The following is a 144,179-nucleotide window of genomic DNA, read 5'->3' as shown; positions in this document are numbered from 1 at the left end:
AAGATCACAACAAAAGTGGACATTCGGGATTTGCATGCATGGCTTTGGCTGTAGATAATGCATTCCTCTGGAGGTGCTGGCTGTATGAACAATTTAGTTCAGTTCCCCATGTTCGTTCACCTCTGCTGAAGTATGAGAGAACCTGACAACAGTGCCACTAACACATTCACCACCCACCCAAAGCAAACACAAAACATGGGTTGAGCAAATTAAACCACTGGCTGCATGAGATCTCTGGCAGATAGGTTTGAGTGTGTGTACTTTCACACCCAGCTTCTTTCAGGCAAGACGAACACACACCCCACTGAAACACACACACTGACACACAAAGTCCTTTTCTCTCTCTCCCTAGCTTCAGTCTCAGCTCTCCCACTCGCTATCTCTCTCTCTCTCTTTCTCACTCTCTCTCTCTTTCTCACTCTCTCTCGTTCTTTTTTTATTGGGTGGACTCGGCTAAAATCATTTCCAAATTCCTGCTCTGATGTGCGACAGGCACATGAAGAATCTATTACCGGGCCTCTGCTCTGCTGTATAGCTGCTCTGCTCTGGGACAGTGGCCAACTCAGCCGGCGGACAATAGAAATTCAACTCAACAAAAACATCCTGCAGAAGTGAGAGCGAGCGAAGGAGACGAATAGAAGGAGGGGGAGAGAGCAACACAGATAGAGAGTGCAAGAGAGAGAGGGAGAAGGGGGTGCAAGCGGGAGAGAAAGAGTGAGAGGGAGGGAGAGAGAGACAGAGGGGAAGGCAGAATAGAAGGACAAGCAGCCACTATGTGGTCTCAAGCCAACAGCAGGGGTGAGTTTGGTCCTTTAACACAAAGCATTAGTAATCCGGGTTTATTTCACATGTATCAAGAGCTACACACCGTGCACGTAGACAGAGTACCAGATCATTTAAAAGCAATGGGCAGATATGAGTCTATAGGCATCAGACCAAGTCTAAGAGCAACCGTTGCTTATTACACCTCTATAATTATGCACTCTACTAGTATAAAACTCAAGGAAACGTGTAAGTATTTGCTTACAGAGGACATGCATGACTATGTTGTTACCCTCCAGTGTTGTATGAGCATAGCAGACAACATCTTCTGAGACTTCAGAAATTGTATGCATTTCAACTTTGTATAAACAAGCACCTTAGTAAGCCCATAAACAGGTTTATGTATGTATATGCAAAGTATTGGGTAATGGAGTAAAGCTACCGAGGAAAGGAGACACACAGAAAGGGAGAGAGAGCGAGGGAGAGAGAGAGAGAAACAGGCTGAGTGCACAGGGGTTTAACAGAAAGCAGAAGATGGATGGTGTTGCAGAGCCACTGAGCTGAGCTCGGGACCTGCCCCAGTCTACACACACACAGAGAGGGTAACATAAAACGTGCACAAACACACACACTGGGGAGGGAACCCTGCCTTCTCTTAAACCAGAACTACCCACAATCCTGTGCATAGCTCTTTTATCCAGCATGTGAAAAGAAGGAGGCCGACTGAATGACAAAAGGAGAGAATGGGGATCCGGGCGAGGCTGGGTCTGAGAGGGAGAGGGGGGAGAGAGAGAGGTGGTCTGTGCCCCTCGCCATTCTTCTCTACGGGAAACAGGGTGGGATGGCCCGCCTGGGCTGGGGGTGGAGTAGGGAAAAATAAACATATGCATAGACACAACAGAGAGTTTAATGATTTCTTTACTGGCTTGTACACAAACGTACAAAAATATTACAGCACTCAGTTCCTCACACATCATCACGATCACAGTGTTACAAATGTTCAAAAAGGAAATACAAACAAATACAAAAGAAATGAAATCACACCCAAAATCAAACACGATGGAGCAACTGCATCACTCAAGAAACTTACGACATTTGTTTTTGTGTCGCTCAAAAAAAAAGCTTAACAAAAACAGACCTTTCCCCCCCCCCCCCCCCCGAAAAAAAAATGTCAGCGCTTTATCTCATTCATTTACACCTAGCCAGGCGTCCACTCTTGGGCCATAAATGTTATGACACTGTTGAGTAGAACAACTACACACCGTGCATTTTTTTATGTAACAATGATCTTACCATCAAATGTTTTTTACCACTTTCATAACAACAGGAGGAGGACAGCACTTCAAAAAAGAAAGTGCACCAAGATATTTTTTCAGTGTATATATATATATATATATATATATATATATATACATATATATATATATATATATATATATATATATATATATATATATATATATATATATATATATATATATATACATATATATACACCCGATCACAGAGATACAAACAACCTTTGCAAAAACAATGTTTCACAAAGTTAACAAACAAGAGACATAACAACCTGGAGCCTTTTTTTATACAATAGTATTTTGTTGTGTTCCTTTTTTTCTGTTCAGAAAAAAAATTAAATGTCGACTTGATAAAAAGCCAAATCAACAACAGTCATCAGTGCAACATTAAACAAATATATATATAAAAAAACAATCAAGTTTAAGACCAGCGATGCATATTTCTTCCGTTCTGCTAATACCAATATATGCCTTGATGTTTCTTTCTATTGCTTTAGTTTGTTTTTCCAGGTATATGGAAGGACAGTCCTTATTCCCTGATGTCCCTCTACTCATGGTAGGCAGAGCAGACCAAGGTCGCAACACAATGCCACACACAGGAGGAGAGGAGCAGGCCTCACACACGCAGGAGGAGAGGAGCAGGCCTCACACACGCAGGAGGAGAGGAGCAGGCCTCACACACACAGGAGGAGAGGAGCAGGCCTCACACACGCAGGAGGAGAGGAGCAGGCCTCACACACGCAGGAGGAGAGGAGCAGGCCTCACACACGCAGGAGGAGAGGAGCAGGCCTCACACACACAGGAGGAGAGGAGCAGGCCTCACACACACAGGAGGAGAGGAGCAGGCCTCACACACACAGGAGGAGGAGCAGGCCTCACACACGCAGGAGGAGAGGAGCAGGCCTCACACACGCAGGAGAGGAGCAGGCCTCACACACGCAGGAGGAGAGGAGCAGGCCTCACACACACAGGAGGAGAGGAGCAGGCCTCACACACGCAGGAGGAGAGGAGCAGGCCTCACACACGCAGGAGGAGAGGAGCAGGCCTCACACACACAGGAGGAGAGGAGCAGGCCTCACACACACAGGAGGAGAGGAGCAGGCCTCACACACACAGGAGGAGGAGCAGGCCTCACACACACAGGAGGAGGAGCAGGCCTCACACACGCAGGAGGAGAGGAGCAGGCCTCACACACGCAGGAGGAGAGGAGCAGGGGGGACAGCTCAGCTCGCTCAGGACACGACGGTCAGATGTATGTATGCGACACACACACAGACTCTCACACACGTGAGCACGTGCACATGCATACATACATGCGCACATGTACACTCTCACACACGCACACGGCTTCTCATTAAATGACTGTGATGCTATCGGGCTTTTTATATCTTTCACTCACTGTTGGCCATTGAGTGAAATAAAAAATAAACACAAATGAAAAAAGTAACATACAAGCAGCATAGAAACAAGTATTAAGGTGGCATGACTTTCAAAATGCAGCAGGCAGTTTTTCTTAAACCAATTGTTTTTGATATCCTGCAATAGTCATGTTGATTAATAATAGGTTTATACTCCTGCTCAGTAGTAACTATTTATAAGCCTCAGCTCCTGCAGTTACCCGGACAAGCACCAGGGGGGGGGATTAAAAGCCTCCGCATTTTGTGCAATAAAACTCCCTGTATTTATAAGTTATGCAATCAAATTCAATTTTTGTGACTAAATAGAAACTTCAAACAGAATGGCGATATAATCGATTCACTGATTTTTTTTTTAAATTAAAAAAATTGCAATGTGTGTTTGCAACCATACCTTTACAGAAAGCAAACCCCTTTGCTTGTCACATTACAATTTGGTAGTAGTGTGGGAAATACATTGTCCCCGTTGACGATGAGAAAGAAACTGTAAATAGTCATTATTGATTTGCAGAACAAATACCATAGTTGTCCCCTAGCCGAAATCTGTGGTTTGAATAACATTGCCCTGGGGCCTACTGCCAAAGTATCTGCTACTTGAATGTCTGTGTGAGTATGCTCCTTATGTTGGCCTAGACCAGGTTGCGGACAGGCTACAGGAATCTTTGTGTGACTTCCTGTATTGGAGTGTTGTGGAGTGAGCAAGAGTCCAATGATTTTGAATACTTTACAGTCGAGGTAGCTGGTAAAGAAAACAAAACATGAAGTTCATAAGAGACAAAGAATAGTCTCTCCAGCGCAGACAAATTTAGGCTAATTGGGACGTGACGGGATCTCCACACGGGACAGTTTATACTACGATACGAGAGTCTGAAGCAGCTTTATAAGTCACCCTAAATATTGAAAAACGTCATAGATTTGATTTGAGAGAGAGAGAAAAAAGAACCACAACATATTCAAAATGCATCTTCTCAATGTACCTTCATAAATAGAACCCAGCCTGTATTCACAGTGATGACCAGGGTGTTGTTCGTTAAAATACTGAAAGGAGATAAAGTGAATTCCAAATGCGACTTTCCTGACGTTTTGATACAAAGCGAAAGCAGCGGTTTAATAGTACATTAACCATTGACACTGGTCGCACTGGCCTGAAAATACGTTGATGCCAGCCAAGCAGCCTGTTTGATGAAGGCAGAGCGCATTTAGCTATTTTTTTTATATATATATAAAGAAACAAAGTAAAGCTATTGTGTACAGTACTTAACAACATTAGGTACATTGCTGTTACAATGAATACACATCTGGAAAAGCAAATTGGATATATCATAATGCCGCACTTTGAAATAGATCAAATCCTTTAATTTAAAAATGAAATATTAAAGCCAAATAGATGATGGCATTCATTCCCCCGTGCCCACATCGTCTTCCCTTTCGTATAGGCTATTCCAGCATGCAGCCACAGCATCAAGTGCCATCTTTTAGTATATCAAATAATTTAAAAGGGTCCTACAAGTGAACAGCGTAGCTACAGGTCGACACATCAAAACAAAGCCCAATAAAGAAGCGTTTCAATGAAACAGCGGCAAGAAAGATGGAACGTCTATCGCCGCGTAAAACTAGGCTGCTATCTGGCCTCGGGACCCAAACACCGGCTTAGTTATTTTTATATGTCCCAATCTATTATACACATTCAAGACAAAAAGCTTTAGTACCAACCCACCAAAATGGCGTTTATTTTTTTCAAGATTCATGCTGAAGCAGATACAAGAACCATGTGGTGTTTGACTCACGAGTCAGAGAGACCCTGTTTGGTTTTGATGAAAGGTAATTTACTGTGTGTTTTTAGGCTATAATTTGGGACAACTATGTACAGATCGAAACGCAAGTTTACAAAAGCCTGGCTTTCCGTGTGTTTACCTGACAGCAGTGTAGCAGATCACCGTGCGCCAGAAGAGTACTTTGCCTTAGTGATGAGGTATAGGACTATGTCTTGATGTCCTCCAAAAGCGGCAATGTGTAAGGCACTCCACCCTTCCCTGTTCGCCAATCGAATATCGGCTCCGAATTTCACCAGCAGTTTTACAAGTTCGAGATTCCCGTCGATGACTGACTGATGCAACGCCGTCTGTCCTTCGGGCCCGAAGGAGTTGACATTGAATTCGCAGTTTGTCATGTTCTGGAGCAACGAGTGAAGTTCCTTTGTGTTGCCTTGCTTCACCGCCTCTTGGAATACTCTCTGAGGCGCTGAGCAAGTTGATACATCCCCCTGACTCATTGTGAAACCGGGATAGGTATATCTCCTGTGTCGTTCTATGTGATAATCACTGTATGAGTCTCTGGTGTGGGAATAGTGCCCAAATACTGGATTACTACCAGTTATAAGGCTCTTTTTTTATCGTATGCTATAGATAATTTAATACGAACACAATATATCCCAAACAGGACATAGACAAAATAACACACTTGGTGTGCAAAAGGTTGTCAATGGTTGCGAAATCCAAAATCACGTCGCAATGTGTAGCCTAGTCTCCTCTTGTCTTCGTTTGCGTCCGTTGTAATAGCAGCACCAGGTAGTATAGGCTATACTGCAGAGATGGGAGCCGAGCGACAGTTGAAACCTTTCTTCTGTTGGGATACTGGAAGAACAGCCACGGTATCAGTATCTTCCAAACGCGGTGAATTTACCCTGCAGGATCCTGGAGTCGCGGCAGTTCGTATGGCAAGGGTAGCTGTGTGAGACAGGTACGATCCATATAAGTACACTGAACAAGGCTATACTCCCCAACGTTTACATTCCAACATCGACACGTTCAAAAACACGTTTTATGCACACTTTACACATAAGGTTCAGATACAAAATCCAATAATTTATGTTGTAGATTAAATATAATATATTTTGGTACTTGCCTGTGAGAATTGGACGGATCCTGGCGGCGACGTAGTATGAAATTCCCCCGCGTGCCCCGTGTTGCGTGTACTTCGTGCGGTCCCAGTGAGTCTCTGCTCTACAGTGCGCACCGATGGGGATATTTTACGCGTCGTTTATTTGCATAACAATGGTACACAATAGAATCAACTCTTGTGAAATGGGCGGAAACCGAGGGAGGTAATAGGCTACTGGGTCCGTTTAGGGAGGGTCTAGAAGCGTGAAACCGTAGAGCAAGGCGTGGTCTCTTGGAACCAAATGTCCCGTAGAAATAAAATCAAGCGGAATCTATAAAATTGTCTTTTCTTTTTTTTTTACTCACTCAAGAGAGAAACTCACTCACAAGAGAGACGTGACTCAAATGGGGAGTATAGTCGTGAAAAAATGCAGAGAAAAACATGCAGAGTAAAGCAATATAATGCTGTAGTTGTTGAGCAGCTCCTGCGCATGGAGTCATAATGCATGTTCCAAATACGTATTATGTCGATGGACGAATAGTTCAACCACAGACGAGCAGATTAAAAAAGTCAAAAACAAAAGGAGCACTACTGAACTGTAAAGGACCTGTTATGCGTCCTCTTTGATGTTTGTATCTTCATTCAGGCTCAGGTTTGAAAAGTTACGATCTAGCGACGCCGAGGTGTAGTTTTCTACTGTGTCAAAACTATGCCTTACTTTCTCTGAAACACTTTTTTTTATGTAGTAAGGGATTGTCACGAATGGTTTATACAATGAAATATTGTGCCAATAGATCTGTTCATGGAATATTGTACACATAAAATAGATATGATATGCTTCCGATAGTCACTACTATAAAATACTAAAAACTAAAACTCTGTTCGTTTTATCTCAAACAATCAGATAATGTATACTAGGCATACCGTATCTGATATGAAAGAGGGTGACAAAAAAAACGCATAGGTTTACTTTATTAAGACATACACGCATGACGATATTTATTGGCAATAACACACTTCAAATTGGACAGAGAAAAACAAATGTCCACTTTAACTTCTTAAAAAACAAATGCAAATGAGACCGGATCACAAGTCTAGTCTCTAACCCCCCTCCATAAAACCAAGCCAAGGGATACCTCCGTGGCTGTTACGAGCCGTCGAAAATAGCAACGCGGATATTCCAGTTGTTTTAAAGTGACAAGAAGCAATGGGACTTAACAAATAACAAAAGCCTGTGCGACTTCCTTTTGCAAGTGAAGGTGACACTGTGCATAGAATGACATGCAGTTCCACAGCAGCAGCATAGCTACCGTGGGAACCGGAAGGCTGCAATTCTGTGCGTTGTTCTCGCGCCTTGCTCTTCTCACACGACTCTGGCATGGAAACCACACCGTTATAGCTTCACTAGCCTGGGAGTCCTACACATATAGACCGATCTGTGATACTCGAACCACCCTGTCTTTTCAAAGTGAAGCCGTTTCAGTTTGTCCACAGGTTCCCACGCACTCAACTGTGCATTTGGTGCATGTACCCACGGTGATGACTCATTATGTTGTGTTCAGTTAAAGGGGCCTATATCTGATACACAGGCATAATTTCTCACTACCAGAATTGCTCAAGGAACATGTATATAGTCTACAAACAATAAACAACTCATAACTTTATTGGCTATGCTAGTAATTCAGGGCAGGTGGGGCAGAGCTTTATATCTACCCTAGCTTTGATTGGACTGATCATGTCAACATCATACTTTCAACATTTTAGCTAGCAAGCTAGACAAGCAGTCATAATTCTGAATCATGTCGACAATCTACTGGTAAATCCTTTTCAATCCTTGTCATATGAAGATAAATTATAGATAAAAGGTATCGGTGCTCATCGGCCATTGGACATAAACATTACACAACAAATTGGAAATCGCTAATGCAACAATAAGTGGTTTGGAGGGAATCGGTGACTAACTGCAAGTGTGGCAAAGCAATCACTATTTTGCTTCCCCTGCCTGTTATTCGGTGCGGAGGGTGTGTGGTCCAAGTCTGGGTTTAAGGTTCTCTTTTCCAAGCTTAAAAGCATAAACATTCACACGCAAAACCATGGGCCAGAAAAGGTTGAATACATTGGCCATGCTGTCAATCCAGCATGACTTCTGCGGCATTCAAAACAACTGGAAACTCGGAACTGGGAAATCTCAGACTTCAGTGAGTTCAAGACAACTGGGAACTCAGAAAAAAAACTATCTCCGACTGAGAAAATACGTTTTGAACGGTCATCCGTCATAAAATGCTCAAAAATACCTTAAGGAATAGGTTAAACTACCAGAGATTCTCACATGGCCCTTACATTGTATTACTGGGCTATATTAGCCAATATGCTAGATGTAGTTTGAAGAGAGCATAGTTGGAGAGACTTGCACTTACTCTTGAGGTATTTTTATAGCCTACCTTTTAGGAGTGGGAAAATTCCCATCATGGTCAGACAGCCAGGGAAGACCAGTCTACGGAGCACAGGAGAATTTGGCAGTATATTCAGTGAATGATACAAATTTCCATCTTACAGTAGATATAGGACGTCAGCTTAAGCGTAAAGCTACAGTCTGGGATCTGGGAATCATGGTCATTTCAATTGTTGAACCATTTATTCTATTATTGGATGATATAATGTATAAATGTACACCAAGGTAATTCTTTGTCATGCCTCATTTTAGGAGGAACAGATGGTGACAGGGATCTCAGCAGGGTCAGGCGGCCAGAGAAGACCAGTCTGTGACAGAGGTGAGGTGAATTTTTGCAGATACAACACTTTATTCTCTCTGTCCAGCAAACACTGGACAAGACAGATGCTATTTTAAGGCAGTCTGACAAACCTCCAAAGTTGATTTCCAAACTGTATCAAGGGTTGGTAGAGGCTTTTCCCGATGACATGTAAAACAAAAATGTGAGGAAGACCTGGGAGACGCTATTGATGATGATGAATGGATATAACAGATATGTTAGAATGCCCAGTTATGTTCTTATAATCTCAGACATAAATGACTGCAGTTTAAGACCATCCATAGAACATACTATATGCCATTGAAACTAAATATCATGCACTTAGAAATTGTATTATTCTGCTGGAGGTGTAAAGCACAGAAAGGGACATATTTGCATGTGTTGTGGTCTTGTTATTTTATTTTATCTCAGCATGTCTACAGATGTTTTTGATTGTTTGGAAATGTTGATACTGGAGACTGTTATCAGAAGAAACTGTGTAACTTAGTATTTATAGTGGCTAATAAATGCATTCAGAGACTTGTCCCACAGTTGACAATGCATGGCAGAGCAAAAATCAAGCCGTGAAGTCGAAGAAATTGTCCGTAGAGCTCCAAGACAGGATTGTGTCGAGGCACAGATCTGGGGAAGGGTACCAAAAAATGTCTGCAGCATTGAAGGTCCCCAAGAACACAGTGGCCTCCATCATTCTTAGATGGAAGAAGTTTGGAACCACCAAGACTCTTCCTAGAGCTGGCCGCCCAGTCAAAATTAGCAATCGAGGGAGAAGGGTCTTGGTCAGGGAGGTGACCAAGAACCTGATGGTAACTCTGACAAAGGTCTAGAGTTCCTCTGTAGAGATAGGAGAGCCTTCCAAAAGGACAACCATCTCTGCAGCACTCCACCAATCAGGCCTTTATGGTAGAGTGGCCAGACAGAAGCCACTCCTCAGTAAAAGGCACATGATAGCCCGCTTGGAGTTTGCCAAAAGGCCCCTAAAGACTCTCAGAACATGGGAAACAACATTCTCTGGTCTGATGAAACCAAGATTGAACTCTTTGGCCTGAATGCCAAGTGTCAAGTCTGGAGGACACCTGGCACCATACTTACGGTGAAGCATGGTGGTGGCAGCATCATGCTGTGGGGATGTTTTTCAGAGGCAGGGACTGGGAGACTAGTCAAGATTGAGGGAAAGATGAATGGAGCAAAGTACATAGAGATCCTTGATGAAAACCTGCTCCAGAGTGCTCAGGACCTCAGACTGGGGCGAAGGTTCACCTTCCAACAGGACAACAACCTTAAGCACACAGCCAAGACAACGCTGGAGTGGCTTCGGGACAAGTCTCTGAATGTCCTTGAGTGGCCCAGCCAGAGCCTGGATCTGAACCCGATCGAACATCTCTGGAGAGACCTGAACATTTCTGTTGTTGCCATCCTGTACCTGTCCCGCAGGTGTGATGTTCGGATGTACCAATCCTGTGCAGGTGTTGTTACACGTGGTCTGCCACTGCGAGGACGATCAGCTGTCCATCCTGTCTCCTTGTAGCGCTGTCTTAGGCGTCTCACAGTACGGACATTGCAGTTTATTGCCCTGGCCACATTTGCAGTCCTCATGCCTCCTTGCAGAATTCCTAACGCACGTTCACGCAGATGAGCAGGGACCCTGGGCATCTTTCTTTTGGTGTTTTTCAGAGTCAGTAGAAAGACCTCATTAGTGTCCTAAGTTTTCATAACTGTGACCTTAATTGCCTACCGTCTGTAAGCTGTTAGTGTCTTAATGACCGTTCCACAGGTGCATGTTCATTAATTGTTTATGGTTCATTGAACAAGCATGGGAAACAGTGTTTAAACCCTTTACAATGAAGATCTGTGAAGTTATTTGGATTTTTATGAATTATCTTTGAAAGACAGGGTCCTTAAAAAGGGACGTTTCTTTTTTTGCTGAGTTTAGTATGTATAAAATAGAAGTAGAAGCCTAAGTGTTGTTGTCCATTCGTTTACTCCAATTAGGGGAGAGATGGTAGGGTTAGGGGAAAATAATAAAGGAAAATATATTTGAAAAAAATATATTTACCATAAAATATATGGGGGGTTGGAAATAATGCAGACAATTACATTGATGGAAGCCACAATCTTTCTGCAATATTAAAGCTGATCTACTCCCTAAAAAAATATATAATAATATATATATTTTGAAATATGTCCCCCCACTTCTAAAACTAAACTTGTGCCGCTGGTTCTGGCTCAACAAGAACTAAAGGCCCGCACAGACTGTACCAGTTTAGTCATCTTATGCCACGATTTTGCTGTCCCAGACAAAATGTTCACTTTGTGGGAAAATTCTTAAGTCATAAACAATTGTCGGACGTCTTGGCTCGTTCATGTTTGACAGGGTCTAGGCCTGCCGATTAAGTACCACTAAGTACAGCAGGTAGCCTAGTGACTTGTAACCGAAAGGTTGCAAGATCAAATCCCCGAACTGACAAGGTAAAAATCTGTCCTTCTGCCCCTGAACAAGGCGGTTAACCCACTGTATGGTCGTAGGCTCCGACTAAGTTCTGGCAGTGTCTGAAATGATGAGCATTTATCGAGTGGTGTGGCTGGTGTTACGAGCTGATCGCGGTGACAGACCAATAGGAACACCGACGGCACTGAGATCGCATACAATAAGATGATTTTCATGAATAGTCAGATTAATATAATAGTTTGACTTAAACATTTACATGCGTTGCAAGAAAAACTAGTTCCCTAATAATCTTGTTAACATGACACATCTGACGGGATTTTGATAAATGCACAACATTTCCAATTTAAATAAACATTCTATCACAGTGAATTATTTTTGAAAGACAGGGTTCTGTAAAAGCCAACTTTTGCCCAGCTCTCTCTCTCTAACGGTACATCAACTGGTGAAAGATTGCCAAGTTCATTTACTTCTGAAACGGGACAAAACAAAGGCTATATAACATTTCCATACAAACAACTGCTGTCAGATAATAATAATAGCCACCTCATATCGCTATCTGACGGATAACTAGAGGCTAGAGCTGACCTGGCTGTAGTAGCTACTCACTAGCGTAGCTTATTCATTCACCTCAGTCGAGAGGGGATGAAACATTAGCTACCGTTACATGTCAGTTACAATACTAGCTCAGCACTGCGAATAAACACTAGTTTCGTTTTTTTTTCTGTTAAGTTAAACAGCAGTTACCTTGCCAGCTACATCAGTCAACTAAAGAGTAGCTAGTTGCTGTCCTGCTACCCTTTACAACTCGGTGAAAGAGCACAACCCTACACACTGAACCATGCTCAACTCTGGTCCAGCCAGCATTCCTGAAGCTTTGCCTTCACACAGCCTGTCAGCCTGTCAGCCTGTCTGTGTAGTGTCCGCATGGTCCTAAATCCAGTCAAATAAACACACCAAACAGGCCTACCCAACCGCTCGGAGGCGTCCACATAGTCCCAAAGCACACTGTGCTGCGTTTTGTATCACATTCCGATGCTAAAACTGGGGTGGAATTAAATGCAATTTTAGAATGTGGGGGGGACATGTCCCCCCCTTCCCCGGTGAAAGTTGTGCCCCTGGACAGAACGAATATCAAAATCAAATGTAGGCAATAATGATAACCTTGACCTTAGCACTCCTAGTTTTGGAAAATGTATTACATACATTACTTTGCAGTGTCTGTGGCATGTAGGCCTATTTTAGCAATATTTAATGCCATGGTACCAAATAGGCAGGCACCTTTAGACAATACTAAACCATTGCCCATGGTCATAGAGCTCCCCAAACTAGCCAGGGGAGATCCTAAACACCTCGGGAACATCTGTCTGCTAATCAGAAAGTGGTGTCTGGCCAGGTGGAAAACGTTTGCAGAGAACCCTGCAGGAGCCTTTCCCTGGCCAAGCTCTCTCAAAATGTGGCATTTGCTCTCCTCTTACTTGGCATGTCTAGGGCGCAGTTGAAGTCTGGAAAATGTTCAAACGTTATTTTCTTCCGATGAAGCCAACTAAAGCACTCAAACAGTAACATTGGATACATGTTTGGATTTTAAAAAGTAAGGTCGTGTTTTTAATCACGCCTTAAAAACGAGTAGTCTCATTGTTTGCCCACCATATTCTCTAAAACGCTTTGACAAAGAACTATTCGTTTGATTCAGAGTCAGATGTTATCTACTGGAATGAAATCTATTCAATCGTCATTTTAACGCACACCACCATTCCAGTCATTAGTAGCATTTCCCCCCAACACAAAACCCGTGAGCGATCCGCGCGTAAAGTAGAATCAGGGGTCTCCAGAGGATGATCAATAAACCAAAAAGTGAGAAGAATGTGTCAATGTGTCGGTGGTTGTAGCGCACCTCTAATCTCCCATATTGGAGGCCGTCATTTCACGAGGGTGTCGAGCCAGAGCAGCCAAAACAACAAAAGCAGCCTAATGACCATTCCTACTTCTCAGACTTCTAAACGGGCAGCGTCTGAACGGTCTATAATAAGATGAGGAGGAAATAAATACGTTTTTTCTATTGCTGATAAACATTTTTTTTCTTTCTTTCTCTACGACAGATAAGAAAACACAAAAGCGTGAGCTGCTATGTGTACAAACTGAAGCCAGCCAGCCAGGCCGGCAGGCAGGCCGTCGTGTAGAGTTTTGGCGCCGAGGCCAGAGAGAATAGACAGGACGGGAGGAGCCCCTAGCCTCCACTGACTCACATCACTGGGATTCTGTCGAACGGGCTGTGACGTTTCAACAGAGGGAGGGGCTTCGGGAATCCAATTCATTACAGCACCACGTGTTCAAGGAGCGTGGGAAAGAGGCGAGCTTTTCTTCCCAGCAAAGAAAGAGCGAGGATCAAATAACAGTGCAGCAAAAGCTCTGCGAGCAGGCAGCTACTATACGCAGCGCGGCCAGGGCTTGATAGAATCCTGCAGCCGTACAAATAGCCTACTGCCAGGAGGCAGATTATTCCAAGAGGGCTGGAGAGCGCACGCCAACATAACAATATAATACTGTAGGGGGGCTAAATGCTTCAATACTGTATATATACTTTTCTATTGTGTTATTGACTGTACATTTGTTTGTACCATGTGTAACTATGTGTTTGTGTCGCACTGCTTTGATTTATCTTGGCCAGGTCGCAGTTGTAAATGAGAACTTGTTCTCAACTGGCCTACCTGGATAAATAAAGGTGAAAAATATAAATAAATACGAACCTACTATTCAGGGTTCATTGAAACATCTTTAAAACATGTCAAAGTTAAAAATAGACTGACTAAATGGGACAGAGACCTCTGTCACAGTCAATTCGGTAAAGCCACGAGAACGCGCCATGCATGCACTGTTTTAGATTATATTCCCGATCCAAACACCAGCTTTCTCTACAAAAGAACAAATCCCGATTTGACCTAAATTCTCTCTTTCAACGAGTCTATTTTCTCTCTACTGAATGAGGCTTAGCCAGACATACTGATCACATTCTTTGGGCCAAATTGCCAATGAACAATTAGTGCTACTGTGAAGTACAGGAAATCGCCTTCTGAAATGTAACGAATAAACTATTGGTCAAATTGTTGCCCGCTTGAAGTGTTAACTCCGCTTTCCCCCGTGCAAATGGAGTCTAATTCATTACGAGGCGACATATTGGATATTTCTTTGCATCTTCAAATTAGGGATTTTAGCATCACCTACATTGGTCATAGCCAGACAGATACAATAAAGTAAAAACGTTTAATTTGGCTCTATACTCCAGCATTTTGGATTTGAGATAACATGGGTTATATGATGCAACAGTACAGAATGTCACCTTTTATTTTAGGGTATTTTCATACATATCTGTTCTACCGTAGAAATGAAAACACTTAATGTAGCCTACATAGTCCGCAAATTCGATGGTGTCATCGGTATTATCATTTTTGTAACCTTATATTTAACTAGGCTAGTCAGTTAGGAACAACTACTTATTTACCTTGTCAGCTCGGGGATTCGATCTAGCAACCTTTCAGTTACTGGCCCAACGCGCTAACCACTGACCGTGCCGCCCGTTCAGTTCTAATAAAGTTGTAAAAAGTTGTGTATGTTGGTCCCATATTCCGATCACTGCATGACTACAACAAGCCCGTGACAAACTTGTTGGATGCATTTGCAGTTTGTTTTGGTTGTGTTTGGATTTATGTTCTGTCCAATGTAAATACATTGTAACTAATGAATTGTGTCATTTTGGAGTCACTTTTACAATAGAATAGGTTTCTGAACACTTCTACGTGAATGTGGATGCTACCATGATTATGTAAAGCATGAAGGACCTTGAATAGTGATCAGTAACAGAGGTACAAAATCATGCCCCCAAAAACATGCTTACCTCTCACCATTACCAATAACAGCGGAGGTCAACCTTTTTTGGGGGTCGGGGGTATTCTAACAGGAGTATCGTTGTGTGCAACACTCGCGTGCATGCAACACTCGCGTGCATGCAACACTCGCGTGCATGCAACACTCGTTCTTACCATGCAACTACAGTGCCCAGCATCTGTACTGATGACGAGATGTTGACCTTCAACAAACAATAGTTAAGCAACTGAAATGCTTCCACTGTTCAATCTGTATAGTCGAAGATAAGAGACAGAACATATATGAAACAGGCATGCTATTTAAGGCCTCTAACTTTCACACTCATCATTATTCATGATAAATTCATGATTATCTGTAATCGTGGTAGTGTCCACATGAATGTATAATTGTTCAGAAACATATTTGATTCTTACTTGCAATAAAAGTGACTCCGAAATGACAATTCGTTATTTACCATTCATTTCTATTCAACACGACATAATTTGAAACCAGAAGCAAATCAAACTGCAAAATGCATCCAACAATTTTGTAGAGTCACAAGCTTGATGGAGTCATTGTGTGCTAGGAATATGGGACCAAAATACTAAACGTTTGACTACTTTAATACACTATAACACCTTCAAATGGTGGGATGCATAAAGTGCTTTCATTTATGAATGGTTAAACATTCTGTACTGTTGCCTCAAATAAAACATTTGATCTCAAATCCAAAATGCTGGAGTGTAGAGCCAAATTAAATGTTTTTGCTTCACTGTCCAAATAAATATGTCGGGGAGTGTAGATCTCTATAATGGCAATGTCAATGCTTAACAGTTGGTTTACAGAAAATCACATTTTTTACTTTAAAGAAGTCAAAACAAGACTATTATATACTATAGCATGAGTCAACAGAAGCAACAAAAGCCTATATTATCTTGACGCTTGGTTCTATAAATTGTGTGAGTTGAGTTGTGTGTTCATTTGTTTAGCATGGAGGGATAAAGCAGTTCACACCGCTGTTCACCAGGGACTGTAAGAGAAAAAGGGGCCAGGGGAGGGTTTGGGTTACCAGGTGACCTTGCCCCGGGGCTTGTGGGAAGAAGGAAAAACCCCTGAGCAGTCAGTCACATTACACCACCAGTCACAGAGGTGGCACCATCACTATCCAAGTAGGAGAAATGCCTCCAGTCATCTTAGTTGAGTGATTTTGTATCATAGGTGAGCTATTAGTCAAGCTCCTCCTGTTGAAATGAACAATAAGATAAGAACAGAAATGGCCAAAACGTTACGCAAAATGAAGAAAGGTAAAACTACCTAAAACGTTCTTGTGATTTTTTTGCTGCACTTCCTCTTATTGGTTGTAGCGCTGTCCAATAAAACAGAAGTGAAAGAAATCATTACAATATAATCAACTGTGCAAAATAATAGGGGTGGGAATTGCCTCACGGTACGATATTATCACGATACTTAGGTGCCAATACGATATGTATCGCCATTCTCACGGTTCTATATGTATTGCGATTCAATACCGCGATTTAAAGCGATTTCATGTTCCAAACATATTGCTCCCTATATATCTGCTGCAGAGAGACAAGAGAGAGCAGGAGAAAACACGTTTTGATCAGTCAGGGAAATCAACGTGCTGAAAACATGTTGGCTGACTATTTTTTTTAAAAGATGGAGAACAAGATATTGGATGAAAAATACCAGAGTTTTGGCGCAGGTACAGCCAACTAGTGATTGCTAACACTACCTACAGTAGCAAATCGATACTTGGAATCAAAGATCAGCAGCCTGAGTGGCGCTGCAGTCTAAGGCACTGCATCTCAGTGCAAGAGGCATCACGATAGTACCTGGTTCAAATCCAGGCTGAATCACATCCAGACGTGATTGCGAGTCCCATAGGGTGGTGCTCAATTGGCCTGGGGTAGGCCGTCACTGTAAATAAGAATTTGTTCTTAACTGACTTCCCTAGTTAAATCAAAAATCAATATAATATCATCCAAACATAATATTGTGGTATGTAGCTGTAGGGATCCCCCCCCCCCCCCATCACTACAAAATAATATGGAACACCACCATCAGTGATGATGAAGGTTCTCTTTTTATAAAACAACTTATTTGATATAGTCAACAATAAAATGCAACATTTTATGCATGAAGGCCACAGAATGCAGAACAGTATGACCCCCCCCCCCCCTCTTGTCACTTAATGGAAAAGTAGCTCAAATCAAATGGGGTTTAAGATGACGTGAAGAACATAATGATATTTCTTTAAACATATGCCAGTTAAAAAAACTTCCCAGAGAGTAGACCACACTCTTAACCTGACCCATCCCTACGTTAAAAGTATTTCAACTCATAATAACGTATGGCTTAAAAACTTTTATAATTTCCATTGTAATAACATAATAAAAGACTCTGTAGAACATTGGGACGTACGAAACAGTCCAACGGAATTTTTTTTTTTTTTGGGGGGGGGTGAAATGAAAAAGCGAGAAAAAAAAGCTATATAGAAAGCTATATATCAGCAAATTAGGTAGCAGCAAATTAGGTGTGAAGACAGTAATCAGCAGAGTAGGCCTATTTCAGTCAGTGGCCATTTTGACTCCTACAAGATGGACTGAGAGAGGTCAGGGGTCAGAGGTTAGGGGTCAAGCCTTGTTCGAAGATGGAGTAGTATCCTCAGTATCCTCAGTGATATACAGCACTTCTTGGAACTGTGACACGACCCTGCTGAAGTGGGACCATTCCCAGAAGACCTTGCCACAGCCAGTGCAGATAAAGAAGAAGGGTACCAGGCCAGGGGGCACGGTGTGGCGCTGTAATGCTCCTGTGTGGCGCAGCGGTCTAAGGCACTGCATCTCTGTGCAAGAGGTGTCACTACAGTCCCTGGTTCGTATCCAGGCTGTATCACATCTGGTGGTGATTGGGAGTCCCATAGGGCAGTGCACAATTGGCCCAGCGTCGTCCGGGGTAGGCCGTCATTGTAAATAAGAATTTGTTCTTAGCTGACTTGCCTGGTTAAATAAAATTCATTAAAAAAAAACACCGCTCCCCAAGTGAAGGTGAGTGTGGAAGGTAGAGGGGTCCATGTCTGAATGTGAGGGCCCCTGTGGCCAGGAAGGGGACTGGGGTGGTAGACAGGGTGGGAGGGTTGTCCCAGGTCTCACCTTCTGGTGGAACAGGAGCCTGCTGCTACTGTTGTAGAAACCCTGCAGAGAGGAATATAAAACTCAGGAACTGTACTTCTCTCCTTAAGCATGCGTGTCATTTCTTTCTAGGTAGCTTCGGGTACCGGTCACTGTTACCTTGAAAACTGAAGAATACACCAACTGTAATATTTACCTACTGTCTTACATCTGCATGGTATTCACAAGAGACATGAATGAATGGAGCATGGCACTGGCTACACACATGTACTGAATAGATGTGTCTGTGTCAACTGTAAGTTACTTTTGAATAAAAGTGTCTGCTAGCTGAAAAAAGAGAGACAGCATAAACCTTCCCAAGCGGGAATGTGATGTTGTAAAGACCATCAGGCATTTCCGCAGCATCCACACAACAAACACACCAGATACACCCACCGTCCTCACTCACTCACTCACACACACACACACACACACACACACACACACACACACACACACACACACACACACACACACACACACACACACACACACACACACACACACACACACACACACACACACACACACACACACACACACACACACCACCCCCACCTCACCCATCCGGGAAACAGAGAGGAACTGTGGAGATAGCGTTCGCGCCTGGGCAGGACTCACACTTCTATGGTGCTTTTGTGTTCTCTAGTATAACATTTGATATGGCTGAGCTCTCATCTGTAGCCCCCCTGACAGCAAACTGGTGCTAAGAGCCCTGTCAATACCCCTGTACTCCATCCCTGTAAACAACACGCCACTTTGGAGAGGGCCGTAAATGAACAGACAGTGTAGCAAAACGGTTTGCAAAGGAAAAACGAACGCAAGTGTTTATTTTTGTATACGTTTAGGTAGTTCCTCCCCGTTTCAGTTCTTTGAACTCAGTTTGGTGTATAATGAATATGACCCAGCTCAGTCCTCTGTGGCCATATTTAAAATGGATGAAAATGGACCTGGTAGCCATCTACATAGGCTATGTTAGACCCTGCCTAGACCAGCTTGGCACAGCTCCTTAACTCAAACCCTCTCTGACCAACTCAAACGCATACAGAAGCGTACTTGTGCAATCGTCCTCGGCACAGTATATCCTGGGTACAAGGATGCTCGTATCTTCACTTAATACTGCCCTCACGCCACGACCCCCTTCAGAGACTGGCTACCCAGTTGTCGAGGACAGGGAGATCCACCTGAAGTACCCACCTTCTCTCTATCCCACAGGCCAGGACTGAGAGATATGTAAAGGAACCCATAACCTACCTATGCAAATGAATCAACAAACCTCTTTAAGTGTCCTTAAGGTATAAAACTATAGTCGTGAATTGTACAACTTGAATGTGTTATCGTGTGTGTTACTGTGTATTGTAGTATCCATGTATTTGAGTGTCTTTGACTGCCATGTGGATATCAGTAAAAGCTTGAACTTGAACTGAGCTATAATAGTGCAGTTTTAATGAATACCTTATAGTATTACAACATTACTATTCTAAGTGAATAAAACAATGATGATAGCATGTGTTTAATGTGTATATGAGATGATGGTATGGGTTTCATAATTTTCTTGACTGAACATGATCCTTTTCTGTCTGTTCCTAAGCAATGTGAGTGTAGTCTGTAGTGTAGTCTGTGGTGTAGTCTGTAGTGTAGTCTGTAGTGTAGTCTGTGGAGGTGTGGGACATGTGTGTTGGAGTGTCACAGGTGCTAACCGCTGGTTGTCTGAATGGAGACATCGCTCTCATGCCCCTCTGTATGCTACCTAGGCTGATCTCTAACACACACACACACACACACACACACACACACACACACACACACACACACACACACACACACACACACACACACACACACACACACACACACACACACACACACACACACACACACACACACACACACACACACACACACACACACACACATCGCTCAGACAGACAGGCAGGCACGCAGACACACACACACACACATCACAGTGCTTCAGCCAGGAAAACAGTGACTATTTACTCAGCTCAAAGTTTCCCATGGTCGAGCAAGTCAAAACCTGCACCGGTAACTCTCCCAGCTTATGCAAGTACTCACACACTCCTTTCTTTCTTTTTGTTACACAGACAGACACACACACACACACCGTCCTCACCACACACACAGACAGAGAGACGCACAGGCACAAAGTTCCCACACAAATACAGACAGACACAACGTTCTCACACAAATGCACACAGACACACCGTCCTCACCACACACACGGACAGAGAGACGCACAGGCACAAGGTTCTCACACAAATACAGTACAGATAGACACACCCTCCTCACCACCAGGGTTGGGGAGTAACGGATTTACATGTAATCTGTTACATGTAAGGGATTACCAAAAAAAGTAACTGTAATCCGTTACGTTACAAGCAACATTTAAAAAAAAAAATCAGATTACAGATACTTTAGAAAAACTAGATGATTACTTCGAGGATTACTTTTAAATTCAGAAAGGATGTTTGCGGGGAAAAAATCTTTGACACTTCTCTGTTTTCTCAATGACATTCAAATTACCATTGAAAAAAGGCGCAGGTTTAAGTTTGTTTCACCTGAGTGAGTCTGACCACAAGTCAGAGACCACTATGATGTCAGAGACCACCACTATGATGTCAGAGACCACTAAGATGACACACCAAATGTGTTTGATGGATTGCGGGAAAAGAGCAGGAATAGGCTTTTGTAGGCTACAGTCCAAGTTATGTCTTCCAATGGTGCGACTGCTGTCGGCATCCAAATATGATCCAACTTGAATAAACGCTTGGAGGTAAGGATGACAGCAGTGGTGTAGTCTACTGCGATACGGATATCACTTATTATTGATATCTACATAGCGCATTGATGTGAATCAAACTGCTGCTTTCTCATTTAGCTATTTGCGCCGTACAGATTGTTCTTGTTGTGGATGGCAGTTCACAAATCTAAACGTATATTTAAACCCAATAATGGTTGAATTCAAGAAGTTTAAGCTGCTTATCAATCATTGTTTTTGAAACCAGTGGACAGCCAGTGAAAAATGTGCTCTTGCAACAGCTGCATAGTGCGGATCCAAACCTGTGGAATAAAATGAGGGTTTTTATTACTCAATCTAATTCACGCTGATTTAAAAAAATAATAATCCATAGGCCTAATGGACACATGCTCAAACTCGCACACTTTGATAGACTTCAAAGGGGCAATCTGTAGTTGCTACATTCATTTTTGGACTTAAAAATGATCAGTGGCGTAAAGTACTTAAGTAAAAATACTATTAAAGTTTTTTTGGGTATCTGTGCTTTACTACTCATATTTTTGGTAACTTTTACTTTTACTTCACTACATTCCCAAATAATATAATGTTCTTTTTACTCCATACGTTTTCCCTGACACCCAAAAGTACTCGTTACATTTTGAATTCTTAGCAGCACAGGGAAATGGTCCAACTCACATACTTACTCAAGAGAACATCCCTGGTCATCCCTACTGCCTCTGACCTGGCGGACTCGCTAAAGACAAATGTTTTATTTGTAAATGATGTCTGAGTGTTGTATTGTACCCCTGGCTGTCCATCAATAAAACAAAATAAAATTAAATGGTGCAGTCTGGTTTGCTTAATATAAGGAATTTGAAATGATTTATACTTTTACTTTTGATACTTAAGTACATTTTAGCAATTCCATTTACTTTTGATACTTAAGTATATTTAAAACCAAATACTTTTAGACTTTTCTTCAAGTAGTATTTGACTGGGTGACTTTCACTTTTACTTGAGTCATTTTCTATTAAGGTATCTTAACTTTTAGTCAAGTATGAGAATTGAGTACTTTTTCCACCACTGTAAATTATATATATTAATGTAAAGATACAATTTAATCATATTATTATATGTGTTCAAAAGTGATGGGTTAGAAGAAGCCTACATAACCAACCCATAAAGTAAAATTTAACATCCATATTTGGCCAGCTATGTAATCTTTAACATTGATTTATCCTGTCCTGCAATAGATGTTGTTCAATTGGGAACATACATTTTTGCCTTCTTCTAATATCTCTTAAGGGGGAAATTAACTAAAAGTAACTGAATGTAATCAGATTACATTACTGAGTTAGGGTAATCCAAAAATTACATTACTGATTAAAATTTTGGACAGGTAACTAGTAACTGTAACGGATTACATTTAGAAAGTAACCTACACAACCCTGCTGCCCTGCTGATCACACACACACCGTTCGCTCTCTCTTTGCCACACACACACACACACACATATACACACACACGACATGACAAAAGCCACTCCTCCAGCCAAAAAATCTATAACATGAAATGACACCTTGATGTTAAAATATGACTTTTTATTTTGTTATACTGCATCAATGAGTCTTCTTTCTAAAAGTATATGAATAGCATATGAATCATTGTTTAAAACAGTAGAGGCAATGCCTTGTCTAGAGAGAGCAAATTAAGTTGCCTATGTAAAAAAGGGGGTGACACTCTAGACCCAAACTGTTACAGACCTATATCCATCCTGCCCTGCCTTTCTAAAGTCTTCGAAAGCCAAGTTAATAAACAGATCACTGACCATTTCGAATCCCACAGTACCTTCTCCACTGTACAACCCAGTTTCCGAGCTGGTCACGGGTGCACCTCAGCCACGCTCAAGGTACTAAACGATATCATAACCGCCATCGATAAAAGACAGTACTGTGCAGCCGTCTTCATCGACCTGACCAAGGCTGTCAATCACCACATTCTTATCGGCAGACTCAACAGCCTTGGCTTCTCAAATGACTGCCTCGCCTGGTTCACCAACTACTTCTCAGATAGAGTTCAGTGTGTCAAATCGGAGGGCCTGTGGCAGTCTCTATGGGGTTGCCACAGGGTTCAATTCTCTGTATTGACTCTTTTCTCTGTATATATCAACGATGTCACTCTTGCTGCAGGTGATTCCCTGATCCACCTCTATGCAGACGACACCATTCTGTATACATCTGGCCCTTCTTTGGACACTGTGCTAACAAACCTCCAAACGAGCTTCAATGCCATACAACACTCCTTCCGTGGCCTCCAACTGCTCTTAAACGCTAGTAAAACGAAATGCATGCTCTTCAACCGATCACTGCCCACACCCGCCCGCCGGACTAGCATCACTACTCTGGACGGTTCTAAATTAGAATATGTGGACAACTACAAATACCTATGTGTCTGGCTAGACTGTAAACTCTCCTTCCAGACTCATATTAAACATCTCCAATCCAAAATAAATCTAGAATCAGCTTCCTATTTCGCAACAAAACCTCCTTCATTCACTCACGCCGCCAAACATACCCTCGTAAAACTGACTATCCTACCGATCCTCAACTTCGGCGATGTCATTTACAAAATAGCCTCCAACACTCTACTCAGCAAATTGGATGCAGTCTATCACAGTGCCATCTGTTTTGTCACCAAAGCCCCATATACCACCCACCACTGCGACCTGTATGCTCTCGTCGGCTGGCCCTCGCTACATATTCGGCGCCAGACCCACTGGCTCCAGGTCATCTATAAGTCTTTGCTAGGTAAAGCTCCGCCTTATCTCAGCTCGCTGGTCACGATAACAACATCCATTCATAGCACGTGCTCCAGCAGGTATATCTCACTGGTCATCCCCAAAGCCAACACCCCCTTTGGCCGCCTTTTCATCCAGTTCTTTGGCCCCTTTGGCCGCCTTTTCATCCAGTTCCAATGACTGGAACGAATTGCAAAAATTGCTGAAGTTGGAGACTTTTATCTCCCTCCCTAAATTTAAACATCAGCTATCTGAGCAGCTAACCGATCGCTGCAGTTGTACACAGCCCATCTGTAAATAGCCCATTCAATCTATCTTCCTCATCCCCATATTGTTTTTATTTACTTTTTTGCTCTTTTGCACACCAGTATTTCTACTTGCACATCATCATCTGCACATCTATCACTCCAGTGTTAATTTTCTAAATTGTAGTTACTATGGCCTATTTATTGCCTTACCTCCTCGCGCCATTTGTTCACACTGTCTATAGACTTTTTTTTCTCTATTGTGTTATTGACTGTACGTTTGTTTATTCCATGTGTAACTCTGTGTTGTTGTTTGTGTCGCACTGCTTTGCTTTATCTTGGCCAGGTCGCAGTTGTAAATGAGAACTTGTTCTCAACTGGCCTACCTGGTTAAATAAAGGTGAAATAAAAAAATATAAAATAAAAAATTTAAAATACTACCTACTTAAAAATAATGAAAGTAAGCAAAAATAAACGTAGACTGGTATCCATACATAGACACAACATTTACAATGTGTAAAGATTTTTATGAGTGTAAGAGACTTGTAAGCGATCTCTTTCCACTCTTTTTACAGTATCCCGGTATCTCACACTTTGGGACAATGCCAAAGAGAATTCTCCTTGTCGTGACAACAAAGGCTATCAGAATGTGATACTGTGTTTCAAAGGAGAAGAGGTGGCGAAAAAAGAGAGAAAAGAGGGGGATAGTGAGTGAAGTGAGAGAGGAAAGGAGGGGGTGGGGGGAGAAACTTTCCCCCGATTGAGTAACACACACACAGGCTCAGTCCCACCCTCCTCTCCTCTCCTGGTCGCTCCCATGGGAAAATCCTGGACTGCACACAGGAGGTGGGACTGGCTGGCGGTTGGGTCACATGACCTGAGCCACTAGCCAATAGAGCGCCAGTGACCCAGGCCGCTAGCCAATGGAGCGTTAGTGATTTGATTCAATCTGCAGCGAGCAGAACGGAGTGAGTCAGGTAAAGATCTGCTCGGGAGGGAGGGAGGTGTAACAGCGTGGGAACCGGGGGTTAGAGAAAGAGAGCGAGACACTCTCCAGGACCAGCTCTCTCTCTCTGCTACCTAACCTCTCTGCTATGTGGTAGTTGGTATGCTAGGATCTATGGCCAACACATAGATACAGATGCAACAACAAAAAAGCACATTATAGTATGTTCGTTTCATTGAAACTAAAAGAACAGTAATGGACAGTGGTGATACATGTGTCGTGGTGTACAAACCACACCACATTAACTCTGCCTAAAACGATTAAATGAACCACAATAAATATTGTACAGTCCTCCAGGGCAATTCAGGCGGATGTTACAGGGCCTTCTTACTGAAGAATGTGTTTGCTTTTCATGTACTGTGTAACTGATGCGTATATAGATATGTTATCGTGTAATTGATGTGTGTGTAGATATGTATAGTGTCATTGTTGCTAATTGATTTGTTCGTGCAGGGCTCATCTGCCGAAAGAGCCTGTGGTCTCAGCATGATTCTCTGCTTAAATAAAGGTTAAATGAAATAAAAAAAATATGGGTTTTGCTGCACCTGACATGAAAATCAACCATGTTCACGCAAGCAATGTGTAAACTGAAATGGGGAAACAAACAAAACCTTTGAAACCATAAAACATTCTGCTCTCGTTCTGCCAGTTACAACTATGACAGGGGGGTAATGAGCACATGTAGCTGCTTTGCAGTAGAAAGGTCATTGGGTTTGAAATCTCCACTTTCTCATCACAGGGACCTGCCTGCAGCTCTTTAATTAGTGCATCTGCCTGGGTTAATGTCTAGGCCTGACCTGCGAACTCAGTGAGCCTGAACTTGGAACAGCTAGGAGCCTGTCCTGACTAGATATCTAGGCCTATTATCAACCCCTGACTAACGCCACAGACAGTCAGACAGGCAGGCAGGTCGGCGTGTCCTCTGACTAACGTCACAGACAGTCAGACAGGCACGCAGGTCGGCGTGTCCTCTGACTAACGTCACAGACAGTCAGACAGGCAGGCAGGTCGGCGTGTCCTCTGACTAACGTCACAGACAGTCAGACAGGCAGGCAGGTCGGCGTGTCCTCTGACTAACGTCACAGACAGTCAGACAGGCAGGCAGGTCGGCGTGTCCTCTGACTAACGTCACAGACAGTCAGACAGGCAGGCAGGTCGGCGTGTCCTCTGACTAACGTCACAGACAGTCAGACAGGCAGGCAGGTCGGCGTGTCCTCTGACTAACGTCACAGACAGTCAGACAGGCAGGCAGGTCGGCGTGTCCTCTGACTAACGTCACAGACAGTCAGACAGGCAGGCAGGTCGGCGTGTCCTCTGACTAACGTCACAGACAGTCAGACAGGCAGGCAGGTCGGCGTGTCCTCTGACTAACGTCACAGACAGTCAGACAGGCAGGCAGGTCGGCGTGTCAGTCATATATGTTTTTCCCCTTTCTGTTTTCCACCAACATACAGCAATGTGAAGAGAATCTATGTAATTAAGGGTTAAGTTGATAATGTTTGGTTATGTTGAGTATGTAGCCTAGATAATGTTAGGTTGCGGTAGCCTGTTGATTGCTAGTAGGGTTTCTTCAAACATGTTTTTCCCTTTCCGTTTTCCTCCAACTGTGTGAAGTCAGATAATGTTGTGTTATGTGTTAGATAATGTTAAATTACGTACCTAAATAATGCTGGGTTATGCTGGGTTATGTAGCCTAGATAATGTTGGGTTGTGCTGTTGGGTTGTGCTGCGTTTCTTCGTGGCGGGGATGTGATCAGGACAACATAGGAAATCAGGAAAATCTGGATTTTGGCTAGGGGAATGGTCAGTTTCAATTATATATCAATGGAGGATGTCAGAAAAACAGGAATTCCTTGTAATCAAGAAGAATCACCTCTCTGTGCTTGTCAGGGCAGCACTGTGATAAGGCCACTAGCTAATGTTAGGTGGATGGAGATAGAATGTAGAAAGCCGGCCTCAGAGAGAGTTACGTTTTGGCAGTACAAATAAATAGAGCAGCTCGTCAATATAATCGACATAAACATCCCCATCAAAATGTGTCTCTTTAAGCTAGAGATATCCGGGTTTTTTTCCATGGGCTGCGTCTTAATCTACCGCATCCGCCTATATCGGCCTTCTGCATCTGTGGTTGAAAGTGGCAGAGCTACAGCGCTGTTTGTCAGACCAGGAGACATCCCCGAAAATCGATCTTCTCACGAAAACATCTGTTGAGTCCCGAACGGTTTGGCCTACGAAAACACGATCAGGCACGATGGTGTTCCCTGTTTTTTTTCCCTTCGACCCCCTCAAGCCCCACGGAACTCATCTGAAGTTGATTCCGCCGCTGTGCCAACCTCTGTCTGTAGTAGCCTCTGAACCAGGTCACAAACTAATATGGACAGGGGAGACTCTTACGAACACGATGTTGTTCTCCGTGTCACGGGGGACTCATCTAAAGGTAACCCGGGTACCGCTTTTTAAAAAATGAATGGAAGTAGTTTTGTGCACCCCCCAAAAAGGGGGTTAAATATGTGTAAAAATAGATATATTCCCAAGCTGTCTTGTATGTCCTATAGGACAGACACTTCAAAATCTTATGCCTTATTTTTTGACTGCCTGTTTTGACATTTATGAATGTGTTATTTAATGTGTTTCTATGTTGCTGTAGCAATAAAGGCCAAATTCAATATTTTATCAAATTTGTATATGTATATTTTTCTGATAACTACAGGAGTCCTAAAATTCCAAATCAAATAGCTAAATGATCCATAGTATGAGCATCTTAAAACAATTATTAGGTTGGTGTCACATTCCTGACCTGTTTTCTGTTGTTTTTGTATGTGTTTAGTTGGTCAGGGCGTGAGTTGGGGTGGGCATTCTATGTTATGTGTTTCTATGTTGGTTAATGGGTTGCCTGATATGGTTCTCAATTAGAGGCAGGTGTTTTACGTTTCCTCTGATTGAGAACCATATTAAGGTAGGTTGTTTCACATTGTTTGTTGTGGGTGGTTGTCTCCTGTGTCTGTGTTTGTAGCGCCACGCGGGACTGTTTCGGTTTGTTTGTAGTCTTTACCTGTTCGTGCGTTCTTCTTGTTTATTGTAAGTTCACATGTTTTAGGTCAGTCTACGTCGTTTTGTTATTTTGTAATCTTTTCAAGTGTTATCGTGTTTATCGTTCTGTTAATAAATCATTATGGATTACAACGCTGCGTATTGGTCCGACCCTTCTCGCTTCTCCTCTTCAGATGAAGAGGAGGAGAGCAACCGTTACAGTTGGATATTAAAGTGCAAAAGAAAGGGCCAGTCAACTAGGCAACAGAACGATTGATTGAGAGGAATATTTTTGTCCGCGGCTTAGCCCTCGGCTCCCGGCCAATAGGGGCTTTGTTTGGTAGTGGTTCGGGAACAGCCAGGGGACGGACGGACGGACACACACACACACACACACACATTGATTGTGTTGAGAACTCTCTTCAATTACTGGCCAATGAGAGAGGATAATAGTCTCCGCACTAGATAGTCACAAATGCATGTTCCTTTCGCGCTATGAGTTCATTCCATTTTCCCTTTCACCTCTCTTTCATTCTGTCCTATCTTTCCTTCTTTCTTTCTTTCCTTCCGTGGCCAGGCCAGACAGGTGAGGCTAACTAACTCCAAATAGCTCAGGAAAAGATGTTGAAAAGGTCCTTGGACAAAGGTACATTGGAGTAAGGAGTTTTTAAGAGGATAAAAAACAGTGACTCCCCCATAAACATATAAAGAAATGGATTCAACAGCTAGTTTGTGAGTGTGCATGAACCAGAAGCAACTGTTTTTGGAATATAGATTGAGGGACAAATAGCAGCTATAGATTGAAACATGCTGCAACTGGAGCCTAGCATACTAGATGAGGCTTATTACTGTGTCATTAGTGTGCAATTAGTGTGTTATTACTGTGTTATGACCAACGCAGATACTGCTGTAATGACCAATAGAACCACATCTCATCAAACACACTCCCATCTCCACACAGTCCAGGGACCCGTACTCATCAAGCATCAGAGCAGAAGTTCTGATCCAGGATCAGTTCCCATTCATTATGATCTAAGAGACCAAACTGATCTTAAATCAGCACTCCTACTATGAGACCCATGACACACACAAAGCCACAGGGGTTTATCCAGTGAGATAAACATGTTCACAAAGTCGCAGATAGAAATGGAATAAATAGAGCCAACAGGACTCCTTGCTATTCTATACCACGACAGACAACCATATCATAACCGTTCCACAAAGCTTCCGCTCCCAAAAGCTACTGTCTGTTACGACTCCGTCATGGGAGCGCCACCAGATGCCGTTGTGCAACCCCCGCTACGGCAGCCGCATATTTCACACCTTTCCTTTCACACAAGCACACACAAGCATGCACGGAATGTTATTGTAATGCTCCGTGATTCATCCCCAACTGTAAATATTGACTGTGGCTGCCTCTCTGCCTGTTCAGCCCCTGAGGAGCCTCTCCCTGAGAAAGATGTGGGCCGGGACTGGGAAGGAGAAGGGAAGGGCACATGGGTGGTTCAAGGAGAAGGGCTGGCAGGGTAGGGCAAGCCAGTTGGGAAACTGAGGCGAGGTGATGTGGGACGGGATGGGGAATGGAGAATGGTGCTTGGGTGGTACCAGGATGGTGTGCTGCCAGAGCTGGGACACTGGGGTGAGGTGCTGCGCATTGCAGGGTAGGTTTAGGGGGACTGGGATAGAGGTAAAAGGCAGGGATGGGTGAGAGGACAGGACTACATGTGTGGAGACGCAGGAGGATTAGGGCAGGCTACAGGTAGGCCACCAGTTACAGTCTACTGCACCTTTCCTCTAAAGACATGATCAGTTCGGGAACTTTCTTTCTCAGCATTGCCACTGACAGCCAAGCATCCTTAATTACCTGTGATGTGGTTCGTTCCGTGGATGCTCTCTCTGCTCTGTCTTTCTCTGTGTTTTTGTCTACCACCAAGCCTGTATGTGGAATGTAGCTGGAGCTGTGCCAAGCCTGTGGATGCGGGACAAAGCATGTATGTTGCTGTAGCGGTGCCAGCTAACATTCCCCGTCAGTCTCACCAGTGATCTCCATAACCCCATAACAAATTCCAAGATAGCGCAAGACATTTTTTTCTGGTACACTATATAAACCAACTTCTGTGTCAACTTCTGAACTGAGCTGGTTCAGTCTTCTTGTCAGTACAATACATTCATTGGATGTCAATTCGTGATTTTCGGAAAACGACAGTTTTTCAATGAGGATTGTCTTGGCGATTTATGAATAGAATTTCAACATACACAAATGGACTTCTTTTGAAATGGTTTTGGTGCCAAACATTTAGCTTTTTAGTCCTCCAGATGTTACTTCCGTCATTTAGGCTTTGGTTGCCAACATCGATTTGTCACAGATTTCTACATTTTGATCTCACGCCTCCTCACGGACAACAATGTACGTGTCTTTCACGCACCGTTTGGCTGACACTAGGTGAAACCACAGAAGTGCATGATGGAGGTGACGGATAATAAGCACAACTAGGGCTGTCATACCCTAGGAAAAGAATGTATCCATGGGAAAAGTTGTTGTAACACGCAGGCTGAGACTGTAACAATACCTCTATCAGTGTGTGAAATCAATGGATGATACATGACCACCGACAGAGGTAATCATGTGGTCTATAGATAGTCTATAGATAAGACATCTAGCTGGGTTAATAATGTGTGTTTAATCGGAGAACACGCACACACCCACGCTGGGGCAGATAACGGGAAATGAATAGGTCAAACACACACACGCACGCACGCACGCACGCACGCACGCACGCACGCACGCACGCACGCACACACACACACACACACACACACACACACACACACACACACACACACACACACACACACACACACACACACACACACACACACACACACACACACACACACACACACACACACACACACACACAAACGTGCGCACATACAGGGTGGGGGAGATAAAGGGAAATTAAAGAGCTGGCAGGATGGCAGGGTTAAGTGGTAATGATGCAGGATAAGGCATCCGTGTGTGTGTGTTGTGTGTGTGTGTGTGTGTGAGAGAGTGTCAGTGTCAACAAGAGACGCAGCGGCCTGAGGAGGTAGAACACTGTGGAGGAAGACAAGAAAGAAAGAAAGAAAGAAAGAAAGAAAGAAAGAAAGAAAGAAAGAAAGAAAGAAAGAAAGAGGGTTTCAAAAAGGAAGGCGGGAACAAAAGCACAAGGAAAGAGGAGAATGGGGAGGGGGGAGGGGGGTTAAGAAAAGCAGAGAGGGGGGGGTTAAGGAGTTGTGGTGGTATGGAAGGAGTAGGGGGAGGAGGGGGGTCACCTCTGCTGCTCTGCTGGTGTGAAAGCAATGAGGTTAAGCCTAAAGAAAGAGCAGAGAGAGTTCCTGTGTCATAGACCCCACTCCCTCCCTCCCTCCCCCGACCGGCCCCAGCTAAATTCCCCAGGGCCAGCGGCAGTCCCTTTCATTCTCCTGTGACACAGTAATTATAAGTGTGGGAACTGAATCTGTCCCTTTTTCAGTGCCCCCTCACCCCCTAACCAGCTTTCCCCCCTCCTCTTCCGCCTCGCTCCACCCCACCTCAGACCTCTATCGCAGAGACAGTGCACCCCCCACCCACCCACCCACCTCCCCAGCGGTCTCCTCACAGTCCTACACTGCACTGATATCCATGGGAGCTGCACCCCCACTTGCCCCACACCCTCCCCTCTTCCATCCCTCCCCCCTCCTTCTCTCCAGCGACAGAGCAGAGGCCGCTACGCTATCTCTCTCACAGCAGCCAGCGCAACACTGCCGTCTCTCCCGCTCTCTGTCACCACCCCCCACCTTGGTCCCAGTCCTCGTTCCTCGTCTCCAGCCATCCCCCCAGCCCTCCTCTTCCCCTCCTACTCCCTTCGTTCGCTATCTTCACGCTGATAACCATGGAAACAACACTGTGGGAACCGGCCACAAGTTCACAAAAATAGACAGGGGACGATGGAGGAAAATGAAGGGAAGAGAAAACAAAGAGAAAAAAATCTATCCAGGGGGAGGGGCTTATCCATCAATTAATCAATCAAATGTATTTATAAAGCCCTTTTTACATCAGCAGATGTCAAAGTGCTGTACAGAAACCCAGCCTGAAACCCCAAACAGCAAGCCATGCAGATGTAGAAGAACGGTGGCTAGGAAATACTCCCTAGAAAGGCAGGAACCTAGGAAGAAACTTAGAGAGGAACCAGGCTCCGAGGGGTGACCTCTTCTGGCTGTGTTGGGTGGAGATTATAAGAGTACTTGGCCATTTAAGGCCAGATTGTTCTTCAAGATGTTCAAACGTTCATAGATGACCAGCAGGGTCAAATAAGAATCAGTGGTTGTAGAGGGTGCAACAGGTCAGTACCTCAGGAGTAAATGTCAGTTGGCTTTTTATATCCGAGCATTCAGAGGTCGAGTCAGCAGGTGCGGTAGAGAGAGAGTCGAAAACAGCAGGTCCGGGACAAGGTAGCACATCCTGTGAACAGGTCAGGGTTCCCTAGCTGCATGTAGAACAGTTGAAACTGGAGCAGCAGCACGACCATGTGGACTGGGGACAGCCAGGAGTCATCAGGCCAGGTAGTCCTGAGGCATGATCCTAGGGCTCAGGTCCTCCGGGAGAGGAGTGAGAGAGAGAAAGAATTAGAGGGAGCATACTTAAATTCACACAGGACACCAGATAAGACAGGAGAATTACACCAGATATAACAGACTGACCCCAGCCCCCTTGCACACAGACTATTGCAGCATAGATACTGGAGACTGAGACAGGAGTGGGTCAGGGGACACTGTGGCCCTGTCCGACAATAACCCCAGACAAGGCCAATCAGGCAGGATATAACCCCACCCACTTTGCCAAAGCACAGCCCCCACACCACTAGAGGGATATCATCAGACCACCAAATTACTACCCTGAGACAAGGCTGAGTATAGTCCACGAAGATCTCCTCCACTGTACGAGCCCGAGGGAGCGCACAACCGGACAGGAAGATCACGTCTGTGTCTCAACCCACTCAAGTGATGCACCCTCCTAGGGACGGCATGGAAGAGCACTAGTAAGCCATTGACTCGGCCCCCGTAATAGGGTCAGAGACATAGAATCCCAGTGGAGAGAGGGGAGCCGGCCAGGCAGGGACAGCAAGTGCCTTGCCGTTCACCTTCGCACCCCTGGGCCAGACTACACTCAATCATAGGACCTACTGAGAGCGAGTCTGCGTCTCTCACATGGATAGGCATACCATTCCATGAAAATGGAGCTCTATAGGAGAAAGCCCAGCCTCCAGCTGTTTGCTTAGAAATTCTAGGGACAATAGACGGACAGGTACGCGGGTGTCCAATCACCTCGACCCTCTTCTCACCCCAACAGACGCTGTGCAAGCTCTCGCATCAATTGAGCTAATGCTTCGATTCCAATCAGTCGAATCCTTATCACCCCGGTGATCACACAGACACACTGCCTCTGGGAAGCAGTGAACGACCAAGAGGCCTGGTCTGGGCCTGTCCTACCTCATTAGAATTGGGATGGGAATCATGGGGTCCCCCAGTCCCACACCACAGTAGCAGCGCACTATAGAGTAGCTAGCTAGCCTCTGGTAGCCCCCACACTACATACTACAGTAGCAGTGGACTATATAAATGAACTAGCTTGGGAAGCAGTGGACTACCCAGAGGTCAGGCCTGTCTATTCCCATTAGAATGGAGATGAATGGGGTCCCTTAGTCCCACACCACAGTAGCTAGCTGTGGCCTATGCATAAGCTATAGCTTCTGATAAAGTTCATTCAGGTAGCAATAACAACAAGCGCAGCTTATATAGTCTCTGTGGGCGTTAGGCGGTGTAGTGGCGCAACACCAGATTTGTGGATTGGATTCATGCATGGGCCATACTGACCGAGACAGCTCTGGATAAAACCGTCTGTCAAATGACCACATACCGCACTGCCACTGCCAGGCCCTCAATCCACCCTCATCGACCCCACACGTGTGCCGGGGGGGACGGGACTCCTCTTTTGTCTTTCTCCTACGCCACAAGAGTTTAACCGCTGACGTAGCCTACAGTTGCCGTTCCTGTGAGAAAACCGCTTTTGTTGTGAGGAGAGGAGGGGGGGGGGGGGGGGGGGAGAGAGGAAGACGCAAGAAGTGCATCATCTTTTCTTTTTTACACTGACCGACCCAACCGGGCCTGGCGGACTATTTTTCCATTCCATTTTTATCCAGTCCATGTCTTTCAGTACTGGTCCGGTTCTCTCTCTCTCTCTCTCTCTCCCAGCCCCAGCAACCCTTTCCCAGGCCAAACTCTTCTGACCTCCTGGGCCTTCTACCTCGGCCATCCCCTGAGGGTGTCTCGTTTCGACCCTTCCCACCCCGGACTGCCTAGCACTCCCAAAGCAAACAGACTCCCAACCCTGATAACATCACGCAGGCAGCATTGCAGGCTGGATGGGAGACTGAGTGGACGACTGGAGGAAACGCTGCCAGGCTCAGGCTGAAGCTGACCTCCAGTCCAACACGCACACGTACGAGCATGCGGACAAACACACACTCGCACATTAGGCTGCACAAGCAGACGCACATTCATACACATGGACGCACACATACACACGCGCCCACATAGAGGCCCGCACACGCATAGGCCAACAATATATCACAGTGATCACTTACAAAAAGTCACACACAAAGGGAACACACAGCCAAACAAACTTACACAAACAGCAATATGTCAAAAACACAATCATTCTAGTCATTCTGACATGCACGTACGCACGCACACACACACACACACGCGCGCGCGCATTGGTTCACACACACCAGAGTCGGTCTGTGCTGGGGGTCTCCTCAGGGATCAGCCTCGAGTCTAAACCCTGGTGCTGCTTACGCAACTAACATTCCCCTGCACTCTGTGTGTGTGTGTGTGTGTGTGTGTGTGTGTGTGTGTGTGTGTGTGTGTGTGTGTGTGTGTGTGTGTGTGTGTGTGTGTGTGTGTGTGTGTGTGTGTGTGTGTCTGTGTGTGTGTCTGTGTGTGTGTGTGTGTGTGTCTGTGTGTCTGTGTGTGTCTGTGTGTGTGTCTGTGTGTGTGTGTCTGTGTGAGACATCCACATCTTCTCTTAATGCCGCTCTTACACTATGACCTAAGAGCAACTTCTTCAAATGCCTGTGTCATGTTTATACAAGATATATTACCATAGACCATGGAGCTAGGGATCAGAGCACAGGGGACAAGAGCAGGAGACCTAACACATTCACACAGTTCAGAAAAACATGCTATATAGGGGGGGAAATATCTGCAAGAACAGCAGAGGGGTAGCTAGCAATAATAAACCATCAAGCATGAAAAACAGAGCCTACATTGTCTGGTTTGTGAGGTTAAAGGAGTAGTTAAGTCATTTGACTTCTCATGGTGTGAACTCGTAGAGCAAAAATGACTAGACACACTAGTTGAGATGCATCTTTAACATTGAGTCAAGGAGACTAAACAGGTCTACGCAAGGTCGCACACGCACACACACTGACACACACCTCTACGAAAAAGTCCCACCACTTCTACAACTCCGTAATGGGAAAGTGTCTTTCTAGGTACAATGCATCTGGTATCACTTCTGCTAAAGCTGAGTTTCAGTAAGAGGAAAAGCAGTGCAGCATGATTCACCGACCAGAGACAGACGATCACATTTCACCATCGCCAGGGAAACCATGTAACCGCGACCACTGAGACCGAGCGGGACAAAATTCTTCCTCGTTTCTACAATTAAAAAGTACACACACACTATGGCTGGGCAATACGGCCAAGATATCATATCACGATATTTTAAACAAAAAATACGGTATGGCAGTGTTTGACGGTATTTTATGTTTCGGATTATTGCATGATCATATAAATGGCAACAAATATATTGTGATTTGAATGTGATTTGAATGGGCTTTCTCCATTCTGATGGTTTGGTACTCAACCAAACTAGAACAAAACTGACAGTGAAGTAGTCCAATTTGTGGAACTTTTCATTTCATTTAGCCCTGCATCAAAATATGGTTATAGAAGGTATTGTACACACACACACACACACACACACACACACACACACACACACACACACACACACACACACACACACACACACACACACACACACACACACACACACACACACACACACACACACACACACACACACACACACACACACACACACAGCTCTACCTCAATTACCTTGTACCCCTGCTTATCAGCTCTATACTGTTACCCAGGTGTCGAAAAGGTACTCAATTGTCATACTTGAGTAAAAGTAAAGATAACTTAATAGAAAATGACTCAAGTAAAAGTGAAAGTCATCCAGTAATATACTTAAGTATCAAAAGTAAGTGTAATTGCTAAAATATACTTAAGTATCAAAAGTAAAAGTAAAAGCATAAATCATTTCTTAATTCCTTGTATCTAGCCATCCAGACGGCAAAATGTTCTTGTTTTTGAAATGTATGTATAGCCAAGGGCACACTCCAACACTCAGACATCATTCACAAATAAAACAAATGTCTTTAGTGAGTCATCCAGATCAGAGGCATACTTGAGTAAAAGTAAAGATAACTTAATAGAAAATGACTCAAGTAAAAGTGAAAGTCATCCAGTAATATACTTAAGTATCAAAAGTAAAAGGGAAAATGTATGGAGTAAAAAGTACATACTTTTTCTTGACAAGTCTGTGAATTGGACCATTTCCCTGTGCTGCTAAGCATTCAAAATGTAACGAGTACTTTTGGGTGTCAGGGAAAATGTATGGAGTAAAAAGTTTTCTAAATTTTCTTTAGGATTGTAGTGAAGTAAAAGTCAAAGTTGTCAAAAATATAAATAGTAAAGTCAAGTACAGAAACTCAAAAAAACTACTTAAGTAGTACCTTAAATTATTTTTACACCACTGCTGTTACCCACGTACGCTGAGTGTACAAAACATTATGAACACCTGCTCGTTCCATGACACAGACTGACCAGGTGAATCCAGATGAAAGCTACAGTATGATACATTATTGATGTCACTTGTTCAATCCACCTCAAACAGTTTCCCGTGTGTATCAAGAACAGTCCACCACGCAAAGGACATCAAGCCAACTTGACACAACTGTGGGAAGTATTGGAGTCAACATGGGCCAGCATCCCTGTGGAACGCTTTCGACACCTCGTAGAGTCCATGCCCCCACCAATCGAGGCTGTCCTGAGGGCAAAAAGGGGGTGCAACTCAATATTCGAAAGGTGTTCCTAATGTTTTGTACACTCAGTGTATATAGCCAAGTTGTCATTATCATTATATAGCCAAGTTATCATATAAATGGCAGCAGTCTTTATCGTCCTGTGTGATTCAGTTTTTTAGGAGCATGTTTTTGGCAACGCCATGGTTGTGGGTTAGATTCCTGCAGGGATCATGTACATACACGGGAAAATGGATGCACTCGCTGAACTGTGAGTAGCTTTGGAGAGTTTTCATACAGTGTAAGTGACATATTATTATTAATATTACTACAACAATAGTAAAGAATGCCAGGCATCTCGAAAGGCTTGGTTAATGGATTTTGAAGGATGTTAAACTGTGCGTTTGGTCATGGTGTGTCACATACACACGCACACAGTCAGACCCACTCGGTCACACAACTAGCTAGCATAGACTACATTACTGTCTGAGTGGAAGTGATCATGGTGTTCCCTCTGCACACACACTGCTCTGCTCTCCCTGTGTGGCGGGCGCAAAAAAGTGGACCCTCTCGCGCCCCTCATCAACCCCCCTCCCTCTCTCCCCTCCAGAGCGGTTTCTACACTGGAGAACATAAACAGCTCTGTCTGCCCAGGGCCAGTTCTCATGACATCACCACACAGAAGGAATGCTCTCTCTCTCTCTGCTCTGTTCTGCTCTGTCAAAACCCTCAACCACCAGTTTAGGAGAAAAGCAAGAAGAGCCAGGTCTAGCTCTCGCTCTCTCATATTTTCTCCCTCTCTGTCTCTCCTCATGTCACCCATTCTTGTGTGTGGTCTCTCATTCTGTCCTTATTTTCGACCAGTTTAAAGGTGGAAGAAGAGCCAGGTCTAGGAAGAAGAGCCAGGTCTAGGAAGAAGAGCCAGGTCTAGGAAGAAGAGCCAGGTCTAGGAAGAAGAGCCAGGTCTAGTTCTCTATCCATCATATTCTCTCCTTCATGTTCTCTCTCTAACCCACTCTTGCGTGTAGTCCTTGTCCTTATTTTTCACTCTCTATCCATTTCCCATCTAACCCATACATTCTTGCTTGCTATGTCTCTCCCTCTCTCTCTCGATCTGTCCTTATTTTGCTACTGGCCTCATACTGGCCCCTCAGTGAGACCTTTGCCATTTTGACATTGTCAGACCATACAACATTCAGTCGAGTTAATACATTACAATGTGACTACAACACAGAACACAAGGAACACACACACACACACAGAACAGTAAATCAGAACACACAGTGTAGATTAGAGAGGAGGGACCAGTCTAAAAATGAATCCTCAACCGGTGGAACACTGAAAATAAGATAAAAGATGTGTGTGTGGGGGGGGGGGGGGGGGGGGGGGGTGTAGTATGGGGGAAATTACGCACTACTTCATTGTATTGGTGTTTGGAGGAAAAGCCTCATTGAGGGTCCCCTCTCTCTCTCTCTCTCTCTCTCTCTCTCTCTCTCTCTCTCTCTCTCTCTCTCTCTCAATTTGCTTTATTGGCATGACGTAACAATGCACATATTGCCAAAGCTTATTTTGGATATTTACAATATGAAAATCTCTCTCTCTCTCTCTCTCATATATCGGAGAAAGCAGGGGCAGGAAGCAGCTTGGCTCCCAGACAATGGAACACATCAAACCAGCCAGCCCAGGCCATTTCGCAGGCAGGCTGGCAGTCACACACACACACACACACACACAAATGCCAGCCAGCCAATCAAAACACATCGTACAAAAGCACGAATAGAGCAAGACAAACAGGACATTCCAGCAGCCGGGTGCTCCGGATTCCTCGCCACGGTTAATCTGAATCGGAGGGACAGAGGGAGACAGAGAGAGAAGGAGCTGAAGGACCCAGTTTGGGGAGGATGGAGGGTAGGGGAGAGGGAGAGAAGGGGTGTGAACAGGAAGCGGCGTACAGATTATTAACTCTAAAATGATCCCCCGGAACTTTAATGAAGTGACCTTGAGCAAGCCACCCCTCGGGGTCTGTCCTCACAGAAAACAGACAAGATATGGTTCCTTTCAGACCAGATGCTCATCCAGGGATATCAACATCAGCCTATTGTCTTATAGGATAGACAGACATGAGAATCTACTTGAACGTGGGACAGCGGAGACCCTGATGATAAGCTGCACAGGTTCAATAACTTTAGCCTGTCTCACTAAGGGATTTTCCACACTCCTTTGCCACACACACTAGAAGCAGGGACACACATAGATTATTGGTTGACACAAACTCTCTCTCTCTCACACACACCTCTTGATTTTCCCACTGACTCACACACAAGGTCTTTTACACACTCACACAAACACACCGTCCAGACACACTCTCTGTCCTTCTCTCTCTTGACTTTCACACACACTCTCTCTGTCTCTCACTGTCTCTCTCTCTCTCGATCGACTTTCACACACACCAGGCAGAGACACGTCAATCATCTGTGGTGCCCCAGGCTTTCCTCAGTTCCCAGACAGCCTGTCAGTCATTGTGTGTGTGTGTGTGTGTGTGTGTGTGTGTGTGTGTGTGTGTGTGTGTGTGTGTGTGTGTGTGTGTGTGTGTGTGTGTGTGTGTGTGTGTGCATGTGTGTTGTGGCTTCGCTCCGAGCCCGGTCTGTAACAGGAGACATGGACCCTTCGCCACACACAGTGGGAAATATTTAGGATGGTTTCCCTCGGAATGTCTTGGCGTGTCTGAGGAATGTCTCTCCCCCTCTAACAACCCCCCCCCCCTGACCGCAGAGACAAAACACTGATCCTAGCCCTGTTTTTCCACACCAGACAGATTCTGAGAAAACAGAAGTGCAGATAGGACTACCTCCTCAGCATTAATAAAGACAGAACTCTGTGAAACAGACACACAGAGGAGAAATTCATGGAAATTGTTACACTGTGAAAAAGTGTGTGTGTGTGTGTGTGTCCAGATTCTGACACACAGAAACAGACACCCACCTAGAGAAGGGTAACTTAAAACGTGTCTCCCTCTCTCACATTCTTCTTTTTTTCAACTTTTTTTCTCAGCCTGTTGCCCCCCCCCCCTTTTGTAGATCAAAGCTCATAGCACATAGTTCTCCAATCGCCCCTCATTCCCTTTCTCCCTTTCTCTCTCTTCCTTCCTCCCCCCTCTCCCTATCTCTCTCTTCCTCCCCTCTCTCTCGCTCTCTCTCTTTTCTCACTCTCACGGTGTTCCAGTTCCTGTCGCTCTTGTTTTCACTTCCCCACTCTCACTCTACGGCTCGTGGGAACCTCAGTTCTGCAATGCTGTGCGTCTGTCTAGGACTGGGGCTAGGCAGGCGAGCTGATGTTTATCTCACTGACCATTTTCACCGTGGCTGCGTCCCAAAAGGGCACCCTTTTCCCTACATAGTGCACTACTTTTGACCACAGCACATAGGAATCTGATCAAAAGTAGTGCACTACGAAGGGAATCGGGTGGTACTTGTGACGCAGCCCATCTCACCGCGACAACAAAAAAAAAGGCTGGGGCAGACATCTGATGCATGCACTCGACGAAATTGTGCTTTGAAAATATAGATTGGGACGTGGCAGGGCCAGAGTGCCGCATCCAAAATGGCACCCTATCTACTATAGGCCCTGGTCAAAAGTAGTGCACTATAAAAGGGAATAGGGTCCCATTTGGGACACATCCAGAGCAGTGGTGGAAAGGGAGTTAGGGAGTGGCGGACTGTGAACCTAACTCTACCACCTATCCCCTCCATGGAATTCAGGGAGCGGAAAGATATCAGAGATGAAATTATATGGGCACGTCAAGGTTAAATTCTACGCATATCTGAAATGATAAATAGGTCCCTGTATAGTTCACCAGAGCAGAAGTGAAACCATACTGTATGGATATTACTCATTTAGGGTAAGAACTGTACAGCTCAAACCAAGCCTGGAAGGGAGTCCTCAGTCCTCTTTGATGTTACTGAAGGAATTACAGATGATTTCCATGACTAACCCACCTTGGGAAACTTAGTTATCATTGTGGTCTGGCACAGATATATACAGAGACCAAAGGCAGGCAGACTGAAACAATTATCTGATCTAAGCTAACATTGCCTCTCCATCACTGTATTCATCTCACAGAAACTGTTACAGATAGCTATCCCTTTCCCCCCATATAATGGCTGTCACATTGGTCGTTTCACAAAGTGCTGCAGTCAGAGTTGAGAAGGCAATGATCTCTGGGTTTGTAAGACTGTGGTAAAGGTCAGCTTTTAGAGAAGCAAAATGGAATCCTATCTACAGTATATTGGTATCACTGGTATTTGAATCTCTCTCTCTCTCTCTCTCTCTCTCTCTCTCTCTCTCTCTCTCTCTCTCTCTCTCTCTCTCTCTCTCTCACACACACACACACACACACACTCACTCACTCACTCCAACTCTTTCCCACACACACAATAAAGTAGACCAGCGTTTCTTAAAGTATGGGTCGCGACCCAAAGTGGACCTGTTAATGGTGGGTCGCGACGTAAATGTGTAATTCTTTCCTTAATTACTGGAATTGATTTGGCCAAGTGCAACTGCACTCTCGGTTCACTGCGCTCTCTGCTTATCAGCGGTCTCTGCTCAGTTTGGCAGCAGTGCGAGTGGGAGATGCCCATGTGCTTCGCTGTTTACCGGATCTTTTTTATCTGCACTTTTCTTGAAGATCACTCCGCGACCCACACGCTGCAGCGCTGTCGTTCAAGCCATTGACTTGTCATTCCCACTCGCCATCACTTACCGCTGTCACGAAATGGACTCATGCTAGCCACAAGTTCTAACTGAGCTCAATCGTCATGAAACGCAAATACAGTGATTACTTTTTGTCTCTTTCATACAAACTTTGAGAAATAACGAGGAGCGTCCAAACAAATTAATAAAATCGACACGTCCTGACCAAACATCTACAGCATGATGGTAAACCCAGGGAGTTATTTCAGAACAGGGCAGCATGCTTCAGGAAACAGTGCTTCGAAAGTGAAAAAGTAAGTCAACTAGCAAGGCATTGTTGTCATTTAATAACAGGTGATGATAAGCAGAAATAAGGGAGTACTATCTCTCATAGTAGTAGATGTGAGTTTCTCTTTCAAACAATCCCCTGGCCTTGTAACGTTACACAGCTAATAGCTAACATTAGCCAAAGCAAGCTAACTAGCAACCCTAAGAAACAGTACAGATGAAGAATTATCAGGCCTACTGTACATTCTACTGTAGAAATGATTGTTGAAAACAAGTCTAGGTTGGAACTGTTGCAAGTAATAATATTTATTCTGAACTGGAATAAACTGATTGAAGCAAGATGCGTTTTGAGACAAACACTCACACAGTTCTGGGTTGCTCATCTGCAGCAGGAAGCGGTCTCCTGCCTGACTGAGAAAGTAGTAGATGTTCTGATCCAGTTTGGCACCACATACCTATGCAAGTCAGGGTTCTCAAGTACAGAAACAGTGTCAATGCTGAGCATAACCTCAGTGTTGTACTGTCAAAAACTGAGCTAAGAATAGACATGCTTGTTGAAAACGTCAACCAGCCACACGCCTCTCATTAGAACTACCTGGTTAAATAAAGGTGAAAAAAAATAAAAAGGACTGTGTATGTGTGTGTTCTGTGTTAGGTGATCAACTAGTTTATTCCAGTTCAGAATAAAACATATGTATTTTAAGAGTGTCACGACTTCTGCCGAAGTCGGTTCCTCTTCTTGTTCGGGCGGTGTTCGGCGGTCGACGTCACCGGTCTTTTAGCCATCGCCAATCCATTTTTCATTTTACATTTGTTTTGTCTTGTTTTCCCACACACCTGGTTTTCATTCCCTCATTACGTGTTGTGTATTTAATCCTCTGTTCCCCCCATGTCTTTATGCGGAATTGTTTGTTGTAAGTGCTTGTTACTTAGGGTTGCACGATCAAAAATCCTGTGTGTGTGTTCTGTTATAGATCGGTGTGATGTGATCAATCTGTTCATTCCAGTTCAGAATGAAATTATTTATTGTATTTTAACAGCAACGGTTCCAACCTAGACACATACAGTTGAAGTCAGAAGTTTACATACACTTATGTTGGAGTCATTAAAACTTGTTTTTCAACCACTCCACAAATGTCTTGTTTTAACAAACTATAGTTTTGGCAAGTCGGTTAGGACATCTACTTTGTGCATGACACAAGTCATTTTTCCAACAATTGTTTACAGACAGATTATTTCTCTTATAATTCACTGTATCACAATTCCAGTGGGTCAGAAGTTTACATACACTAAGTTGACTGTGCCTTTAAACAGCATGGAAAATTCCAGAAAATGATGTCATGGCTTTAGAAGCTTCTGATAGCTAACTGACATCATTTGAGTCAATTGGAGGTGTACCTGTGGATGTATTTCAAGGCCTACCTTCAATCTCAGTGCCTCTTTGCTTGACATCATGGGAAAATCAAAAGAAATCAGCCAAGACCTCAGAAATCTGTACAAACAATAGTGCGCAAGTATAAACACCATGGGACCACGCAGCCATCATACCCCTCAGGAAGGAGACACGTTCTGTCTGCTAGAGATTAACGTACTATGGTGAGAAAAGTGCAAATCAATCCCAGAACAACAGCAAGGACCTTGTGAAGATGCTGGAGGAAACAGGTACAAAAGTATCTATATCCACAGTAAAACGAGTCCTATATTGACATAACCTGAAATGCCGCTCAGCAAGGAAGAAGCCACTGCTCCAAAACCACCATAAAAAAAGACAGACTACGGTTTGCAATTGCGCATGGGGACAAAGATCGTACTTTTTGGAGAAATATCCTCTGGTCTGATGAAACAAAAATAGAACTGTTTGGCCATAATTACCATCGTTATGTTTGGAGGAAAAAGGGGGATGCTTGCAAGCCAAAGAACACCATCCCAACCGTGAAGCACGGGGGTGGCAGCATCATGTTGTGGGGGTGCTTTGCTGCAGGAGGGACGGGTGCACTTCACAAAATAGATGGCATCATGAGGCAGGAAAATTATGTGGATATTTTGAAGCAACATCTCAAGACATCAGTCAAGAAGTTAAAGCTTGGCAGCAAATGGCTCTTCCAAATGGACAATGACGCCAAGCATACTTCCAAAGTTGTGGCAAAATGGCTTAAGGACAACAAAGTCCAGGTATTGGAGTGGCCATCACAAAGCCCTGACCCACTGGGAATGTGAGAAAAGAAATAAAAGCTGAAATAAATAATTCTCTCTACTATTATTCTGACATTTCACATTCATAAAATAAAGTGGTGATCCTAACTGACCTAAGACAGGGAATTTTTACAAGGATTAAATGTCAGGAATTGTGAAAAACTGAGTTTTATTGTATTTGGCTAAGGTGTATGTAAACGTTCGACTTCAACTGTATGTAAGAGTGTTATTAATGGGGAAAAAGAAACAGGAAAATATATTTATGGGTATTTCAATGTTATTTTTTTTTGTCTATATTGCTTTTTTTTTTAGGCATAAGGGCAGTGAAATGTACCGATATTTACATATAGTTGCATATTTTCCTAAGCTTGGGTCCCAGGAAAACACAGAATTTCTCATTTGGGTCCCAGGCTGAAAAAGTTTAAGAACCCCTGAAGTAGACACTCAATCTTTCTCTCTCTTTCTCACACACACTCAGACACCCAACGTGAAACAGCCAAAAGAGAGTGGGAAGGAGAAAGAGATATAGGAGCTAGACAGACAAAGAAAAAGGAGATTACTGAGATAGCAGTCTTTTCTCAGGCCGTGGGTCGGCAGTGGAGGGGTTAATCATTGGCCGTGTGTATCAATGGGCCACACAGGGGGTTTAGAGGGGGTCCAGCACCAGGAATGTCCTCAAGTGTCTCCCAGAGAGAGAGAGGCTTTCAGGGGGAGGGTGGTCTGGAGGGGGGTCTGAGTTGAGACGGCTGGTCAAGAAAGACACCCATCCACTGTGTGTATGTGTATGTGTGTGTGTGTGTGTGTGTGTGTGCGCGCGCGCGTGTGTGTGTGTGTGGAACAGGGGAGCGGGAAGACAGGGCTCAGTAGGGTTTTTGGTGGGGGTTTGAGTTGAGCTGGGCCTGGTCAAGAGAAAGACACCCATCCACAGCTAATCAAAGGACTTTACAATCAGATAACAAAGGGGTTAACTTCGCCTGGGTGGGCTTCCAACACACCACCAGCCCCAGGGATGCAGCGAGAGCTCTCACAAACACACCCAATATCATCCCCTCTCCCCCTTTGTATCACGCATTCCTTCACATGACTTGACCTCACTCATCTTAACTTCACTCATTACTTTCACCCCATGACAGTATATATGGTATTTCACCACTATTCTATATAGTTCAACTCTATCTATTTATCAAGACCATAAAGCTGCTCACTTAGCTTATGACAGTGGTTTTGCTATGCAGCTTCGTAGGGGTTAAACTGGGAAACCGAAGGTATCAGATCTGTTTCCAAAATGTATTGCTTTTTTTCATGATCGCAGGAATCTGACCACAAAACAACTCTCAGACTAAAGGTCCTCTCTCTTCCAAAACTAGCCAGATACCTTATAAGGGGAACAAGCAGTGTGGTCAAAGACAGAACCATTTGAGACAAACAGTCTCTGCCTGGGACAAATGGTGGATGGAGGTATTGGGGGGGGGGGGGGGGGGGTATTTGTGCAGTAGTCAGTAAGTGCCCACCAGCTCAGAAGGCACAGGTGGTTAAAGACAAGTTGACACATTTGAGAGGGAAGGATGAAATCTCTTCTGTAGTCTGACTGACTGACTGAACCCCATTGGCGGAGTTTCCTGAGCCATCAGAGCTAAAGGCTCGGACACACCGGCAGCGTTCGACGGCCGAGATTACTTAGCACCTCTGAACAGAGTGTGGGCCGTAATTTAGGAAACCGAGTGCAAACCGATTTTACATGTAGAATCTTTATTTTTGTAAAGTGGATTTCCCCACGCTTAATACACATAAAGTAGAAAACAACAACAATTTATCAACAATTACTACATTTCCAAAGTAAATGTAATCATTATGGATCTGGCCCCATAGAACAGTTAAGGGCTCCCGAGTGGTGCAGTGGTCTAAGGCACTGCATTTCAGTGCAGTCCCTGGTTCGAATCCAGCTCTTCCATTTCATCCTCTCTTTTCTCTATCAATCTCTTTTGGTACGCTCTCTCGGCATATTTCACCTTCTTGCTCTGCTCTACATCCATCTCCCTCTCCCCCATCCTCCTCTCTGCCTTCTTCTCCTCTCTGTGGCTGGGATGTCTGTCCAGTCGGTTCCCAGCAGTCTCCTCCTGTTTACAGCACACAGTAAATATCCCATTGTTCCAATGATTACCACAGTGGGCACTTCAAACATTATGATTCACAGGATACTGGTCTCCAGCGCAACTATATCTCTCTGCTACTTCCTGACACACTCAGCTCCATTCCACCGTTCCAGGCCATGACATTTCTATTAAAGATACTGTACTGGACATCCCCTTGCAGGACAAATGACTGACAAATCATTCTGCTAACACGTCATCCCTAAGAACATGCCTGACTAACAGCCATGTGTTATTCATTATATACCATGTTTTTTCCCCAAATATAATTCATGACTAATACATTAAACATAACTAAACTGAATTACCATGAGCTTTCATGCCTTATTCCATACATATCACCCTAGCAACCAATGTTTTGTCTGAGAGAGATTCACACTTCATTTTCACATCCTTCTTTAACCCTTAACACGCTTTGGAATCGGCCTATATGGCTAGGACTAATTGAAATGTTTCTGACAGAAGAAATATGAAAAGCATATGCATAACCATGGTAGAAATTGAAAGTGAACAGTTTGGAGATGATGGGAAAATGTGTACACCAAAGGTGAAGACCAAACTACAGTTCACCTGACACGAGACCGAATCCAAACATTACACTGTTGGTTTTCTGTCAATTTTACCCGTACCACACTTTGACGCATTTGTTGATAACAAAATCAAAATACTCTGGAGACATTCAGTAACATGATCAGAATATTCCTGGAGAATGTGGGGTAGGTGAAACATAGGACACATTTTTTTTCAAGGGTTTGAGTGAAAGGACTAACTAAGTGGCCACACACCTCTCCAAAGTGTGCAAAGTAATTGTCATGCACTTTTATGACTCAAAGAACAGTCTTCAACTATAAGGTGCTTTTTTAAACTCTCCTAGCTGTGCCTTTGAGGAACTAGAGCAAACACACTTGTAGTTGTTTTGTTTGGAACACAACCCTGCGTCCCCGTCATCACACAATTACCGTTGTTGTTTACGCAATCCAAAAACAGCCCATTATAAATCGCTATCTGGGTCAGGTGGGCATCATTTGAAAGCTCGCTCTATTGCCAACATGACTAGACAAGTTATAAAATACGATATTACAGAAACGGATCAGAATTTTGGTGAGCATAGAAAGGAGTCATGAACAACAAACCCTGTCCAGAACCTATAGGGTATGACCCCATGTCATCTTGCAACTGTATACCAATCATACTGATCATAAACGTTGACACTGTATATGACATGAGTTTTATGACATGGAAATAGGAAGTGCTCACTTGGACTCTCGAGTGTTGGGCTTGCTTGTATTTATTGTAATCCTCAACGTCCTAAATTCCTAGTCTTCTTCATTTACAGCATGGCCGGATGGGGGCAACTTTGTGTCGCGTGAGGGGCTCAAGTTCAGAGTGGCTGTCAGTGAAAACCCTTACGGCGCTGTGAAGCGCAGAGACAGAGCTCTGACGTCATGTGTGTGTGTGTGTGTGTGTGTGTGTGTGTGTGTGTGTGTGTGTGTGTGTGTGTGTGTGTGTGTGTAACTATTCCTGTGTGGACCACAAAAGTTGGTTAAAGATTTGACCAACTGGGGACATGTTGTTGGTCCCCACAAGGTAAAATGCTATTTCTAGGGGGTTTGGGGTTAAGGTTATAATTAGTGCTAGAGTTAGGGTTAGGAGCTAGGTTTAGGGTTAGGGTTAAGGTTAGGTTTTTGGGTTAAGGTTAGGGTTAGGGTAAGAGTACAGGTAAGAGTTGAGGTTAGGGAAAATAGGATTTTGAATTGGACTGAATTGTGTGTCGCCACAAGGTTAACTGTACAAGACTGTGTGTGTGTGTATGTGTGTGTGTTGGAGTGTCAGTGTAGTATGTGTGAGTGTGTGGGTAGAGTCTAGTGGGTGTGCATAGAGCCAGTTCAAGTGTAGTAAAAGGGGGTCAATGGAAATAGTCCGGGTAGCCATTTGATTAAAGTTTCAGCAGTCTAATGGCCTCGGGGGTAGAAGCTGTTCAGAAGCCTTTTTCTTCCAGACTTGCCGCTTGCCGTGCGGGAGCAGAGAGAACAGGCTATGACTTGGGTGGCTTAGGCTAACTGAGGAACAGAAAATAAATATTTTGAAACGCTGTGTGTGTGTGTGTGTGTGTGTGTGTGTGTGTGTGTGTGTGTGTGTGTGTGTGTGTGTGTGTGTGTGTGTGTGTGTGTGTGTGTGTGTGTGTGTGTGTGTGTGCGTGCGTGCGTGCGTGCGTGCGTGCAAGCGTGTGTATTTGTGTCCACAAGTGTGTTACTGTTTGTATGAGTTTGTTAGTGTGTGTGTGTGTGTGTGTGTGTGTGTGTGTGTGTGCGTGCGTGCAAGCGTGTGTATTTGTGTCCACAAGTGTGTTACTGTTTGTATGAGTTTGTTAGTGTGTGTGTGTGTGTGTGTGTGTATATACAGTGAGTGACATAGACTGACCAGGTGAATCCAGGTGAAAGCTATGATCCCTTATTGATGTCACTTGTTAAATCTACTTCAATCAGTGTAGATGAAGGGGAGGAGACAGGTTAAAGAAGGATTTCTAAGCTTTGAGACAATTGAGGCTTGTATTGTGTATGTGTGCCAATCAGAGGGTGAATGGGCAAGACAAATTATTAAAGTGCCTTTGAATGGGGTATCCTAGTAAGTGCCAGGAGCACCGGTTTGTGTCAAGATCTGCGGTCTAAGACACTGCATCGCAGTGATGTCCTTGTCCCATCGTGCTCTAGCGACTCCTTGTGGCAGGCCGGGTGCAGATATGCTGACTTCGGTCGGCAGTTGTACGGTGTTTCCTGCGACACATTAGTGCGGCTGGCTTCCGGGTTAACCGAGCAGTTTGTCAAGAAGCAGTGCAGGGGCCTCCCGAGTGGTGCAGTGGTCTAAGACACTGCATCGCAGTGTTAGCTGTGCCACTAGAGATTCTGGGTTCGAGGCCAGGCTATGTCGTAGCCGGGCTATGTCGTAGCTATGTCGTAGCCAAAAAACTGCAGCCATGACAATCCTGGCTCACCCTAAACAAAAACAAAACAGTGGTGTCATGATGTGGAGGAGTAGTAGTTAACCTCTGACCCTCGGCGACTGGCCCTGCTTCTTCTCTTCTTTCTTCTCTTCTTTACTCTTCTCCATCTGAAGCGAGGAGATGGAGCGGAGGTCTTGTGGCAGCCCAAAGCATGCTGGATACTGGGAGAGGGCTGAGTAGACGTCCCATAAGCGTCGACAGCTATAGAGAGACAGAGAAAAGAGAAAGAGATAGAGAGAAGAGGGTCAGAGAGAGGAGAGAGAGGGGGGGTGGGTGAAAGAGAAAGTGAAATAAACAATAGTAAACAGTAAAAAAAATTGTAAATGAACAGTAAACATTACACTCACAAAAGTTTCAGAGGAATAGAAACATTTTAAATGTCATATTATGGCTATGGCTTTTGTTTGGCAAAAAAAAATAAAGAATCCACAGGGCCGTGGGGTGAGACAGGATGCAGCTTGAGCCCCACCCTCTTCAACATATATATCAACTGGCAAGTGCACTAGAACAGTCTGCAGCACTCTGCCTCACCCTACTAGAATCTGAAGTCAAATGTCTACTGTTTGCTGATGATCTGGTGCTTCTGTCCCCAAGCAAGGAGGGCCTAGTGCACAGATTCTGTCAGACGTGGGCCCTGACATTAAATCTCAGTAAGATACAATAATGGTGTTCCAAAAAAGGTCCAGTTGCCAGGACAACAAATACAAATTCCATCTAGACACTGTTGCCCTAGAGCACACAAACAACTATACCTACCTCAGCCAAAACATCAGCACCACAGGTCATTTCCACAAAGCTGTGAACGATCTGAGACAATTATTATTATTTTATGTCTTTTTTACCTTTATTTAACTAGACAAGGCAAGATGGGCCTTCTACGCCATCAAAAGGAATATAACATTTGACATCCCAATTAGGATCTGGCTAAAAATACTTGAATCAGTTATAGAACCCATTGCCCTTCATGGTTGCGAGGTCTGGAGTCCGCTTACCAACCAAGAATTCACAAAATGGGACAAACACCAAATCGATACTGCATGCAGAATTCTGCAAAAAATATCCATGTACAACGTAAAACATCAAATAATGCATGCAGAGCAGAATTAAGCAGATTACCACTAATAATCAAAATCCAGAAAAAAGCTGTTAAACTCTACAACCACCTAAATAGAAGCGATTCCCAAACCTTCTGTAACAAAGCCATCGCCTACAGAGAGATGAACCTAGAGAAGCAAGCTGGTACTTGGGCTCTGTTAACAAACGCAAACAGACCCCAAAGGGCCCCAGCACAGCAACAGCAACACAATTAGACCCAACCAAATCATGAGAAAACAAAAAGATAATTACTTGACACATTGGAAAGAATTTACAAAAAACAGAGCAAACTGGAATGCTATTTGGCCCCAAATAAAGAGTACAAGGGTGACAGAATACCTGATCACTGTAACTGACCCAAAATTAAGAAAAACGTTGACTATGTACAGACTAATTGAGCATAGCCTTAGGCAGAGGTTGCCGTAGGCAGACCGAACTCTCAAGAGATGACAGGCTATGTGCACACTCGCCTTAAAACGAGGTGGAAACTGAGCTGTACTTCCTAACCTTCTGCCAAATGTATGACCATATCAGAGACACATATTTCCCTCAGATGACAGACCCACATAGAATTTGAAAACAAATCCAATTTTGATCAACTCATATCTACTGGGTGAAATACCACAGCGTGCCATCACAGCAGCATGATTTGTGACCTGTTGCCACAAGAAAAAGGCAACCAGTGAAGAACAAATACCATTGTAAATACAACCCATATTTATGTTTATTTTCGTTCCTTTGGAACTTTGAGTGTAATGTTTACTGTTTATTTTTGATTGTTTATTTTACTTTTGTTCATTATCTACTTCACTTGCTTAGGCAATGTAAACATGTGTTCCCATGCCAATAAAGGCATTTGAATTTAATTGAATTGAGAGAGAGAGAGAGAGCGAGAGCAAGAGAGACTTACTGGTCTGAGGCCAAACCACACGACTAACAACATTGGACACTCTATCCCATCCTGGAATATCCAAGGCCCGAAGTCATCTGCATTTGGCCTAAAGAGCAGGAACCTGAACTTCAAAGAAATTATCACGTTTCAGGAGAAGACTCAGATGCAGACATTGCCGAAGTAACAAAAGTTTATTACTAGAACAGGCGGCAGGCAAAACGACAGGTCAAGGGCAGGCAGAGGTCAGTAATCCAGATCAGAGTCCATAAGGTACAGAACGGCAGGCAGTCTCAGGGTCAGGGCAGGCAGAGGTCAATAATCCAGATCAGAGTCCATAAGGTACAGAACGGCAGGCAGTCTCAGGGTCAGGGTAGGCAGAGGTCAATAATCCAGATCAGAGTCCATAAGGTACAGAACGGCAGGCAGTCTCAGGGTCAGGGCAGGCAGAGGTCAATAATCCAGATCAGAGTCCATAAGGTACAGAACGGCAGGCAGTCTCAGGGTCAGGGCAGGCAGAGGTCAATAATCCAGGGTGGTGTGACAAGGTACAGAACGGCAGGCAGGGTCAGGGCAGGCAGAAATGGGAAAAACTGGGAAAACTAGAAAACAGGAACTAGAAAAAGACAGGAGCAAGGGGAAAAATGCTGGTAGGCTTGACGAACAAAATGAACTGGCAACAGACAAACTATGACGACACAAGGTGCGACCCAAATGCAGACACAGACGGCAGATGGTTCGAGTCTCTGATATTTATTGAACAACGAGGGGCAGGCAAGAGGCAGGTCTGGGACAGGCAAGAGTTCATAGCCAGGTCAGAGTCCAAACGGTACCGGGCGGCAGGCAGAGTGGTCAGGCAGACGGGCTCAGAGTCAGGAAAGGCAAAAGGTCAGAACCGGGAGGATAAAAAAAAAAGAAGAGAGACTAGGTAAAAACAGGAGCTTGGAAAACCGCTGGTTGACTTGGCAAGACAAGACGAACTGGCAACAGACAAACAGAGAACACAGGTATAAATACACTGAGGATAATGGGGAAGATGGAGCGACACCTGGAGGGGGGTGGAGACAAGCACAAAGACAGGTGAAACAGATCAGGGTGTTACATTAATCAGAAATACATACATCGTCATCCTACAACAAACATGGTACAGAGGAGATGGACCCACTGGTTGTCCTATAGGTTACAGAGAGCTGGTAGTCCCATCTACCAAACTACCTGGTGTGAAACAGGGAAGGGACTCAAGGGGTATGCTAATTTGGTATAGAGCAGACCTAACTCACTCTATTAAATTAATCAAAACAGGAACATTTTACATTTGGCTAGAAATTCAAAAGGAAATTATGTCAACAGAGAAAAATGTCCTCCTGTTTTTGCTACCTATATCCCCCCACTAGAATCCCCATACTTTCATGAAGACGGCTTCTCCATCCTGGAGGGGGAAATCAATCATTCCCAGGCCCAGGGACATATACTAGTCTGTGGCAACCTAAATGCCAGAACTGGACAAGAACCTTACACCTTCAGCACAAAGTGGGACAAATACCTACCTGGAGGTGACAGCATTCCCTCCCCCATATGCCCCCCTAGGCACAACTACGACTAAATAATCAACAAAAACAGGTCACAACTCCTGCAGCTCTTTTGCACACTGGGTATGTACATAGTCAATGGTAGGCTTCGAGGGGACTCCTATGGTAGGTACACTTATAGCACATCTCTTGGCAGTAGTACTGTAGACTACTATATCACTGACCTCAACCCAGAGTCTCTCAGAGTGTTCACAGTCAGCCCACTGACACCCCTATCAGATCACAGCAAAATAACAGTATACTTTAACAGAGCAATACTTAATCAGGAACTGAATAATATTACGAAATGCTATAGATGGAAGGAAAGTAGTGTGGAAACCTACTAAAAAACAATTGGGCAACAACATATTCAATCAATTTTAGACAACTTCCTGGACAAAACTTTCCACTGTAACAGTGAAGGTATAAATGTCACGTTCGCTGAAAGGATTAGACCAAGGCGCAGCGTGCGTAGAGTTCCACATCTTTTAATAAACAGAAACTCACCAAACAAAAGAACAAAAGCACAAACAAAACATGACGCTACTGGTGTGCACACAGGCTATCTGTAGACAAGATCCCACGAAACACAAAGGAGAATTGGCTGCCTAAATATGATCCCCAATCAGAGACAACGATAAACAGCTGTCTCTGATTGGAAACCATACCAGGCCAACATAAACCATTAAATATCTAGATGACCCACCCTAGTCACTATCACGCCCCAACCAACAGAGAATAAACAGCTCTCTATGGTCAGGGCGTGACAATAAGCTTGGCAGTAGAAAACCTAAAAAGTATATTTGACTTCTCAGCTACCCTATCAAATCTAAAAATGTCAAACAGAAAACCAAAGAAAATTAACAACAGTGACAAATGGTTTGATGAAGAATGCAAAAACCTAAGAAAGAAATTGAGAAACCTATCCAACCAAAAACATAGGAGCCCCAGAAAACCTGAGACTTCACTATGGTGAAATTCACTTTTGTTATTTATCTAGTTTACTCGCTATTGCAATGTTAACATATGTTTCCCATGCCAATAAAGCCCTTAAATTGAATGAAATTGAAAGAGGGGAGAAAAGAAAGAGGGCTAGAAGGAAGGCGTGAGAAGGCGTGAGAGAAAAACACTGCGATAAAATACAAGATTTAGAGATAAGACAGACACAAAGATAAGACAGAGAACATCAAAAGAGAGAGATAGAGAGATAAAGGGACAGACGATACTATCTCTTCAGAGACAGGCAACGTTTCAGTGTCCACACTAAGATACTACTGAAGTATGAGGTCATATACTGTATCGGACATGCATTCTAAGAAGTATGATAGCAATAATGGACATTGGAACAAGGCTCCAGTTTAGTTAAGTTCACTTTATTGGCCTTTGCAGGAATTATTCTCACATTCTCCAGCACTGAGAGAATGCTAAAGAAGATGACAAAAGGCTGCTCGGCTGGCTGTACAGGAGCAGTAGTCTCTCCCAGTTGGTGTGTACCTGCGTAGCAAAGCTAGTGTGTGTGTGTGTGTGCCTGCATAGCAAAGCTAGTGTGTGTGTATATGTGTGTGCCTGCCTGCATGTGTGTGTGTGTGTGTCTATACGTTGCATTCTGAAAGTATTCAGACCCCTTCCCTTTTTCCACATTTTGTTACATTCCAACCTTGTTCTAAAACATATTAAATAAAATGTTTGCTCATCCAAAAACACATAATACCCCATAATGACAAAGTAAAAACAGGTTTTTAGAAATGTTTGCAACTTTATTAAAAATAAAAACAGAAATACCTTATTTACATAAGTATTCAGACCCTTTGCTATGAGACACAACATTCAAATCAAATCAAATCAAATCAAATGTATTTATAAAGCCCTTCTTACATCAGCTGATATAAGACATTGAGCTCAGGTACAGCCTGTTTCCATTGATCATCTTCGAGATGTTTCTACAACTTGAGTCCACCTGTGGTAAATTAAATTCATTGGACATGATTTGGAAAGGCTCACACACCTATCTATATAAGGTCCCACAGTTGACAGTGCATGTCAGAGCAAAAACCAAGTCATGAGGTTGAAGGAATTGTCCATAGAGCTCTGAGACAGGATTATGTCGAGGGAGAGATCTGTGGAAGGGTACGAAAAAATGTCTGCAGCATTGAAGGTCCCCACGAACACAGTGGCCTCCATCATTCTTAAATGGTAGAAGTTTGGAACCACAGAGACTCTTCCTAGAGCTGGCAGCCCGAACAAACTGAGCAATCGGGGGAGAAGAGCCTTGGTCAGGGAGGTGACCAAGAACCCGACGGAGCTCCAGAGTTCCTCTGAGGAGATGGGCGATCCTTCCAGAAGGACAATCATCTCTGCAGCACTTCACCAACTGGGCCTTTATGGTAGAGTGGCCAGATGGAAGCCACTCCTCAGTAAAAGGCACATGACAGCCCGCTTGGAGTTTGCCAAAAGGCACCGAAAGGACTCTCAGACCATGAGAAACAAGATTCTCTGGTCTGATGAAACCAAGATTGAACTATTTGCCCTGAATACCAAGTGTCACGTCTGGAGGAAAACCTGGCACCATCCCTACGGTAAAGCATGATGGTGGCAGCATCCTGCTGTGGGGATGTTTTTCAGCGGCAGGGACTGGGAGATGTGCCAGGATCGAGTGAAAGATGAATGGAGCAAAGTACAGAGAGATCCTTGATGAAAACCTGCTCCAGAGCGGACCTCAGACTGGGGCGAAGGTTCACCTTCCAACAGGACAACGACTCTAAATACACAGCCAAGACAACAAAGGAGTGGCTTCGGGACAAGTCTCTGTATGTCCTTGAGTGGCCCAGCCAGAGTTGAACCTGATTGAACATCTCTGGAGAGACCTGAAAATAGCTGTGCAGCGGCGCTCCCCATCCAACTTGACAGAGCTTGAGAGGCTCTGCAAAGAAGAATGGGAGAAACTCCCCAAGTACAGGTGTGCCAAGCTTGTAGTGTCACCCAAGAAAACTCAAGGTAGCAATCGCTGCCAAAATGTCAAAAAGACTGTTTTTGCTTTGTCATTATGGGGTATTGTGTGTCGCTTGATGAGGATAAAAGGATTAAATCCATTTTTAAATAAGGCTGTAACGTAACAAAATGTGGAAAAAGTCAAGGGGTCTGAATACCTTCCGAATGCACTGTACCTACCTTATCGTAGCTGACTCATCGTCTGCGGTCGTCTCTCCCAGTTACACAGCTGTTCCATCTTATCCAGGGATTTCCCCAGGACCTGCTGGACCAGTAGACTGAGACCCTTCTCTGTTGGGCCCTCCCCAACCAGCACCCCATGAGATCCTCCGCTGTTACCACAACTGCTAACACTATGCTGGATCTGGGGATCACACACATAGGATACAGGCCAATGTTTAGAATATTGTAATAACATTGGTAATAACAGGGCCCATTTTTACTTAATCTTATGACCACAAAGTAAATCCATTCTGCCACCTCTGGTATCTTGGCCCTTCCACCCCTACGAGACGTCAGCTCACGCTCAGCCCAGTCCAAGCTCTACTCTGTCCTGGCACCCCAATGGTGGAAACAGCTTCCCCCTGAAGCTAGGACAGCAGAAAACATCTGAAACCCTACCTCTTTAAAGAGTATCTTAAATAAACCCAGAGCAGTGCAGCTGAAGAACCTTTTGAGGATCTGAGGACCCATGCCAAATCTTTTCAGTCTCCTGAGGGGGAATAGGCTTTGTCGTATCCTCTTCATGATTGTCTTAGTGTGTTAGGACCATGATAGTTTGTTGGTGATTTGGACACCAAGGAACTTGAAGCTCTCAACCTGCTCCACTGCAGCCCTGTCGATGAGAATAGGGGTGTGCTCGGTCCTCCTTTTCCTGTAGTCTATGATCATCTCCTTTGTCTTGACCATGTTGAGGGAGAGGTTGTTGTCCTGGAACCACACTGTCAGCTCTCTGACCTCCACCCTATAGGCTGTCTCATCGTTGTCGGTGATCAGGCCTACCGCCGTTGTTTCGTCGGCAAACTTAATGACGATGTTGGAGTCGTGCCTTGCCTCGCAGTCGTGGGTGAACAGGGAGTACAGGAGGGGACTGAGCACGCACCCCTGAGGAGCCCCCGTGTTGAGAATTAGCTTGGCGGATGTGTTGTTACCTACCCTTACCACCTGCGGGCGGCCTGTCAGGAAGTCCAGGGTCCAGTTGCAGAGGGAGGTTTTTAGTCCCAGGGTCCCTAGCTTAGTGATGAGCTTTGAGGGCACTATGGTGTTGAACGCTGAGCTGTAGTCAATGAATAGCATTCTCATATAGGTGTTCCTTTTGTCCAGGTGGATGGCACCAATGGCACCGGTTGGCCTATAGGTGGCGCTGTTTTAAGCAGTCTCTTTTAAACCCTCATATCTGTCACCCCGTTTGACCAAGAGCAGGGCTTGACATGAACCTTTTTGGGGGACAGATTTTTTACTTGTCCAAAAGCTCATCATTCTTCCCTCCAAAAATTATAATATGGTCTGTAACACAATCATTGTATGATGCAAGGTAACACTTTATAAAATAAATATAAAATTTCTTACCATAGAGAATCAGACAAAAATGTAGGCTACATTTTGGCTTCTTTACATATTCAAGCCCGTCTCAAAATAAAACACTGCCCCTTTAAGGCTCTTTTGGAGGATGGTTGGCCACCCTTGGTAGCCTATAAAATATAGCAAAATTACAAATTCAACCAAACTTTTTTTATGTCTTTAGAAAATAATTCCCTCCAGGGATCGATATTAACCTGCCAACCCCCCCCCACACACATTCCACTGAAAAGGCAGCGCGCGAAATTCAATTTTTTTTTTTGTGAAATATTTAACTTTCCCACATTAACAAGTCCAATACAGCAAATGAAAGATAAACATCTTGTGAATCCAGCCAACATGTCCGATTTTTTAAATGTTTTACAGCGAAAACACCACGTATATTTATGTTAGCTCACCACCAAATACAAAAAAGCACAGACATTTCTTTCACAGCACAGGTATCTTGCACAAAACCGACCAAATAGAGATAGAATTAGTCACTAACCAAGAAACAACTTCATCAGATGACAGTCTTATAACATGTTATACAATAAATCTATGTTTTGTTTGAAAAATGTGCATATTTCAGGTATAAATCATAGTTTTACATTGCAGCTACAATCACAAATAGCACCGAAGCAGCTAGAACAATTACAGAGACCAACGTGAAATACCTAAATACTCATCATAAAACATTTATGAAAAATACATGGTGTACAGCAAATGAAAGACAAACATCTTGTGAATCCAGCCAATATTTCAGATTTTTTAAGTGTTTTACAGCGAAAACACAATATAGCATTATATTAGCTTACCACAATAGCCAAAAACACAACCCATTTATCAGCAGCAAAAGTTAGCGATCGCAAAAAAACAGCAAAAGATATATAATTTTTCACTAACCTTGACAACCTTCATCAGATGACAGTCCTATAACATCAGGTTATACAATACACTTATGCTTTGTTCGAAAATGTGCATATTTAGAGCTGAAATCCGTGGTTATACAATGTGAAAACGTAGCAACTTTTTCCCAGAATCTCCGGATATATTTCTGACACTCACCTAATCTGACCAAATAACTCATCATAAACTTTACTAAAAAATACATGTTGTACAGCAAATGAAAGATACACTAGTTCTTAATGCAATCGCCGTGTTAAAATTCTAAAAATAACTTTAGTACGACATACAGCTTACGTTATAGCGAGACAGCGCCTGCAATGAGGGGGGAAAATAGTACTAAACATTTTCCACAGAAATACGAAATAACATCATAAATGGTTCCTACTTTTGCTGAGCTTCCATCAGAATCTTGTACAAGGGGTCCTTTGTCCAGAACAATCGTTGTTTGGTTTTAGAATGTCCTTTTCTCCTGTCGAATTAGCAACCAAAGCTAGCCAAGTGGCACGAAGCTGTCCATCTTCACCAAACGCAGAGAACGGAAACCGCCAAAACTCCCGATAAACTTTCAATAATCTGATAAAACTATATTGAAAAAACATACTTTACGATGATATTATCACATGTATCAAATAAAATCAAAGCCGGAGATATTAGCCGTCTATAACGAAAGCTTTTCAGAACGCAATCCAGGGTTCCTTCCCGCGCCTTGCTGAACAAAGGAAATAGTGGTCACGTCATTCCAAGAGCTCTTGTTCAACCTCAGATCAAGCTAGACACCCCATTCCACCTCTCACTGCCTCTTGACATCTAGTGGAAGGCGTATGAAGTGCATGTATATCCATAGATTTCAAGCAAATGAATAGGAAGGCCCTGGAACAGAGCCTCGATTTCAGATTTTTCACTTCCTGACAGGAAGTTTGCTGCAAAATGAGTTCTGTTTTACTCACAGATATAATTCAAACGGTTTTAGAAACTTGAGAGTGGTTTCTATCCAATAGTAATAATAATATGCATATTGTACGAGCAAGAATTGAGTACGAGGCAGTTTAATTTGGGAACGATTTTTTACAAAGTGAAAACAGCGCCCCCCTATCCCAAAGAAGTTTAAGGGCGTTCCGTCATCCCTGGGACAATAAAAAAGAGACTCTGGGGCCGTTCTGGGACGACAAATCCAAAATTCATACAACCACTGCACATTAAAACATTTAATAAAGCAATGAGGCTGATGCAACAAATCAGACTGTTGCATCAATGCGCACATGGCTGTAGGCTATGTGTCACGTCTACTCCCGCTCCAGCGCTCAATGTCCCCAGTCTACTAACCACCGGTCCTGGCAACCCATCATTACGCACACCTGGCAACCATCATTACGCACACTTGCGCTACATCATGAAGCACACCTGGACTTCATCACTCCCTGATTACATTTCCTTTATCTAGCACCCAGTTGTATCACCCATTAGGTAGTATTGTTTCCTGTTTACTTGTTTAGACTCTACTCCTGGTTTATATTCACTCCATGTTTGTTCCTATTAAACTCACCGACTGCACCTGCTTCCTGACTCCCTGAGACTCCGTTACAGAATACTACCTCACAGAATGGAAGCAGCAGCCAACCGAGAACCGGGGTACCTACTTCGCCAACACCACAACCAGCTGGCGCAACTGGGGACGGCTATGGACGAGGTCCATTTTTCTCATCAAACGGGGAGCCCCCATCGCCGAGAGGTCTAAGGTTGCCATGGTTATTTCCCTGCTAACCAGGCGGGCGTGGGCTACGGCCGTCTGGGAGAGAGGAGAGGAAGAGCTGGGTTCCTATGGGAGGTTCATGGCTCTGTTCAGAGGAGTCTTCGATTATCCACCGGGGGGTTGAGCGCCTACTCCAACTATGGCAGGAGGACCAGACCGCTGCGGAGTATGGCCTCACCTTCCGTACAGTGGCGGCATCCAGCGGATGGAATGAGCTGGCGCTCTGCACACTATTCAGAAGAGGATCGCGCGAAGAGGCCCAGACGAAGTTGACTTGCAAAGACGTCACCCTCTCATTGGACGCACTCGTCGCGATGGCCATCCATCTGGATAACCTCCTTCGGGAGCGTCGGCACCCCCATCACCTCACTACCTCATTCGTTGACCAATCTGTGTCAGAGTCTGAACCCATGGAGGCCTCCCCACGGCTGAGAGCTGAGAGCTGGGGCTCTGTCCCTATTGTGGTCAAGAGGGGCACCAGCTTCAATGGTGTCAGCTACGTCCCAACACGGGAGCCACCAGAGCAGAGGAACGGCTCCGTGATCATCCATCTCTTGGGGTAGGTGTGAGTATTCCATCATCACTCTCCATCAAACCCTTTTTAGTACCGATTTCACTATCTGGCTGTCCCTCGTGTTGTATCTACAGCTCTAGTGGACTCTGGTGCCGCTGGGAATTTTATTGACTAGGCCCTTGCCTCCTCCCTGAACATAACATCATACCCGCTCTCCTCGCCGTTTCCGGTTAAAGCTCTGGATAACCAACCACTGGGATCTGGGACAATGACACACATCACAGCACCACTCACCATCACCGTGGCACCCCAGCACCAAGAAAACCTTTCCTCATCATCCAGGCACCCGTACACAAAGTCGTCCTCGGCCTCCCATGGCTCCCAGTCCACGACTCCACCATTTCCTGGTCAAGGATGGAAATCACGGCCTGGGCACACGGATGTCAGAAGACCTGCTTTCCCTTACCCTGTGGTTCCACGTCAGTTGAGAGTCGTGTGGTTGCCCTCCGTGTCTTTATTAAATGTTTTTTGTTAAAATAACATGTCTTTGTGTAACGTCCTGACCAGAGTTATTATGTGTTTTGCTTGTTTAGTGTTGGTCAGGACGTGAGCTGGGTGGGAATTCTATGTTGTGTGTCTAGTTTGTCTGTTTCTATGTCCAGCCTAATATGGTTCTCAATCAGAGGCAGATGGTAATCGTTGTCCCTGATTGAGAATCATATATAGGAGGCTTGTTTTGTGTTGGGATTTTGTGGGTGTTTGTTTCCTGTCTCTGTGGTTGTCTGCACCAGATAGGTCTGTCTCGGTTTTTGCACATTTTGTTATTTTGTATGTTGTTTGTAGTGTTTCACTTGTTCTTTTATTAAACATGTTGAACACTAGCCGCGCTGCACTTTGGTCCTCTCCTTCAACTATGGAAGAAAGCCGTTACAGAAACACCCACCTAACCCGGACCAAGCAGCGTGGCAACGGGCAGCAGCGACAGCAGCAGTGGTACAAGGAGGAATGGACATGGGAGGAGATTCTGGACGGAGAAGGACCCTGGGCAGAGCCAGAGGAGTGTCGCCGTCCCAAAGCGGAGCTGGAGGCATCAAAAGCGGAGAGGCGGCATTATATGAGGCGCTTGCAAGGCAGAGTGGCTGGAAACCCGAGAGGCTCACCCAAAAATTTATTGGGGGGGGGGGGGCTAAAGGGGAGTGTGGCGAAGCCGGGTTGGATACCTGAGCCAACTCCCCGGGCTTACCGTGGAGTGAGAGGGCGTCGTACTGGTCAGACACCGTGTTATGCGGTAAAGCGCATGGTGTCCCCAGTACGCGTGCTTAGCCCAGTGCGGGCTATTCCACCTTGCCGCACTGGTAGGGCTAGGTTGGGCATCGAGCCGGGTGCCATGAAGCCGGCCCAACATATCTGGCATCCAGTACGTCTCCTCGGGCCGGCGTACATGGCACCAGCCTTACAGGTGGTGTCCCCGGTTCGCCTGCATAGCCCAGTGCGGGCTATTCCACCTCGCCGCACTGGCAGGGCTACGGGGACCATTCAACCTGGTAAGGTTAGAGAGGCTCGGTGCTCAAGAGCGCGTGTCCTCCTTCACGGTCCGGTATATCCGGCGCCACCTTCCCGCCCCAGCCCAGTACCACCAGTGCCTACACCACGCACCAGGCTTCCAGTGCATCTCCAGAGCCCTGTTCCTCCTCCCCGCACTCGCCCTGAGGTGCGTGCCCTCAGCCCGGTACCTCCAGTTCCGGCACCACGCATCAGGCCTGTAGTGCGTCTCAGCCGGCCAGAGTCTGCCGTCTGCCCAGCGGTGCCTGAACTGCCCGTCTGCCCAGCGGCGCCTGAACTGCCCGTCTGCCCAACGCCGTCTGAACTGTCCGTCTGCCCAACGCCGTCAGAGCCGGCCGTCTGCCAAGCGCCATCGGAGCCATCCGTCTCCCCAGCGCCATCTGAGCCATCCGTCTCCCCAGCGCCATCTGAGCCATCCGTCTCCCCAGCGCCATCTGAGCCATCCGTCTCCCCAGCGCCATCTGAGCCATCCGTCTCCCCAGCGCCATCTGAGCCATCCGTCTCCCCAGCGCCGTCTGACCCATCCGTCTGTCCTGAGCCGTTAGAGCTGCCCATCTGTCCCGAGCCGTCAGAGCCGTTCGTCAGTCAGGAGCCGCTAGAGCCATTCGTCAGTCAGGATCTGCCAGGGCCGCCAACCAGACAGGATCTGCCAGAGCCGCCAACCAGACAGGATCTGCCAGAGCCGCCAACCAGACAGGATCTGCCAGAGCCGCCAACCAGACAGGATCTGCCGGAGCCGTCAGTCAGCCATGAGCGTCCAGAGCCGTCAGCCAGTCATGAGCTGCCCTACGGTCATGAGCTGCCCTACGGTCATGAGCTGCCCTACGGTCATGAGCTGCCCTACGGTCATGAGCTGCCCTACAGTCATGAGCTGCCCTACAGTCATGAGCTGCCCTACAGTCATGAGCTGCCCTACAGTCATGAGCTGCCCTACAGTCATGAGCTGCCACTCAGTCCGGAGCTACCTCTCTGTCCTGAGCTACCTCTCTGTCCTGAGCTACCTCTCTGTCCTGAGCTACCTCTCTGTCCTGAGCTACCTCTCTGTCCTGAGCTACCTCTCTGTCCTGAGCTACCTCCAAAATCATGTGGGGGCTTGGGGAGGATTCTTAGGCTAAGGTCGTGGGCGAGGGTCGCCACTCAAAGGACGCTAAGAAGGGGGACAAAGACAGTGGTGGAGTGGTGTCCTCGTCCACCGCCGGAGCCGCCACCGCGGACAGATGCCCACCCAGACCCTCCTCTTGAGTTGTAGGGGTGCGTTCGGAGTCCGCACCTCAGGAGGGGGGTACTGTAACGTCCTGACCAGAGTTATTATGTGTTTTGCTTGTTTAGTGTTGGTCAGGACGTGAGCTGGGTGGGAATTCTATGTTGTGTGTCTAGTTTGTCTGTTTCTATGTCCAGCCTAATATGGTTCTCAATCAGAGGCAGATGGTAATCGTTGTCCCTGATTGAGAATCATATATAGGAGGCTTGTTTTGTGTTGGGATTTTGTGGGTGTTTGTTTCCTGTCTCTGTGGTTGTCTGCACCAGATAGGTCTGTCTCGGTTTTTGCACATTTTGTTATTTTGTATGTTGTTTGTAGTGTTTCACTTGTTCTTTTATTAAACATGTTGAACACTAGCCGCGCTGCACTTTGGTCCTCTCCTTCAACTATGGAAGAAAGCCGTTACAGAAACACCCACCTAACCCGGACCAAGCAGCGTGGCAACGGGCAGCAGCGACAGCAGCAGTGGTACAAGGAGGAATGGACATGGGAGGAGATTCTGGACGGAGAAGGACCCTGGGCAGAGCCAGAGGAGTGTCGCCGTCCCAAAGCGGAGCTGGAGGCATCAAAAGCGGAGAGGCGGCATTATATGAGGCGCTTGCAAGGCAGAGTGGCTGGAAACCCGAGAGGCTCACCCAAAAATGTATTGGGGGGGGGGGGGCTAAAGGGGCGTGTGGCGAAGCCGGGTTGGATACCTGAGCCAACTCCCCGGGCTTACCGTGGAGTGAGAGGGCGTCGTACTGGTCAGACACCGTGTTATGCGGTAAAGCGCATGGTGTCCCCAGTACGCGTGCTTAGCCCAGTGCGGGCTATTCCACCTTGCCGCACTGGTAGGGCTAGGTTGGGCATCGAGCCGGGTGCCATGAAGCCGGCCCAACATATCTGGCATCCAGTACGTCTCCTCGGGCCGGCGTACATGGCACCAGCCTTACAGGTGGTGTCCCCGGTTCGCCTGCATAGCCCAGTGCGGGCTATTCCACCTCGCCGCACTGGCAGGGCTACGGGGACCATTCAACCTGGTAAGGTTAGAGAGGCTCGGTGCTCAAGAGCGCGTGTCCTCCTTCACGGTCCGGTATATCCGGCGCCACCTTCCCGCCCCAGCCCAGTACCACCAGTGCCTACACCACGCACCAGGCTTCCAGTGCATCTCCAGAGCCCTGTTCCTCCTCCCCGCACTCGCCCTGAGGTGCGTGCCCTCAGCCCGGTACCTCCAGTTCCGGCACCACGCATCAGGCCTGTAGTGCGTCTCAGCCGGCCAGAGTCTGCCGTCTGCCCAGCGGTGCCTGAACTGCCCGTCTGCCCAGCGGCGCCTGAACTGCCCGTCTGCCCAACGCCGTCTGAACTGTCCGTCTGCCCAACGCCGTCAGAGCCGGCCGTCTGCCAAGCGCCATCGGAGCCATCCGTCTCCCCAGCGCCATCTGAGCCATCCGTCTCCCCAGCGCCATCTGAGCCATCCGTCTCCCCAGCGCCATCTGAGCCATCCGTCTCCCCAGCGCCATCTGAGCCATCCGTCTCCCCAGCGCCATCTGAGCCATCCGTCTCCCCAGCGCCGTCTGACCCATCCGTCTGTCCTGAGCCGTTAGAGCTGCCCATCTGTCCCGAGCCGTCAGAGCCGTTCGTCAGTCAGGAGCCGCTAGAGCCATTCGTCAGTCAGGATCTGCCAGGGCCGCCAACCAGACAGGATCTGCCAGAGCCGCCAACCAGACAGGATCTGCCAGAGCCGCCAACCAGACAGGATCTGCCAGAGCCGCCAACCAGACAGGATCTGCCGGAGCCGTCAGTCAGCCATGAGCGTCCAGAGCCGTCAGCCAGTCATGAGCTGCCCTACGGTCATGAGCTGCCCTACGGTCATGAGCTGCCCTACGGTCATGAGCTGCCCTACGGTCATGAGCTGCCCTACAGTCATGAGCTGCCCTACAGTCATGAGCTGCCCTACAGTCATGAGCTGCCCTACAGTCATGAGCTGCCCTACAGTCATGAGCTGCCCTACAGTCATGAGCTGCCACTCAGTCCGGAGCTACCTCTCTGTCCTGAGCTACCTCTCTGTCCTGAGCTACCTCTCTGTCCTGAGCTACCTCTCTGTCCTGAGCTACCTCTCTGTCCTGAGCTACCTCCAAAATCATGTGGGGGCTTGGGGAGGATTCTTAGGCTAAGGTCGTGGGCGAGGGTCGCCACTCAAAGGACGCTAAGAAGGGGGACAAAGACAGTGGTGGAGTGGTGTCCTCGTCCACCGCCGGAGCCGCCACCGCGGACAGATGCCCACCCAGACCCTCCTCTTGAGTTGTAGGGGTGCGTTCGGAGTCCGCACCTCAGGAGGGGGGTACTGTAACGTCCTGACCGGAGTTATTATGTGTTTTGCTTGTTTAGTGTTGGTCAGGACGTGAGCTGGGTGGGAATTCTATGTTGTGTGTCTAGTTTGTCTGTTTCTATGTCCAGCCTAATATGGGTCTCAATCAGAGGCAGATGGTAATCGTTGTCCCTGATTGAGAATCATATATAGGAGGCTTGTTTTGTGTTGGGATTTTGTGGGTGTTTGTTTCCTGTCTCTGTGGTTGTCTGCACCAGATAGGTCTGTCTCGGTTTTTGCACATTTTGTTATTTTGTATGTTGTTTGTAGTGTTTCACTTGTTCTTTTATTAAACATGTTGAACACTAGCCGCGCTGCACTTTGGTCCTCTCCTTCAACTATGGAAGAAAGCCGTTACAGAAACACCCACCTAACCCGGACCAAGCAGCGTGGCAACGGGCAGCAGCGACAGCAGCAGTGGTACAAGGAGGAATGGACATGGGAGGAGATTCTGGACGGAGAAGGACCCTGGGCAGAGCCAGAGGAGTGTCGCCGTCCCAAAGCGGAGCTGGAGGCATCAAAAGCGGAGAGGCGGCATTATATGAGGCGCTTGCAAGGCAGAGTGGCTGGAAACCCGAGAGGCTCACCCAAAAATTTATTGGGGGGGGGGCTAAAGGGGAGTGTGGCGAAGCCGGGTTGGATACCTGAGCCAACTCCCCGGGCTTACCGTGGAGTGAGAGGGCGTCGTACTGGTCAGACACCGTGTTATGCGGTAAAGCGCATGGTGTCCCCAGTACGCGTGCTTAGCCCAGTGCGGGCTATTGCACCTTGCCGCACTGGTAGGGCTAGGTTGGGCATCGAGCCGGGTGCCATGAAGCCGGCCCAACATATCTGGCATCCAGTACGTCTCCTCGGGCCGGCGTACATGGCACCAGCCTTACAGGTGGTGTCCCCGGTTCGCCTGCATAGCCCAGTGCGGGCTATTCCACCTCGCCGCACTGGCAGGGCTACGGGGACCATTCAACCTGGTAAGGTTAGAGAGGCTCGGTGCTCAAGAGCGCGTGTCCTCCTTCACGGTCCGGTATATCCGGCGCCACCTTCCCGCCCCAGCCCAGTACCACCAGTGCCTACACCACGCACCAGGCTTCCAGTGCATCTCCAGAGCCCTGTTCCTCCTCCCCGCACTCGCCCTGAGGTGCGTGCCCTCAGCCCGGTACCTCCAGTTCCGGCACCACGCATCAGGCCTGTAGTGCGTCTCAGCCGGCCAGAGTCTGCCGTCTGCCCAGCGGTGCCTGAACTGCCCGTCTGCCCAGCGGCGCCTGAACTGCCCGTCTGCCCAACGCCGTCTGAACTGTCCGTCTGCCCAACGCCGTCAGAGCCGGCCGTCTGCCAAGCGCCATCGGAGCCATCCATCTCCCCAGCGCCATCTGAGCCATCCGTCTCCCCAGCGCCATCTGAGCCATCCGTCTCCCCAGCGCCATCTGAGCCATCCGTCTCCCCAGCGCCATCTGAGCCATCCGTCTCCCCAGCGCCATCTGAGCCATCCGTCTCCCCAGCGCCGTCTGACCCATCCGTCTGTCCTGAGCCGTTAGAGCTGCCCATCTGTCCCGAGCCGTCAGAGCCGTTCGTCAGTCAGGAGCCGCTAGAGCCATTCGTCAGTCAGGATCTGCCAGGGCCGCCAACCAGACAGGATCTGCCAGAGCCGCCAACCAGACAGGATCTGCCAGAGCCGCCAACCAGACAGGATCTGCCAGAGCCGCCAACCAGACAGGATCTGCCGGAGCCGTCAGTCAGCCATGAGCGTCCAGAGCCGTCAGCCAGTCATGAGCTGCCCTACGGTCATGAGCTGCCCTACGGTCATGAGCTGCCCTACGGTCATGAGCTGCCCTACAGTCATGAGCTGCCCTACAGTCATGAGCTGCCCTACAGTCATGAGCTGCCCTACAGTCATGAGCTGCCCTACAGTCATGAGCTGCCCTACAGTCATGAGCTGCCCTACAGTCATATGAGCTGCCACTCAGTCCGGAGCTACCTCTCTGTCCTGAGCTACCTCTCTGTCCTGAGCTACCTCTCTGTCCTGAGCTACCTCTCTGTCCTGAGCTACCTCTCTGTCCTGAGCTACCTCTCTGTCCTGAGCTACCTCTCTGTCCTGAGCTACCTCCAAAATCATGTGGGGGCTTGGGGAGGATTCTTAGGCTAAGGTCGTGGGCGAGGGTCGCCACTCAAAGGACGCTAAGAAGGGGGACAAAGACAGTGGTGGAGTGGTGTCCTCGTCCACCGCCGGAGCCGCCACCGCGGACAGATGCCCACCCAGACCCTCCTCTTGAGTTGTAGGGGTGCGTTCGGAGTCCGCACCTCAGGAGGGGGGTACTGTAACGTCCTGACCAGAGTTATTATGTGTTTTGCTTGTTTAGTGTTGGTCAGGACGTGAGCTGGGTGGGAATTCTATGTTGTGTGTCTAGTTTGTCTGTTTCTATGTCCAGCCTAATATGGTTCTCAATCAGAGGCAGATGGTAATCGTTGTCCCTGATTGAGAATCATATATAGGAGGCTTGTTTTGTGTTGGGATTTTGTGGGTGTTTGTTTCCTGTCTCTGTGGTTGTCTGCACCAGATAGGTCTGTCTCGGTTTTTGCACATTTTGTTATTTTGTATGTTGTTTGTAGTGTTTCACTTGTTATTTTATTAAACATGTTGAACACTAGCCGCGCTGCACTTTGGTCCTCTCCTTCAACTATGGAAGAAAACCGTTACACTTTGACGATTTTTGAAACACGCATTGTCGTCTCCGTGCTGTCCGCGCCTATACCGTGGGTCTCCCATCCTCCTCCATTTTTCAAGTCACCATCCTCCTCCATTTCTCAAGTCACCAGCCGCCACTGACACACACACAGGGCCTGACTGTGAAGTTGATGACAGATACACTGTAATTGCATCTCGTTCTCACCGCCTCCAGCTCTTTTCTGGTCCAGAGGACAGCGTTGTTCTTTCAGTGCCGTGGGGTCAGCACCTGTAGGTCACACAGGTGATATGGGGTTACACGGACCCCTACTGACCTCTCACCCCAACCTGTCAATGGCTATGGGGTTACCAGCCTAATCCTTCACCCAATGCTAGAAAAACCCACCCATCCTATTGTGTTTCTCACTTTCCTTTCCCCCCCCATTTTCACACACACTAGATATACCTAAATCCTGATGCATGGCAAACTGAACAAATAACATACACACACATTAGCCTATTCCTCACTAACTACTCCTTCACAACGTGTGTCACTACACACGTTGCTAATGCTAATGCATTTGTATCACTGCTAAGAATAGCTGGGTTATCATTAACTCAAAAGAGTGAGATGGGATAGGATTAACAGTTGTAGAGGGTTACTGACTGATGTTTGGACTAGTTCTGCTTAGCTTTTGGTTTGATTTGAAGACAGGGCACATTTTTGGAAGGCTGGGGTGAGTTTAAAAAAAGGCCTGTTAACAAAAGGGAGACAAGGGGAGGTATAGGCCGGGTATGTTCCTAAACATTCCCAAATGCTCCTGCCTATCTCGCTCTGTCTTTCTCGCTCTCTCTCTCTTTCATGCTGTGTGGGCTCTGACTCCCCCCTCCACCCCACCCCCTGTCTCCCTCCATCCCAGGCCGAGTATTCCTATTCCCCTCTCCCCACCGCTATCTGTTTGTCTCAGATATCCCCAGGAAAGGGCAACGCGGTGGTCATGGTGTAAAACATCCAGCCTTCCTGACGGACAGCCTGGGAAAGCAGACCAAAGGGCTTCTCTCTCCCTCTCTCGCCACACTTTAACTCTCAGGTCCTCGCAGATCGGAGCTGGCTAATGCATGCCTGACAGCAGAGAGACAGAGCAGTGTGTATTGTAACATAGCTCAGAACAGGTCTGGGAAGCACAGGTATGAATTGCACTAGGGAAAAACACTTTTCACTGACTCCCCAGAGCAAAGCACAGCACAATGCATGACGTTAGTAGAGCTCTGCATACTTCACAGAAATCTTCTTTCTATGTTGCTATTCTACCAGTCAGAGCCCCCGCCAACCATTCATCCCAGTCCCACAGAAAAAAAATAAGGGGGGGGGCTAAGGAATGTGGAATGTAGCTTCTCAATTGCATGGGTGAGCTACTGAGTGACAGGTAAGCAGAGCTGTATATGGAAGACTCCACCTGGGAGTGAGTTTGTTGGTGTGTAGAGGTCGACCGATTAATCGGAATGGCCGATTAATTATGGCCGATTTCAAGTTTTCATAACAATCGGTAATAGGCATTTTTGGACACCGATTGTGGCCGATTACATTGCACTCCACGAGGCGCCTGCATGGCAGGCTGACTACCTGTTACGCGAGTGCAGCAAGAAGCCAAGGTAAGTTGCTAGCTAGCATTAAACTTATCTTATAAAAAACAATCAATCTTAACATAATCACTAGTTATAACTACACATGGTTGATGATATTACTAGTTTATCTAGCTTGTTCTGCGTTGCATATAATCGATGCGGTGCCTGTTAATTTCTCATCGAATCACAGCCTACTTCGCCAAACGGGTGATAACAAGCGCATTCGTGAAAAAAGCACTGTCGTTGCACCAATGTGTACCTAACCATAAACATCAATGCCTTTCTTTAAAATCAATACACAAGTATATATTTTTAAACCTGCATATTTAGTTAATATTGCCTGCTAACATGAATTTATTTTAACTAGGGAAATTGTGTCACTTCTCTTGCGTTCCGTGCAAGCAGTCAGGGTATATGCAGCAGTTTGGGCCGCCTGGCTCGTTGCAAACTGTGTGAAGACCATTTATTCCTAACAAAGACCGTAATTAATTTGACAGAATTGTACATAATTATGACATAACATTGAAGGTTGTGCAATGTAACAGAAATATTTAGACTTAGGGATGCCACCCGTTAGATAAAATACGTAGCGGTTCCGTATTTCACTGAAAGAATAAACGTTTTGTTTTCGAAATGATAGTTTCCAGATTTTACCATATTAATGACCTAAGGCTCGTATTTCTGTGTGTTATTATGCTATAATTAAGTCTATGATTTGATATTTGATAGAGCAGTCTGACTGAGTGGTGGTAGGCAGCAGCAGGCTCGTAAGCATTCATTCAAACAGCACTTTTGTGCGTTTGCCAGCAGCTCTTCGCTGCGCTTCAAGCATTGAGCTGTTTATGACTTCAAGCCTATCAACTCCCGAGATTAGGCTGGTGTAACCGATGTGAAATGGCTAGCTAGTTAGCGGGGTGCGCGCTAATAGCGTTTCAATCGGTGACGTCACTCGCTCTGAGACTTGGAGTAGTTGTTCCCCTTGCTCTGCAAGGGCCGTGGCTTTTGTGGATCGATGGGTAACGATGCTTCGAGGGTGGCTGTTGTCGATGTGTTCCTGGTTCGACCCCAGGTAGGGGCGAGGAGAGGGACGGAAGCTATACTGTTACACTGGCAATACTAAAGTGCCTATAAGAACATCCAATAGTCAAAGGTATATGAAATACAAATGGTATAGCGAGAAATAGTCCTATAATTCCTATAATAACTACAACCTAAAACTTCTTACCTGGGAATATTGAAGACTCATGTTAAAAGGAACCACCAGCTTTCATATGTTCTCATGTTCTGAGCAAGGAACTTAAACGTTAGCTTTTTTACATGGCACATATTGCACTTTTACTTTCTTCTCCAACACTTTGTTTTTGCATTATTTAAACCAAATTGAACATGTTCCATTATTTATTTGAGGCTAAATTGATTTGATTGATGTATTATATTAAGTTAAAATAAAAGTGTTCATTCAGTATTGTTGTAATTGTCATTATTACAAATAAAAAATAAAAATAAAAATATTGGCCGATAAAATCGGTATCGGCTTTTTTTGGTCCTCCAATAATCGGTATCGGTATCGGCGTTTAAAAATCATAATCAGTCGACCTCTATTTGTGTGTGTGTCATTCCACTCATAGACCTTTACACCTGCCATGACTATCCTCTCTGTCTCTCCAACATAGGCAAATACATACCCGAACATTGTGTATTTGAGCCTGGTGTCTGACTCTGAACTGATGTGTGTAGGTCCCAGACAAGTGTTTCTTTGGCTTTACTAGTACTGACCATCTGGTTGCGTAGCCTGGCTCATTCCTCTCCAGTGGGTGGCGCTGCGTTGTCAGTCTGAGGGGTCTCACGCCCCTGAGGGGGAGGAGGGGATACAAAGTGAGGGAGGGGGAGACAGTAGTGGGGGGAGACAAGCACGTCAAATTAGAGTTGAATTAGAGTTGTGAAAAAAACCATACCGGTAGTTCGGTTCAGCAAAAGACGGGAACGCTCGCTCTGGTCTGTGGAATACAAACGTCCAAGGCAACTGGGGACACACCTTGACTGGCATTACAGGCAATATTAACCACACTTGATTGGTGGGAATTGTCATAGTAATGAGTAGACACTTCCTGACTCCAAGGACTTGTATTTCGTTATGGACTTCAGTTTGGTTATGTATCCCAAACTATAACACTTTCATCCACATTAGAAATGCAGCCTCTTTTTGATTTGTGTCTCATCAAATCATTTTCACATTTCTGATTTGTTTTTTTCATTTAAATCGCATAGTTGCTAGTATAATTCCAGAGACTCTCAAGAGCTGCATTTACAGTGCAGACCCCTTCACTTTTTCCACATTTTGTTAAGCTACAGCCTTATTATAAAATTTATCAATTCATCAATCTACACACAACACCCCATAATGAAAAAGCAAAAAAATGGTTTTTAGAAATGTTTAAAAAAAATAATTTACATAAGTATTCAGACCCTTTACTCAGTACTTTGTTAAAGCACCTTTGGCAGCGACTACAGCCTCGAGTCTTCTTGGGTATGACGCTACAAGCTTGGCACATCTGTACTTGGGGAGTTTCTTCCATTCTTCTCTGCAGATCCTCTCAAGCTCTGTCAGGTTGGATGGGGAGCGTCGCTGCACAGCTATTTTCAGGTCTCTCTAGAGATGTTTGATTGTGTTCAAGTCCGGGCTCTGGCTGGGCCACTCAAGGACATTTAGAGACTTGTCCCGAAGCCACTCCTGCGTTGTCATGGCTGTGTGCTTAGGGTCGTTGTTCTGTTGGAAGGTGAACCTTCGCCCCAGTCTGAGGTCCTGAGCGCTATGGAGAAGGTTATCATCAAGGATCTTTCTGTACTTTGATCCGTTCATTCTTCCTTCGATCCTGACTAGTCTCCCAGTCCCTGCCGCTGAAAATCATCCCCACAGCATGATGCTGCCACAACAAAGCTTCACCGTAGGGATGGTATTGGCCAGATGATGAGCGGTGCTGGTTTCCTCCAGATGTGACGCTTGGCATTCAGGCCAAAGAGTTCAATCTTGGTTTCATCAGACCAGAAAATCTTGTTTCTCATGGTCTGAGTCCTTTAGGTGCCTTTAAGCAAACTCCAAGCAGGCTGTCATCTGCATTTTACTGAGGAGTGGCTTCCGTCTGGCCACTCTACCATAAAGGCCTGATTGGTTGAGTGCTGCAGAGATGGTTGTCCTTCTGGAAGGTTCTCCCATCTCCAAATAGGAACTCTGGAGCTCTGTCAGAGTGACCATCGGGTTCTTGGTCACCTCCCTGACCAAGGCCCTTCTCCCCCATTTGCTCAGTTTGGCCGGGCGGCCAGCTCTAGGAATAGTCTTGGTGGATCCAAACTTCTTCCATTTAAGAATGATGGAGGCCACTGGGTTCTTGGAGACCTTCAATGCTGCAGAAATGTTTTGGTACCCTTCCCCAGATCTGTGCTTCGACACAATCCTGCCTCTGAGCTCTACAGACCATTTCTTTGACCTCATGGCTTGGTTTTTGCTCTGACATACACTGTCAACCATGGGACCTTATATAGACAGGTGTGTGCCTTTCCAAATCATGTCCAGTCAATTGAATTGACCACAGGTGAATTCCAATCAAGTTGTAGAAACATCTCAAGGATGATCAATGGAAACAGGATGCACCTGAGCTCAATTTAGAGTTTCATAGCAAAGGGTCTGAATACTTATATAAACAAGGTATTTCTGTTTTTTTATTTTTAATACATTTGTAAAAATTTCTAACAACCTGTTTTTGCTTTGTCATTATGGGGTATTGTGTGTAGATTGATGAGGAAAAAAGACTGTATAGTAACAAAATGTGGAAAATGTGAAGGGGTCTGAATACTTTTCGAAAGCACTGTACATGGCCCTGTATAAAATGTAAATACTGACAGACTCATAAAACCCCAAACTTTTATTTATTAACTTAACTCTCATCTTACATATTTCAGAATTTCACTCTTGAGCAAGTTATTAACCAGCGCTGAAGCCTGAAGGTCTAACTCTCTCTCACGCATACACACACACACACACCCTCCCTGTGGGAACAGCAGCCCAAGAAAGGGCAGGCTGCCAGCTGGCTATGAGACATGCTTTTGAGGCTGAGGATGTTTTTTTAGGTCTGGAGTCTGGACTGCTTCTCTCCCTTTCTCTCCCTGGTCCCTGTGGGAGGTTCTTGGCTCTCACTGCTCACGTCTACAGCAGTGGGGGATTCTGCATGGCGCTCTGCTGTACTCTGCTACCACCTATTGGCGACTATTGAGCAGTACAGCATGGTGAGGTCCTCCTAGGTGAGGTAATAAAGTGTATAATAATGCAGTGCCTTCAGAAAGTATTCATACCCCTTGACTTACTCCACATGTTCTTGTGTTACAGCCTGAATTCAAAATTGATAAAAAAAAAAAAATCTCACCCATCTACACACAATACCCCATAATGAAAATGTGAAAACATTTACATTTTTGCCAATAAAAAATAAATACAAACTGAAATACAGAAATATCTACTTTACATACGTTTTCACACCCCTGAGTAAATACTTTGTAGAAGCACCTTCGGCGACGATTACAGCATTGAGTCATCTTGGGTATGTCTGTATCAGTTTTGCACATCTGGATTTGGGGATTTTCTCCCATTCTTCCTAGCAACTTTTTTCAAGCTCTGTTAAATTAGATGGGGAGCGGTGGTGAACCGCAATCTTCAAGTCTTTCCACAGATTTTCAATGGAATTCAAGTCTGGGCCACTCAATGACTTTCACATTCTTGTTCTGAAGCCATTCCAGTGTTGCTTTGGCTGTATGCTTGGGGTCATTGTCCTGTTGAAATTTACATTTTTGCCCAAGTCTACGGTCTTTTGCACTCCGAAACAGGCTCTCGTCGAGGATTTGCCTGTATTTGGCTCTATTCATTGTTCCCTCTGTCCCCGACCAACCCCATTCATTGACGCTATAACTGCTTTAGCGCCTATTGACGAAAGTATCTTCTTTGCGGTGGGCTTTTTGTTAAGAGCTCTGGCACTCGGTCTGAAAGTTAACATGCATCGGATATCAGCGAGAAATAATAATACATAAAACAAAGCTTAAATTGACACACACCTCGTTCGGGTTAGTGTCCCCACACACCATGTCGCCATGGTTACAGCGCTTGTTTGCGGAATACAAGAGGCGACAACCTGTGCTAATTAGCTATCTAACATACTCCAAACACGTGTGTGTAAACCTAACCCCAGAGAGGAAGAGAGAGGCCCGACTCTGCGGAAAATCTGTCTCCTTCCAGCAAGTGGCATTTTTTCGTTTTGCCCACTAAGCAAGGACTTTTTTTTTTAATGGAGGTCAATGAGAGTATCTCGAATTTGGTCAACAACAAAAAAATGGCTTATTTGCTACGTGAGGTTTATTTGATTGAATAGAATTTTCGTAATGCTTAAGTTGTTACAACTGTATTGATATTAGTAGGACATGTGACATCCCGGCAACATTGAGAAAAAACACTTTATTTATGCGTTGTCTGGAGATGGCTATGCATATTCATGACATCAGGCTAGTAGCATAGCATTTGTCAACAACCTTTATCAAATATTTAAAAAACGATTGTAATAATGAGATGTATCCACCAATCCAAAGAAAGGATTTGCGGGTGCTAGATAGCATGCCGTTCCGCTTTGTGGACAATGACTCCCATTGTTAGAGTGGAGAGACATGTTATGTGTCTTGTCAGTATATTCATAATCTTTGGTAACTCAGGAAGTGTAGCGGAAGTGTAGTTTCGTCGGATGGAGGCACCCGTAGCTGTATGGATCTGTGCAAAACTGCTACAGTAAGTATCTTTTTTATTTGAAGGATTCTTTCTCGCTGATGAATGTTTCGAAAGCAATGATTATTGACGTTTCTAAATGTTAAAACACAGCGTTGGGATTGTGGTTCACATGAAGTAGACATGGGCAAAGCTAATGGCTAGAGTTTGAGAGCTATCCCCGAACATGTCTAGCTAGAAAGCCCAGCCTGCGTTTATAGCCTTTGTTTCATGTGTGAATGTTAGATCTGACATGTTTTTACATGGGTTGAATGTTAACCGAATTCACCACGTGTCATATGTTATCTTACAATGTTTTGAAGGTGAAAAATAGACTTACGTTGTAACTTGCCTCTAGCATTAATGGAAAAGCGAAACAATGGACTTGTTCTATATTTTGAAAGCTTATGGAACGAAACATTCCAGGTTAAGGGTCTGCACGAAGGGCATTGCGTCGTGCATAAGAACAGCCCTTGGCGGTGGTACAGTATATTCAAAGGGTTTTAAGACTAGACCACAGCCTGTCGTTTCCAATGGGAACAAATTAGTTATGGTGGGCAGAGCCAAGCACGAGCTAGCGAGACTTTATTGCCGTGTTGCATATTTCCGTTATGGAACGCCTCTTCTGTGAATTGCGCGTCTGCAATAACTCAATTCTCCTTTGCACTCCTTATAAACAACGCGATTTTTTAAAAACCATTTTTGCAAAGGGAAAAGTCTACAAAACGTAGTCCACACTGTTCATAACAGACTATAGTCTTAAGAACAGAAAACTGTATTGAGATCAAATGTTTGGTATATTGGCCATATATAACCACACCCCTCGGACATTGTCTTAATTATACTATGACATTGTTGAATACTGGTTTCTTATTGGCTTGAAGAACATTTTAGATCGTGCATTATTTCCGTATAACGCACAGTATTTTTGCACTGTAGCGTTCAATGGCTATAGGTCATTCTTACATGTTCTATGTTTGAGCTGCTTTTGAACGCCAAAGTCAAATTGAAAACATTATTGGCATTGTTGAATTCGATTTTCATAACGGCAAGCGAGGACTGATTATGGTTTGGTTAGCTTAACTAGCAAGTCTGTTTGTTTGGTTACCACGGCAACTACTGTATACTCTATCTAGTAAACTTGCTCGCTACTTCAGTGGATGTTTAACACATTTTTATAGCAACAAATGTGTTAAATTTATAGCCATGGTATAAAAGGGATAATCAATTCGGGGCTCTAAGCATTCTCTGAAAAATAATACAATTCCGTGGAAGGTCAGTTCCGCTCCAATAGCGCGTCATGGAACAAACCTTCCACGTTGTTCATTATTTTCCATGGCACGCATAGCCCCTCGTTGATTATCCCTTACAAAATGTATAGGAATCGTGGTTATCAAATACACATTTTAAAAACACCAAAACAGATTTACCACGTGATCAAAGTTCCACAACACGTGGTACCTGAATAAAAAAACATGGAGGATGAAGTTGATTAAAGAGGCTGCTGTATTTTTGTGATCAGATTTACCCAAATATCACAGCTGTTAGTTTGGCTAGCTCATTGCCTGTCTTGGGAAGAATTTAAGGCAATATATTTTCTCTAGTGACAGGTTCTAGAATTCAGTGACGGTGTTTCGGGCGGCTCGAGGAGCAGCAGCAGCGATGGAGGGGTTCGGGACTATAAACTTCCCCATGTTAGCAGACGAAGAAGAAAGCTGCAGTGCCTCTGCTGTGCCAAGTAACGGTAGATTTTACAGCACGTCACTGCAGGTATTGTGGGGCTAAATGCCAACACACTTTTACCAATTGATTCGTACTAGACGGGTAGCAACGGAGTTAACGTTACGTCAGTCAACGTTACGTCAGTCATCCAGGAAATATAGCCTTAGCACGCTAGTTTAGGCACCCCCCTTCTCCATTGTTGCTAGTTAGCCTGCTGCTAGTTATTCGACACCCTTGTCGAATGATCTCTGATAATAATATCTGCAGTATGCTGTTAGCTAGTTAACAAGTCAATTTCATTACATAAAGTCAACAATAGAAACGAGTCTGAGTTAGTATTGAGTCCATCTGTAATGACTGCTCTTACAGTACTGTGTCTAGTTAGCTAGCTCTGTCGCTCTGGACCAGTGCAACTAACGTTAGCTAGCTAGCTTGCCTAATAAATCAGACTGTGTGTGATAGCTAACGTTAGCTCTGTAGATTTCCACTCTGGGATTCGAAAGAGGCCACTAGCTAGCTCTAGCTGAGTCTGCTACCTCAGCAGAACGACATATTGCCCGTTTTCGCCAGTTCTTAACTCAGCCAAGATAGCGCCACTGTAATTTAGATGCTTACCAATATTACACGGTGAATTGGTGCATAGAACACGAGCTAACGTTACACCATATAATTCTCAAATCTAATTTTATTGGTCGCATACACATGTTTAGCAGATGTCAGTAGTACTTGCTGTATTGTTGTTTTAGCCAGTCAAGCAGTAACTAGCTACTTAGCTATCTCAGGTACCATGAATGATATAAGCACCCATAACTAGTATGTGTGTCATCTCTATTCCCTGAAGTATCCATACAGTATTGTCTTGACAGCTGTAGCTAGTGGGTGGCACGTATTGTTGTTATTACTAGCTTGTTATGCAAAGCTACACAACCTGTGTTTTTACATGTCCGTTTGCACGTCCATTGTACACACATCACCCTAACAGAGTTACTGCATTGCATCATCAGGAGGAGGAGATTTCAGCTGCAATGGAGGACAGGCAGTATTGGGAGCCCGGACCCACTTTTCATTCCGAACAGAGCCCGTTTTCATAAAGCATCTCCGACTAGGACTGCTGCTCAAGGTTCTGTTTTGCCTTTAAAATCATAATGAATAAGATTACAGGGAGGACCATATCTGATATACGCACTCCTACTCTGAGACACTTTTTGGATACAGGCCCTGATGATTGTAGCTTTAATATTCTGCTGCAGGATGTAATGTAACATATTTTCTGATATTAGTCATAATAAGCTACTTTATTTTTCTCCTCTGTGACCATGGTGGTGTAGTTCATGGCATCTCTGTCCCAGAGCCGGCAGCAGAATATAATATAAAGATAATTGGATATCAGTCAATCCCATTTATTTATAAAGCCATTTTTACATCAGCCGATGTCACCAAGTGCTATGCAGAAACCCAGCCGAAAACCCCAAACGGCAAGCAATGCAGATGTAGAAGCACGGTGGCTAGGAAAAACTCCCTAGAAAGGCAGGAACCTAGGAAGAAACCTAGAGAGGAATCAGGCTCTGAGGGGTGGCCAGTCCTCTTCTGGCTGTGCCGGGTGGAGATTATAACAGTACATGGCCAAGATGTTCAAACGTTCATAAATGACCAGCAGGGTCAAATAATAATAATCACAGTGGTTGTAGAGGGTGCAACAGATCAGCACCTCGGGAGTAAATTGGCTTTTCATAGAGTTGAAAACAGCAGGTCTGGGACAGGGAGCACGTCCGGTGAACAGGTTTTAAGGTTCCATAGCCGCCAGGCAGTACAGTTGAAACTGGAGCAGCAGCACGACCACGTGGACTAGGGACAGCAAGGAGTCATCAGGCCAGGTAGTCCTGAGGCATGGTCCCAGGGCTCAGGTCCTCTGGTAGGGGAGGGAGAGAGAGAGAATTAGAGGGTGCATACTTAAATTCACACCGGATAAGACAGGAGAAATACTCCAGATATAACAGACTGATCCTAGCCCCCCAGACACAAACTATTGCAGCATAAATTCTGGAGGCTGAGACAGGAAGTGTCGGGAGACACTGTGGCCCCGTCCGACGATACCCCCGAACACGGCCAACCAGGCAGGATATAACCGCGCCCACTTTGCCAAAGCACAGCCCCCACACCACTAGAGGAATATCATCTGACCACCAAATTACTACCCTGAGACAAGGTTGAGTATAGCCCACAAAGATCTCCCCCACGGCACGAATCCAAGGGAGGCGCCAACCCGGACAGGAAGATCACGTCACTGACTCAACCCACTCAAGTGACGCACCACCCTTCGGGACGGCATGGAAGAGCACCAGTACCCCAGTGACTCAGCCCCCGTAAAAGGGTCAGAGGCAGAAAATCCGTAGCGTACATAGCGTGACCGTAGCGTACATGTAGGTATGTACGACAGAACCAAATCGGAGAGATAGGTAGGCGCAAGCCCATGTAATGCTTTGTAGATTAGCAGTAAGACCTTGAAATCAGCCCTAGCCTTAACAGGAAGCCAGTGTAGAGAGGCTAGCACTAGCTATTTTTTTGGTTCTAGTCAAGATATCAGATGTTAATGAACTCTTCTCCCCTCTGTGACCCCAGGGTGCAGCTGCATGTCCATGGCATCTCTGTGCCAGAGCCAGCAGCAGTGGGTTAAGGCCTCCATCAGTTGTTCATAACAAACTACTCTTTTTCCTCTCTGTGACCAGGGTGTTTTCGTTGAAGAGTGCATGGCGTCTGCATCAGAAGACAGCATGGCGTCCCTGTGCCAGAGCCAGCAGCAGTGTGTGAAGGCCTCCATCGTGTCCAGCTGGCAGCTGGTGGAGGCTCAGGACCAGCTGTGTGGGCTGGAGCTGCACGGCTCCGAGAGTGTTGAGCAGGAGCATGCCCGCGCCATTGCCAGCCAATCAGAGCTCTCTCAGACAGAACAAGAGTGGCGCCGGAAGGAGAACATGCTGGGAGGCAGCAGAAGCCCTGTGCTCAGTGCTGACAGCAGCCAGGATGTGTTTGACAAGGTAACTATGGAAACCTACACACACTCATTGAAACACAAGATAAAAATACCAAGTTAGATGTCCCTGACAATAATAAAAGGGATGCAAACTTGCCACTTCTCGGCGACATTCGCTGTTTTGATCTCAAAATAGGTAATCCGTGTGAATCGTGTCGATCCGGCTTGAGGGTCTGGGTGTTGAGGGCACCACACGTTTCTGGCTACAATCATACACTACCAAAAGTATGTGGAAATCTGCTTGTCGACCATCTCATTCCAAAATCATGGGCGTTAATATAGAGTTGGTTCCCTTTTTGCTGCTATAACAGTCTCCACTCTTCTGGGAAGGCTTTCCACTAGATGTTCGAACATTGATGTGGGGACCTGCTTCCATTCAGCCACGAGAATTAGTGAGGTCGGGCACTAATGTTGAGCGATTAGGCCTGGCTCGCAGTCGGCGTTCCAATTCATCCCAAAGATGTTCGATAGGATTGAGGTCGTTTGCTCTGTGCAGACCAGTCAAGTTCTTCCACACCAATCTCGACAAACCATTTCTGTATGGACCTTGCTTTGTGCATGAGGGCATTGTCATGCTGAAACAGGAAAGGGACTTCTCCAAACTATTGTCACAAAGTTGGAAGCACAGAATCGTCTAGAATATCATTGTATGCTGTGGCGTTAAGATTTCCCTTCACTGGAACTAAGGGGACTAGCCTGAACCATGAAAAACAGCCCCAGACCATTATTTCTCCTCCATCAAACTTTACAGTTGGCACTGTAAACTATGTTTACTATGCATTCGGGCAGGTAGCGTTCTCCTGGCATCCGCCAAACCCAGATTTGTCCGTCGGACTGCCAGATGGTGAAATTTGATTCATCACTCCAAAGAACGCGTTTCCACCTCTCCAGGCGATGCTTGGCATTGCACATGGTGATCTTAGGCTTGTGTGCAGCTGCTTGGCCATGGAAACCCATTTCATGAAGCTCCAGATAAAAAGTTAATGTGCTGACGTTTCTTCCAGAGGCAGTTTGGAACTGTTGCAACTGAGGACAGATGATTTTTATGCACTACGTGCTTCAGCATTCTGCGGTCCCGTTCTGTGAGCTTGTGTGGCCTACCACTTTGCGGCTTAGCCGTTGTTGCTCCTAGACGTTTCCACTTCACAATAACAGCACTTACAGTTGACCGGGGAAGATTTAGCAAGGTAGAAATTTGACAAACTGATTTGTTTGAAAAGTGGCATATTTACATTTTTTACATTTAAGTCATTTAGCAGACGCTCTTATCCAGAGCGACTTACAAATTGGTGCATTCACCTTATGATATCCAGTGGAACAACCACTTTACAATAGTGCATCTAACTCTTTTAAGGGGGGGGGGGGTTAGAAGGATTACTTTATCCTATCCTAGGTATTCCTTAAAGAGGTGGGGTTTCAGGTGTCTCCGGAAGGTGGTGATTGACTCCGCTGACCTGGCGTCGTGAGGGAGTTTGTTCCACCATTGGGGTGCCAGAGCAGCGAACAGTTTTGACTGGGCTGAGCGGGAACTGTACTTCCTCAGAGGTAGGGAGGCGAGCAGGCCAGAGGTGGATGAACGCAGTGCCCTTGTTTGGGTGTAGGGCCTGATCAGAGCCTGAAGGTACGGAGGTGCCGTTCCCCTCACAGCTCCGTAGGCAAGCACCATGGTCTTGTAGCGGATGCGAGCTTCAACTGGAAGCCAGTGGAGAGAGCGGAGGAGCGGGGTGACGTGAGAGAACTTGGGAAAGTTGAACACCAGACGGGCTGCGGCGTTCTGGATGAGTATACTATGACTTTGCCATGTTGAAAGTCACAGAGCTCTTCAGTAAGGTCATTCTACTGCCAATGTTTGTCTATGGAGATTGCATGGTGGTGTGCTCGATTTTTATACACCGGTCAGCAACGGGTGTGGCTGAAATAGCAGGATCCACTAATTTGAAGGGGTGTCCACATACTTTTGTATATATAGTGTACCTCACAAACCGGACCCACTACATTTTCCTCAATGGCCACACCTCGGACTCAACTGCAATTATACAGGGTGTCCCCCAGGGCTCTGTGCTGGGTCCCTTACACTTCATCATCTACATCCTCCTCCTTAATCAGATCCTCCGTCACTTCAACCTTGACTTCCACTGCTATGTCAAACCACCTCTGACCCACATTGAATCCTGCCTCCCTGCAATACAAACATGGATGCAACAAAACTTCAAAACAAAACAGTGATAAAATGTAACACCTCCTCATAGGCACCAAATCCACCCTCACCAAAGCTGGCAACATCACCATTGACAACACCACTGTACGTCTCTCCCTCCCTCCATGCACGCAACCTTGGCGTCATCCTGGACTCCTCCCTGTCCTTTGACCACCACATAAGACACTGTCAAATCCTCATTCTTCCACCGCCGCAACATTGACAAAGTCAGGTCTTCCCTCTCCCGTCCTGCCGCTGAAAACCTCATACATGAATTAATCTCCTCCCGTCTTGACTACTGCAACGCGCTCCTCTTCGGCATCAACTCAAGCTCCCTCCATAAGCTCCAAATGGTTCAAAACTCTGAAGGCTCTCCTCACCCACATTAAGCTCTGGCAGCACATCACCCCTGTCCTCTGAACTCCACTGTCTCCCAATGCATTGATTACAAGATCCTCCTTCTGACCTACAAAGCCCTTCACTGTGATTATTATTATTTGACCATGCTGGTCATTTATGAACATTTGAACATCTTGGCCATGTTCTGTTATAATCTCCACCCGGCACAGCCAGAAGAGGACTGGCCACCCCTCATAGCCTGGTTCCTCTCTAGGTTTCTTCCTAGGTTTTGGCCTTTCTAGGGAGTTTTTCCTAGCCACCGTGCTTCTACACCTGCATTGCTTGCTGTTTGGGATTTTACACTGGGTTTCTGTACAGCACTTTGAGATATCAGCTGATGTAAGAAGGGCTATATAAATACATTTGATTCACCACACCACCCTTACCTCCCAGACCTTCTCCCCTACCAACCCACACGCGCACTCCATTCCACCACAGCAGGCCACCTTGTCATCCAACAGTTGAAGTTAGAGCTTAGGCGACAGGGCCTTGTCCAGGGTTGCTCCTAGGCTCTTTAACTCCCTCCAGCTATCTGTGACTGAGTCCATCACTATCTTTCAGTCCCTCCTAAAGCCCCACCTCTGACAAGGCCTACCCTTAAGCCCAAAAATACTAAATAGCAGTTTGGCTTAGAATACTGACACGAATGCAAACAAAACAAAACGGTGGTAGCAAGTAGGCCTAGTAAACAAAAAATCAGATCGATGAAGGCATGACACAATCTATAATTAAGCTAGTTGCATTAACAGTAAACAAAAGGCAAATGGTGATCCAAATAATGCAGCCTTGCACAGCTGTCTTGCCAAACAAATAGGCCTATAGGCTCGCTTCAAACATGGAAAATCATGCTGCTCATGAGTACAGCAACACGTTGTGATATGGCACAATACACTTCTGTGGATCAAATTCGACCGACTTAATCAACTAAGCAATGCCAGCCTACCACAAACACGTTTCCAGAGTATTGAGATTGTCCAAATATATCTACTTGTTATTCTCTGAAAATATGCAACAATTATTTTTTACCCTTTTGGACCCTCGCAGGTTTGCATCCCTGATAAAGCTACCTACCTGATTAGTACACATGTAATCTTTCTCCACGTACTGTGAGGGCGAGTCTCAATTGTATCTCCTTGATTTCTTGTGTGCTCTCTTGAAACCTTATCAAAACACATTGAAGGAGAAGGTTCTGAAGAGGATGTGAGGAATAGTTATGGACTCAGTGTTTCTCTTTTTTTCCTTCCTATAGAGTATTATTAATTCAAGAAGTAAAAACGTTGAATTGGAGGATCATGACCAGAGCAAAACCTTTGTTCAGAAGTATGAACAAGAATTTAGACATTTCGGTGAGTGAAATGTTTAATCTATAGCTTGTCAAGGTTCAATATTGAGTTATGCAGATCCATGCATTGCTGGTGTTGTCCCTCTAGTGGGGCAGTAGGGGCTGGGGGAGGATGTGGTATTGGTCCGATGGTCTATTGTGATTGGTCAGGCATGTTGCGGAGGTGGGATGACAGCCAGCGGTTCCTGTCTGACCTGCCTCACCTCGTCTGTGAGGAGACTGCCAACTACCTGATCCTCTGGTGCTTCAGACTACAGGCTGAAGAGGTCAGAACAATCACACACGCACACTGTCCTGTTCTGCGTACAATATTTGATACAATATCTGTTATCTAACAGCCAATGTCACCCTTATGTTTCCTTTTCAGAGTTGATGCATAAAGTTTTTTGTTGTTGTTTGTTTTACAATTAGCATTTATTTTCAGCATAAGATTTGTATAAATGCCTTGAAATTGTATGAGGTTTTATCAGTAAGGCCCACCAGAGGGTGCTGTTCCATATGTATTCGCAGTGAGTTAAGCAGGAGGTCCTGCCTCAAACGCCCCCATCAGTGGAGTGGATCAGGGCTGGAGTTCCGGCTGTCCTCCATTCGTTCTGCCATCTTAATTGCTGCTGTCTTAGTAGGAATATCTAGCGCCATAATCGAGGCGTTTTCACCCCACCGCGACAGCTACTCACTAATGGTGGGGGGGGGGGAAACATGTCAGGAAACTAGGTTGAACTTGTTCCTAATGTATAATAAGAACTCCCTTTTGTCCTCAAGCTCACACGCAGAGTATCTGGATAAGAACTACATATGTTAATATCAACCACAGTGTTTCAGTTGGTCACTGGGGCATCTGTTTGAGACTGCTTGATGTGCCTTTCACTCCACTACCCATAGTGCTATGGGCCTCGGTCAAAAGTAGTGCACTGTTTTAAGGGCATAGGGTGCCATTCGGTGTCAGAGTCTGGCGGAAGGCCTCATCTCCCCCTACCCTCACCCCTTGCACTCAAGGGCATATCAACAGATTTTTCACCTAGTCGACTCGTGGATTTGAACCAGCGATCTTTTGGTTTCTGGCCTAACACTGTTAACAAGCTAGACTACCCTCCGCCCAATGTTAGAGGTTGTTGTAACAGTGAAAGGTTCCATCCTGTCCACTTTCCCCTGCCAGAAAGAGGCCTTTAAAAATATATATTTTTACAGTTCAGGTTTACAAATGTTTACTTTATAGTATAGACTACAGAGACTGTATTTGTGTTATACAGATGAATTCACTTTAAAAAAATAAATAATAATTAAACATTGTTTTTATTCAACCACAGAAAGAGGCGTTGATGGAGCAGGTAGCTCACCAGGCTGTTGTTATGCAGTTTATCCTGGAGATGGCCAGCACCTCCCAGCAGGACCCCAGAGGCTGCTTCCGTCAGTTCTTCCACAAAGCCAAAGTAAGCCTCTATCTATCCTGGGCACTGTTTTAGATAGTGATGGAACTTAGGCATACGGGTGTTTTTTAACGATGCATCGTACAAAATAACGGCCAAAGAAGTCGCACCAGTTTCCCAAAAGACCACGCCGTACACTCGTTACGAAGTGAAACTTAACTGTCGTTACAGGAGCTTTTCTGTGCTGAAAATTATTATAGAATATCTGTGTAAGAGTTTGCTGTAGCTCTTAAATGGCTATTCAAAGTCATCTTTAAAAAAGAAAAAAGTTTTACACAATACAATTTTCCCCATCAAGAGAAGAAATGTTCTGTAGCTTATGATTTATATGTTTGCCTTGTGTTATGTATTCTGTGTTTTCTTGTACTATTTTCTATGCAATGTTTATGTAAATTCAGCATTTCTTCAGTTTGTGTGAATTGTGAGCCAGAATGAATATAGACACGTTCGCTAAAGAAAATATCAATGTGACCTAAAAAAATAGGATATGATGACAATGGTTTTGATAATTGCTCAACAAATCATTGTCGCCCAATGACAGGCAGGAATTGAGCTTCAAGTAGGCCTACAGATATTCCACAATTCAAATGATTAAACCTGAGGTTGCAAGTTAAGCTTTGTCAAATGCGTGAGCTTTTAGATAATAGTAGCCTATAGGCATAAAAGATACAAATATTGAAGCGGCTCAGATGTAGCCTAATGACTTAATACTAGGTAGGTATATCGATTGCCCACACAGTACCAGTCATAAGTTTGGACACCTACTCATTCAAGGGTTTTTCTTTATTACTATAATCTACATTGTAAAATAATAGTGAAGACATTAAAAATATGAAATAACACATGGAATCATGGAGTAACCCCAAAAATTGTTAAACAAATCAAAATATTTTTTAGAGTTTTCAAAGTAGCCACCCTTTACATTAATGACAGCTTTGCACACTCTTGGCATTCTCTCAACCAGCTTCACCTGGAATGCTTTTCCAACAGTCTTGAAGGAGTTCCTACATATGCTGAGCATGTGTTGGCTGCTTTTCTTTCATTCTGCAGTTCAACTCATCCCTAACCATCTCAATTGGGTTGAGGTCAGGTGATTGTGGAGGCCAGGTCATCTGATGCAGCACTCCATCGCTCTCCTTCTTGGTCAAATAGCCCTTACACAGCCTGGAGGTGTGTTGGGTCATTGTCCTGTTGAAAAACAAATGATAGTCCCACTAAGCGCAAACCAGATGGGATGGTGTATCGCTGTGGTAGCCATGTTGGTTAAGTGTGCCTTGAATTCTAAATAAATCACTGACAATGTCACCAGCAAAGCACCATCACACCTCCTCCTCTGTGCTTCACGGTGGGAACCACACATGCGGGGATCATCCGTTCACCTACTCTGCGTCTCACAAAGACATGGCGGTTAGAACAAAAAATCTCAAATTTGGACTCATCAGACCAAAGGATAGATTTCCACCGGTCTAATGTCCATTGCTCATGTTTCTCGGCCCAAGCAAGTCTCTTCTTATTGGTGTCCTATATTAGTGGTTTCTTTGCAGCAATTTGACCATGAAGGTCTGATTCACACAGTCTCCTCTGAACAGTAGATGTGTCTGTTACTTGAACTCTGTGAAGCATTTATTTGGGCTGCAATCTGAGGTGCAGTTAACTCTAATGAACTCATCCTCTGCAGCAGAGGTAACTCTGGGTCTTCCTTTCCTGTGGCGGTCCTCATGAGGGCCAGTTATCATAGTGCTTTGTTTTTTGCTACTTCACTTGAAGAAACTATCAAAGTTACGTTTTCTGGATTGACTGACCTTCGTGTGTTATTTCATAGTTTTGATGTCTTCACTATTGTTCTACAATGTAGAAAATAGTAAAAATAAATAAATAACCCTTGAATGAGTACGTGTGTCCAAACTTTTGACTGGTACTGTTCATCAGGGATGGGCAACTGGTGGCCCACCTTTTGCAGGTCCTTTTTTGAAGAAAAAAATGTGCATTTTTTGGAAGAGGGGAAGTCAGTTGGGGTCTCAACATACAGTGGGGAGAACAAGTATTTGATACACTGACAATTTTGCAGGTTTTCCTACTTACAAAGCATGTAGAGGTCTGTAATTTTTATCATACGTACACTTCAACTGTGAGAGAAGGAATCTAAAACAAAAATCCAGAAAATCACATTGTATGATTTTTAATTAATTAATTTGCATTTTATTGCATGACATAAGTATTTGATACATCAGAAAAGCAGAACTGAATATTTGGTACAGAAACCTTAGTTTGCAATTACAGAGATCATACGTTTCCTGTAGTTCTTGACCAGGTTTGCACACACTGCAGCAGGGATTTTGGCCCACTCCTCCATACAGACCTTCTCCAGATCCTTCAGGTTTCGGGGCTGTCGCTGGGCAATACGGACTTTCGGCTCCCTCCAAAGATTTTCTATTGGGTTCAGGTCTGGAGACTGGCTAGGCCACTCCAGGACCTTGAGATGCTTCTTACGGAGCCACTCCTTAGTTGCCCTGGCTGTGTGTTTCGGGTCGTTGTCATGCTGGAAGACCCAGCCACGACCCATCTTCAATGCTCTTACTGAGGGAAGGAGGTTGTTGGTCAAGATCTCGCGATACATGGCCCCATCCATCCTCCCTTCAATACGGTGCAGTCGTCCTGTCCCCTTTGCAGAAAAGCATCCCCAAAGAATGATGTTTCCACCTCCATGCTTCACGGTTGGGATGGTGTTCTTGGGGTTGTACTCATCCTTCTATTCCTCCAAACACGGCGAGTGGAGTTTAGAGCAAAAAGCTCTATTTTTGTCTCATCAGACCACATGACCTTCTCCCATTCCTCCTCTGGATCATCCAGATGGTCATTGGCAAACTTCAGACGGGCCTGGACATGCGCTGGCTTGAGCAGCGGGACCTTGCGTGCGCTGCAAGATTTTAATCCATGACGGCGTAGTGTGTTACTAATGGTTTTCTTTGAGACTGTGGTCCCAGCTCTCTTCAGGTCATTGACCAGGTCCTGCCGTGTAGTTCTGGGCTGATCCCTCACATTCCTCATGATCATTGATGCCCCACGAGGTGAGATCTTGCATGGAGCCCCAGACCGAGGGTGATTGACCGTCATCTTGAACTTCTTCCATTTTCTAATAATTGTGCCAACAGTTGTTGCCTTCTCACCAAGCTGCTTGGCTATTGTCCTGTAGCCCATCCCAGCCTTGTACAGGTCTACAATTTATCCCTGATGTCCTTACACAGCTCTCTGGTCTTGGCCATTGTGGAGAGGTTGGAGTCTGTTTGATTGAGTGTGTGGACAGGTGTCTTTTATACAGGTAACGAGCTCAAACAGGTGCAGTTAATACAGGTAATGAGTGGAGAACAGGAGGGCTTCTTAAAGAAAAACTAACAGGTCTGTGAGAGCCGGAATTCTTACTGGTTGGTAGGTGATCAAATACTTATGTCATGCAATAAAATGCAAATTAATTACTTAAAAATCATACAATGTGATTTTCTGGATTTTTGTTTTAGATTCCGTCTCTCACAGTTGAAGTGTACCTATGATAAAAATGACAGACCTCTACATGCTTTGTAAGTAGGAAAACCTGCAAAATCGGCAGTGTATCAAATACTTGTTCTCCCCACTGTACATACTGTTGAGAGTTAGAATAATAGAATACACAAGGTGCCATTTTGAAATCTGGATGTGCATCAGCAGTCACTCAATTAGCCCATGTCAGCATTTTCTTTTTTTCTTGATTCGTAAATTAGTCTAGCTGCTAGGAATACACTTGTAGTAAGCATGGTCGAATTACCGACTGGCATGGGGCCCATTGATCATCAGTTATCATGTTAAAAACTGCAAACATTTGCCTCCACCCTATGGCAAAATGTGTAGAATTGCAGGAAAATAACTTTTACAGCACAAGACTGTTCTCGTCGATGTCACAAGGGGGCCGCTAAAATATTTTGCTTAGGAACACCTGCTCTTTCCATGTCAGACTGACCAGGTGAAAGCTATGATTCCTTATTGATGTCTCCTGTTAAATCGACTTCAATCAGTGTAGATGAAGAGACGGTTTTGTGGAAACGGCTTGTAAATCAGCCTTGGTCTGTCTGCTGAGTCACTGTCGAGACATTATACCACAAAGTAATTTTAAGAAAAATTATTTACCCACCGTCTAACCAGTTGTTATTAATAAGCTAGGTTAAGGAATTATTCAACTTTTTGTGTTGTAATTCAATGACCAAACTTGTTTTTTGTTATTATGTAACTAACATGTTAAAAAACAAATACTACTTTTGCTGGAGGAAGGAAGGTGTACGGACAGTGATGTAAAGTGGTCAGATGACCACTAGAGTGACAGGAGTCAAGAAGGCAATGATACAACACAACAAGGCAATGATATACAGCTACATGATTTCATACCAACACACTATTGCATTCATGTGAAAACATTGTAAGCCTTTCTGTATGATTTCCAGTCTGACATGTTGATATGATTGTAAGTTCCTTCTGTGAACAGTATGGTTTCATGCCAAAATATGTTGCATTTCTCATCTGTAGACATTTATCTACAACTGACACTCTTTTAATATATGCCGTTTTAGAAGACATTTGTTGCATCTGTTATGATTCCAAGTTCCCCTTGTCAACAGAGGATGATCAAGTGAATATACTTTAATGCCGTTGTCATTTCTTTCTATGCAAGGCAGGACAAGAGGGGTACTTGGACGTATTCCATACTGAGCTAGAGGCCTTTAAGCAGAGAGTAAAAGAGCACACTGTCAAGTGCAAAGGAGAGACACACCCTAACTTTACAGAGCACCAGAGCAGCACAGCACGCTGTCGTCCGGACCCCAAAGAAGTTCTAGAATCTTTACCCCCTGTAAGTATTCCAAATGACATCATTTACATGTGTGGAACGTTTGCGATTTTTTTTATATATATTTTTTTATATATATATATATTTTTTTAATGTATTTTTGAAGCTGTACGTTCTGATATGTACTACTATGTGAATATATATATATACGGTACTATATGTATGATTCTATTCCTATCATTCTGGAACAGGAACTGAAGTCCGGCTTCCAGCTGCAAGACATGCAGATTCTCCAGAATGTTCTCAGCACCATGAATCCACAGGTATTGGCTACACTTCTCACCACAGTTTCCACAGAGGCAGACACGTGCTGTAGGCCTGTCGGATCTGTTTATTCAGCCACACTATTTGTTGAGAAAGAAACATTTTCTTATGTGAACATTGATTGAGATAACCGACGGAAATATCCCAAGATACCGTAACTGAAATTCATGCTCAAGTTCAAGCTGTGCTCTCTGTTTTTGAAACCGAGGGTAAATTAACAGTCGGTGTGTTGCTTTAAAACATAATTACTTTCTGGAGAGTGGGAGAGAGAGAGAGAGAGAGTGAGTGGGAGGGAGGGAGTGAGTTAAAGAATGAGATCACCCCCAACTGGGCACCTAAAGTCTGACTTCCTGCCAAATCCTAACAGACGGAGGGAAAATCAACAAATGTCCTCCTCCACAAATTATACTTAGTTAGCAGCAGGGGCTTAGTTGGAAGTCTAGACGTGGGCCAATTTAACTCCTGTTACATAAGCATTGTAATCTGCTTGAGCAGCACAGTGTGTCAACCCCTGTGTGCATCCTAAATGGCACCCGTTTCCCTATATAGTGCACGTCAAAAGTAGTGCACTATAGGGAATAGGGTGTTATTTGTACATTCACTCAGAGCAGACGGGTCTACTCTCCAACCCCCCCCCCCCCCCCCCCCACATGCTCACGAAACACCGGGCCTGTATTCACAAAGAGTCTCAGAGTAGGAGTGCTGCTGATATAGGATCAGTTTAGCCTCTTAGATCATAATGCATGAGATTATATGGACAGAGGGTTGGACCTGATACTAGAACAGCACTTCTATTCTGAGATGCTTGTTAAATACGGTCCCTGGAGAGTTGTTCACTGGAGTTAGACATAGCAGACTCCTTTTTAGATTGAGTGCTGCTGAAAGGTGTTACTACAGGGAACTTGGCGATAGGGAGTTAGCAATGTTCGCTATCAGATGCCCCGCAGAGCAGGTGGATTAGGGTCGCAAACTACACTTCCCAGGGAGCAATGTTTAGCACTAACCCATAGAAATGAACTCGTCATATTGTAGAAGTGTGTCTGCTTTCTTCTTTAGATGAGTTATGCCTACCTGTACGGCAATAATTTGCATTATTTATTTTTGAATTCTCTCGGGGAGTTGAAGTTGCCCTTACGTTCTGTCTCTGTTTTGTACCACCAGGTGGCAGAGTACCATGTGAAGCGCTGCCTGGAGGCTGGCTTGTGGACCAACAGAGAAGGGAGATGGTCCAAGGAGGACGCTACTTTAGAAACAGACGACCTGCGCATGATGGAGACATAGCGAATGTGGCGCAAGCGCCCTCCTTCTCCCCATCGGTTCATGACACTCAATAGAAATATTACAAAATGGAGGAAAAAAGGGCTGAACTCCCAGACTTATTTTTGTATGCTGCAGAATCTGCGCTGGAATGTGTCCTGCACTTTATATTTGTTCAAAACAAAAAAAAGTATTTAAGGGAAGACGATTGGTAGGTATTTTGAAGTGCTTACTGTACCTTTGCTTATATCGCTAAAGTATCTCTTATGTCATATCTTGAAGGGAGTTTAAAACAGGTTATCTACAGTAGGTTTGACTGGATCCGGCACAGTCCTTCCCTAGCAGGAGGGGGGGGGGAAACCTGAGCATTAGAATAAAACACGCTCTTGTTGTAACTAAAAGTACACGTTGTTTTTTAATGGACGAAACAAAAGGCCCGTTCCTGGACTCATGGTTCTGCAGTGGACATCTCCGACGTGCTGTCTAAAACTGCTATGACACTAGTGTTATGTGGTCAAAACTTTCAGAGGAACTGCTCAGTGCTCCTTTAAACTCCTGCGTGTCCAGTTCGTCGTCATTAGGCCAAACATTGACAGTACCACGGTGTTGCCACGACGACATAACTATGCAAAGTGATCTGTTGACCGCTGTACCCGAATTCTTTTGTTTTTGTTACTGCTCGTCACTCCACCTCAACCAACCCTCCAAAAATGTGTACGTCTGTCTATGTCCGTCACAGAAGAATGAGCTTCTCAACATAAGTGTGTGGCTGCTAAACCTGCTCACAGACTTGATTGTGGAATAGAAACAGGTCGTAAAACTTTCTGGCTGACGTGGCGTGATTAACATCCTGTGTCAGGCTCTGCTTCGGTGCTCTGTTTGAAATGGAACAGCTTTAAAACAACTGTGTTCAGGGGAAATGCTTTTCACAGGCCTACCCGCCATATTAGGTACTTAGACTTTTGCAGAGCGTCCACGGTCGACATTAAATGGAAAGCTGTTTGTTGCTTTTCACCATTTAAATCTTTTTATTGTATTTGTTTATTTTACATTTTTAAACAGTTGGCCTGAATACAGTCTCTTCCAGCTAGTGAGACTTGATAATAAATAACACACTTGTTATGAAATAAGGTTTAAGGTTCATTAAAGTATATTCATACATGTATACACATTTAATAAAGTAATTATTCCTTTGGCTGATCAAAGTACAGATAATGTGCTACAAAAATAATGCATATAATATGCTGGTCAGACATTCGGCATACATTTTTTGTATAGATTAATCTGATTACAAATCTAAACTCCCAAGGCATGGCCACAGTCAGAGAAAATATACAAATATCGTAATTAAAACTAGGCATCGGCTAATTACAGCTTTTTTTGAGAATCTACGTCTCCGTGATAACTTATGAGCCTGGCATCCAAATAGATTTTCTGACGTTTCACTTCGCGGGAGTGCAACGTTCCCTCTGGTTTAACCAGGCTAACAACTTCAAATGACAGCTATTCTAAACTACTGCATTTCTGGTGACAAATGTGTCACTGAAATCAGTGTCATTGGCATTAAGTATTTTTTTAATCATTAATTAATTGCATGGTGATCCACATTTTTTTTTTCTAATTTAAAAGCGACATGATATATTGTCATGTCAACAATAGGCACTTGGCCCTAAAGATGAATTCAAGACAACTTCACCTAATATAATGGCACTTTTCCCTTTACCCCATTATAGTTGTCCTGTACACAGACAGATCTGTTTGTGCTGTTCTGCCAACTTCTATGGTCATTGTTTGGCATGACTATAGAAGTTGGCCAGAGGACAAACAGATCTGTATTGTAGCTTGTTGCCAGGTGATGTGGTTTTGTATCCAATTCATACCAGTCCTTGGTCAGGCTACATATGGAATGAACAGAGATGGAATGTGACATTTTAGTTGAATGAGTGGTCCTCACCCACATATGTTGTAGTACTAAATGAGATGGTCTTATATAGGCACTGAGATACTGTTACATTTTGGACCGAAGAGTTGAGTCCCATTTAAAGTTGTGGTAAACTGATCCATTCTTTTCCCGGGAGAGTATTCTATGCTTTCCCAACAACCTTTTTAATTTTGTGGGGAGAGTTTTTTGGACAGGAAGGCCTGAATGTGAGGCCAGGTCTTGTTGGTTTCCGTTCCTGAGAATGTCTCCAACACCCCTTTACTCCTGTTGTTAGAAACAGACATTAGTACCTCATGACAGTCATGAAAGTTATCACAATAAACATAAGCAGTGAACCAGGTCATGTTCAGTAGGTTAAAAAAAAAAACGTTTTGAAATGGGGAGGTACTACTACCTTTTTCTCCAATAAGAACACATTTCCGCTAAATGTTTTGCTGCCGTATGCTCTACTGAACGCAACCCAGTTCTTAACTACATAATACTTTCAAGGTTGCCAACATAGATCATTCACTGTTTAACAAAGGGAAAGAGATCACTGTACAGTGTAATGCATTCACTGTCTGGTCTCATTTCTGAAACCTGAATCCTTTGTTACAGCCCCAAGTTATTTCAGTTCTCAGACTGGTCTCTAGTAGGGTTTATTCATCTTTATCAATTTACCAGTGAAGAAGAGCCCCAACATCTATGTTATCAATAACTTGGACGCTATAACATCCTATGTACACAGGGAGCTCTGCCTACTGTTTTCCTTTTTTGAATTGGCCAGTGAAATGTGTGGATGTGATTTTCATCTTGACCTTCACACATGCACTTAGCTATGCATCTAAATTCAAATTTCTAGCTAATTGAGATGAATGTCTGTTTGTTACACCACCTTATGTCGCAGTTCTGAAAGGGCAGATATACAGTAAGCCTTGAAGCCTATGATGACCTGAGAAGGGCCACTGCAATGTTATTATGCAGTTACAGCTTATATAATTTAATAACTAATATAACGGTATATCAAATGTGTTGTACTAGACTGGTATGTTTTTGGAGAGAAATAAATACAGTGTGTATATATACAGTTGAAGTCGGAAATTTACATACACTTAGGTTGGAGTCATTAAAACTCGTTTTTCAACCACTCCACAAATTTCTTGTTAACAAACTATAGTTTTGGCAAGTCGGTTAGGACATCTACTTTGTGCATGAGACATGTAAATTTAACAATTGTTTACAGACAGATTATTTCACTTATAATTATCACAATTCCAGTGGGTCAGAAGTTTACATAACCTAAATTGACCTTGCCTTCAAACAGCATGGAAAATTCCAGAAAATGTCATGGCTTTAGAAGCTTTTGATAGGCTAATTGACATCATTTGAGTCAATTGGAGGTGTACCAGTGGATGTATTTCAAGGCCTACCTTCAAACTCCGTGCCTCTTTGCTTGACATCATGGGAAAATCAAAAAAAATCAGCCAAGACCTCAGAAAAAAAATTGGAAACCTTCACAAGTTTGGTTCATCCTTGGGAGCAATTTCCAAACACCTGAAGGTACCACGTTCATCTGTACAAACAATTGTGCGCATGAATAAACACTATGGGACCACGTAGCCGTCATACCGCTCAGGAAGGAGGCGCGTTCTGTCTCCTAGAGATGAACTTACTTTGGTGCGAAAAGTGCTAATCAATCCCAGAACAACAGCAAAGGACCTTGTGAAGATGCTGGAGGAAACGGGTACAAAAGTATCTATATCCACAGTAAAACGAGTCCTATATCGACATAACCTGAAAGGCCGCTCGGCAAGGAAGAAGCCACTGCTCCAAAACCGCCATAAAAAAGCCAGACTATGGTTTGCAACTGCACATGGGGACAAAGATCGTACTTTTTGGAGAAATGTCCTCTGATCTGATGAAACAAAAATAGAACTGTTTGGCCATAATTACCATCGTTATGTTTGGAGGAAAAAGGGGGAGGCTTGCAAGCAGAAGAACACCATCCCAACCGTGAAGCACGGGGGTGGCAGTATCATGTTGTGGGGGTGCTTTGCTGCAGAAGGGACTGGTGCACTTCACAAAAGAGGGCATCATGAGAAAAGGAAAATTACGTGGATATATTGGAGCAACATCTCAAGACATCAGTCAGGAAGTTAAAGCTTGGTCGCAAATGGGTCTTCCAAATGGACAATGACCCCAAGCATACTTCCAAAGTTGTGGCAAAATGGCTTAAGGACAACAAAGTCAAGGTATTGGAGTGGCCATCACAAAGCCCTGACCTCAATCCTAGAGAAAATGTGTGGGCAGAACTGAAAAAGTGTGTGTGTGAGCAAGGAGGCATACAAACCTGACTCCGTTACACCAGCTCTGTCAGGAGCAATGGGCCAAAATCCACCCAACTTATTGTGGGAAGCTTGTGGAAGGCTACCCGAAACGTTTGACCCAAGTTAAACAATTTAAAGGCAATGCTACCAAATACTAATTGAGTGTATGTAAACTTCTGACCCACTGGGAATGTGATGAAAGAAGTAAAAGCTGAAATAAATCTTTCTCTCTACTATTATTCTGACATTTCACATTCTTAAAATGAAGTGGTTATCTTAACTGACCTAAGACAGGGAATTTTTACTAGGATTAAATGTCAGGAATTGTGATAAACTGAATTGAAATGTACTTGGCTAAGGTGTATGTAAACTTCTGACTTCAACTGTGTGTGTATATATATATATATATCTCAGCAAAAAAAGAAATGTCCCTTTTTCAGGACCCTGATTTTCAAAGATAATTCATAAAAATCCAAATAACTGATCTTCATTGTAAAGGGTTTAAACACTGTTTCCCATGCTTGTTCAATGAACCATAAACAATTAATGAACATGCACCTGTGGAACATTGCAATGTCTGTACTGTGAGACGCCTAAGATAGTGCTACAGCGAGACAGGACGGACAGCTGATCGTCCTCGCAGTGGCAGACCACGTGTAACAACACCTGCACAGGATCGGTACATCCGAACAGGTACAGGATGGCAACAACTGCCCAAGTTACACCAGGAATGCACAATCCCTCCATCGGTGCTCAGATTGTCCGCAATAGGCTGAGAGAGGCTGGACTGAGGGCTTGTAGGACTGTTGTAAGGCAGGTCCTCACCAGACATCACCGGCAACAACGTCGCCTATGGGCACAAACCCACCGTCGCTGGACCAGACCAGACTGGCAAAAAGTGCTCTTCACTGACGAGTCGCGGTTTTGTCTCACCAGGGGTGATGGTCGGATTCGCGTTTATCGCCGAAGGAATGAGCGTTACACCGAGGCCTGTACTCTGGAGCGTGATCAATTTGGAGGTAGAGGGTCCTTCATGGTCTGGGGCGGTACGTCACAGCGTCGTCGGACTGAGCTTGCTGTCATTGCAGGCAATCTCAACGCTGTGCGTTACAGGGAAGACATCCTCCTCCCTCATGTGGTACCCTTCCTGCAGGCTCATCCTGACATGACCCTCCAGCATGACAATGCCACCAGTCATACTGCTCGTTCTGTGCGTGACTTCCTGCAAGACAGGAATGTCAGTGTTCTGCTCTTGGCCAGCGAAGAGCCCTTGGATCGGAGGGTGAGGGCTAGGGCCATTCTCCCCAGAAATATCCGGGAACTTGCAGGTGCCTTGGTGGAAGAGTGGGGTAACATCTCACAACAAGAACTGGCAAATCTGGTGCAGTCCATGAGGAGGAGATGCACTGCAGTACTTAATGCAGCTGATACACCAGATATTGACTGTTACTTCTGAATTTGACCCCCCTTTGTTCAGGGACACATTATTCAATTTCTGTTAGTCACATGTCTGTGGTACTTGTTCAGTTTGTCTCAGTTGTTGAATCATGTTATGTTCATACAAATATTTACACGTGTTAAGTTTGCTGAAAATAAACGCAGTTGACAGTGAGAGGACGTTTCTTTTTTTGCTGAGTTTTTATATGGCTCAGGTTTTCGACGCCACCTGTAGTACTCCAGCACAGGTTGTGTCTGGTTCTCGTATGCCTTTAGCCTCCTGGTGACGGTCTCTGGTGTGTCATCATCTCTCTGAATCAGAGGCTCTCCGGTGACGTCATCAAGGCCCTGTAGGCAAACCAAAACATACCAAACAGTCCGTGAGTGTGTAAAGAAAAGGTATATTGGACAATTTAGTAATGCAGTGAAGTCCTGTATTAAAAAACAGTTTCAATTATTTGAAGCTTATTAACTTTAGAGGCGACAAGTGCAGGACAAACGATTTGGCTGTTAAGCCGTTGTCAATGTGTCCAACGTACTGCCATAGTATGTCAATTGTAAACGCCACAGCCCAAGCCTGTGTTGTATATTATGAGACATGCAGGGAGGGGGAAAACCTGTATGCCTATAGTTAGTAGCAAAACATGACCTATGAGGACCTTGCTTTACCTTGAGAGCTCTCAAAAAAATTGCCACATACTTTAAACTCCTCGTGTGACCATGATGACGAAAACACTCGAACAAGTGATCACATTGAACAAGACTTTTCCCACTCCTCAAAGACGTGAATAGACCCTTGAGAGAGCACACTGTTAAAATAAAGTGCTTTGAAACACAAAACTAGTGGCAACTGAGCTGCCACCAACGCAAAGGAGACAACCTTAACTTGGCTGGAGTATTGAAAGACATCATCCTGAGATGTTTTGAAACATGACGCAGTTTGTTGGTACACCACTTAATCAAGTATTGTGCAACACCTTGCCGGGGACTGGGAGCACTCCCGGAAAATGTTGAAAACACTATTGGTGTTTCAAGTTCTGTTTAATGCAGAATTAGATACCTTCTTCTGGGGTATTTTCATTGATTTATGTATCTGATCATTTGCCAGTTTAAACAATTTTGGCAGGATCTGTTGAGCACAGTGTTTAATCCACCAGCAGTAACTGGATGTTTAGCAGCAAGCATTGCAGGATACTGTATTTGCCTCTACCAAAAGTTTTTGTAAATGTGGGAGTGGGTCATCTTCTTATTGAACTTCATTTTGCCTGACAGTTTTGATATCCATTCATCATGATCCATTACACATCATGGCACAAGCTGCTAACATAGAAGTATATTTTTCTTATTTCACACATGCATATGTAAAGGACATCACGCTGCTTGCTTAGCGAGTACCCCTTCCTCCCAATTTGGCCCATACCTGGCGCAAACTCGGGACCTCTGCTTTGCTAGCACATGACCGCTCTAATGAAGCTTCTTCCCAGTCACACGCCACACAAAAAGCTAGCTATACGCTTCATGATGAAGAGCAAGTTTCACACATCCCCATGTGCTACACATATAACATTGTGTAAAATATATATATATTTTTTAAATGTACTACCCACAATCCTCTAAAAACATATAGGAAGTGCAAGGAAATTAAAACCAGACCTCTAATTAGTATAATCACAAAATGTTCTCTCTTTGCTCATAGAAAATATACTTTCAGTCCAATTTGAGAAACATATTAAGTTGGATTTATTCGTAACATTTTTGGTTAAATTAATAAAAAATAAAACAAATTGCATTATTTATATTAAGTACATGTTGGTTGTTTTTTGAGTCAATTTCAATTCATCCCAGATTTTTTTTTCTTTGTGGTTGAGTGTTTAAAATTCCAATATCATAACACTTGACGATGAAGCGAAACCAGGTTTTGAGAAATGTTTGTAAATATATGCAAAATAAATAACTGAAATATCTTATTTACATAAGCATTCAACCCCTTTGCTATGAGACTGGAAATTGAGCTCAGGTGCATCCTGTTTCCATTGATCATCCTTGAGATTTTCCTACAAGTTGATTGGAGTCGACCTGTGGTAAATTCAATTGAATGGGCATGATTTGGAAAGGCAACCACGTGTCTATATAAGTTCCCACAATTGACAGTGCATGTCAGAGAAAAAACCAAGCCACAATGCCGAAGGAATTATCCGTAGAGCTGCGAGACAGGATTGTGTGGAGGCACAGATCTGGGGAAGAGTACGAATAAATGTCTGCAGCATTGAAGGTCCCCAAGAACACAGTGGCCTCCATCATTCTTAAATGGAATAAGTTTTGAACCACCAAGACTCTTCCTAGAGCTAGCTGCCTGGCCAAACTGAGCAATCGTGGGAGAAGGGCCTTGGTCAGGGAGGTGACCAAGAACCTGATGGTCACTCTGACAGAGCTCCACAGTTCCTCTGTGGAGATGGAAGAACCTTCCAGAAGGACAACCATCTCTGCAGCACTCCACCAATCAGGCTTTTATAGTAGAGTGGCCAGACGGAAGCCACTCCTCAGTAAAAGGCACATGATAGCCCGCTTGGAGTTTTCCAAAAAGTACCTAAAGGACTCACAGACCATGAGAAACAAGATTCTATGGTCTGATGAAACCAAGATTGAACTCTTTAGCCTGAATGCCAAGCATCAAGTCTGAAGGAAACCTGGCACCATCCCTGCTGTGAAGCATGGTGTTGGCAGCATCTTGCTGTGGAGATGTTTTTCAGCGGCAGGAACTGGGAGACTAGTCAGGATCGAGGGAAAGATGAACGGAGCAAAGTACAGAGAGATCCTTGATGGAAACCTGCTCCAGAGCGCTCAGGACCTCAGACTGGGGCGAAGGTTCACCTTCCAACAGGACAACAACCCTAAGCACACAGCCAAGACAACGTAGGAGTGGCTACGGGACAAGTCTCGGAATGTGCTTGAGTGGCTCAGCCAGAGCCCAGACTTGAACCTGATCGGACCATCTCTGGAGACCTGAAAATAGTTGTGTAGCGACGCTCCCCGTCCAACCTGACAGTACTTGAGAGGTTCTGCAGAGAAGAATGGGAGAAACTCCCCAAATACAGGTGTGCCAAGGTTGTAGCCAAGAAGACCGAGGCTGTAATCGCTGCCAAAGGTGCTTCAACAAAGTGCTGTGTAAAGGGTCTGAATACTTATGTAAATGTGATATTTCAGTTTCATTAGCTTTGTCATTATGGGGTATTGTATGCAGATTGATGACCAAAAAATTTACAAAAAGAATACATTTTAGAATAAGGCTGTAAGTATTTAGAGGGCAGGTTGGTCAGGATGGTGCCCGTGTTTACAGATTTGGGGTTGTACCTGGTAGGTTCATTGATCATTTGTGTGAGATTGAGGGCATCTAGCTTAGATTGTAGGACGGCCGGGGTGTTAGGCATGTTCCAGTTTAGGTCACCTAACAGTACGAGCTCTGAAGATAGATGGGGGGCAATCAATTCACATATGTTGTCCAGGGCACAAATGGGGGCAGAAGGTGGTCTATAACAAGCGACAATGGTGAGAGACTTGTATCTGGAAAGGTGGATTTTTAGAAGTAGAACCTCAAATTGTTTGGGCACAGAACTGGATAGTATGACAGAACTCTGCAGGCTGTCTCTGCAGTAGATTGCAACTCCGCCCCCTTTGGCAGTTCTATCTTGTCGGAAAATGTTGTAGTTAGGGATGAAAATTTCGGGATTTTTGGTGGCCTTCCTAAGCCAGGATTCAGACACGGCTAGGACATCCGGGTTGGCAGAGTGTGCTAAAGCAGTGAGTAAAACAGACTTAGGGAGGAGGCTTCTAATGTTAACATGCATGAAACCAAGGCTTTTACAGTTACAGAAGTCAACAAATGAGAGGGAATGGGAGTGGAGCTAGGCGCTGCAGGGTCTGGATTAACATCTACATCCCCAGAGGAACAGAGGAGGAGTAGGATAAGGGCTATAAGAACTGGTCGTCTTGTGCGTTCGGAACAGATAGTAAAAGGAACAGGTTTCTGGGCGCGGAAGAATAGATTCAAGGCATAATGTACCGACAAGGGTATGGTAGGATGTGAATACAGTGGAGGTAAACCTAGGCATTGAGTGATGATGAGAGAGGTTTTGTCTCTAGAGACATCATTTAGACCAGGTGAGGTCACCACATGTGTGGGAGGTGAAACAAACGGGCTAGCTATGGCATATTGAGCAGGGCTGGAGTCTCTACAGTGAAATAAGACAATCGTCACTAACCAAAACAGCAATGGACAAGACATATTGACATTAGGGAGAGGCATGCGTAGCCGAGTGATCATAGGGACCAGTGGGAGGCTAGGCGAGCTGGAGACACGGTGATTCAGACAGCTAGCGGGCCGGGGATAGCAGGCTAGCAGAAGGGCCTTAGGGAGGACCTCGCGACGGAAGAAGTTTGTTGTGGCCCCCTCGGACGGTTACGTCGGCAGACCAGTCATGTTGGATTGGCAGGGCTCCGTGTAGGCAGTTAAAGGGTCCAGGCTAATTGGCAAAATAGGTATTGTAGCCTAAGAAATTTTCTGATGGTCCTCTTCAGCTAACAGTACGATATGCTCTAGACAGCTAGCGGGCCGCAGCTAGCAGGCTAGCGGATGGGCCTTCAGGGGACGTCGCGACGAAGGAGCCTGTTGAAACCCCTTGGGCAGATTTCGTTGTTGAGATGTGTCTGTTACTTGAACTCTGTGAAGCATTTATTTGGGCTGCAATCTGAGGCTGGTAACTCTAATGAACTTATCCTCTGAAGCAGAGGTAACTCTGGGTCTTCCATTCCTGTGGCGGTCCTCATGAGTGCCAGTTTCATCATAGTGCTTGATTGTTTTTGCGACTGCACTTAAGGAAACTTTCAAAGTTCTTGAAATGTTCTGTATTGACTGACATTCATGTCTTAAAGTAATGATGGACTGTTGTTTCTCTTTGCTTATATGAGCTGTTCTTGCCATAATATGGACTTGGTCTTTTACCAAATAGGGCTATCTTCTGTATATCCCCCTACATTGTCAAATCACAACATGAAGCTGGTTGAGAGAATGCCAAATGTGTGCAAATGTCATCAAGGCAAGGGTGGCTATTTGAAGAATCTCAAATATAAAATATATTTTGATTTGTTTAATACTTTTTTTGTTACTACATGATTCCGTATGCGTTATTTTTACTATTATTCTACATGTATGAAATAGTAAAAATATTGAAAAACTCTTGAATGAGTAGGTGTTCTAAAACTTTTGACTGGTAGTGTACATGTTTCAAGCAGACCATAGTCCCTGTGCCTAAGAAAGCGAATGTATCCTGTCTAAATGTCTACCGCCCGGTAGCACTCACGTCGGTAGCCATAAAGTGCTTTGAAGGGCTGGTCATGGCTCACATCAACACCATCATCCCGTAAACCCTAGACCCACTCCAATTTGCATACCACCCCAACAAAAAAACACAGATGACGCAATCTCGATTGCGCTCCACACTGCCCCTTCCCACTTTGACAAAAGGAACACCTATGTGAGAATGCTGTTCATTGACTACAGCTTAGCGTTCAACACCATAGTGCCCACAAAGCTCATCACTTAGCTAAGGACCCTGGGATTAAACACCTCCCTCTGAAATTGGATCCTGTACTTCCTGACAGGCCACCCCCAGGTGGTAAGGGTTAGCAACAACACGTCTGCAACGCTGATCCTCAACACGGGGGCCCCTCACGGGTACGTGATTAGTCCCCTCCTGTACTCCCTTTTCCCCCACAACTGCGTGGTCAAGCACGACTCCAACACCATCATTAAGTTTGCTGACGACACAACAGTGGTAGGCCTGACAACCGCCGAAGATGAGAGCCTATAGGGAGGAGATCAGAGACCTGGCAGTGTAGTGCCAGGACAACAACCTCTTCCTCAACGTGAGCAAGACAACAGGAAAATACAAGGTAATTATTTACAAATGATTTACAAGTAGGCTATGGCAAGCTTCTTACTTACTGTTGTGAATGTGAAGAAATTAAAACAGTGGGAGGTCTCAATTTAAATGGAGGAATTTCGAACATGCAGCTGTCATGTTAAATGCCGAATAGACCTTGCCGTGAAATGCTTACTTACAGTTGAAGTCGAAAGTTTACATACACTTAGGTTGGAGTCATTAAAACTCGTTTTTCAACCACTCCACAAATTCCTCGGTTAGGACATCTACTTTGTGCATCTGGTTCATCCTTGGGAGCAATTTACAAACGCCTGAAGGTACGATGTTCATCTGTACAAACAATAGTACGCAAGTATAAACACCATGGGACCATGTAGCCATCATCTCTGTCTCCTAGAGATGAACGTACTTTGGTGCGAAAAGTGCTATCCCAGAACAACAGCAAAGGACCTTGTAAAGATGCTGGAGGAAACAGGTACAAAAGTATCTATATCCACAGTAAAACGAGTCCTATATTGACATAACCTGAAAGGCCGCTCAGCAAGGAAGAAGTCACTGCTCCAAAACCGCCATAAAAAAATCCAGACTACGGTTTGCAACTGCATATGGGGACAAAGATCGTACTTTTTGGAGAAATGTCCTCTGGTCTGATGAAACAAAAATAGAACTGTTTGGCCATAATGGCCATTGTTACGGTTGGAGGAAAAAGGGGGATGCTTGCAAGCCGAAGAACACCATCCCAACAGTGAAGCACGGGGGTGGCAGCATTATGTTGTGGGGGTGCTTTGCTGCGGGAGGGTCTGTTGCACTTCACAAAATAGATGGCATCATGAGGTAGGAAAATTATGTGGATATATTGAAGCAACATCTCAAGACATCAGTCAGGAAGTTAAAGCTTGGTCGCAAATGGGTCTTCCAAATGGACAATGACCCCAAGCATACTTCCAAAGTTGTGCCAAAATGGCTTAAGGACAACAAAGACAAGGTATTGGAGTGGCCATCACAAAGCCCTGACCTCAATCCTATAGAAAATTTGTGGGCAGAACTGAAAAAGCAAGGAGGCCTACAAACCTAACTCAGTTACACCAGCTCTGTCAGGAGGAATGGGCCAAAATTCACCCAACTTATTGTGGGAAGCTTGTGGAAGGCTACCCGAAACGTTTGACCCAAGTTAAACAATTTAAAGGCAATCCTACCAAATACTAATTGAGTGTATGTAAACTTCTGACCCACTGGGAATGTGATGAAAGAAATAAAAGCTGAAATAAATTATTCTCTCAACTATTGTTCTGACATTTCACATTCTTAAAATAAAGTGGTGATCCTAACTGACTTAAGACAGGGAATTTTTACTAGGATTAAATGTCAGGAATTGTGAAAAACTGAGTTTAAATGTATTTGGCTAAGGTGTATGTAAACTTCCGACTTCAAATGTATATCTTTCGCGTCAGACTCATATTATTATTTTTTTTTTCAGTTCGAGGTGATTAATCGCTGTTCTGATATCCAGAAGCTATTTTTATGTCATAAGAGACGGTAGCATCAACATTACGTACAAAATAAGTTACAAACAATGCGAAAAAACACCCCACTGGCGTCATTCTTATCATATTCCACATGTTCTGTCTGAAATGAGTACAATAACGTTCAAGGACATTTTTATATGAATACCCATATTTTGATAACATGAGTGTTAGATGGTTGCATGGTGGATTAGGACAATTAAGAGCTTTTAAAGAGCAGCGGTATATTCATATAAAGCTAGCTAACGACAAGAGCAACTGTGTGTTGGGAGAGATGGAACAAGACATAGCTGCCATATCAGAGTTTTTACTATCCTGTTACCTGGTTATTACATGTGTAATAACATTCTAATTACAGTGTGATAAGGCCTGTGTAAAATGTGGCCATACACATTTAGAGCAGAAGCGTCACTATAACTCAGTAGTCTCTACATTTCAGTCATTTAGCAGATGCTCTTATGCCTTGCTCAAGGTCATAACGACAGATTCATCACCTTGTTGGCTCAGGGATTCGAACCAGCGCCCTTTCAGTTGCTGGCCCAATGCTCTAACGGCTAGGCTAGCTGCCACCCTTTATCTAGCTGTCATATACATCTGCGGCTCATTGACCCAACTTACAGCGATCTTGGGTGGGTTGAAGTCTATGTTGTAGACACGTCCGCTGGGCAGATGGAGCCAGCGAGAAGTCAGTCTCTGTTTGATGGTCTGGTAAGGCACTTCCAGGTTGATGACTGTGTCCACACTGCACACGTTGTCCAGAGACTCTGCCTGAGACACGGTACGGGGGAACCCTGCCAGACAGGAGAGACCCAGTCATAACCTTAGAGATATACACCTAGTGTACAAAACATTAAGGACACCTGCTTTTTCCATGATAGACTAACCAGTTGAATCCAGGTGAAAGCTGTACGCCCTTATTGATGTCACTTGTTAAATCCACTTCAATCAGTGTAGATGAAGGGGAGGAGACAGGTTAAAGGAGGATTTTTAAGCCTTGAGACAATTGAGACGTGGATTGTGTATGTGTGCCATTCAGAGGGTGAATGGGCAAGACAAGAGTCTGATCTGATAGTCCATTCCCCTTCATCACATACAATATTAGTTGTCATATAAGTGGCCTAAGGTTTTTAACCCATTTAGAGACATGTTTATACATAGTGGCTTTTCCCCACAAAAAGCATACATCTATTCATCTATAAAAACATTACAAAGTTGTAATAAATAGCATGAAAGCTATCAAGGTCTGTTCAATGTAGATACATCTAAAGCTGATTCTTACTCATCTGAAGGTTTTTGGAGTGTATGCCTTTTTACCTAAGCCTGTGTTGGGGTAACCTAGTTCGCAGGCTAATTTCTAGAGAGCCGGCTGGTGATAGAGACGAATTGTGCTGTGCCTAAAGACCAGTAGTCTAATGAATGCAGGTGCAACTTCCTGTTCATCAGCTTGCTGTTCAAGTGCCTTCAGAAAATATTCACACCCCTTTTTCCACATTTCAGCCCAAATTTTTAATTGATTAAATTGACATTTTTGTCACTGGCCGACACATACAAAACCCCATAATGTTTTTTGAATTGAATATCCCTTTGAGAATGGTGAAGTTATTAATTACACTTTGGATGATGTATCAATTTTTAAATCAATTTTGCCCGTTTTAATGGGATGCAACTGAAGCAAAAGTGGCTTGATTGAAACTTGTAGGCTAATATTTTCCATATCATTATTTCTCTCTCTCATTAGTCCTTTCTAGCCACTTTGAACATGACCCTACATTGACACTACCTTCTCACAGGGGAGTGACCGCAGCAGGTCGTAACGGTATCGTTTATTGTTGTTCTTAAAATTCTATATTGCGCCAAATTTGCACGCATGTTCATGTTTAACATTAATGTTTCCAGCTACCAATCAGCAACTGTGCCGGAAATCCGTCTCATTTGCCAAAAAGGCCAGTCTCTTTGGCAAATGACAGGAGTGGCAAGGAGTGGAACATTAGCTAAAAGAACTGTTACCCAGACTTAGCTTGAGAAAGTCTAAGGGATTTAAACCACTGTAATTCCACTCCACAATGGCTTATCAACTTGAAGCTTGTCATCGCTATCATGGATGTCCCTAAGATGAACCTCACTGAATTTGGTATTGATATCTCAAAAAACAAGGAATCTATTAACAACTCATTCTTTGCATGTGTAACGCTCAAAATCATCTGCAATAATCTTCTCATGAACCATACATCAGATTCACTCCAGATTTTGCATTTAGACTCATTACATCAGTTACATTTACATATTGTTTTGTTTGTTGCTGCATTCAAATATGGCTGCATTGTATCTATAGATGCACGTTAGCACAAATGCTACTGCTTACAAATCTTCTTCTCATGAACCATAAATCAGATTGACTCCAGATTTGGTATATAGACTCAATGAATTAGCCTCTTAAGGAATTGGACAACGATTAGTTGCTGCATTCAAAGATAACCAACCTACTGTACTAGTCAAACTTCACTTGTGTCAACCGTGTGGTATTGAGAGATAAACATGGTAATGCTTTCACATGATAGAGTGCTTGCTTGGTTATCCACCTGCTCTTGTGTCCTTTCTGTAATCCTGTGAACCCTGTTCCTTGGTGCTCAGAGCTATATTTATTATTATAACCTTTTTCTATATTTCCCCATTTTTATCCCCTCTATCTGTTGCTGTAATGAGTGTGGTGCAGGTGCTTATTGCTTACCATCCAGCAGCCAGCTGCTCTGGTCTATGTTCCTCATCTCTGTCAGGATGAGACGGGAGATGACGTCATCAGGTACCAGCTGACCCTGGTCAATGCATGACTTCATCAGAAGACCCAGCTCTGCAAGGAGAGGAGACACCGTGGAAAATAAAGCTCAGAGCTGTGATCTTTACTATTTAAACATGTACACATTATGCACTTCATCAGAAGACCCAGCTCTGCCAGGAGAGGAGACACAGACACACAAAGCTAAGACCCAGCTCTGCCAGGAGAGGAGACACAGACACACAGAGCAACACAAAGCTAAGACCCAGCTCTGCAGGGAGAGGAGACACAGACACACAGAGCAACACAAAGCTAAGACCCAGCTCTGCCAGGAGAGGAGACACAGACACACAGAGCAACACAAAGCTAAGACCCAGCTCTGCCAGGAGAGGAGACACAGACACACAGAGCAACACAAAGCTAAGACCCAGCTCTGCAGGGAGAGGAGACAGACACACAGAGCAACACAAAGCTAAGACCCAGCTCTGCCAGGAGAGGAGACACAGACACACAGAGCAACACAAAGCTAAGACCCAGCTCTGCAGGGAGAGGAGACACAGACACACAGAGCAACACAAAGCTAAGACCCAGCTCTGCCAGGAGAGGAGACACAGACACACAGAGCAACACAAAGCTAAGACCCAGCTCTGCAGGGAGAGGAGACACAGACACACAGAGCAACACAAAGCTAAGACCCAGCTCTGCCAGGAGAGGAGACACAGACACACAGAGCAACACAAAGCTAAGACCCAGCTCTGCCAGGAGAGGAGACACAGACACACAGAGCAACACAAAGCTAAGACCCAGCTCTAAAGGGAGAGGAGACAGACACACAGAGCAACACAAAGCTAAGACCCAGCTCTGCCAGGAGAGGAGACACAGACACACAGAGCAACACAAAGCTAAGTCCCAGCTCTGCCAGGAGAGGAGACACAGACACACAGAGCAACACAAAGCTAAGACCCAGCTCTGCAGGGAGAGGAGACACAGACACACAGAGCAACACAAAGCTAAGACCCAGCTCTGCCAGGAGAGGAGACACAGACACACAGAGCAACACAAAGCTAAGACCCAGCTCTGCCAGGAGAGGAGACACAGACACACAGAGCAACACAAAGCTAAGACCCAGCTCTGCAGGGAGAGGAGACAGACACACAGAGCAACACAAAGCTAAGACCCAGCTCTGCCAGGAGAGGAGACACAGACACACAGAGCAACACAAAGCTAAGACCCAGCTCTGCAGGGAGAGGAGACACAGACACACAGAGCAACACAAAGCTAAGACCCAGCTCTGCCAGGAGAGGAGACACAGACACATAGAGCAACACAAAGCTAAGACCCAGCTCTGCCAGGAGAGGAGACACAGACACACAGAGCAACACAAAGCTAAGACCCAGCTCTGCAGGGAGAGGAGACACAGACACACAGAGCAACACAAAGCTAAGACCCAGCTCTGCAGGGAGAGGAGACATGGAGGAAGTTAAAGCTTAGAGCTGTGATCTTCACTATTTACACATATACACATTAAACACTTCATCAGAAGACCCAGCTCTGCAGGAGTCCAGAGAAGAGACAAGGATCAGAGCTGTCATCTTTACTATTTATTATCTCAGAAGACCCAATTCTGCAAGGAAGAAACAGAAAGCTGTCATGGGCAATTCCACGGTAACAGAATTGCGATGAGACTCAAGATTTTTCACTTAAAATATATGAAAAAACAAAAACCATTGATTTCAAAGTTTAACAAACCATAGTCTAACACAAGGACTACTTTTAACAATTTACATTTTACAAAAATACATTTCTGGAAGAACTGTGCAGATGCAAGATTTAGTAACAGAATTTCTCAAAAATCTCCCTTTGTTTTTTTATGTGTGCGGTAACGAAATTTCATCATGGGTCCCTGAGCTGTACTACACAGAAATGCATAATTATGGATATGAATGTCATTCTCTTCATGGTGATGTATCCTAAATAGGTACACAAAAGTAGAAATATGCAATATCCTCCTTTGCATATTTGGGTATAATTCTACACAATGGTTAATATTTCAATGAGCTCTGCCACCGAACAAGACAACATTTTATAATTGTGTAGGTGCTTACTGCTCCAGAGCGAAGGTTCACCTTCCAACAGGACAACGACCCTAAGCACACAGTCAAGACAACGCAGGAGCGGCTTCGGGACAAGTCTCTAAATGTCCTTGAGTGGCCCAGCCAGAGCCCGGACTTGAACCCGATCGAACATCTCTGGAGAGACCTGAAAATAGCTGTGCAGCGACGCTCCCCATCCAACCAGAGGATCTGCACAGAAGAATAGGAGAAACTCCCCAAATACAGGTGTGCCAAGCTTGTAGCGTCATACCCAAGAAGACTCGAGGTTGTAATTGCTGCCAAAGGTGCTTCATCAATGTACTGAGTAAAGAGTCTGAATACTTATGTAAATGTGATATCAGTTTTTTTTCTATACATTTGCAAAATATAGATATTCATCTGATGGTCACAGATACCTTAAAAAAAGATAGGGGCCTGGATCAGAAAACCAGTCAGTATCTGGTGTGACCACCATTTTCCTCATGCAACGCAACTCACTTCCTTCACAAAGAGTTGATCAGGCTGTTGATTGTGGCCTGTAGAAGGTTGTCCCACTCCTCTTCAAAAACTGTTGCGAAGTTGCTGGATATTATGCTGTCATACACGTCGATCCAGAGCATCCCAAACATGCTCCATGGGTGACTTGTCTGGTGAGAATGCAGGCCATGGCCATTTTTAGGTTCTAGAAATTGTGTACAGATCTTTGCAACAATGGCACGACAATGGGCCTCAGGATCTCGTCACGGTGCATTCAAATTGCCATAGATTAAATGCAATTGGGTTCGTTGTCCGTAGCTTATGCCTGCCGATACCATAACCCCACCGCCACCATGGGGCACTCTGTTCATAACATTGACATCAGCAAACCTCTCGCCCACACGATGCCATACACTCTGTCTGCCATCTGCCCTGTACAGTTGAAACCAATATTAATCCGTGAATAGCACACTTTTCCAGCATGCCAGTGGCCATCGAAGGGGACCATTTGCCCACTGAAGTCGTTTACGATGCCAAACTACAGTCAGGTCAAGACCCTGGTGAGGATGATAAGCACGCAGATCGGCTTCCCTGAGACGGTGTCTTACAGTTTGTACTTAAATTCTTCGGATGTGCAAACCCACAGTTTCCTCAGCTGTAAGGGTGGCTTGTCTCAGACGATCCCGCAGGTGAAGAAGCCTGATGTGGAGGTCCTGGGCTGGCGTAGTTACATGTGGTCTGAGGTTGTGACGTACTGCCAAATTCTCTAAAATTACGTTGGAGGCGGCTCATGGTAGAGAAATGAACATTCAATAGTCTGGCAACAGCTCTGGTGGACATTCCTGCAGTCAGCATGCCAATTGCACGCTCTCTCAAAACTAGAGGCATCTGTGGCATTTAGCTGTGTGACAAAACTCCATCTTATATTTCAGCTCGTGAAACATGGGACCAACTCTTTACATGTTCTGCCAAAAGAAGAGACACAGGAATACACACATCTCAGAGCTGTCATCTTTACTGTGCATTCTCCACTAAGAACATATTCTACCAAATCCTATCTTGTCCAGAATAGAGTTATATATCTTACATAACCTGTAAACTAAGGACAAAAAACATTATGTATCTTTACCAAGTCGAGAAATGACAAAATCTCCACAATTGATTACGATATGTACTGTACTCAAAGAAACTACGGGTAACTACCCAAATAAATGAAACGCCAACAAAAAGTGTCTTAATAGGGCGCGCCAGAATAGCTTCAATGCGCCTTGGCATAGACTCTATAAGTGTCTGGAACTCTATAGGAGGGATGCGACACTATTCTTCCATGAGAAATTCCATATAATTTGGTATTTTCTTGATGGCGGTGATAAACCTTGTCTCAGGCCCCGCTCCAGAATCTCCCAATAAGTGTTCAATTGGGTTGGGTTCTGGTGACTGAGACACATACTTTAAACCCCCTATGCTCCTTTGAGACCCCTTTTTCAAAGTCACTGAAATCTTCTACCCATGGTAAGTCACTGAGATCTCTTATTCTAGCCATGGTAGCCAACATAATGGGCAACTGGGCATTTTTAAACCTGATCCTTAGCATGGGATGCTTAATTAACTCAGGAACCACACCTGTGTGGAAGCACCTGCTTTCAATATACGTTGCATCCCTCATTTACTCAAGTGTTTCCTTTATTTTGGCAGTTACCTATATATTTCTAATAGGTTTAGAAAAACTTCAGTAGATCATTTCCTATTTAAGCCAGAATACATTTCCCCCTCAGCCTTTCACTTAATTGGTCGTTGTCCAACAGCAGAAAGGAATTTCCTGACAGTCCGGGCAGGGGGTTGTGCAGGGCCATAGACGGTGCAGCAGGACCCATATGCATGCTAATATAGCCTACTGTGGATCTCATCTCAGTCTAGAGCAGAGAGGCTGCACACTCCACACTGAAAATATGTGTTTTGGATATACAGGCTTGCATTCTTTGAACTATTGGCCTTCTTTGAGGACTTGGCACATGGCTTGCTGTGCTTGTGTGTACTTACAAAATGTACAATTTAACTGCTAACTAGATCACAGATTTGTGGAAGATGGTATGGGCAATAAAACGGAGTCTTTTCGTCCTGTTTTCACTTGGGTGTTCTGAAATAAAACTCTATTGCCTTTTATGTCCTTCATATCATTCCAGTGTGATACAAAGGCGCTAGGGAGAGTGGGAATGAAGTCCTTGAAGTCAGTTGTCCGCTATAGCCTACTCTTCAGTTTATGATGTCCTCAAATCTGATGGGACTTCAGCCAAGGTAAGAGCTGGAGCAATGTGATAACATGTTGCAGTTAAATACAGAACCACCTTGAACTTCACTGTAGAAAGCTCGGGTAGCAGCTCGTTTATATATTAGGTTACCTGTGCACAGGTTTACGTTAGCTGTAGGTCTATGTGAAATACAGGTGTGTGAATTGTTTCAAACTAAAGCGGTTCTTTGTCACAATGACTCTTCTTCCCACTTAATGATATGTGATGGGAGTCACTCCTCTTCAGGCTCGACCTAACTGCAGTAAGATGCCAGTATGATTGTGGAACTGGACTGAACTGTTTCTCTTATCATAGTCCGACCAGAAACATACTATTGGCTACTGTAGGGGGGAGTACTTTATTTGCAAGGTGTTGGTCTATTGCTATTTCTGTAATAGTTGTCAAGAGCAACTTCAACAAAACCAGAAGTAGTTAGACAGGAAATCCAGGGGTTTAGGCCAGGGGTCATTAGAAAAACTTTGGTTAACTTTTTTGAACCCTTGATCTGCATCTTTCTCCCCAGGGGTCAGTTGATCAGCAACCACCACACCATAAAAGTAGGGGTGTGAGAACTTTTTTTCAGGACTTTCATTGCATGCTTCATTGCATCATCTTGTTAAGCAACTCCAGCAACTCCAGTGTATATTTGTGTCACACCCTCATCTGTTTCACATGTCTTTGTGATTGTCTCCACCCCTCTCCAGGTGTCGCCCATCTTCCCCATTATCCCATGTGTATTTATACCGGTGTTCTCTGTTTGTCTGTTGCCAGGTCGTCTTGTTTGTCAAGTCAACCAGCGGTTTTTGTATCAGCCCCTGCTTTCCCCAAATCTCTCTTTTCTCGTCCTCCTGGTTTTGATCCTGAGCCCGCACGCCTGACCCCTCTGCCTGCCCCTGACCCTGCCTGCCGACCTGTACCATTTCCCAGTCTCTGGATTACCGACCTCTGCCTGACCTGAGCCTGCCTGCCGTCTTGTACCTTTGCCCCTGTTGCTGTAATAAACATTGTTACTTCGACACGGTCTACATCCTGGTCCTACCTTTATCCTGATAATTTGGCCTTGTGTTTTAGGTTATTGTCCTGCTGAAAGGTTCATTTGTCTTCCAGTGTCTGTTGGAAAGCAGACTGAACCAGCTTTTCCTATAGGATTTTGCCTGTGATTAGCTCCATTCTGTTTCTTTTTATCATAAATACCTCCCTAGTGACAAGCATACCCATAACAGCCATACCCATGTCAGCTTTTCTTTCTCCTACGCATCTACCAATAGGTGCCCTTCTTTGCGAGGCATTTGAAAACCTCCCTGGTCTTTGTGGTTGAATCTGTGTTCACTGCTCGACTGAGGGACCTTACAGATAATTGTATGTGTGGGGTACAGAGATGAGGCAGTTAAAAAATCCTGTAAAAACTATTATTGCACACAGAGCAACTTATTATGTGACTGGTTAAGAAAATTTGTACTCCTGAACTTATTTAGGCTTGCCATAACAAAGGGTTTAATACTTATTGACTCAAGACATTTCAGCTTTTCATTTTTAATTCATTAAAATTTCAAAAGACATAATTAACTTTGACATTTTGGGATTATTTTTTACATTTTATAGTATATATTATGGGGTATTGCCAGGGCCCCCATTGATTGTCACCACTCAGATATCATATTAACATGGCATAAATCATGGAGAAATGTGTAGAATTTCAGAAATATAGCTTTAAACTGCTCAAATGTATCTCCACCCCATGCTAAAATTCAGAAAACTCCAACATTTTCTCAACCCCCATGACAAAAGGTGTAGAATTGCAGGAAATTTACTTTAAAACTAAAAATATATATATTCGCCTTAGGGCCCCCAAAAGACTAGTGCCGGCCCTGCATCGATAGCTCTTGGTTAAATTTCTCCATCCCCAATCCCTCATCTTTTTACTGAAACGGGCGATAAAACGCGTTGTTATTGTTTCTACTGTTGATTACGGCTTTAAACCATACATTCATATTCATTTTGATTTATGATTTGAGTTATTGAAAGTAACCCTATTAATAGCCAATCACACAAACGTAAGAACACGATAGCAACATCTATCCTTTATAATGTGACAACTGCTGCGGTCATGCATGAGAAAGACACAAGCAAGTTGGAACATTCGGACTACGTCGAGGAAACTGACTAATGCATTATGCATTCCTTCAAAATCAGCCATAGCAGCCATTTCCGTTATCTGCGTAGGTGGGTTGGTTTAGAACTACACCCTGATCTAATCTTACCTGTTTGGGCTTTAATGTTGGCCCTCAAAAGGTCCCCACTTGAAAGGTGCATTAATCCGAAACTTTTTACTATGCGCCCCGACACAGTGCCTTTCCCCGAGCCCGGAGGTCCCATGATAACCGCCCGGAATATCCTTTGTAGAAGCATTTTCCAATGTTGTTGTTAATGTTGTAACCACCATATAAAGAAAAGTATTGTCCTTCCCATGAAACTGTTATTTGCGCATTTACACAAGGAAACTTCCGTTCGAGCGGCCTTGGACGTCTAAATCTATCCACTGTGCGCACTCGTGCAATCGCATACTGTGGGCGTCTCCTGTAGTAGTCTTAGCTTGTCCCTTCAAATGATTTTTCCTGAAAACCTTGACGCGGATAGAGGAGGAGGTAGTTCATAATGAGAAAACAGCTTCGGCTGGCTGCATGGCTGGCTGCGCTGCACGGAGGGCACGTGAGGACGCTTAAATCCGCACTTCACATCCATCAAGTCAATGATGTATCATATGAATGGCGATTAACAATAATAAATATAAACTAACGACCGTGATATAAACCCTGGATTCATAGCCGCAGAAAGTAAGGGTGCTGAGGGTGCTGCAGCACCCACTGATAAATCAAATCAAATATATATTTATATATTATAGATAAAGAGATTTTAATTTAAAAAATTAAGACAAAAATCTACCAAATTACTGCACTAGGCCTTTATTACTCCTGCATTAGCAGAGACAAATAGTCATCAGACAAAAATGTTCTGCAGCAGTGCAGTTGAAGATAAAGAAAACAATTCTAATAGAAATGCGGAATAGCGATTAACAATAACGAGTAAAGATAACATGGCTATATACAGGGAGTAGCAGTACAGAGTCGATGTGCAGGGGTACGAGGTAATTGAGGTAGCTATGTACATATAGGTAGGGGTAGACAACAGTGACTAGACAACATGACAGATAATAGACAGTAGCAGGAGCGTATGTGGTGAGTGTGAAAGTGTGTGTGTGTGTGTGTGTGTGAATGTGTGTGTAGCGTCAGTATGCGTGTGTGCACTTATGTGTGTGTGGGTGTATGTGTGTGTTGGGGTGTCAGTGTAAGTATGTGGGAGTGTGTGGGTAGAGTTCAGTGGGGGGGGGGGGGAGTAGAAGATGTTCAGGGTCCTGTTGGTTCCAGACTTAGTGCACTGTTACCGCTTGCCGTGCGGTAGCAGAGAGAACAGTCTATGGCTTGGGTGGATGGAGTCTTTTACATTTTCTGGGGCCTTTCTCTGACACCAGGGAGCTCGACCCGCATAGATGGAAAGAGAAAAGACTGAGCCTTTTGGGTTAAACACTGGGGTAAATCTAGCCCATTCATAGAAACTAACTACCTTTAGCATCTATTCCTGATGGTATCTTCTGGCCGGTGGAGTTTTGTTCTGAACATTAACACGCATCGCTTGCGGTACGGTTTTGGAAACATCTTTCATATCAGCGATAAATAATAATAAAAAAAATGTAAAAGTTAAATTACAACACAACTTTATAGGGTTAGTGTTCCCACACGGTGATATCTCTATGTTACAGCGCTTGTTTACGGAAGACAGAGGCGACTACCTGTGCTAATTACCTGTGCTAATTACCTATCTAACGTGCTTGAAGTGTAGTTTGTCGGCTGGAGGCACACAACCGTATGGATCTGTGCAAACCTGCTACAGTAAGTGTATATGTTTTATTTTTACAGATTTTTTGTTGATATGAAAGATAAGTTCCATATGTTTCAAAAACCGTATCGCAACCGATGATTATTGAAGTTTCTAAATGTTAAAACAGTGCTTGAAGCTGAGAACCCCTGGGATAAGGTAGAATGCCTTGTTTAATGTCTTGGGTTCTCGAGAACAATGGTATATCCTGTATGGAAATGCCCATAAGGGTGTGTGTTTTTTACATAGGCTTTTATTTGGACCAAAGACCATTTGAACAGAGAATAAATAAATTAATGAATAATTTCTGATATTTAACCACGGTCAAAATGTTTCTCATCACGGTGTGATGTATTTCTGTCACAGTGTGAGCCATTAACCCTCTCTGACTGAACTTTGTGTCCTGTGGTGTTTGATAAAGCTCGAGATAACGAGTTTAAAGCAGTGCTAGGGCGCCATCTGGTGGTTAATACGAATACTCCGTTTAAAATGCCCTTTATGTCCCTCGTGGCGTCCCGTAGTTAACTCTTTACCCTCTCGACTCCCCATATTGAAAACACGTGTGGAAATATCAACAGCATGGCAAGCCAGGGACTCACTTACGATGGTTGTAATTTTTTCAGACAACGACTAGTGTTATCAACTCTAAGTGGCAAACGAGTCAAAATCAGAAACATACGATCTAAAGATGATAACCCAGGACTTAGAGGTAAGTGGACTGCAAAACAGCAGTGTGGCGTCGCATTATTACATATGGCTAGCATTACCTAGCTAGCTGTTACTACGCAGTTAACGTTCATCCATTCCAGCACGCCCATGTAGACTGAATTGTTGCTTTTTGGCACAAATGCCATATAAATTAATCAACCAGCTAAGTTATTGGACAACATCTAATGCAGGATACAGTAGGACCATAGCTACATAACAATGATCCTTTTTGAGGATTTTGTTAGCTAACATTAGCTAGGCAGCAGTCACTACCCAGCTAGCATTTGTGTTCAACCAAAGACTAACACTCCTTTGGTTCAGCTCTATAGAAGATCATGCTTCTATAAACACACACCCTTAATTCCGCAAAATATCCCATAGCTGTTTGTAGACAGTCAAGTAAATGCTGCATATGCCTAATAAATAGATACGGTTGTTATTGGGGTTTGAGCTACACTTTTATTGACAATTTTTTTTGTGAATGTTCTAGATTTTGAAGCCAGCTTCATCAGGCTTCTGGACAAGGTAACCAATGGGACCCGAATAGAAATCAACCAAACAGGTAAACCATGGGAGGATGGATACACAGACCACAGCGTATGTCATGCTCACTACTGAATTCCAATGTCATTTGGGTTTGTTTGTACTCTGCAACCACCTAACTTTTGAATGCATGATGCATGCATATACACCAAAATGTTTTTTTTTACATTGGGAAATGTTTCTATATGTTTTGGAGACCGTGGCGCCCCCAACAGTGTCATAGATGTTGCAACGCAGCATTTGCAAGGCGTGATATGCATATGCTCGCGTGGGTGTAGTTGCATCTGTTTACATGCACCGAGTGTCTGCTTTCAATGTTGTTCCTAGGCGTTTCTGCGTCCATTTTTCAACTCCTAGACCCAGAGACCAGGCAGGCCAGACTGATGTCCCTGTCCTGGGCCATGTTCATAAGGGCACATCGCAGCAGGGCATACTGCAACGGAAAACAACAATCTGTGCTTCCATTGGACAACTGTATGCACTACCACCCAGTTTGAAAACATTCTTTCCGCACTGAAAACAACCCTCTCCTCTCTCTGCCCTGTAGGTACGGTGCTGTTCTACCAGCCGGGCCTGCTTTCTGGTGGTGTGGTGGAACATGAGTGTAACACCCAGCGGTCTGTGGGTTACTACCTGGAAGCTCTACTCATGCTGGCTCCCTTCATGAAGAACCCTCTGAAGGCTGTGCTGAAGGGGGTCACCAACGACCCGACAGACCCCTCGGTTAGACCCATGTTCCCTTTCTTATATATACATGTGTAGCGGCTGGCTAAGGGGCAGTTAAAAGATTTGTGGGGGAGTGGTCCAAAATAGCAGAAGATTGTCAAACGTATTTATTTATTTTTGCTTTGTTTTTTTATTTATTGGGCACGGGGGACGGTAATGTGTGTTGGTGCCATGGTGAAACTTGCACTCCTTTAAATCTGAAATGATTGGATGGTGAAACTTGCCGGCCAACCAGAAAAGAAAGGCGAAGCGTTTTGGGCGTTAAAGTCGGGTCAGGACAATCCTTGTCCTGTACAGAAGCCTTGTTTTTATAGTTGGGAATGGGGAAAAAATGATTTTGCAAGCAGTAGGCATTTAGAATTAAAAGTGGAGCTAATAGTTACGCCATGACATCGCGTGCCCTGCGTACCTTCAAACTTATTCTGCGATCGTCATTTATTCGAAACACTTTGTCGCAATAATGTTAGCCAAAAGAAAGATCCACCCCTGTCGAACGAATACAAATGTTGTCGATCTTTAGAAAATGTCTCCTGTCTGCCGTTTCCATTTTATACTACCGTTCAAAAGTTTGGGGTCACTTAGAAATGCCCTTGTTTTGAAAGAAAAACACTTTTTTGTCCATTATAACAATATCAAATGGATCAGGAATACAGTGTACTTAAATAACTATTGTAGCTGGAAACCGCTTTTAAATATTTTTATGAAATATCTACATAGGCGTACAGAGGCCCATTATCAGCAACCATCACTCCTGTGTTCCAATGGCACGTTGTTAGCTAATCCAAATTTATCATTTTAAAAGGCTTTTAGAAAACCCTTTTGCAATGATGTTAGCACAGCAGAAAACTGTTGTGCTAATTAAAGAAGCAATGAAACTGGCCTTCTTTAGACTAGTTGAGTATCAGGAGCATCAGCATTTGTGGGTTCGATTACAGGCTCAAAAGGACCAGAAACACAGAACTTTCTTCTGTGTAGTCCTTAGCGAAATTCTGACGTGCACTTTGAACATGTTAGAACAACTGTCCACGTTTACTTTTCCTCAGCCAACAAGACGAGTAACGAACAGCGAAATCGCTAGCCTATGTCAATCTACTATAGTAGAAAACTTTAAGCTACCTATGATATTGGTCAGCTTGTCGATAAAGTAATAGCCTATTCCCAACAGACTCTGGGACGGTTGTGGGACGATAGATCCCAAATTCATACAACCAGTAGGCGCAGGTTACATAAAAAATTCAAAAGCGATGTCTGATACAACAGATCAGAACGTTTAGCTTAAAATGTTGATGGACTATGGTGGACTATTGATTGTTGATGGACTATTGATGGACTTCTTCACATGCAGCAATGCCTACAAGGCAGTAGGCTATGCGGAATGTTCCATAATGCAATTAGCGGGGAAACACTGTTGTCAAAAAAGGCACTACACATGTGAGCGGTTTCATGTGACAGAGATGAAAATATCTGTTTGAAATTTAGAAAGAGAGGAGATCTAATGGGCTACTTTGATGCAAGTAAGACATGCTTCATAATATGTATTGAAACGTTCAGGTTTCAACCCAATTAAGTATATGTTTTCAAAATGCGTACTGCCTCCGGTTCATTGCAAAGTGGTGTGTGACGCGCTGATGAAGTCTACCTTCCATGTCCGTTTGATGCAGCGTTCAAAAGAACTCTGAATTCTCCGACTTCAGTGTATTCAAGACAACTGGGGGGAGGGGGGGGGGGGCGAGCTCCGACTGGGGAGGAATCGCTTTGAACCGTCATCCAACTCGGAATTCCAACTCAGGCCTCTTTCTAAAAGTCAGACTTTTTGACCTGAAGATCAGAGTTCCCAGTTGTCATGAAAGCACCACAAGATGCTGCCAATTAGCATCAAAATATAAAAAATAGGATTTCCCCTAGCTGATCATTGTCTGCAGCCGGCTTTGGTCGTAAAATAATGGAACAGTTAGGGAGAGTGAGCTTGTGGTCGGCCGTCCCTCAACCTTCTTGCCCTGCGTGGCATCGACTGTGCCACAAGTCAATTGAATGAGGGCATTGTTTTGGTTTGTAAAACAGAGTTGGAAAAAGTGTCTGAATTGTCCTTTAAATTGTTATGATGCAGGGGGGTTGTTACATTGTTATGATGCAGGGGGGTTGTTACAGGGGGGTTGTTACATTGTTATGATGCAGGGGGGTTGTTACATTGTTATGATGCAGGGGGGTTGTTACAGGGGGGTTGTTACATTGTTATGATGCAGGGGGGTTGTTACAGGGGGGTTGTTACATTGTTATGATGCAGGGGGGTTGTTACAGGGGGGTTGTTACATTGTTATGATGCAGGGGGGTTGTTACAGGGGGGTTGTTACATTGTTATGATGCAGGGGGGTTGTTACAGGGGGGTTGTTACATTGTTATGATGCAGGGGGGTTGTTACAGGGGGGTTGTTACATTGTTATGATGCAGGGGGGTTGTTACAGGGGGGTTGTTACATTGTTATGATGCAGGGGGGTTGTTACAGGGGGGTTGTTACATTGTTATGATGCAGGGGGGTTGTTACAGGGGGGTTGTTACATTGTTATGATGCAGGGGGGTTGTTACAGGGGGGTTGTTACATTGTTATGATGCAGGGGGGTTGTTACAGGGGGGTTGTTAAATTGTTATGATGCAGGGGGGTTGTTACAGGGGGGTTGTTAAATTGTTATGATGCAGGGGGGGGGGGGGTTGTTAAATTGTTATGATGCAGGGGGGGGGTTGTTAAATTGTTACGATGCGGGGGGGGGGGGGTTGTTAAATTGTTACGATGCAGGGGGGGGGGGGGTTGTTAAATTGTTACGATGCAGGGGTGAAAGTACGGTGCAGGGGTTGTTAAATTGTTACGATGCAGGGGGGGGGGGGTTGTTAAATTGTTACGATGCAGGGGGGGGGGGGGGGGTTGTTAAATTGTTACGATGCAGGGGGGGGGGTTGTTAAATTGTTACGATGCAGGGGGGGGGGGGGGGGGTTGTTAAATTGTTACGATGCAGGGGGGGGGGGGTTGTTAAATTGTTACGATGCAGGGGGGGGGGGGGTTGTTAAATTGTTACGGTGCAGGGGTTGTTAAATTGTTACGGTGCAGGGGTTGTTAAATTGTTACGGTGCAGGGGGGGGTTGTTAAATTGTTATGATGCAGGGGGTTGTGATTTTCCACTCGGTCACACGTGCTGAATGGAAACATGCTCGTAAACGTTGTGTAAGTGGAAAACCAAACCCCTTCTCTCGCCCTTCCTTCCAGGTTGACCAACTCAAGTATACGTCCATTCCTGTGATGAAGAAGTTTGGGATTGATGGAGAGGGGCTGGAACTGAAGGTGAGGCTTTTAGAGCACATTCCTAGCATTAGTGTGTATGGGTTTACCTGTATTCATATGATATATATACAGCAGTTATACTGTCTTTGTCTGGGACTCTACGTTGGTATGTGGTGGAATGTGTTATTGGTATGTTTTAGAGCATTTGGGGGGGGGCTTTCTTTGCAACTTGCCAAGCTGTTGGAAGAATTGATTCTGAATGATTTTACCTGGTTAAATAAATAAAGATGATTGTGTTTCCTGTGTCCAGGTAGTGAAAAGGGGGATGGCTCCAGGTGGGGGAGGCGAGGTGCTGTTTACGTGTCCCGTTCGCAAGACTCTCCGTCCCGTCCAACTGTCAGAGCCTGGCAAGATCAAGCGGATCAGAGGAATAGCGTATCTTTTTCATTCTCTTTAATTAAATGTTTTGAATGTTTTGTCCTTTTTTCTTATGGTGTTGTCGAGAGTCTTGACACCAGCAAAATGTATGGCAGCTAGGTCTTTGTCTTTGTTTACATTCTTGTATTTTTCTGTCATTGTCACCTTGCTTTACCTGGCTCATATAACATAACTTTATTGATCCGTTCTACGGCGACGCCGGAAATTGTTACACCCCTTGACATTGGTCGCACAGATACTCTGTTAGAGTCTCTCCACAGATGGCCAACAGAATAGTGGACTCTGCCAGAAGCATACTGAATAAATTCATTCCTGATATCTACATCTACACAGACCACATGAAGGGGGACAAGTCTGGAAAGTAAGTCATCGCCCTGCCTGTGTCATATTCATTAGTCCGCAGCGTAGGGAAACGAGGTAAACCCTCTCCGTTTCAGTCAACCGTGGTCTTTCTCTGGTGCTGTAACTTTGGCCACTAGATGGGGCTATAGTTAAGAAACGCTGGAAGATTTCCTTTTCGAGAAAAGAGGGGGAAAACTGTACTCAACTAGGGATGTTAATCGGTTAGCTGCCGAAAATACATTCGACCGGTCATGCTTATTGGTCTATAGGTTAATTTGCATAGTTTAGTGGAATGAAATTGGACCGTGTTTGTTTTCGTTAGTTCGTCTTGTATCTTATTTATCACATGCACACCATACGGCGCATAGGTTTGAGTGGAATAATATCACCTGTCGGACGGCGAGAGCCGCAGCCGATTGCTGCTGGAGTGAAACGTGTTCTTATAAGCCCAGTCATTGCGCAACAATTCAAAATGCAATTGCATGTTAAAAGTAGTTTTGATGGCCTTGATGAAAAGGAGGATCCCAGCTTTCTATTGATAGATTTTTTTTTTTTTCTCAACTCCTAATTGAAGCCCGTCCTCCTTTCGAGTGCATAGGCAATACTTTGGCAGGCTATCGGCATGTTATCCTCCACCGTGCAATTAGAGGCAGTATGCATTTTGAAAACATACTTCACTGTTTGAAACCTGGAAGTTTTACTTCAAATTATGAGACGATGTCTTACCCGCTTCAAAGTAGCCTAGCCAAAATCCGACCATAGAAACATGGAGGCAAGTATTTTATAAAGACTTCCTCATATGCCATTGAAAACAGGATTTCTCTCCTGTTCTATTGGTTTTCATATCAACTTTATTTCGTTTGTCCAGAAGCCAAAGGCACAATCCTAGTCGTATTATCAACCCATCCAATTTGTTGCATCTTTAGATTCACCCTCTAAGTTTCTAAAAGAGCTTTTCATCTCTGTCACATGTGGAACCACTCGCATCAGGTGTGCTGTTTAGAACTGTGTTTTCCAGTGAATTGCATTTTGGCAAATGTTTTACATTGCCTGCATCATTAGTAGTTGTTAATATACACTACATGACCAAAAGTATGTGGACACCTGCTCATTCCAAAATCACGGGCATTAATATGGAGTTGGTCCCCCCCTTTGCTGCTTTAACAGCCTACACTCTTCTGGGAAGGCTTTTCACTACATGTTGACAGATTGCTGCAGGGACTTGCATTCATTCAGCATTAGTGAGGTTGGGCACTGATGTTGGGCGACTATACCTGGCTCGCAGTCGGCATTCCAATTTATCCCAGAGGTGTTCGAGGGGGTTGAGGTGAGGGCAATGTCATTGTATGCTGTAGCGCTAAGATTTCCCTTTACTGGAACTAAGGGTCCTAGCCCGAACCACGGAAAATCAGCCCCAGACCATTATTCCTCCTCCACCAAACTTTACAGTTGGCAGTATGCATTGGGGCAAGGCAGCGTTCTCCTGGCATACGTCAAACCCAGATTCGTCCGTCAGATGGTCACTCCAGAGAATGTGTTTCCACTGCTCCAGAGTCCAATGGCGGCAAGCTTTACACCACTCCAGCCGACGCTTGGCATTGCGCTTGGTGATCTTAGGCTTGTGTGCGGCTGCTCGGTCATGGAAACCCATTTCATGAAGCTCCCGACGAACAGTTCTCGTGCTGACGTTGCTTCGAGGCAGTTTGGAACTCGTGAGTGTTGCAACAGACAATTTTTGGGCGCTACGCACTTCAGCAGTCCCTTTCTGTAATCTTGTGTGGCCTACCACTTTGCGGCTGAGCCGTTGGTTTCCCTAGATGTTTCACTTCGCAAAAACAGCACCTACAATTGACCGAAATGTGCATCCCTAATCAAAATCGATTCACAATGTTCCCTTTTGATGATCTTAGTTTTCACAAGCATACATTTCTGATGAGGCACAATCTGTTTATCATATTGAAACATTTGTCATCAGTCATGTTGATCACTAGTGCTGAGCGATTTATAATTGTTTCTTGATTTAGGTTATAAATGAGATTTTTTTTTACATTAAATGCATTGTGGGTTGAATGCTGTAACAATACAGAATAAAATGATTACAGTCCCATGATGGTAGTTACTGCCTAGTACTGCTTATCACTTATTAACCATCATTTATTCACATTACTTTACTAATATGTATTTGTTGTGTATATTACAATTGTTTTAGGCCTATTTGAAGTCTTGGAACGAAATAATAAAGTCCTCATCTCTAGAGAGCTGCTGACTATGCTGTCTGACAACCACTTTTAGTGGTTCTTAACGTAAATAAGGCATACGTTTATGACTGCTGAATACCAACTATCGAACAACTGCTCTCTCTCCCTAGATTGTGCATTTTTTAAGGCCCTTCTCTCAGACCAGCAGGCGCGCAATGGATTATGGTCATTGTAGTTAATTACCACATTTTCTGCGCTAAACTATGTGGAAAGTTGTAGGATCTGATTTATCTCGAGAAACTGCACATTGCACTCAGAAAAAGATGGAACGAAATGGAATTTCAATAATGGAGCAGACGTCGGTCAATTCGTTTAAAAAAAATCACAAATGTTGGTTAATCGCTCAGCGCTAATGACCACACTAACAAAAGTTGTTCTAGTCTACTTCAAGGTTCAAGGGTACTGTTTCGAGTAGCAAATAGTAGCCAGTATTTCACTTAGTGACGCAAACGCTTATTGATCAGGTTGTTTCCCCAGAAAACCGTTCTATCATTGCTGATTTCTCTCCCTCAGGTCTCCAGGCTTTGGCCTGACCTTGGTGGCCGAGACCCTGAACGGGACGTTCCTGAGTGCAGAGCAGGTGTCCACCCCCCAGGGGCAGGGAGACCCTGTGCTGCCTGAGGACCTGGGAAGAAACTGTGCCAAGCTACTGCTGGAAGAGATCTACAGGGTGGGTCACACACACACACACACACACACACACACACACACACACACACACACACACACACACACACACACACACACACACACACACACACACCATCAATCAAAACCCAAGCCACAGGGCGTGGTGCACTTAAACATTATTTTTTTTTAACGATATGTTTTAGTAATTTAGCCGACGCTCTTATCCTGAGCTAGAGTAGTGTGTACACACTTTTTTTTGTACTGGTCCCACCCGGGAATCGAACCAGCAACCTTGGCGGTGCAAGCGCCATGCTCTGCCAACTGATCCACACAGGACTCCTGTCAACTGTGTTTTAAATCGACTTGTAGCCCTTGAAGCTCTCTGACTTTAAATGAACTTGAACTTCCGGCGCCGAACAGGATGGCTGCCTCGCTTCGCGTTCCTTGGAAAATATGCAGTATTTTGTTTTTCTATGTGTTATTTCTTACATTGGCACCCCGGGTGATCTTAAGTTTCATTACATACAGCCGGGAGGAACTACTGAATATACGATTAACGTCAACTAACCACCCTTCCTACCAGGAATATGACTTTCCCGAAACGGATCCAGTGTCTTGCCTTCCACCCAATACAATGGACCTGATCCCAGCCGGCGAAGCTACACGACGCCGAAAAAGGGGCAAACGTAGCGGTCTCCTGGTCAGGCTTCGGAGACGAGCACATCGCGCTCCACTCCCTAGCATACTACTCGCCAATGTCCAGTCTCTTGAGAATAAGGTCGATGAAATCCGAGCACGGGTAACATTCGAGAGAGACATCAGGGATTGCAACGTGCTCTGCTTCACGGAAACATGGCTAACTGAAAAGACGCTAACGGAGTCGGTGCAGCCAGCTGGTTTCTTCACGCATCGCGCAGACAGAAACATACATCTTTCTGGTAAGAAGAGGGGCGGGGGGGTATGCCTCATGATTAACGAGACGTGGTGTAACCATCATAACAACACTCAGGAACTAAAGTCATTCTGTTCACCTGATCTAGAACTCCTCACAATCAAATGTAGACCGCATTATCTACCAAGGGAATTCACTTCGGTCATAATCACAGCCGTATATATTCCCCCCCAAGCAGACACATCGATGGCCCTGAACGAACTCTATCTGACTCTCTGTAAACTGGAAACCACACACCCTGAGGCTGCATTCATCGTAGCTGGGGATTTTAACAAGGCTAATCTAAAAACAAAACTCCCTAAATTCTATCAGCACATCGATTGTCCGACCAGGGCTGGCAGAACTCTGGACCATTGTTATACTAACTTCCGCGACGCATATAAGGCCCTCCCCCGCCCTCCTTTCGGAAAAGCTGACCACGACTCCATTTTGTTGATTCCAGCCTACAAACAGAAATTAAAACTACAAGCTCCCGCGCTCAGGTCTGTTCAACGCTGGTCCGACCAATCTGAATCCACGCTTCAAGACTGCTTTGATCACGCGGATTGGAATATGTTCCGCACGGCGTCCAACAACAACAATGATGAATATGTAGATTCGGTGAGCGAGTTCATTAGGAAGTGCATTGACGATGTCGTACCCAGAGCAACGATTAAAACATTCCCAAACCAGAAACCGTGGATTAACGGCAGCATTCGCGTGAAACTGAAAGCGCGAACCACTGCTTTTAACCAGGGCAAGGTGACCGGAAACATGACCGAATACACACAGTGTAGCTATTCTCTCCGCAAGGCTATCAAACAGGCTAAGTCCCAGTACAGAGACAAAATTGAATCGCAATTCAACAGCTCAGACACAAGGGGTATGTGGCAGGGTCTACAGTCTATCACGGATTACAAAAAGAAAAGCAGCCCCGTCGCGGATCAGGATGTCTTGCTCCCAGACAGGCTAAATACCTTTTTTGCCCGCTTTGAGGATAATACAGTGCCACTGACACGGCCCACTACCAAAACCTGCGGGCTCTCCTTCACTGCAGCCGAGGTGAGTAAAACATTTAAACGTGTTAACCCTCGCAAGGCTGCAGGCCCAGACGGCATTCCCAGCCGCGTCCTCAGAGCATGCGCAGACCAGCTGGCTGGTGTGTTTACGGACATATTCAATCAATCCTTAGCCCAGTCTGCTGTTCCCACATGCTTCAAGAGGGCCACCATTGTTCCTGTTCCCAAGAAAGCTAAGGTAACTGAGCTAAACGACTACCGCCCCGTAGCACTCACTTCCGTCATCATGAAGTGCTTTGAGAGACTAGTCAAGGACCATATCACCTCCACCCTACCGGACACCCTAGACCCACTCCAATTTGCTTACCGACCCAATAGGTCCACAGACGACGCAATCGCAACCACACTGCACACTGCCCTAACCCATCTGGACAAGAGGAATACCTATGTGAGAATGCTGTTCATCGACTACAGCTCAGCATTTAACACCATAGTACCCTCCAAACTCGTCATCAAGCTCGAGACCCTGGGCCTCGACCCCGCCCTGTGCAACTGGGTCCTGGACTTCCTGACGGGCCGCCCCCAGGTGGTGAGGGTAGGTAACAACATCTCCACCCCGCTGATCCTCAACACTGGGGCCCCACAAGGGTGCGTTCTGAGCCCTCTCCTGTACTCCCTGTTCACCCACGACTGCGTGGCCATGCACGCCTCCAACTCAATCATCAAGTTTGCGGACGACACTACAGTGGTAGGCTTGATTACCAACAACGACGAGACGGCCTACAGGGAGGAGGTGAGGGCCCTCGGAGTGTGGTGTCAGGAAAATAACCTCACACTCAACGTCAACAAAACAAAGGAGATGATTGTGGACTTCAGGAAACAGCAGAGGGAGCTCCCCCCTATCCACATCGACGGGTCAGTAGTGGAGAAGGTGGAAAGTTTTAAGTTCCTCGGTGTACACATCACGGACAAACTGAATTGGTCCACCCACACAGACAGCGTTGTGAAGAAGGCGCAGCAGCGCCTCTTCAACCTCAGGAGGCTGAAGAAATGTCGGCTTGTCACCAAAAGCACTCACAAACTTCTACAGATGCACAATCGAGAGCATCCTGTCGGGCTGTATCACCGCCTGGTACGGCAACTGCTCCGCACACAACCGTAAGGCTCTCCAGAGGGTAGTGAGGTCGGCAGAACGCATCACCCGGGGCAAACTACCTGCCCTCCAGGACACCTACACCACCCGATGTCACAGGAAGGCCATAAAGATCATCAAGGACAACAACCACCCAAGCCACTACCTGTTCACCCCGCTATCATCCAGAAGGCGAGGTCAGTACAGGTGCATCCAAGCAGGGACCGAGAGACTGAAAAACAGCTTCTATCTCAAGGCCATCAGACTGTTAAACAGCCACCACTAACATTTAGCGGCCGCTGCCAACAAACTGACTCAGCTCCAGCCACCTTAAAAATGGGAATTGATGGAAATTATGTAAAAATGCACCACCAGCCACTTTAAACAATGCCACCTAATATAATGTTTACATACCCTACATTACACATCTCTTATGTATATGTATATACTGTACTCTATATCATCTACTGCATCTTGCCATCTTATGTAATACATGGACCACTAGCCACTTTAAACTATGCCACTTTATGTTTACATACCCTACAGTACTCATCTCATAGGTATATACCGTACTCTATACCATCTACTGCACCTTGCCTATGCCGTCTGTACCATCACTCATTCATATATCTTTATGTACATATTCTTTATCCCTTTACACTTGCGTGTATAAGGTAGTAGTTGCGGAATTGTTAGGTTAGATTACTTGTTGTTATTACTGCATTGTCGGAACTAGAAGCACAAGCATTTCGCTACACTCGCATTAACATCTGCTAACCATGTGTATGTGACTAATAAATTTGATTTGATTTGAAATGTACTATTTAACCATAAAGTCCCATGGACGCCTGGACTATCATGTCTAACTGTCATTACAGCTGTTGAGTACATACCAGACATTAAGTGTCTGGACTTGTTAATTCACACATTCAAATCACCATCTGTTTTAAGGCTAAATGGTTGCTATTCTCAGTGTGCGGTATTTACCCTCGGTGGTGCACAGAGCGAGTGAGACAGCCGTCTCTGAGAGCTCAGACTCAGCTCATCGTTACAGGGAATGTGGGTAAACACTGTTTGTTTACATGTTGTGATTGAGTCAAGCCCTCAACTGTGTTACAGAGACTTATGTGTCTGACAGACCCTAATGTGCTGTGGACATCTGGGCCCGTATTTGCGAAGCGTCTCAGAGTAGGAGTGCTCATCTTGGATCAGGTTCCCCCCTCTAAATCATTATGATTTTAAAATACAAAACTGATCCTAGATCAACACTCCTTCAAGACGCTTTGTGGAAATGAGCCCCGGGTTGTGAGATTACCAGTGCTTGGTTGGTTTTCTCACACAAGTCAGAGACACAATAAAGCCCTGTGATGTGTTAAGACATTTTAAGACTGTTATGATGTCCGTCTCTATAAAGTGACTGTACCAATCTAGACAACATTACACTGCAGTTCTCTATTTAGAGAGAGGGTTTTATAGTTGATAGTTTCATGAAGAAATATGTTCCACGTCTTTAACCAGCGGAATTCTAGAAGTGTTAATGTTGGTTAAGTGGTTAATTAAGGCAATGGATTATAAATTGAAGTTCACGCTATGTCATTGTGAATGTTATCTATAAGTGGTAATATGATAACGATGTGATGCAAAACTCGCCTCACGTCTTTGAAAATGCACAACTCCCCCAAAGAAAAAGGCACTTTAGCCGCTGAGTCTGTGACTTCACTTTTCTCCTCCTGACTCACACTGGTCACCCTCTTTCATAAGAGCATGTGAATCCAGTTAGCCAGGAGAATTTGATGATTCGTTTTGAATGGTGAATATTGTTGCTTACTTCACTACTAAGCTAGGCCCGTGGAGAGGGACTGCATCAATCTTCTCATTGGCCAAGAGGAGGGAAGGGGAAGACTAGGAGATAGTCACTGGTGTCTCCTGGGAATGGTTGTTTGAAGCATATAAGGGTGGTTGAGTTTCTTTTGGAGGACATGCGATGCACATCTGTGTTTGTTCAGTGGCTAATCAGTAGTACTGGCTGGCAGGCAGGCGGGCAGCAAGCGTAGTGGTCGTAGTAAACGGGAGATATGTTTTGGAGCGCCTGTTGAGATGAGGGACAAGGAGAGTGGCTGTAAGTAGTGGTCTTTTATATTTGAATAGTTATTCGTCTCTTTTAGAGTTCAAATCAATACAATGGATTTGGCAAATTGTTAAATATGAAATGAAGTAGGTAAACTTGAACTTTTCGGTTTTAGATTATTTGGTAGTATTCGTCCAGTAACTCACCCATATGTTACCTTAATGTCAGAATGTCTTGCGCTGTGGTGGTTTTCTATGGATGATGAGAGTCTTTTAAACTTCGTATTCTGTGTGGTTAAGCGGCAGGCTACACCTACGCATCTTAGACGGGGGATTGTACCACTCCCTTTGGCTTCTTCAAAATATTAGGCAAAATCATTTCTAGTTAAATCAAAATCATTTCTGTACCTATGTGGGATAATTCAATTTGACCATTTCTTTTCCACCAGTTGATGAGATGCCAAATACACTGGGGTCTGAAATTATTGACACCGTTGATAAAGTTAAGAAAAATATATAATATAAATGCTGAACTATATTGTATGCTTAAAAAAAAGGGAGAATGTATATTTTATACTAATACAATTGCTCTGAGAAATATATTTTGTTCAACATGTAATTTAAAAAAATCTCAAAGGTAGGGACTAAAATTGACACCTGTTTTCAATCACCTTGCGAGGATAATGGCACTGAGCCTTTTTCTTCCCAATTACAATCTTGTCCCCGCTGCGACTCTCCAACGGGCTCGGGAGAGGCGAAGGTTGAGTCATGCGTCCTCCGAAACATGACTCGCCAAACCGCGCTCCTTAACACCCACTCGCTTAACCCGGAAGCCAGCCGCCCCAATGTGTCGGAGGAAACACTGTTCAACTGACCACCAAAGTCAGCCTGCAGGCCCCTGGCCCGCCACAAGTAGTCGCTAGAGCGCAACGTGTTTAGGTTAATTAACATTCAATTACCGTGAGACCGGCAGCTTGACAATCACCGGCTGACAAAATGCCATGACCACCACAGCCCTACTCAGGATGCAATGTTACTGTTTGAATTGTGAAAAATGACTGTTTTAAATGGTAGGTCCAGACCATGCGTTATTTGATTTAAACATTTATCTTATGTCCTTATTCTGTTACATTTTATCAGGAGTCAGGACATGCCTTTCCTAGACAGATCATCGGGTCAGACTGACTGTCTGGAGATTACAAACAGTGAATTGTTTGGGATCTCAGTAGTATCATGGAACACATAATGGCTGGAGACAATGTTGCCTTAGTTATTTGAAAAACTGATTTTAAGTGATTGAATCATATTCATGCTGATGACCAGATGTCGGGCATAAAGAAGGCCACTGACACCGCATGCTCACATAGCACGGGATTCACGGCCAGACTAGCCTCTACGTCTACCAGACTAACCTCTGTGCTCTTCAGTAGATCTAATATGTTGGGTTGGGCAACCCTGCTGTGTGCCCTGCAAGGCTTTTACTGTGCGGCGCCAGTCAAGTTCAAACCATCTGTCACATCACGATGTCGTCACCATCGACGATGGCTGTCAATTATCGTCGATAGACAATGCTATCGCCCAACCTTACTAAACTGTCATATGTCCAGAAGCTACAAGGGGATTGACAGATGATTGGACTGTAACCCTGTCTGTCTGGGGAGTCTGAGTACTGAGTACACTTCAGTATTAGAGTTGGTGTATTTGTTGTCTCTATCACTTTAAGATTGTTCGTGTTCCTAGTTGGGTTATGTCCATTTTTATTTTTGAATAACAGAATGATCAGTCTAATCTGCTATTTGTTATCTTCTAAGTGAGGCCGTGACGCCACATGCAGTCTTATCTTATGGGGGGGGATTGAGCTTTTCGAGACCTCTCCCCTTGTGACGTCAGTGTGTTATGTTGTTGTTTCTGACGCACTGACACCCCCCACTCTGCGCGCTCTTTTTCAGGGCGGCTGCATCGACTCAGCCAATCAAAGCCTGGCTCTCGTGTACATGGCCTTGGGTCAACAAGATGTATCTAAAGCGCTGCTCGGCGACCTCTCTCCATACACGTAAGTTATTTATTTATCTTTTTTTTTTTTTCTTTTTTTTTTTTTTACAGTAAGCTGTTTGGCAGGACCTGCGATCCAAAGTTCTCTCCTATAGCAGGAATTTAAACCGGCTGTGGTTAAACCAAAAAGGGACTAACCTGACAGTGGAAAGCAAACAAGTTGTCATTTACGATAAACCCATGGCCACATATTTGTTGAATCTTTTGTTTGACGATTTGTGCAAAACATTTAGGGTGAATACTTCTGCTTCTTCTACGAACTTCAAAATCATGTTTTATTAGTACATCTGTTTTAAATGTTGTATTTAATTATTTTATGAGAACATTTTGATCAATTAAATCCAATCCATTATTATCCTACAGATGCGGTCGAAAATATTGGCACCCTTGCACTTTAGAACGGAGCAACATTTTCTGATTTCTCTTTTCAAAACTGGTTGAGTGGCTATTTTTTACCCTGTAGGCACCTGCAACTTACCACAGGTGAGACATTACACAGGAAACAAGCATTTGCCTCCAACCAAATTAATTAAAATGTTGACTGATTTAGTCCAGGCCATTTTTACTTTAAAGTAAAAATGTTTGTTTGGATCTAAAAAAAGATGTATAAAACAAATACACGTGTGAACACAGTTTTACATTTTCAATATATTTTAGGAGAAAAGGTGAATCGTGCAAGGGTGACTATATTTGACTGCATCTGTAATAGAGAAAGTTAAGACTAAGCCATAAAGGTAAATAACTGGTATCCTTCTGTCTAACATTTGTACATGTGTGTCGGAGTGTGCTTTGGCATTTTATCCCCCGATAGCATGGCAGTGATAATGTGGCTGTCGGGGACAACGGGTTCATCACCCCTCTTAGCTCTCAAAAACCCTTCTCCTCGCGTAGGGTTTTTACCGGTTACATTCGCTCACGGTTGGCTCCATGTGAACTACAATTCCGACAATGTTTTTCCGTTTAGAAATGTCGATCATCGCTTTCAAACCGGTTTTCGAAACATATGCTGATATGCCCGTTACCAAAATCAAATCAAATGTTATTTGTCACATGCGCCGAATACAACAGGTGTGGACCTTAGTGAAACGCTTACTTACAAGCCCTTAACCAACAATGCAGTTTTAAGAAGATACCTAAAAAAAAGTAAGAGATAAGAATAACAAATTATTAAAGAGCAGCAGTAAATAACAATAGCGGGACTATATACAGGGGGTGCTGGTACAGAGTCAATGTGCGGGGGCACTGGTGTTGAGGTAATATGTACATGTAGGTAGTTATTAAAGTGACTATGCATAGATAATAACAGAGTAGCATCAGCATAGGAGGGGGGGGCGACAATGCAAATAGTCTGGGTAGCCATTTGATTAGATGTTCAGGAGTCTTATGGCTTGGGGGTAGAAGCTGTTTAGAAGCTTCTTGGATCTAGACTTGGCGCTCCGGTACCGCTTGCCGTGCGGTAGCAGAGAGAACAGTCTATGACTAGGGTGGCTGGAGTCTTTGACAATTTTTAGGACTTTCCTCTGACACCGCCTGGTATAGAGGTCCTGGATGGCAGGAAGCTTGGCCCCAGTGATGTACTGGGCCGTACGCACTACCCTTCCCTATCAGCAAGAAATAATCATTCAAATAAAAAAAATACACTTTCGGTCACAGTTTTGCACCTTCATTTGCCGAAATACACTTCCTCCCCAGTTACACACGGGTGTTCAGAGCAAGCTCGATAGCTAATCAACAACAAAACATTCCGTGGCAAAAATGAAAATGTAAAGCAGACCAAATTCTTTGGTCCTTTAAAAACCTGCTGTATGTAAAATAGTGTGCTATAGCTTGGAAAATATTGACAGCATAATGATGTTTGTTTCCAACATTAGGGCTGTTTTCCTAAAGAAGTTAAACGCTTTGTTTTGTTTCATTGCCGCAATACTGGTATCGTCCCGGCCCTAACCCTATAAAGGTGTGTAGTGAAATGATTTCTCTCTGATATGAGTGCCGCAGCAGTCTTAGGCACTGCATCTCAGTGGAAGAGGCGTCACTACAGTCCCTGTTTCGAATCCAGGCTGTGTCACATTTGGCAGTGATTGGGAGTCCCACAGGGCGGTGCGCACAATTGGCCCAGCGTCGTCCGGGGTAGGCCGTCATTTGTAAATAAGATTTGTTCTTAACTGACTTGTCTAGTTAAATGAAAAATGAGTTCCTTATGTTTCCAAAACCAGTACCGCAAGCGATGCATTTTAACATTCAGAACGAGCATCGGATCTTTAAAAAAAAAAAACTCCCCTGAACAGAAGATGCTATTGTCAATATGAATGGGTTCCAGTACTCTCAGAGTCAGACTATGAACTGTCCATTTTCAGTTATCATGGTACCGGTGCTGTGTCCCTGTCAAGTACAGTACTATGATAACTGAAGATTGGCAGTGCCATCTCAATGGTTCTCTGAGCACCTTCTGAGGCAGCTAGGCAGGTCTTACCGCTCTCTGGGCTTTTTTTCTGAGTGTGGGTCGTCCATTTTTTGGATTCTGAGTTCTCAGTATTGATGTTCTACAATATGTTTGGACGGTCCATCCGTTTCCTGATTTGTGTGTATATGTTGTTGTGTATGGGTGATCATAAAGACCTTTGAGCTGCTGTTTGGTGTTTTGAAGGCATTCCAAAGCACACACTGTCCACGGTCAGTGCTTGTCCCCGGTCATCTACTCTGACATCACACACCGGGTCAGGGGTAGGGTTGCAAAATTTCGGGAATGTTTTGTTCCAGAAATCCTGGTTGGAGAATTCCAGATTTCCTGCTTATTCCCTCCTAATTTCGGGAATCCTCCAACAGGGATTTTGGGAAAACAATGGAATTTATTGAAAGTTCCTGGAATTCTGCCACCCTCGTCAGGGGTCAGTGCTTCTCAGTATTCCAGTGTTTGATGTCCCCTCAGGCCTTTTATAGCCTTTTTCTAGGATGCTCTGGTGTTTTGTATTTGACTCTGTTGTAAAATAACAAATCATCTCCATGAGGTTAGCCTGTCTTGTGTTGTACTGCTGTATTTGAGTAGCCAAGCCACCCCATCTGAACTCTCGCTCTCCTCTCAGGATCGAGTTCCTCCGACACATGAGAGACTTCTTCCGGATGATGTTCAAGATCGAGACTCAGAAACCATCGGAGGACGAGAGAAAAGGGGGAGACAAAGTACTGATGACCTGTGTTGGAGCCGGCTATACCAACATCAGCAAATCAATCAAATAAAGACTGTACAGTTTTTTTCTACCTGTGTCATTCTTGAATTGCGGTGGGTGTTTGAAAAATAATTTATCTCTAGATTTTTATTTAAATGTGTTTGAGCACGTTCTAAATCAACTGTCAGCTTAATGATTTTAAATAATTTGTGCCATTAGGATAACGTTGTCCAGTAGGAGTAGTAACACCAATAAGACATTTTATGTTGAGGATATTTGTAAATGCTCAAATCTAAGGTCACTATTAACCCTTAAATGATGCGATGAATAATGTTGCTCACAATGTTATTTCACTTCATTTAAATTGACTAACACCAAGTGAGGGTTTGGATTTAAACACACCAAATGATCAATGGTATCCTCAAATTGATGGCATACTAAAGGGTTTCTTTAATAGACCCCTCCCCTGATAAATCTGCCACTAGTCGGAATACTCAATGAACTTATCTTAGCATTTCAAGGTGGTAACCCCAATTACATAAGACTGAGGGACAGACATTATACAATACAAAATATGTATTTTAATAGTCTTTTATTGATCAGTACAATATATTAAATACATTTGTTCACTTTCTAGCATTCAAAATAATAGATATCTCGAAATCCCCAAAACATGTCACGACAACTTTACTCATCACTACTGGAACATGCCAATTTGCATACTCAAAAGTAGATTTAAACAATACATAAACTAAGTTTTGCATTATGTTGATCGTTGATAAACAGTTCAATATAAACAAAAGCATGTATGATGTGTAACTGTTTGTAATTTGTGTTGTGTGGTTGCAAGGGATCTAATTAAAATACGTTTCTCATTGAAATACGGGAATCTGTAGGATTTCCTCTTGAGCATGATTATTATTATTTTTCTTTAAATTTTATCCCCTTTTCTCCCCAATTTTCGTGGTATCCAATCGCTAGTAATTACTATCTTGTCTCATCGCTACAACTCCCGTACGGGCTCGGGAGAGACGAAGGTCGAAAGCCATGCGTCCTTCGAAGCACAACCCAACTTAACAGGTGGGGTTTTAGGAGGGGTTCTGAAAGACTCATGGGGGTGTCCACTGAAATTTGACTAGCAACAACAACCTTAAGCTAAAAGACACCATGAGTGCCCACAAAATGTTCCCAAGCAGAGGTAAAAAATCTATATAAAAAATAAGACAGGAAGCAAACCAGAAAGTGGAGAAAAACGAACACAGATTTTAGGCGGTAGATCATCTTTAATATTGCAGAAAGATTGATTCTTCCATTAATGTAATTGTCTGCATCATTTCCAATACCCCATATATATTTTGGGGTATATATAGTGGCAGTCAAAGTTTGGACACACCTGCTCATTCAAGGGTTTTTCTTTTGTTTGTACTATTTTCTACATTGTAGAGTAATAGCGATATCAAAACTATGAAATAACACATAGCCACCCTTTGCCTTTACGACAGCTTTGCACACTCTTGGTATTCTCTCAACCAGCTTCATGAGGTATTCACCTGGAATGCATTTCAAATAACAGGTGTGTCTTAAGTTAATTTGTGGAATTAAAAACGCATCGGCCTACTTTAGGACATAGACACATGGCCTTATTTATTGGCAATAACAAACTTCAAAATTGGACAGAGAAAACAAATGGCCACTTCTATAAAGCAAATGAAGCCGGAGCACAAGTCTAGTCTCTAACCTCCCTCCATAAAATAAAGCCAAGAGATGTGTTTATGAGCCGTCTAAAGAGCAACGTGGATATTCCAGTTGTTTTAAAGTGACAAGAAGCAATGGAACTTAACAAATAACAAAAGCACGTGCGAGTTCCTTTTGCTGCAGTTCCGCAGCAACATAGGTACCGTGGGAACCGAACGGATGCAATTCTGTGTGGTGTGTTCTTGCTCTTCTCACACGACTCTGGCGTGGAAACCACACCAGTATTGCTCCACTAACCAAACTGTCAGTGATACTCGAACCACACCTGTCTTTTCAAAGTGAAGCCGTTTCAGCTTGTCCACAGGTTCCCACGAACTCAACTGAACATTTGGTGCACGCACCCACTGTGATGACTCGTTGTGTTGTGTAAAAGGGGCCTATATCTGATACACAGGCCTGGTCTCTCACTACCAGACTCACTCAAGGAACATGTATATAGTCTACAAACAATAAACAACTCCTAACTTTATTTACTATGCTAGTAATTCAGGGCAGGTGGGGCAGAGCGTTATATCTACCGTAGCTTTGATTGGACCGATCATGTCAACATCATACTTTCAACATTTTAGCTAGACAAGCAGTCATCATCATGAATCACGTTAACAATCTACCGGCAAATCCTTTTCAATACATGTCATATGAAGATAAATTATAGATAAAACGTATCGGTGCTCATCGGCCATTGGACATAAACATTACACAACAAGTTGGAAATCGCAAATTCAACAATGAGTGGTTTGGAAGGAATCAGTGGCTAACTGCAAGTGCTGCAAAGCAATCACTATTTTGCTTCCCCTGCCTGTTATTCGGTGCAGAGGGTGTGTGGCCCAAGTCTGGTTTTAAGGGTCTCTTCTTCAAGCTTAGAAGGATAAACATTCACACGCAAAACCATGGGCCAGAAAAGGTTGAATACATTGGCCATGCTGTCAATCCAGCATGACTTCTGCGGCATTCAAAACAACTGGAATCTCGGGAAGTGGGAAATCGCAGACTTACAGTGAGTTCAAGACAACTGGCAACTCTGGGGGAAAAATTGCTCCGACTGGGAAAATACGTTTTTGAACGGTCATCCAACTCAGAATTCCAAGTCGGGGACTCAGGCTTCTATCTAGAGCTCCGACCTGAAGATCACTGATGTCATGATTCGACCAGTTGTGCTGTGACAAGGTAGGGGTGGTATACAGAAGATTGCCCTATTTGGTATAAGACCAAGTCCATATTATGGCAAGAACAAGTCAAATAAGCAAAGAGAAACGACAGTCCATCATTGCTGTAAGACATGGAGGTCAGTCAATCCGGAAAGTTTCTTTGAAAGTTTCTTTAAGTGCAGTCGCAAAAACCATCAAGCGCTATGATGAAACTGCCTCTCATGAAGACCCCCAAAGTAAAGGAAGACCCAAAGTTACCTCTGCTGCAGAGGATAAGTTTATTAGAGTTACCAGCCTGAGAAATTGCAGGCCAAATAATTGCTTCATAGAGTTCTAGTAAGAGACACATTTCAACATCAGCTGTTCATGAATCAGACATTCATGGTCAAATTGCTGCAAAGAATCCACTACTAAAGGACACCAATAAGAAGAAGAGACTTGCTTGGGCCAAGAAACACAAGCAATGGACATTAGATCGGTGGAAATATGTCCTTTGGTCTGATGAGTCCAAATTTGAGATTTTTGGTTCCAACCGCTGTTTTTATGAAACACAGAGTAGATGAACGGAGGATCTCTGCATCTGTGGTTCCCACCATGAAGCACGGAGGACCACACTTAACCAGCATGGCTACCACAGCATTCTGCAGCAATACACCATCCCATCTGGTTTGCACTTAAATAAACGTTAAATAATAATAAACATTTTAAACTAGGCAAGTCAGTTAAGAACATTCTTATTTACAGTGACGGTTTGGTTTGGGATGAGTTGGACCGCGGAGTGAAGGAAAAGCAGCCAACGAGTGCTCAGCATATGTGGGAACTCTGTCAAGACTGTTGGAAAAGCATTCCAGGTGAAGCTGGTTGAGAGAATTCCAAGAGTGTGCAAATATATCATCAAGGCAAAAGGTGGCTACTTTGAAGAATCTAAAATATATTTAGATTTGTTTCACACTTTTTTGGTTACTACATGATTCCATATGTGTTATTTCATAGTTTTGATGTCTTCACTATTATTCTACAATGTAGAAAATAGTAAAAATAAAGAAAAACCATTGAATGAGTAGGTGTGTCCAAACTTTTGACTGTGTAGTTTTTCCCCTTCATTTTCTTCAGTTTAGTCACGTGATTTCTCAATTTGCTGTACATTTGCCAATCAGTTGTGCAGCCAGACTTATTTGCCATTCATTTTGGCTCATCCCCCTCAACCATACAACGTTTCAATTCCTCATCAATCCACAGGGATTTAAAAGTGTTTACAGTCATGTTCTTAATAGGTGCAAGCTTATTGGTAATTGGGATAAGCAATTTTATAAATGTGTGCAACGTCTCTTTTTTCCTCGTTACATACCACAGACCAACAAATGATTCTTTACATCAACAACTTTGGAATCACTACAAAAAGTATTGTATGACACTATATTAGGCCCAGCTTTTGGAACCTGGTTTTCCTAGATATGGCTACTATATTGTGATCACTACATCCAATGGATCTGGATACTGCTTTCAAGCAGTTTTCTACAGTATTAGTAAAGATGTGATCAATACATGTTGATTTCACTCCTGTGCTGTCTGTGACTACATTGGTAGGTTGTTTGATAACCCGAACCAGGTTGCAGGCACTAGTTACAGTTTGAAGCTTTTTCTTGAGTGGGCAGCCTGATGAAAGCCAGTCAATATTTAAATTACCCAGAAAATTGCTTACACTCTGTTGACTGTAAGCATTTGGTGGTCTATAGCAGCTTCCCACAAGAATGGGCTTTAGGTGAGGCAGATGAACCTGTAGCCATGTTACTTCAACCGTATTTAACATGAGATGCTCTAATCTTTACAGGAATGTGGTTCTGAATATAAACAGCAATACATCCACCACTGGCATTTCTGTCTTTTATCAAATCACATTTTATTGGTCACATACACATTTTATTGCGAGTGTAGCGAAATGCTTGTGCTTCTAGTTCTGACGGTGCAGCAATATCTAACAAGTAATCTAACAATTTCAGAACAACTACCTAATACACACAAATATAAGTAAAGGGATGGAATAATAATATATACATATAAATATATGGATGAGCAATGACCGTGCGGCATAGGCAAGATGGAATAAAATACAGTATTTACAGTTGAAGTCGGAAGTTTACATACACCTTAGCCAAACACATTTAAACTCAGTTTTTCACAATTTCTGACATTTAATCCTAGTAAAAAATCCCTGTTTTAGGTCAGTTAGGATCACCACTTTATTTTAAGAATGTGAAATGTCAGAATAATAGTAGAGAGAATGATTTATTTCAGCTTTTATTTCTTTCATCACATTCCCAGTGGGTCAGAAGTTTACATACACTCAATTAGTAACTGGTAGCATTGCCTTTAAATTGTTTAACTTCGGTCAAACATGATGCTGCCACCCCCTGTGCTTCACGGTTGGGATGGTGTTCTTCGGCTTGCAAGCATACCCCTTTTTCCTCCAAACATAACGATGGTCATTATGGAAAACTTATTGGGGACATTGGTGACATTATTGGTGACATCTTCCTGTGACATCGGTTGCTGTAGATGTCCTGGAGGGCAGGTAGTTTTCCCCCGGCTATTTTTGTTTCATCAGACCAGAGGACATTTCTCCAAAAAGTACGATCTTTGTCCCCATGTGCAGTTGCAAACCGTAGTCTGGCTTTTTTATGGCGGTTTTGGAGAAGTGGCTTCTTCCTTGACGAGCTGCCTTTCAGGTTATGTCAATATAGGACTCGTTTTACTGTTGATATAGATACTTTTGTACCCGTTTCCTCCAGCATCTTCACAAGTTACTTTGCTGTTTTTCTGGGATTGATTTGCACTTTTCGCACAAAAGTACATTAATCTCTAGGAGAAAGAACGCGTCTCCTTCCTGAGCGGTATGACGGCTGTGTGGTCTCATGGTGTTTATACTTACTTACAATTGTTTGTACAGATGAACGTGGAACCTTCAGGTGTTTGGAAATTGCTCCCAAGGATGAACCAGACTTGAGGTCTACAATTTTTTTTCTGAAGTCTTGGCTGATTTCTTTTGATTTTCCCATGATGTCAAGCAAAGAGGCACTGATTTTGAAGGTAGGCCTTGAAATACATCCACAGATACACCTCCAATTGACTCAAATTATGTCAATTAGCCTATCAGAAGCTTCTAAAGCCATGACATCATTTTCTGGAATTTTCCAAGCTGTTTGAAGGCACAGTCAATTTAGTGTATGTAAACTTCTGACCCACTGGAATTGTGATACAGTGAATTATAAGTGAAATAATCTGTCTGTAAACAATTGTTGGGAAAAATGCTTGTCATGCACAAAGTAGATGTCCTAACCGACTTGCCAAAACTATAGTTTGTTAACAAGAAATGTGTGGAGTTGTGTCACAATCGCCTGGAGTGGTGGGTGCAGAGTCAAATGCAGAGAGCAGAGGATACTGGGGGAAACCGACTTTATTAGGATTCCCAAAACGAACGCCCAAAACAACAGGCGGAAAATCGTCAGAAAATAGTACAACCCAACACAGGGCGCAAACGGACAGGAACACAACACGCACAACCTGACTAACAGAAAAACAATCCCGCACAAAAATAGGCTTAAATAGACATGAATCAAGAAACAAAATAAGAGACAGGTGCAACCAATAAGACCAAACAAACAGAAAAGGGGATCGGTGGCGGCTAGTAGACCGGCGACGACGACCGCCGAGCGTCGCCCGAACAGGCAGGGGTGCCACCTTTGGTGGGAGTCGTGACAAGTTGTTGAAAAACAAGTTTTAATGACTCCAACCTAAGTGTATGTAAACTTCCGACTTCAACTGTACATATGAGATGAGTAATGCAAGATATGTAAACATTATTAAAGTGCCATTATTAAAGTGACTCGTGATCCATTTATTAAAGTTGTTGGTAATCAAGCCTACTACTGTTGTGTCGTCTGCAAACTTGATGATTGAGTTTGAGTTGGCTGCATGTCCACGCAGCCATGGGTGAACAGGGAGTACAGGAGGGGCTGAGCATGCACCCTTGTGGGGCCCGAGTGTTGAGGATCAGCGACGTGGAGATGTTGTTTCCTACCTTCACCACTTGGGGGGTGGCCCGTCAGGAAGTCCAGGACCCAATTGCACAGAGCAGGGTTGAGACCCAGGGCCTCAAGCTTAATGATGAGCTTGGAGGGTACTATGGTGTTGAATGCTGAGCTGTAGTCAATGAACACCATTCTTACATAGGTATTCCTCTTGTCCAAATGGGATAGGGCAGTGTGATGGCGATTGCATCATCTGTGGACCTATTGCAA

At 44.4% G+C, this 144,179-nt stretch overlaps 4 protein-coding genes and 2 long non-coding RNA genes across 9 annotated transcripts; 3 read left to right on the top strand and 3 right to left on the bottom strand.

Annotated features, from left to right (window-relative positions):
- Nucleotides 1–1,662: 1,662 nt before the first annotated feature.
- On the bottom strand, nucleotides 1,663–6,532 carry nrarpa (NOTCH regulated ankyrin repeat protein a). The gene is made up of 2 exons (XM_071349874.1): nucleotides 6,380–6,532; nucleotides 1,663–6,201 (listed from the first exon to the last, which is right to left on the bottom strand). The coding sequence occupies exon 2, from the start codon at nucleotides 5,745–5,747 to the stop codon at nucleotides 5,409–5,411; it is 339 nt and encodes a 112-aa protein (XP_071205975.1). The 5' UTR covers nucleotides 5,748–6,201; nucleotides 6,380–6,532; the 3' UTR covers nucleotides 1,663–5,408.
- A 1,696-nt stretch (nucleotides 6,533–8,228) lies between these two features.
- LOC139543614 (uncharacterized) lies at nucleotides 8,229–14,678 on the top strand. The gene is made up of 2 exons (XR_011668740.1): nucleotides 8,229–9,126; nucleotides 13,672–14,678. It is a non-coding gene; the product is annotated as an uncharacterized lncRNA (long non-coding RNA).
- Nucleotides 14,679–56,700: 42,022 nt separating this feature from the next.
- Nucleotides 56,701–72,543, bottom strand: LOC139544630 (uncharacterized). The gene is made up of 3 exons (XR_011668904.1): nucleotides 72,460–72,543; nucleotides 69,284–69,346; nucleotides 56,701–56,861 (listed from the first exon to the last, which is right to left on the bottom strand). It is a non-coding gene; the product is annotated as an uncharacterized lncRNA (long non-coding RNA).
- A 3,847-nt stretch (nucleotides 72,544–76,390) lies between these two features.
- On the top strand, nucleotides 76,391–95,990 carry LOC139543619 (hsp90 co-chaperone Cdc37-like 1). 3 transcript variants are annotated; one of them, XM_071349883.1, is made up of 9 exons: nucleotides 76,391–76,504; nucleotides 78,085–78,250; nucleotides 80,929–81,234; nucleotides 85,076–85,172; nucleotides 85,319–85,434; nucleotides 86,476–86,598; nucleotides 91,292–91,468; nucleotides 91,657–91,728; nucleotides 92,891–95,990. In XM_071349883.1, the coding sequence occupies exons 2-9, from the start codon at nucleotides 78,143–78,145 to the stop codon at nucleotides 93,008–93,010; spliced, it is 1,119 nt and encodes a 372-aa protein (XP_071205984.1). In that variant the 5' UTR covers nucleotides 76,391–76,504; nucleotides 78,085–78,142; the 3' UTR covers nucleotides 93,011–95,990. The 3 variants fall into 3 exon arrangements, with proteins under 3 accessions (XP_071205984.1, XP_071205986.1, XP_071205985.1); XM_071349885.1 differs by lacking the exon at nucleotides 78,085–78,250 and having other exon boundaries at nucleotides 76,403–76,504; XM_071349884.1 differs by lacking the exon at nucleotides 76,391–76,504 and having other exon boundaries at nucleotides 77,935–78,250.
- On the bottom strand, nucleotides 79,589–116,384 carry ak3 (adenylate kinase 3). 2 transcript variants are annotated; one of them, XM_071349887.1, is made up of 5 exons: nucleotides 116,026–116,343; nucleotides 108,862–108,981; nucleotides 106,752–106,924; nucleotides 98,901–99,019; nucleotides 79,589–80,111 (listed from the first exon to the last, which is right to left on the bottom strand). In XM_071349887.1, exons 1-5 carry the CDS (start codon nucleotides 116,171–116,173, stop codon nucleotides 80,048–80,050), a joined length of 624 nt encoding a protein of 207 aa, XP_071205988.1. In that variant the 5' UTR covers nucleotides 116,174–116,343; the 3' UTR covers nucleotides 79,589–80,047. The 2 variants fall into 2 exon arrangements, with proteins under 2 accessions (XP_071205988.1, XP_071205987.1); XM_071349886.1 differs by lacking the exon at nucleotides 79,589–80,111 and adding an exon at nucleotides 94,136–95,192 and having other exon boundaries at nucleotides 116,026–116,384.
- A 1,832-nt stretch (nucleotides 116,385–118,216) lies between these two features.
- rcl1 (RNA terminal phosphate cyclase-like 1) lies at nucleotides 118,217–137,067 on the top strand. The gene is made up of 9 exons (XM_071349882.1): nucleotides 118,217–118,406; nucleotides 118,896–118,967; nucleotides 119,496–119,671; nucleotides 122,931–123,005; nucleotides 123,256–123,380; nucleotides 123,619–123,744; nucleotides 126,497–126,653; nucleotides 133,712–133,815; nucleotides 136,895–137,067. Exons 1-9 carry the CDS (start codon nucleotides 118,277–118,279, stop codon nucleotides 137,046–137,048), a joined length of 1,119 nt encoding a protein of 372 aa, XP_071205983.1. The 5' UTR covers nucleotides 118,217–118,276; the 3' UTR covers nucleotides 137,049–137,067.
- The last annotated feature ends 7,112 nt before the right edge of the window (nucleotides 137,068–144,179 follow it).

The sequence above is a fragment of the Salvelinus alpinus genome, chromosome 18 (assembly GCF_045679555.1).
Source record: "Salvelinus alpinus chromosome 18, SLU_Salpinus.1, whole genome shotgun sequence".
NCBI classification, from domain to species: Eukaryota; Metazoa; Chordata; class Actinopteri; order Salmoniformes; family Salmonidae; genus Salvelinus; species Salvelinus alpinus.
The sequence above is the reverse complement of the archived record's forward strand: the minus strand, read 5'-3'. Positions and strand labels throughout refer to the sequence as shown.

Excerpts from the sequence above, each read along its gene's own strand:
- rcl1 (XM_071349882.1), top strand. The coding sequence starts at position 118,277 with ATGGCAAGCCAGGGACTCACTTACGATGGTTGTAATTTTTTCAGACAA. Across the intron at positions 123,006-123,255 it reads GAGAGGGGCTGGAACTGAAG|GTAGTGAAAAGGGGGATGGC; the intron begins GTGAGGCTTTTA and ends TCCTGTGTCCAG. Across the intron at positions 133,816-136,894 it reads GGCGACCTCTCTCCATACAC|GATCGAGTTCCTCCGACACA; the intron begins GTAAGTTATTTA and ends CTCTCCTCTCAG.
- LOC139543619 (XM_071349883.1), top strand. The coding sequence starts at position 78,143 with ATGGAGGGGTTCGGGACTATAAACTTCCCCATGTTAGCAGACGAAGAA. Across the intron at positions 81,235-85,075 it reads GCCAGGATGTGTTTGACAAG|AGTATTATTAATTCAAGAAG; the intron begins GTAACTATGGAA and ends TCCTTCCTATAG. Across the intron at positions 85,173-85,318 it reads ACAAGAATTTAGACATTTCG|GCATGTTGCGGAGGTGGGAT; the intron begins GTGAGTGAAATG and ends GTGATTGGTCAG.
- nrarpa (XM_071349874.1), bottom strand. The coding sequence starts at position 5,747 with ATGAGTCAGGGGGATGTATCAACTTGCTCAGCGCCTCAGAGAGTATTC.
- ak3 (XM_071349886.1), bottom strand. The coding sequence starts at position 116,173 with ATGCTTCTACAAAGGATATTCCGGGCGGTTATCATGGGACCTCCGGGC. Across the intron at positions 106,925-108,861 it reads GAGCAGCTGGCTGCTGGATG|GGTTCCCCCGTACCGTGTCT; the intron begins GTAAGCAATAAG and ends CCTGTCTGGCAG. Across the intron at positions 95,193-98,900 it reads CCTGTGCTGGAGTACTACAG|GAGTAAAGGGGTGTTGGAGA; the intron begins GTGGCGTCGAAA and ends TTCTAACAACAG.